Source organism: Anas acuta, unplaced genomic scaffold, assembly GCF_963932015.1.
Source record: "Anas acuta unplaced genomic scaffold, bAnaAcu1.1 SCAFFOLD_204, whole genome shotgun sequence".
NCBI lineage: Eukaryota > Metazoa > Chordata > Aves > Anseriformes > Anatidae > Anas > Anas acuta.
The window spans coordinates 1-108,492 of NW_027076267.1; the positions used below are offsets into that span (position 1 = coordinate 1).

Here is a 108,492-nt window from a genome sequence, read left to right on the forward strand (position 1 = left end):
GTGCATTTCCAGGCATGCTCTGGGCACCCAACATGGCCTCCCGGAAGCCTGGTGCCAGAAATCTATATTTACCAGCATTCCTTGGACAGCCGGCACAGCCAATCACGGGCCGAGTTTTCGAGAATTACATTTACCAGCACGCACTGTAACCCTAGCCTTACCGCCTTTACAAAAAAGCCTCAAGCCCTAACCCTAAAATCCTCGAAACCCCTACAGACATAACCCAAAATATTTACCACACTAAACACCTGAAGACCTATGCCTAAAACTCCTAACCCAATAAATTAAGACGTTCAAATCCCAAGCCCACAAAATTAAGACGTTCAAATCCCAAGCCCAAAAAATAGGACTCTCAAAACCTAAACCCAAAAACGCTCCAAACACTAATCCAAAAAAATAAGACGCTCAAAGCACTAACAGAAAATATTAAGACGCTCAAAACCTAACGCAAAAAATTAAGATGCTGCAAACCCTAACCCAAAAAATTCGGACACTCAAAACCCTAACCTGGAGAACCTAACCTGAAAAAATAAATAAATACATAAATAAATAAAAATAAAATTTAAAAACCCTAACCCTAAATAATTGACCAAAAAGAAAATCCTAAGACCCTAACCCTAAAAAACCTTTCAACACTACAACCCATAAACTCTAAAACCCTAACACACTAAAACTGAAAAACTAAAAACCTTAACCCCAAATCCCTAAAATACTAACCGTTAAAAATCCAAACCTAAACAACTTAAAATCCTAAACATAAACCCTGAGAATACTTACCCTGAAACCCAACCGTAGTGCCTACCCCTGAAACCTTAAAACCGTGAATCAATCCTTGGAAAATAACATAGGCTCAGGAGAGGATCTCACTACGCTTACCCAGACTCTGACTCTGACCCTAACCCTAACCCTAACCCTACCCCTAACCCTAACCCCTAACAATAAACCTAACCCCCTAACCCTAACCCTAACCCTAACCCCCTAACCCTAACAAACCCTAACCCTAACCGAAAACCCTAACCCTAAACCGAACCTAACCCGAAACCTAACCCTAACCCTAACCCGCCTAACCCTAACCCTAAACCTAACCCTAACCCCGAACACGAACCCTAACCCCTAACCATAACCCTAAGCCCTAAGCCTAACCCTAAAGAACCCTAAGCCTAACCCTATCCCTAACCCTAACGCTAACCTTAACCCTAACCCTAAACCTAACGCCCTGACCATAACCCTAACCCTAACCCAAACCCTAACCCCAAACCCTAACACTACCCTAACCCTAACCCCTAACCCTAACCCTACCCCCCTAACAGTACCCCTAACCCCCTAACGATAACCCTCGCCCTAACCCTAACGAACCCTAACCCTAAACCAAAACCCCACTTGGTTCCCCCTCATTTTGGTTCCCCCCACCCCTCCTTGTTTTCCCCCCACCAAGCCCCATGGACACCCCCCGGTGATCCCCACAAATGCATCCCCCGGCAACCGCACCCCGCACTCTTGGTTCCCCCCTCATTTTGGTTCCCCCCCACGGTGCGTCCCCCAAATGTGTCCCCCCGGAAACCGCACCCCGCACACTTGGTTCCCCCCTCATTTTGGTTCCCCGCCCCCTGTTCCCCGCAAATGCGTCCCCCCGGCAACCGCACCCCGCACACTTGGTTCCCCCCTCATTTTGGTTCCCCCCGGTGCGCCCCGCAAATGCTTCCCCCCGGCAACCGCACCCCGCACACTTGGTTCCCCCCTCATTTTGGTTCCCCCCGGTGCGCCCCGCAAATGTTTCCCCCGGCAACCGCACCCCGCACACTTGGTTCCCACCTCATTTTGGTTCCCCCCCACCCTTGGGGTCCCTCCAAGCCCCATGGACCCCCCCCCTTTGGTGCCCCCCCCCCATTTTTTCCCCCCCGCCGTCCTACCCGTGCCCGCAGCAGCCGCTCGCGCTCCGCCAGCGCCTCCCGCACCCGACGCTGCATCTCGGCCAGGTGGAGGCAGGCGCTGGGGGGGGGGGAATAACTTGGGGGGGGTCAATTTGGAGGGGGTCTGGGGGCATTTGGGGGGCTGGGGGCGCATTTATGGGGCAGAGGGGACTGGTTCTCACCTGTAGGACTCGGCGTCGAGCCTCCCCGGGGGCAGCTGCAGGGCCAGGATGCCTGCGGGGGTGCGGGGGGGGCATGTCAGAACCCCCCAGACCGAAACCCCAAAACCGCTGCCGTTGACCCCAAAACCGCCGCCGTTGACCCCAAGGTGGCCGCTGGTGACGCCGGTAGGGCCACCGGGCGCCCCGCGGGCCACTGGGAGCGGAAGACGGGCATGAAGCTGCCGGTGGACGGCGGCCACGCTAAAATGCTAGGTCAGCCGCGGGTTGGGGCTCTGGGGGGGGGCACCCCATAGGGTCACAACCCTCCCAAAACCCCCCCGGCCCCATAGAGACCCCCCCCAGCCCCACAGATCCCACCCCAAACCCTGTAGGTGCTCCCCCAAACCCTACAGGCACCTTCTCCAGATGTTCCCCACAACCTCCCAGCCCCACAAGTACAATGTGTCCGGGCGGCGGCGCGCTTAAATGTGCCCGGGCGGCGCCGCACTTAAATGTGCCCGGGCGGCGCCGCGCTTAAATGTGTCCGGGCGGCGCCGCGCTAAAAGGTGTCCGGGCGGCGTCGCGCTAAAATGTGCCCTAACCCTAACCCTAACCCTAACCGTGCATTTCCAGGCATGCTCTGGGCACCCAACATGGCCTCCCGGAAGCCTGGTGCCAGAAATCTATATTTACCAGCATTCCTTGGACAGCCGGCACAGCCAATCACGGGCCGAGTTTTCGAGAATTACATTTACCAGCACGCACTGTAACCCTAGCCCTTACCGCCTTTACAAAAAAGCCTCAAGCCCTAACCCTAAAAATCCTCGAAACCCCTACAGACATAACCCAAAATATTTACCACACTAAACACCTGAAGACCTATGCCTAAAACTCCTAACCCAATAAATTAAGACGTTCAAATCCCAAGCCCACAAAATTAAGACGTTCAAATCCCAAGCCCAAAAAATAGGACTCTCAAAACCTAAACCCAAAAACGCTCCAAACACTAATCCAAAAAAATAAGACGCTCAAAGCACTAACAGAAAATATTAAGACGCTCAAAACCCTAACGCAAAAAATTAAGATGCTGCAAACCCTAACCCAAAAAATTCGGACACTCAAAACCCTAACCCTGGAGAACCTAACCTGAAAAAATAAATAAATACATAAATAAATAAAAATAAAATTTAAAAACCCTAACCCTAAATAATTGACCAAAAAGAAAATCCTAAGACCCTAACCCTAAAAAACCTTTCAACACTACAACCCATAAACTCTAAAACCCTAACACACTAAAACTGAAAAACTTAAAACCTTAACCCCCAAATCCCTAAAATACTAACCGTTAAAAATCCAAACCTAAACAACTTAAAATCCTAAACATAAACCCTGAGAATACTTACCCTGAAACCCAACCGTAGTGCCCTACCCCTGAAACCTTAAAACCGTGAATCAATCCTTGGAAAATAACATAGGCTCAGGAGAGGATCTCACTACGCTTACCCAGACTCTGACTCTGACCCTAACCCTAACCCTAACCCTACCCCTAACCCTAACCCCTAACAATAAACCTAACCCCCTAACCCTAACCCTAACCCTAACCCCCTAACCCTAACAAACCCTAACCCTAACCGAAAACCCTAACCCTAAACCGAACCCTAACCCGAAACCTAACCCTAACCCTAACCCGCCTAACCCTAACCCTAAACCTAACCCTAACCCCGAACACGAACCCTAACCCCCTAACCATAACCCTAAGCCCTAAGCCTAACCCTAAAGAACCCTAAGCCTAACCCTATCCCTAACCCTAACGCTAACCTTAACCCTAACCCTAAACCTAACGCCCTGACCATAACCCTAACCCTAACCCAAACCCTAACCCCAAACCCTAACACTACCCCTAACCCTAACCCCTAACCCTAACCCTACCCCCCTAACAGTACCCCTAACCCCCTAACGATAACCCTCGCCCTAACCCTAACGAACCCTAACCCTAAACCAAAACCCCACTTGGTTCCCCCCTCATTTTGGTTCCCCCCACCCCTCCTTGTTTTCCCCCCAAGCCCCATGGACACCCCCCGGTGATCCCCGCAAATGCATCCCCCCGGCAACCGCACCCCGCACTCTTGGATCCCCCCTCATTTTGGATCCACCCCACGGTGCGTCCCCCAAATGTGTCCCCCCGGAAACCGCACCCCGCACACTTGGTTCCCCCCTCATTTTGGTTCCCCGCCCCCTGTTCCCCGCAAATGCGTCCCCCCGGCAACCGCACCCCGCACACTTGGTTCCCCCCTCATTTTGGTACCCCACCCCCCGGTGCGCCCCACAAATGCGTCCCCCCGGCAACCGCACCCCGCACACTTGGTTCCCCCCTCATTTTGGTTCCCCCCGGTGCGCCCCGCAAATGCTTCCCCCCGGCAACCGCACCCCGCACACTTGGTTCCCCCCTCATTTTGGTTCCCCCCGGTGCGCCCCGCAAATGTTTCCCCCGGCAACCGCACCCCGCACACTTGGTTCCCCCCTCATTTTGGTTCCCCCCCACCCTTGGGGTCCCTCCAAGCCCCATGGACCCCCCCCCTTTGGTGCCCCCCCCCATTTTTTCCCCCCCGCCGTCCTACCCGTGCCCGCAGCAGCCGCTCGCGCTCCGCCAGCGCCTCCCGCACCCGACGCTGCATCTCGGCCAGGTGGAGGCAGGCGCTGGGGGGGGGGGAATAACTTGGGGGGGGTCAATTTGGAGGGGGTCTGGGGGCATTTGGGGGGCTGGGGGCGCATTTATGGGGCAGAGGGGACTGGTTCTCACCTGTAGGACTCGGCGTCGAGCCTCCCCGGGGGCAGCTGCAGGGCCAGGATGCCTGCGGGGGTGCGGGGGGGGCATGTCAGAACCCCCCAGACCGAAACCCCAAAACCGCTGCCGTTGACCCCAAAACCGCCGCCGTTGACCCCAAGGTGGCCGCTGGTGACGCCGGTAGGGCCACCGGGCGCCCCGCGGGCCACTGGGAGCGGAAGACGGGCATGAAGCTGCCGGTGGACGGCGGCCACGCTAAAATGCTAGGTCAGCCGCGGGTTGGGGCTCTGGGGGGGGGCACCCCATAGGGTCACAACCCTCCCAAAACCCCCCCGGCCCCATAGAGACCCCCCCCAGCCCCACAGATCCCACCCCAAACCCTGTAGGTGCTCCCCCAAACCCTACAGGCACCTTCTCCAGATGTTCCCCACAACCTCCCAGCCCCACAAGTACAATGTGTCCGGGCGGCGGCGCGCTTAAATGTGCCCGGGCGGCGCCGCACTTAAATGTGCCCGGGCGGCGCCGCGCTTAAATGTGTCCGGGCGGCGCCGCGCTAAAAGGTGTCCGGGCGGCGTCGCGCTAAAATGTGCCCTAACCCTAACCCTAACCCTAACCCTAACCGTGCATTTCCAGGCATGCTCTGGGCACCCAACATGGGCTCCCGGAAGCCTGGTGCCAGAAATCTATATTTACCAGCATTCCTTGGACAGCCGGCACAGCCAATCACGGGCCGAGTTTTCGAGAATTACATTTACCAGCACGCACTGTAACCCTAGCCCTTACCGCCTTTACAAAAAAGCCTCAAGCCCTAACCCTAAAAATCCTCGAAACCCCTACAGACATAACCCAAAATATTTACCACACTAAACACCTGAAGACCTATGCCTAAAACTCCTAACCCAATAAATTAAGACGTTCAAATCCCAAGCCCACAAAATTAAGACGTTCAAATCCCAAGCCCAAAAAATAGGACTCTCAAAACCTAAACCCAAAAACTAAAACCTAAAAACCCAAAAACCTAAACCCAAAAACGCTCCAAACACTAATCCAAAAAAATAAGACGCTCAAAGCACTAACACAAAATATTAAGACGCTCAAAACCCTAACGCAAAAAATTAAGATGCTCCAAACCCTAACCCAAAAAATTAGGACACTCAAAACCCTAACCCTGGAGAAGCTAACCTGAAAAAAAAATAAAATAAATAAATAAATAAAAATAAAATTTAAAAACCCTAACCCTAAATAATTGACCAAAAAGAAAACCCTAAGACCCTAACCCTAAAAAACCTTTCAACACTACAACCCATAAACTCTAAAACCCTAACACACTAAAACTGAAAAACTTAAAACCTTAACCCCCAAATCCCTAAAATACTAACCGTTAAAAATCCAAACCTAAACAACTTAAAATCCTAAACATAAACCCTGAGAATACTTACCCTGAAACCCAACCGTAGTGCCCTACCCCTGAAACCTTAAAACCGTGAATCAATCCTTGGAAAATAACATAGGCTCAGGAGAGGATCTCACTACGCTTACCCAGACTCTGACTCTGACCCTGACCCTAACCCTAACCCTACCCCTAACCCTAACCCCTAACCATAAACCTAACCCCCTAACCCTAACCCTAACCCCCTAACCCTAACAAACCCTAACCCTAACCGAAAACCCTAACCCTAAACCGAACCCTAACCCCGAACACGAACCCTAACCCCCTAACCATAACCCTAAGCCCTAAGCCTAACCCTAATGAACCCTAAGCCTAACCCTATCCCTAACCCTAACGCTAACCCTAACCCTAACCCTAAACCTAACGCCCTGACCATAACCCTAACCCTAACCCAAACCCTAACCCCAAACCCTAACACTACCCCTAACCCTAACCCCTAACCCTAACCCTACCCCCCTAACACTACCCCTAACCCCCTAACGATAACCCTAGCCCTAACCCTAACGAACCCTAACGCTAAACCAAAACCCCACTTGGTTCCCCCCTCATTTTGGTTCCCCCCCCCCCCTTGTTTTTCCCCCAAGCCCCATGGACCCCCCCGGGTGCGCACCGCAAATGCTTCCCCCCGGCAACCGCACCCCGCACTCTTGGTTCACCCTCATTTTGGTTCCCCCACGGTGCGTCCCCCAAACGTGTCCCCCCGGAAACCGCACCCCGCACACTTGGTTCCCCCCTCATTTTGGTACACCACCTCCCGGTGCGCCCTGCAAATTTGTCCCCCCGGAAACCGCACCCCACACACTTGGTTCCCCCCTCATTTTGGTTCCCCGCCCCCCGTTCCCTGCAAATGCGTCCCCCCGGCAAACGCACCCCGCACACTTGGTTCCCCCCTCATTTTGGTTCCCCCCCACCCTTCGGGTCCCCCCAAGCCCCATGGACCCCCCCTCGTTGGTGCCCCCCCCCATTTTTTCCCCCCCGCCGTCCTACCCGTGCCCGAAGCAGCCGCTCGCGCTCCGCCAGCGCCTCCCGCACCCGACGCTGCATCTCGGCCAGGTGGAGGCAGGCGCTGGGGGGGGGGGAATAACTTGACGGGGGGTCAATTTGTGGGAGGTCTGGGGGCATTTGGGGGGCTGGGGGCACATTTAGGGGGCAGAGGGGACTGGTTCTCACCTGTAGGACTCGGCGTCGAGCCCCCCCGGGGGCAGCTGCAGGGCCAGGATGCCTGCGGGGGTGCGGGGGGGGCATGTCAGAACCCCCCAGACCGAAACCCCAAAACCGCTGCCGTTGACCCCAAAACCGCCGCCGTTGACCCCAAGGTGGCCGCTGGTGACACCGGTAGGGCCACCGGGCGCCCCGCGGGCCACTGGGAGCGGAAGACGGGCATGAAGCTGCCGGTGGACGGCGGCCACGCTAAAATGCTAGGTCAGCCGCGGGTTGGGGCTCTGGGGGGGGGCACCCCATAGGGTCACAACCCCCCCAAAACCCCCTCGGCCCCATAGAGACCCCCCCCAGCCCCACAGATCCCACCCCAAACCCTGTAGGTGCTCCCCCAAACCCTACAGGCACCTTCTCCAGATGTTCCCCACAACCTCCCAGCCCCACAAGTACAATGTGTCCGGGCGGCGCCGCGCTTAAATGTGCCCAGGCGGCACCGCACTTAAATGTGCCCTGGCGGTGCCGCGCTTAAATGTGTCCGGGCGGCGCCCCGCTAAAATGTGTCTGGGCGGCGTCGCGCTAAAATGTGCCCTAACCCTAACCCTAACCCTAACCCTGCGTTTCCAGGCATGCTCTGGGCACCCAACATGGCCTCCTGGAAGCCTGGTGCCGGAAAACTATATTTACCAGCATTCCTTGGACAGCCGGCACAGCCAATCACGGGCCGAGTTTTCGAGAATTACATTTACCAGCACGCACTGTAACCCTAGCCCTTACCGCCTTTACAAAAAAGCCTCTAGCCCTAACCCTAAAAATCCTCGAAACCCCTACAGACATAACCCAAAATATTTACCACACTAAACACCTGAAGACCTATGCCTAAAACTCCTAACCCAATAAATTAAGACGTTCAAATCCCAAGCCCACAAAATTAAGACGTTCAAATCCCAAGCCCAAAAAATAGGACTCTCAAAACCTAAACCCAAAAACGCTCCAAACACTAATCCAAAAAAATAAGACGCTCAAAGCACTAACAGAAAATATTAAGACGCTCAAAACCCTAACGCAAAAAATTAAGATGCTGCAAACCGTAACCCAAAAAATTCGGACACTCAAAACCCTAACCCTGGAGAACCTAACCTGAAAAAATAAATAAATACATAAATAAATAAAAATAAAATTTAAAAACCCTAACCCTAAATAATTGACCAAAAAGAAAATCCTAAGACCCTAACCCTAAAAAACCTTTCAACACTACAACCCATAAACTCTAAAACCCTAACACACTAAAACTGAAAAACTTAAAACCTTAACCCCCAAATCCCTAAAATACTAACCGTTAAAAATCCAAACCTAAACAACTTAAAATCCTAAACATAAACCCTGAGAATACTTACCCTGAAACCCAACCGTAGTGCCCTACCCCTGAAACCTTAAAACCGTGAATCAATCCTTGGAAAATAACATAGGCTCAGGAGAGGATCTCACTACGCTTACCCAGACTCTGACTCTGACCCTAACCCTAACCCTAACCCTACCCCTAACCCTAACCCCTAACAATAAACCTAACCCCCTAACCCTAACCCTAACCCTAACCCCCTAACCCTAACAAACCCTAACCCTAACCGAAAACCCTAACCCTAAACCGAACCCTAACCCGAAACCTAACCCTAACCCTAACCCGCCTAACCCTAACCCTAAACCTAACCCTAACCCCGAACACGAACCCTAACCCCCTAACCATAACCCTAAGCCCTAAGCCTAACCCTAAAGAACCCTAAGCCTAACCCTATCCCTAACCCTAACGCTAACCTTAACCCTAACCCTAAACCTAACGCCCTGACCATAACCCTAACCCTAACCCAAACCCTAACCCCAAACCCTAACACTACCCCTAACCCTAACCCCTAACCCTAACCCTACCCCCCTAACAGTACCCCTAACCCCCTAACGATAACCCTCGCCCTAACCCTAACGAACCCTAACCCTAAACCAAAACCCCACTTGGTTCCCCCCTCATTTTGGTTCCCCCCACCCCTCCTTGTTTTCCCCCCAAGCCCCATGGACACCCCCCGGTGATCCCCACAAATGCATCCCCCCGGCAACCGCACCCCGCACTCTTGGTTCCCCCCTCATTTTGGTACACCACCTCCCGGTGCGCCCTGCAAATTTGTCCCCCCGGAAACCGCACCCCACACACTTGGTTCCCCCCTCATTTTGGTTCCCCGCCCCCCGTTCCCTGCAAATGCGTCCCCCCGGCAAACGCACCCCGCACACTTGGTTCCCCCCTCATTTTGGTTCCCCCCCACCCTTCGGGTCCCCCCAAGCCCCATGGACCCCCCCTCGTTGGTGCCCCCCCCCATTTTTTCCCCCCCGCCGTCCTACCCGTGCCCGAAGCAGCCGCTCGCGCTCCGCCAGCGCCTCCCGCACCCGACGCTGCATCTCGGCCAGGTGGAGGCAGGCGCTGGGGGGGGGGGAATAACTTGGGGGGGGTCAATTTGGAGGGGGTCTGGGGGCATTTGGGGGGCTGGGGGCGCATTTATGGGGCAGAGGGGACTGGTTCTCACCTGTAGGACTCGGCGTCGAGCCTCCCCGGGGGCAGCTGCAGGGCCAGGATGCCTGCGGGGGTGCGGGGGGGGCATGTCAGAACCCCCCAGACCGAAACCCCAAAACCGCTGCCGTTGACCCCAAAACCGCCGCCGTTGACCCCAAGGTGGCCGCTGGTGACGCCTGTAGGGCCACCGGGCGCCCCGCGGGCCACTGGGAGCGGAAGACGGGCATGAAGCTGCCGGTGGACGGCGGCCACGCTAAAATGCTAGGTCAGCCGCGGGTTGGGGCTCTGGGGGGGGGCCACCCCATAGGGTCACAACCCTCCCAAAACCCCCCCGGCCCCATAGAGACCCCCCCCAGCCCCACAGATCCCACCCCAAACCCTGTAGGTGCTCCCCCAAACCCTACAGGCACCTTCTCCAGATGTTCCCCACAACCTCCCAGCCCCACAAGTACAATGTGTCCGGGCGGCGGCGCGCTTAAATGTGCCCGGGCGGCGCCGCACTTAAATGTGCCCGGGCGGCGCCGCGCTTAAATGTGTCCGGGCGGCGCCGCGCTAAAATGTGTCCGGGCGGCGTCGCGCTAAAATGTGCCCTAACCCTAACCCTAACCCTAACCCTAACCGTGCATTTCCAGGCATGCTCTGGGCACCCAACATGGCCTCCCGGAAGCCTGGTGCCAGAAATCTATATTTACCAGCATTCCTTGGACAGCCGGCACAGCCAATCACGGGCCGAGTTTTCGAGAATTACATTTACCAGCACGCACTGTAACCCTAGCCCTTACCGCCTTTACAAAAAAGCCTCAAGCCCTAACCCTAAAAATCCTCGAAACCCCTACAGACATAACCCAAAATATTTACCACACTAAACACCTGAAGACCTATGCCTAAAACTCCTAACCCAATAAATTAAGACGTTCAAATCCCAAGCCCACAAAATTAAGACGTTCAAATCCCAAGCCCAAAAAATAGGACTCTCAAAACCTAAACCCAAAAACTAAAACCTAAAAACCCAAAAACCTAAACCCAAAAACGCTCCAAACACTAATCCAAAAAAATAAGACGCTCAAAGCACTAACACAAAATATTAAGACGCTCAAAACCCTAACGCAAAAAATTAAGATGCTCCAAACCCTAACCCAAAAAATTAGGACACTCAAAACCCTAACCCTGGAGAAGCTAACCTGAAAAAAAAAATAAATAAATAAATAAATAAAAATAAAATTTAAAAACCCTAACCCTAAATAATTGACCAAAAAGAAAACCCTAAGACCCTAACCCTAAAAAACCTTTCAACACTACAACCCATAAACTCTAAAACCCTAACACACTAAAACTGAAAAACTTAAAACCTTAACCCCCAAATCCCTAAAATACTAACCGTTAAAAATCCAAACCTAAACAACTTAAAATCCTAAACATAAACCCTGAGAATACTTACCCTGAAACCCAACCGTAGTGCCCTACCCCTGAAACCTTAAAACCGTGAATCAATCCTTGGAAAATAACATAGGCTCAGGAGAGGATCTCACTACGCTTACCCAGACTCTGACTCTGACCCTGACCCTAACCCTAACCCTACCCCTAACCCTAACCCCTAACCATAAACCTAACCCCCTAACCCTAACCCTAACCCCCTAACCCTAACAAACCCTAACCCTAACCGAAAACCCTAACCCTAAACCGAACCCTAACCCCGAACCCGAACCCTAACCCCCTAACCATAACCCTAAGCCCTAAGCCTAACCCTAAAGAACCCTAAGCCTAACCCTATCCCTAACCCTAACGCTAACCCTAACCCTAACCCTAAACCTAACGCCCTGACCATAACCCTAACCCTAACCCAAACCCTAACCCCAAACCCTAACACTACCCCTAACCCTAACCCCTAACCCTAACCCTACCCCCCTAACACTACCCCTAACCCCCTAACGATAACCCTAGCCCTAACCCTAACGAACCCTAACGCTAAACCAAAACCCCACTTGGTTCCCCCCTCATTTTGGTTCCCCCCCCCCCCTTGTTTTTCCCCCAAGCCCCATGGACCCCCCCGGGTGCGCACCGCAAATGCTTCCCCCCGGCAACCGCACCCCGCACTCTTGGTTCACCCTCATTTTGGTTCCCCCACGGTGCGTCCCCCAAACGTGTCCCCCCGGAAACCGCACCCCGCACACTTGGTTCCCCCCTCATTTTGGTACACCACCTCCCGGTGCGCCCTGCAAATTTGTCCCCCCGGAAACCGCACCCCACACACTTGGTTCCCCCCTCATTTTGGTTCCCCGCCCCCCGTTCCCTGCAAATGCGTCCCCCCGGCAAACGCACCCCGCACACTTGGTTCCCCCCTCATTTTGGTTCCCCCCCACCCTTCGGGTCCCCCCAAGCCCCATGGACCCCCCCTCGTTGGTGCCCCCCCCCATTTTTTCCCCCCCGCCGTCCTACCCGTGCCCGAAGCAGCCGCTCGCGCTCCGCCAGCGCCTCCCGCACCCGACGCTGCATCTCGGCCAGGTGGAGGCAGGCGCTGGGGGGGGGGGAATAACTTGACGGGGGGTCAATTTGTGGGAGGTCTGGGGGCATTTGGGGGGCTGGGGGCACATTTAGGGGGCAGAGGGGACTGGTTCTCACCTGTAGGACTCGGCGTCGAGCCCCCCCGAGGGCAGCTGCAGGGCCAGGATGCCTGCGGGGGTGCGGGGGGGGCATGTCAGAACCCCCCAGACCGAAACCCCAAAACCGCTGCCGTTGACCCCAAAACCGCCGCCGTTGACCCCAAGGTGGCCGCTGGTGACACCGGTAGGGCCACCGGGCGCCCCGCGGGCCACTGGGAGCGGAAGACGGGCATGAAGCTGCCGGTGGACGGCGGCCACGCTAAAATGCTAGGTCAGCCGCGGGTTGGGGCTCTGGGGGGGGGCACCCCATAGGGTCACAACCCCCCCAAAACCCCCTCGGCCCCATAGAGACCCCCCCCAGCCCCACAGATCCCACCCCAAACCCTGTAGGTGCTCCCCCAAACCCTACAGGCACCTTCTCCAGATGTTCCCCACAACCTCCCAGCCCCACAAGTACAATGTGTCCGGGCGGCGCCGCGCTTAAATGTGCCCAGGCGGCACCGCACTTAAATGTGCCCTGGCGGTGCCGCGCTTAAATGTGTCCGGGCGGCGCCCCGCTAAAATGTGTCTGGGCGGCGTCGCGCTAAAATGTGCCCTAACCCTAAGACTAACACTAACCCTGCGTTTCCAGGCATGCTCTGGGCACCCAACATGGCCTCCTGGAAGCCTGGTGCCGGAAAACTATATTTACCAGCATTCCTTGGACAGCCGGCACAGCCAATCACGGGCCGAGTTTTCGAGAATTACATTTACCAGCACGCACTGTAACCCTAGCCCTTACCGCCTTTACAAAAAAGCCTCTAGCCCTAACCCTAAAAATCCTCGAAACCCCTACAGACATAACCCAAAATATTTACCACACTAAACACCTGAAGACCTATGCCTAAAACTCCTAACCCAATAAATTAAGACGTTCAAATCCCAAGCCCACAAAATTAAGACGTTCAAATCCCAAGCCCAAAAAATAGGACTCTCAAAACCTAAACCCAAAAACGCTCCAAACACTAATCCAAAAAAATAAGACGCTCAAAGCACTAACAGAAAATATTAAGACGCTCAAAACCCTAACGCAAAAAATTAAGATGCTGCAAACCCTAACCCAAAAAATTCGGACACTCAAAACCCTAACCCTGGAGAACCTAACCTGAAAAAATAAATAAATACATAAATAAATAAAAATAAAATTTAAAAACCCTAACCCTAAATAATTGACCAAAAAGAAAATCCTAAGACCCTAACCCTAAAAAACCTTTCAACACTACAACCCATAAACTCTAAAACCCTAACACACTAAAACTGAAAAACTTAAAACCTTAACCCCCAAATCCCTAAAATACTAACCGTTAAAAATCCAAACCTAAACAACTTAAAATCCTAAACATAAACCCTGAGAATACTTACCCTGAAACCCAACCGTAGTGCCCTACCCCTGAAACCTTAAAACCGTGAATCAATCCTTGGAAAATAACATAGGCTCAGGAGAGGATCTCACTACGCTTACCCAGACTCTGACTCTGACCCTAACCCTAACCCTAACCCTACCCCTAACCCTAACCCCTAACAATAAACCTAACCCCCTAACCCTAACCCTAACCCTAACCCCCTAACCCTAACAAACCCTAACCCTAACCGAAAACCCTAACCCTAAACCGAACCCTAACCCGAAACCTAACCCTAACCCTAACCCGCCTAACCCTAACCCTAAACCTAACCCTAACCCCGAACACGAACCCTAACCCCCTAACCATAACCCTAAGCCCTAAGCCTAACCCTAAAGAACCCTAAGCCTAACCCTATCCCTAACCCTAACGCTAACCTTAACCCTAACCCTAAACCTAACGCCCTGACCATAACCCTAACCCTAACCCAAACCCTAACCCCAAACCCTAACACTACCCCTAACCCTAACCCCTAACCCTAACCCTACCCCCCTAACAGTACCCCTAACCCCCTAACGATAACCCTCGCCCTAACCCTAACGAACCCTAACCCTAAACCAAAACCCCACTTGGTTCCCCCCTCATTTTGGTTCCCCCCACCCCTCCTTGTTTTCCCCCCAAGCCCCATGGACACCCCCCGGTGATCCCCACAAATGCATCCCCCCGGCAACCGCACCCCGCACTCTTGGTTCCCCCCTCATTTTGGTTCCCCCCCACGGTGCGTCCCCCAAATGTGTCCCCCCGGAAACCGCACCCCGCACACTTGGTTCCCCCCTCATTTTGGTTCCCCCCGGTGCGCCCCGCAAATGCTTCCCCCCGGCAACCGCACCCCGCACACTTGGTTCCCCCCTCATTTTGGTACCCCACCCCCCGGTGCGCCCCACAAATGCGTCCCCCCGGCAACCGCCCCCCGCACACTTGGTTCCCCCCTCATTTTGGTTCCCCCCGGTGCGCCCCGCAAATGCTTCCCCCCGGCAACCGCACCCCGCACACTTGGTTCCCCCCTCATTTTGGTTCCCCCCGGTGCGCCCCGCAAATGTTTCCCCCGGCAACCGCACCCCGCACACTTGGTTCCCACCTCATTTTGGTTCCCCCCCACCCTTGGGGTCCCTCCAAGCCCCATGGACCCCCCCCCTTTGGTGCCCCCCCCCCATTTTTTCCCCCCCGCCGTCCTACCCGTGCCCGCAGCAGCCGCTCGCGCTCCGCCAGCACCTCCCGCACCCGACGCTGCATCTCGGCCAGGTGGAGGCAGGCGCTGGGGGGGGGGGAATAACTTGGGGGGGGTCAATTTGGAGGGGGTCTGGGGGCATTTGGGGGGCTGGGGGCGCATTTATGGGGCAGAGGGGACTGGTTCTCACCTGTAGGACTCGGCGTCGAGCCTCCCCGGGGGCAGCTGCAGGGCCAGGATGCCTGCGGGGGTGCGGGGGGGGCATGTCAGAACCCCCCAGACCGAAACCCCAAAACCGCTGCCGTTGACCCCAAAACCGCCGCCGTTGACCCCAAGGTGGCCGCTGGTGACGCCGGTAGGGCCACCGGGCGCCCCGCGGGCCACTGGGAGCGGAAGACGGGCATGAAGCTGCCGGTGGACGGCGGCCACGCTAAAATGCTAGGTCAGCCGCGGGTTGGGGCTCTGGGGGGGGGCACCCCATAGGGTCACAACCCTCCCAAAACCCCCCCGGCCCCATAGAGACCCCCCCCAGCCCCACAGATCCCACCCCAAACCCTGTAGGTGCTCCCCCAAACCCTACAGGCACCTTCTCCAGATGTTCCCCACAACCTCCCAGCCCCACAAGTACAATGTGTCCGGGCGGCGGCGCGCTTAAATGTGCCCGGGCGGCGCCGCACTTAAATGTGCCCGGGCGGCGCCGCGCTTAAATGTGTCCGGGCGGCGCCGCGCTAAAAGGTGTCCGGGCGGCGTCGCGCTAAAATGTGCCCTAACCCTAACCCTAACCCTAACCCTAACCGTGCATTTCCAGGCATGCTCTGGGCACCCAACATGGCCTCCCGGAAGCCTGGTGCCAGAAATCTATATTTACCAGCATTCCTTGGACAGCCGGCACAGCCAATCACGGGCCGAGTTTTCGAGAATTACATTTACCAGCACGCACTGTAACCCTAGCCCTTACCGCCTTTACAAAAAAGCCTCAAGCCCTAACCCTAAAAATCCTCGAAACCCCTACAGACATAACCCAAAATATTTACCACACTAAACACCTGAAGACCTATGCCTAAAACTCCTAACCCAATAAATTAAGACGTTCAAATCCCAAGCCCACAAAATTAAGACGTTCAAATCCCAAGCCCAAAAAATAGGACTCTCAAAACCTAAACCCAAAAACTAAAACCTAAAAACCCAAAAACCTAAACCCAAAAACGCTCCAAACACTAATCCAAAAAAATAAGACGCTCAAAGCACTAACACAAAATATTAAGACGCTCAAAACCCTAACGCAAAAAATTAAGATGCTCCAAACCCTAACCCAAAAAATTAGGACACTCAAAACCCTAACCCTGGTGAAGCTAACCTGAAAAAAAAATAAAATAAATAAATAAATAAAAATAAAATTTAAAAACCCTAACCCTAAATAATTGACCAAAAAGAAAACCCTAAGACCCTAACCCTAAAAAACCTTTCAACACTACAACCCATAAACTCTAAAACCCTAACACACTAAAACTGAAAAACTTAAAACCTTAACCCCCAAATCCCTAAAATACTAACCGTTAAAAATCCAAACCTAAACAACTTAAAATCCTAAACATAAACCCTGAGAATACTTACCCTGAAACCCAACCGTAGTGCCCTACCCCTGAAACCTTAAAACCGTGAATCAATCCTTGGAAAATAACATAGGCTCAGGAGAGGATCTCACTACGCTTACCCAGACTCTGACTCTGACCCTGACCCTAACCCTAACCCTACCCCTAACCCTAACCCCTAACAATAAACCTAACCCCCTAACCCTAACCCTAACCCCCTAACCCTAACAAACCCTAACCCTAACCGAAAACCCTAACCCTAAACCGAACCCTAACCCGAAACCTAACCCTAACCCTAACCCGCCTAACCCTAACCCTAAACCTAACCCTAACCCCGAACACGAACCCTAACCCCCTAACCATAACCCTAAGCCCTAAGCCTAACCCTAAAGAACCCTAAGCCTAACCCTATCCCTAACCCTAACGCTAACCTTAACCCTAACCCTAAACCTAACGCCCTGACCATAACCCTAACCCTAACCCAAACCCTAACCCCAAACCCTAACACTACCCCTAACCCTAACCCCTAACCCTAACCCTACCCCCCTAACAGTACCCCTAACCCCCTAACGATAACCCTCGCCCTAACCCTAACGAACCCTAACCCTAAACCAAAACCCCACTTGGTTCCCCCCTCATTTTGGTTCCCCCCACCCCTCCTTGTTTTCCCCCCAAGCCCCATGGACACCCCCCGGTGATCCCCACAAATGCATCCCCCCGGCAACCGCACCCCGCACTCTTGGTTCCCCCCTCATTTTGGTTCCCCCCCACGGTGCGTCCCCCAAATGTGTCCCCCCGGAAACCGCACCCCGCACACTTGGTTCCCCCCTCATTTTGGTTCCCCGCCCCCTGTTCCCCGCAAATGCGTCCCCCCGGCAACCGCACCCCGCACACTTGGTTCCCCCCTCATTTTGGTACCCCACCCCCCGGTGCGCCCCACAAATGCGTCCCCCGGCAACCGCACCCCGCACACTTGGTTCCCCCCTCATTTTGGTTCCCCCCGGTGCGCCCCGCAAATGCTTCCCCCCGGCAACCGCACCCCGCACACTTGGTTCCCCCCTCATTTTGGTTCCCCCCGGTGCGCCCCGCAAATGTTTCCCCCGGCAACCGCACCCCGCACACTTGGTTCCCACCTCATTTTGGTTCCCCCCCACCCTTGGGGTCCCTCCAAGCCCCATGGACCCCCCCCCTTTGGTGCCCCCCCCCATTTTTTCCCCCCCGCCGTCCTACCCGTGCCCGCAGCAGCCGCTCGCGCTCCGCCAGCGCCTCCCGCACCCGACGCTGCATCTCGGCCAGGTGGAGGCAGGCGCTGGGGGGGGGGGAATAACTTGGGGGGGGTCAATTTGGAGGGGGTCTGGGGGCATTTGGGGGGCTGGGGGCGCATTTATGGGGCAGAGGGGACTGGTTCTCACCTGTAGGACTCGGCGTCGAGCCTCCCCGGGGGCAGCTGCAGGGCCAGGATGCCTGCGGGGGTGCGGGGGGGGCATGTCAGAACCCCCCAGACCGAAACCCCAAAACCGCTGCCGTTGACCCCAAAACCGCCGCCGTTGACCCCAAGGTGGCCGCTGGTGACGCCGGTAGGGCCACCGGGCGCCCCGCGGGCCACTGGGAGCGGAAGACGGGCATGAAGCTGCCGGTGGACGGCGGCCACGCTAAAATGCTAGGTCAGCCGCGGGTTGGGGCTCTGGGGGGGGGCCACCCCATAGGGTCACAACCCTCCCAAAACCCCCCCGGCCCCATAGAGACCCCCCCCAGCCCCACAGATCCCACCCCAAACCCTGTAGGTGCTCCCCCAAACCCTACAGGCACCTTCTCCAGATGTTCCCCACAACCTCCCAGCCCCACAAGTACAATGTGTCCGGGCGGCGGCGCGCTTAAATGTGCCCGGGCGGCGCCGCACTTAAATGTGCCCGGGCGGCGCCGCGCTTAAATGTGTCCGGGCGGCGCCGCGCTAAAATGTGTCCGGGCGGCGTCGCGCTAAAATGTGCCCTAACCCTAACCCTAACCCTAACCCTAACCCTAACCGTGCATTTCCAGGCATGCTCTGGGCACCCAACATGGCCTCCCGGAAGCCTGGTGCCAGAAATCTATATTTACCAGCATTCCTTGGACAGCCGGCACAGCCAATCACGGGCCGAGTTTTCGAGAATTACATTTACCAGCACGCACTGTAACCCTAGCCCTTACCGCCTTTACAAAAAAGCCTCAAGCCCTAACCCTAAAAATCCTCGAAACCCCTACAGACATAACCCAAAATATTTACCACACTAAACACCTGAAGACCTATGCCTAAAACTCCTAACCCAATAAATTAAGACGTTCAAATCCCAAGCCCACAAAATTAAGACGTTCAAATCCCAAGCCCAAAAAATAGGACTCTCAAAACCTAAACCCAAAAACGCTCCAAACACTAATCCAAAAAAATAAGACGCTCAAAGCACTAACAGAAAATATTAAGACGCTCAAAACCCTAACGCAAAAAATTAAGATGCTGCAAACCCTAACCCAAAAAATTCGGACACTCAAAACCCTAACCCTGGAGAACCTAACCTGAAAAAATAAATAAATACATAAATAAATAAAAATAAAATTTAAAAACCCTAACCCTAAATAATTGACCAAAAAGAAAATCCTAAGACCCTAACCCTAAAAAACCTTTCAACACTACAACCCATAAACTCTAAAACCCTAACACACTAAAACTGAAAAACTTAAAACCTTAACCCCCAAATCCCTAAAATACTAACCGTTAAAAATCCAAACCTAAACAACTTAAAATCCTAAACATAAACCCTGAGAATACTTACCCTGAAACCCAACCGTAGTGCCCTACCCCTGAAACCTTAAAACCGTGAATCAATCCTTGGAAAATAACATAGGCTCAGGAGAGGATCTCACTACGCTTACCCAGACTCTGACTCTGACCCTGACCCTAACCCTAACCCTACCCCTAACCCTAACCCCTAACAATAAACCTAACCCCCTAACCCTAACCCTAACCCTAACCCCCTAACCCTAACAAACCCTAACCCTAACCGAAAACCCTAACCCTAAACCGAACCCTAACCCGAAACCTAACCCTAACCCTAACCCGCCTAACCCTAACCCTAAACCTAACCCTAACCCCGAACACGAACCCTAACCCCCTAACCATAACCCTAAGCCCTAAGCCTAACCCTAAAGAACCCTAAGCCTAACCCTATCCCTAACCCTAACGCTAACCTTAACCCTAACCCTAAACCTAACGCCCTGACCATAACCCTAACCCTAACCCAAACCCTAACCCCAAACCCTAACACTACCCCTAACCCTAACCCCTAACCCTAACCCTACCCCCCTAACAGTACCCCTAACCCCCTAACGATAACCCTCGCCCTAACCCTAACGAACCCTAACCCTAAACCAAAACCCCACTTGGTTCCCCCCTCATTTTGGTTCCCCCCACCCCTCCTTGTTTTCCCCCCAAGCCCCATGGACACCCCCCGGTGATCCCCACAAATGCATCCCCCCGGCAACCGCACCCCGCACTCTTGGTTCCCCCCTCATTTTGGTTCCCCCCCACGGTGCGTCCCCCAAATGTGTCCCCCCGGAAACCGCACCCCGCACACTTGGTTCCCCCCTCATTTTGGTTCCCCGCCCCCTGTTCCCCGCAAATGCGTCCCCCCGGCAACCGCACCCCGCACACTTGGTTCCCCCCTCATTTTGGTACCCCACCCCCCGGTGCGCCCCACAAATGCGTCCCCCCGGCAACCGCACCCCGCACACTTGGTTCCCCCCTCATTTTGGTTCCCCCCGGTGCGCCCCGCAAATGCTTCCCCCCGGCAACCGCACCCCGCACACTTGGTTCCCCCCTCATTTTGGTTCCCCCCCACCCTTGGGGTCCCTCCAAGCCCCATGGACCCCCCCCCTTTGGTGCCCCCCCCCCATTTTTTCCCCCCCGCCGTCCTACCCGTGCCCGCAGCAGCCGCTCGCGCTCCGCCAGCGCCTCCCGCACCCGACGCTGCATCTCGGCCAGGTGGAGGCAGGCGCTGGGGGGGGGGGAATAACTTGGGGGGGGTCAATTTGGAGGGGGTCTGGGGGCATTTGGGGGGCTGGGGGCGCATTTATGGGGCAGAGGGGACTGGTTCTCACCTGTAGGACTCGGCGTCGAGCCTCCCCGGGGGCAGCTGCAGGGCCAGGATGCCTGCGGGGGTGCGGGGGGGGCATGTCAGAACCCCCCAGACCGAAACCCCAAAACCGCTGCCGTTGACCCCAAAACCGCCGCCGTTGACCCCAAGGTGGCCGCTGGTGACGCCGGTAGGGCCACCGGGCGCCCCGCGGGCCACTGGGAGCGGAAGACGGGCATGAAGCTGCCGGTGGACGGCGGCCACGCTAAAATGCTAGGTCAGCTGCGGGTTGGGGCTCTGGGGGGGGGCCACCCCATAGGGTCACAACCCTCCCAAAACCCCCCCGGCCCCATAGAGACCCCCCCCAGCCCCACAGATCCCACCCCAAACCCTGTAGGTGCTCCCCCAAACCCTACAGGCACCTTCTCCAGATGTTCCCCACAACCTCCCAGCCCCACAAGTACAATGTGTCCGGGCGGCGGCGCGCTTAAATGTGCCCGGGCGGCGCCGCACTTAAATGTGCCCGGGCGGCGCCGCGCTTAAATGTGTCCGGGCGGCGCCGCGCTAAAATGTGTCCGGGCGGCGTCGCGCTAAAATGTGCCCTAACCCTAACCCTAACCCTAACCCTAACCGTGCATTTCCAGGCATGCTCTGGGCACCCAACATGGCCTCCCGGAAGCCTGGTGCCAGAAATCTATATTTACCAGCATTCCTTGGACAGCCGGCACAGCCAATCACGGGCCGAGTTTTCGAGAATTACATTTACCAGCACGCACTGTAACCCTAGCCCTTACCGCCTTTACAAAAAAGCCTCAAGCCCTAACCCTAAAAATCCTCGAAACCCCTACAGACATAACCCAAAATATTTACCACACTAAACACCTGAAGACCTATGCCTAAAACTCCTAACCCAATAAATTAAGACGTTCAAATCCCAAGCCCACAAAATTAAGACGTTCAAATCCCAAGCCCAAAAAATAGGACTCTCAAAACCTAAACCCAAAAACTAAAACCTAAAAACCCAAAAACCTAAACCCAAAAACGCTCCAAACACTAATCCAAAAAAATAAGACGCTCAAAGCACTAACACAAAATATTAAGACGCTCAAAACCCTAACGCAAAAAATTAAGATGCTCCAAACCCTAACCCAAAAAATTAGGACACTCAAAACCCTAACCCTGGAGAAGCTAACCTGAAAAAAAAATAAAATAAATAAATAAATAAAAATAAAATTTAAAAACCCTAACCCTAAATAATTGACCAAAAAGAAAACCCTAAGACCCTAACCCTAAAAAACCTTTCAACACTACAACCCATAAACTCTAAAACCCTAACACACTAAAACTGAAAAACTTAAAACCTTAACCCCCAAATCCCTAAAATACTAACCGTTAAAAATCCAAACCTAAACAACTTAAAATCCTAAACATAAACCCTGAGAATACTTACCCTGAAACCCAACCGTAGTGCCCTACCCTAACCCGAACCCTAACCCTAACCCGAACCCTAACCCTAACCCGCCTAACCCTAACCCTAAACCTAACCCTAACCCCGAACCCGAACCCTAACCCCCTAACCATAACCCTAAGCACTAACCCTAACCCTAAACCTAACCCTAACCCCGAACCCGAACCCTAACCCCCTAACCATAACCCTAAGCCCTAACCCTAACCCTAATGAACCCTAAGCCTAACCCTATCCCTAACCCTAAGGCTAACCTTAATCCTAACCCTAAACCTAACGCCCTGACCATAACCCTAACCCTAACACAAACCCTAACACTACCCCTAACCATAACCCCTAACCCTAACCCTACCCCCCTAACACTACCCCTAACCCCCTAACGATAACCCTAGCCCTAACCCTAACGAACCCTAACCCTAAACCAAAACCCCACTTGGTTCCCCCCTCATTTTGGTTCCCCCCCCCTTCCCCCCTTGTTTTCCCCCCAAGCCCCATGGACCCCCCCCGGTGAGCCCCGCAAATGCGTCCCCCCGGCAACCGCACCCCACACATTTGGTTCCCCCCTCATTTTGGTCCCCCCGGTGCTCCCCGCAAATGTGTCACCCCCGGAACCGCACCCCACACACTTGGTTCCCCCCTCATTTTGGTTCCCCACCCTTGGTGAGCCCCGCAAATGCGTCCCCCCCGGCAACCGCACACCCCACACTTGGTTCCCTCCTCATTTTGGTTCCCCCCCGGTGCGCCCCGCAAATGGGTCCCCCTGGCAACCGCACCCCGCACACTTGGTTCCCCCCTAACCCTAACCCCCCCTAACCCCCTAACCCTAACCCTAACCCTAACCCTTACCCTAACCCTAACCCTAACCCTAACCCGCCTAACCCTAACCCTAACCCTAACCCTAACCAACCAATGAATGACAGATACCGGTATCTTTACAGATTGTTTAAAGCTTTAGAAACACATCCCTCTGGTGACAACTGCCAATCACCCAATCACAGGATACTGGCATTGGATCAGATCCAATTTTTTCAAATACCACAGTACCCCCATGACATTTTGGGTGAATTACAAATAATACATTTGTATTTGCACTTTGGGGTGCTGAGCGGGCACAGAGACCTGTGGGGTGCTGAGCGGGCACAGAGACCTGAGGCAGGCACAGAGACCTCTGCAGGCACCTGCTCCAGCTTCAGCCACGCTCCTCAGCCCTTGCCCCTCTCGCTTGCCCTCTCCCCTCTCTCGTGCTGGACCTACGCACTGCTTGCCACTCTCAGGGATGGGCAACGGCAAATGCCAATGGCAAATGCGCGCGCGCCTCACCCAGGAAGGTGGCAATGGCAAGCTGGGGGATGCTGGCAGCAGCTGGGCTGGGAAAGCTTGCCCATGGCAACTGCTGCTTGGGACACCAAAGGGCTGAGAGACAAGACTTAGCTCTTCTTTCGGGGCATTACTCTTCTTTGCTGCCTTCTGGATTACATTCCTCTCCTTAGGTGCTCACTCAGCAAGGCCTCTGCCTGCAGCTCTTCTTGCACTGGGACACCGAGGGGATCAGAACTGGGACGTTGTTGGGATAGGAAATGATCAGTGGGATGGGAAGTGATGATGGGGATAGGAACTCATTGGGATGGGAAAAATGGGTTTTATTTGTATTAAATTTACATTTTAAAATTTTATTTAATTTCCTGGGTTTTATTATTTATTTAATTAAATCCACTTGATTGACTGTGTTGTACAGTATGGCATTGTTTCATTATTATAAAATGATAAGTATTTAATATTATTAATTAAACAATATTTCTATATTTTATACTCGTAAGGGGGTGTCGAGAGGCAGGAGACCTTTTCTCCATTAACACCAGCGACAGGACCCACGGCAACGGGGTTAAGCTGAGGCAGGGGAAATTTAGGCTTGACATAAGGAGGGGGTTCTTCACAGAGAGGGTGGTTGCACACTGGAACGGGCTCCCCAGGGAAGTGGTCACTGCACCGAGCCTGTCTGAATTTAAGAAGAGATTGGACTGTGCACTTAGTCACATGCTCTGAACTTTTGGGTAGACCTGTGCGGTGTCAAGAGTTGGACTTGATGATCCTTAAGGGTCCCTTCCAACTCAGGATATTCTATGCTTCTATGATTCTATGATACATTATAAATTATCAATATTCTCATTTCTTATTTTGTTTGTTTTTATTCCTTTTGTACCCTATTAAACTCTCTTTATCACAGTGCACTGGTTTGTTCTTATACTTTTTCTTATACTGTGGAGCCCAAAACTGCACTCAGTACTCAGTACATGGAATACCAAGAGAGACTGCCTGGCATTTTCTCTTCTCTGCAGAAGCTCTGTTGCTAACACTGTCCAGAAATCACCACTGTCACAGACAGTAGTAGCATTCCCTCCTCCCACAGTTGGTTCTTCCCCCCCAAGACTTAGACACCATCCAGAAAAATAAGAAGAATAATACTAATAAAGTAAATAAAATAAAATAAAATAAAATAAAATAAAATAAAATAAAATTAATTAAAATAGTCAAAAGCCGTCAGGAAGGCAGTGGTGCAGACTGTGGAGAGCCTGGGTTCAAATCCTTCTTCTGTGAGGCTCTGAACCTATATCCCACCACAATCTCTCTGCTAATGTATGGCAGGGAAAGGAGGAAGAAAGAACATATCTCCTGCACTTTCCATTTATTGTTGACTGACAATTCTGTAGAGTTATAAAGCCTCAATCAGTGAGATACAGGGTTCTTCTCACATTGTCTCACTGTGCCCTAAGCGGAACAGCTCTCATTTAGTAGATGCTTCACCACAAAATCATGAGTCATCTGCAGTTTTGAACTTTTCTGGGATCAAGTCCCTTCAGATGGTTGAGGAATCTGCTCCAGCACCTATGTAAACTGGTGCTCTACTAAGCTAGTGAGTGAACAAGAGAGAAATCCTCTGCTAGATGACTTGACAAATTGGGTCTGAAAATAGTGTTGAGGCAGAATAGTACACGATTTTTGGCTTGGGTGCACAGAGGGATTGGGTGTTGTAGACTTCTTTTATTCTTCATTAAGATAAACATTTTCAAAAATGTGCTTGTTCAAGCTTGCTCCCACTGTGTGCATGGGAGGGAGATAACTGAACGTGGGGAGCGTTGCTTGGATCCTGCAAGTGGCTGAGGTCCAGTGGGGTTGGAGGCTTTCTTCCTCCTTTTGGAAATGCAAAGCAACCCTGCACCTCCCCTGCACTTGCAGGAGGATCGTGACAGCCCAAAGCACAGCGGCTTTGTAATTGCTGCATACACTTCGATCGGATTTACGTGGCAAGGGTTTGGTAGCAGGGGCCTGCAGGGATGGCGTCTGTGAGAACAGTCCAGACAACAGCCAGCTCCAGATAGCTCCAAAAGGGCCCCGGCGCTTGCCAGAGCTGAGCCAATAAGCGATGTTGTTTGCACCTCTGGGAGAGCAGATGGAAGAAGGGGGAAATACTGCTGCACAACAGAAGCTGGAAGAGCAAGGAGTGAGAAGCAGCCCTGCAGCCCCCAAGGTGAGTGCAGCAGGAGGCAGGAGGTGCTCCAGGCTCACAGCAGCAGTTCCCCTGAGGGCTGTGCAGGGAGAAGCCCCTGGTGGAGCAGGCTGTCCCCCTGCACCCATGGGCCCCCCATGGAGCAGATCTCCACGCTGCTGCCCCCCTGTGGGTGGAGGAGCCCCCGGTGGAGCAGGTGGCTGTGGCCTGGAGGAGGCTGCGGCCTGTGGAGAGCCCCCGCAGGAGCAGGCCCCGGGCCGCAGCTGCAGCCATGGAGAGGAGCCCACGGGGAGCAGGGGCAGAGAGGGACCTCGGAGGAGGGAACTGTATCCTCTTTTTTCATCGGTGCTGAGATTGAGGATCAGGATTTCGTGGTAGGAATTTGTTTAGATGAACCAATTTACATCCATATGGGTTTTGTATGTTTGTTTCACCTTGTCTTGCAGGACCATCTTGGCTGGGTCTGCAGTGTTGTGCAAAAGTGAAGTTTTTCACAATAAAGAGCAGCTTTTTTTTCGGGGAAAAGGCTGAGGTGGCCTTCATCAGAGTCTTGTGACCTGAAAATGCAGAAAATGGGTGCATGGCTGGATGGATGGGTGGGTGGGAGTTGGGAATTCAGCCTTGGGATCAGAACTGGGACGTTGTTGGGATAGGAAATGATCAGTGGGATGGGAAGTGATGATGGGGATAGGAACTCATTGGGATGGGAAAAATGGGTTTTATTTTTATTGCATTAAATCCACGTTATTGGCTGTGTTGTACAGTATGGCGTTGTTTTATTACTATAAAATTATGATGATTATTATTTAATCTTATTAATTAAACAATTTTTATACGTTATTATATTATAAATTATAAATATTAATATTTATGGTATTGTTTTTATTCCTTTTCTACCCTATAAAACTCTCTTTATCCCAGTGCACTGGTTTGGACTTTAGTTTTCCTTCCGAGTCGTTGTGGATTCACTCCGGATGGGGGGACATTAGCGAATGCCTGTGTGCTTCAGATCCAAGGTCACCTTTGCCCTCAACTCAAGATACATGTTTGCATCTGTTGTCGTGAAGCAATGTTAAGAACAGCAACAAAATAGTTACCTATTTGCTAGCAGCATCCCTACGTTTGCTGGGGTCTGCTCTGTGCATTTTGAAGACCGTTCCATGCTATTCAGCCCCTTCAGGAGGAAATGGATGGTTCTAGGAAAATGCGTCTTGACCTGATGCAAAGCTGTGACTCAGCACCCTGCAGCCCCCGCAACCCCTGGCATTTTACCTGCAGCCCCTCCAACAACTCTGATGTTCCCTGCATCGACTTCAACCACTGCGCTGGGACCTGAGGCCCCTCAAACCCGTGTCACTCGCCCTGCAGCCCCTCCAGCCCCTGGCATGTTCCCTGCAGCACCTCGAGCCCCTGGCATGTTCCCTGCAGCCACTCCAAGCCTGGCACAGGCCCCACAGCTGGCTGCGGGGACTATCCAGAAATCTGCTCCAGAAATACAGTGATGGCAAGGAGCCCTCCACTTCATTCTTCCTTTTTTTTCTAGCTGGAAGCATTCAGAGTTGTCAACGGAATTGGTTTGGAGGAGTAGGAAAGACAGAATTGCTGGGTTTCTGCTTTCTCCCAGAAACTATCAGACCACAACATGACAGTTGTCTTTCTTTTACGTTCTTTTACACCTGGATCTTTCTCACTTTTATGAGTGTGGGGTATTCCTTCTTTCTCCCTTTACCTTCCTCCCTCCCTCCCTCCCTCCCTCCCTCCCTCCCTCCCTTCCTTCCTTCCTTCCTTCCTTCCTTCCTTCCTTCCTTCCTTCCTTCCTTCCCTCCTTTCGTTCTGTCTGTCTGTCTGTCTGTCTCTCTTTCTCTGTTTCTGTCCAGCACTGATTTTATGGCTACGTGTGCATATCCACAGTGTACAGTTTTCTCCGTTCCCTTTCTTCCCTGAGTCTTGCCCCTCTTCCCTGCAACTGAACAGCATTGCCTTGATCAAGGAAGTGGCAACATGCGGCTTACACAGTAAACTGCTGAAATTACAGCTATAACCATGGAGCACAACTGCCGATCAACACAAGACCACCAATCGCTCACATTTCTAAACTGCTCGTCACAATTCTTCCGTATGTAGGCTGTGATGCTGCTCATTTCTTAAGCACCCATCCATTTCTTCTCTTCCCAGACCCTCAAGGTGTCCTGGTCAAACCACCTCCCTTCCTCTTGCCCCATCCGGCTCTCCCACCTTCCTTTTCCCTCAAGGCTCAACTTTTTTTTTTTTTTTTCAGCATAGGAGCTCCATAGAAGCTGCTGCTGCCCACCTCCGAGTTGACTGGGGCTGAACTACTGAAAAAGAAAAGAAAATCTATAAATAAGAGTGAGAGATGGTGAATACCTAACCATCTCTTAAAAGCAGGATTTTAAGAGAATAAGTAATTGATAAATGGAGTTAAGATCGGAGGGAAAAAAATCCACTGTTGCAATCAATAGAGTTAAGAAGTTTTTCAAGTACATTAGGAACAAAAATTAGAGTAATGACACAGATCTGATACGGGATGGGTATTGCTTCAGTGAGAAATGATGGAAAAAAACACAACACAACACATGTGTATGTGTTGTTGGGTATTTGTAAAAAAAAAAAAGAAACAAAAAAACAGGTTAATGAAAACTGCATGCTCAATTAGATGATTTTTTTGTTGTCATTGGTAGGGAATTGTGTGCTTTACAACACAGTATGTGTTATATACATATATTATATATGTTTTTTATATGTTTTATATATGTTTTAATAAAATAAGGAAATGATATTTTTTTTCTACGTTTGTGGTTTCCAAACTGTAGTTAATAAACATTAAACAAGATGCAATAGGATCTCGTTAACTCTTTTGTTTGAAAAAACAGTGGCCCTGATGGAGAGGTGCAAGTGAGAGGAGACAATATTCAGTATTTCTCTATGTTGTCATTTATTGGTGAAGATGAAAGTCTGCAGTTCATGTTCATTACACTAGCATGACAAAATGACCACAAGGGGGACTGTCTGGTAGTGAAAAGGAACTTCAGCATGGATTAAAAATCTTTGCCTTTCTTTATTCTGAACTGTTTTTCTTATGGCTGCTAGAGAGAGATTCTCTGCCTTAGAAATAAAACTGCCCAGGCTGTTCTGATAAACCTGTAGGGTTAAGGCACTTCTACCAAAACAGATTTCAAAAGGCAAGAAGTCAAAAAGCAACAATTCAGTAATCTGTGTATGCTTCTATATTAAGTTTTAAGATAACCTGGTTTATATTTAGTTCACACAAATTAACCAAACATAGCAGCATACAACCTAAGAAAAGCTTAAGAAATTTATTAGATGCACAGATAAAGTGCTGTAACAGAGAAACTTGTGTAAATCTATTCTAAAATAAATAAGGTACAGTTAAACCACCTTTGACTCGTTTTAACTCGGAAAGAAATAACCTAAGTTTTAATCATTTGAATTTTAAGGTCAAGGTGAAATATACCATAACTATAACAGTGGTTGTGATCTGTATCAACTATTGAGTCTCCTGTTCCTCTTGAGGTCTCCCAGAAACAGGAAGGCTATTGCAAAATGTATACATTAGACATAGTTCCTTTTACAGAAACATTTTTGTAATAAGGTCTGGTTGCTCAAATACATGTTAAAATATTTAACAAGGAAACAATTTTCTCCTGATCCAGTCGATCTTTTAAACAAGACAATGTATTTTTCCTATGACGCAGCCCACAGGAGGGAACAGAAGTAAACATCCTCCTTAACTGAAGACTGTTTTGCTTGAAGAACTAAACTATTGCATTATTATATGAGAGCAAGAAATATCCATTTGGGTTATCCCTTTCTCCAAACATGGTGCCCAGTGATACATGTATTTTTGCCTTAATCTCAAAGGCCCGTTTGTCTCCAGATAAGGTACGTTAAAAAGAGATTCCCTTTAAGCATCTTATCACAAGAGCTCTTACTGCCTTTCCATCCGGGGAAGCTTGTGTGTTAAACTGCCCTTGGAGTTTTGGATGCTACTAGATTTCTGTGCTCTGTTATCAATAATTTCAGGCACTTCGGGGCTAACATGGCTGTTTAAGTCAATGCAATAATATTACCAATATATTCAACACTCAGAAGAGTCACCACAGTTTCCTTCACACACTCAGGATTTCAAATTCTTCTTCCACTTCAAATAGCTTGTCAGTAGATTCAATGAGTTCTGTAAAAAAAGATAAAGAAAAAAATGCTTCTAAAGACATGCCTGATTTTGTTCACTTAAAAAAAAAAAAAACTTTGAAAGACGCATTCCAGAAAAGTACTTTGTAAGAGTGAAAAAAAAAAATCTGTGCTAGCAATTGTATGGCTTGTTTGGATACATGCCTGCTATATATTGCTTGACACTCACAAAGGATAGTTATTCTACCTGTGATTATTCTTTTATTTGCTAACGAGGAACATAACATTGCACAATTAGGCTTTTAATCGGTGCCTTACCTGCTCGTGTGGTTGTCACTTCTGGTTTTGTTGGAGGTATGAAAGGAGGCCAGTGTGGCGGGTGCTTCTGGACCAGCTCCAACATCCGTAGACTCTGCTGCTTTAGAATCTCCTGAGGACAGAATGCTTTCATTTTAAAAGCTGGCTCGGGAGACGCTTCAAACACAAAACGTGTCTGCTTAATTGAAAGTGTTTTTTAATTACGCATGTCCATCAGGAAAAAAAAGTCTTTATACAGACATACTGTGAAATCCAAGCACCATGGTCTCTGTAATACATCCCTAGTTCAAACACATCTGGAAGACAGATCTCTTGAACTGTACTACAAATTATCAGTCTTATCATCTTTTGATATCAGCTTTGATATCTGCAAACCTGTAATTTTGTTTACATGTAGCAAGCACACTAGGAATGTACAATATTTTCTGCTTTTTAAAAGAAAGTTGCTTGCATAGAACTCTCCTCAAGTTTTCTGTTGATCAATAGCACAAAAGACAGATCTATCAGCTCCTCCAAAGGGGAAAAAAAAAAAAAAAACGCATCAGATTTTAAAGGACAGGTTTTGGTCAGGAAAAAAGGTGTTCCTGAAGCCAAACGCTATTCCTCTTCAAAGAGAAGTTACCTTCTGTCCTGTATTTCAGTTATTTACAAACTGATTTTTTTTTTTTTTTTAAATAAATGCCTTTAGAGGTTGATGGTACTTTACATTCAGACGTCTGGTGCTTAGCTTAACAGCTGCATGCAGAAACATCCTCAAGTCTGTTTCCTGTGGCAGCCAGCACCTTCTGTTCTCCCTAGATCAGCAGGAGCTAGAGGCCTGCAGCACTTACAGAATCAGATCTTTAAGATAGCAGGGACTAACAGTCATAATTAGAACATGCAATCTATTATGTCAAACAATAAAAAAGGATCAGGAAGCAAATCATTGACACATCACTACAATATGGCAGTTAAACCTTAGTCATTTAGTGAGAATTAGAAGTTAAAAGCAAGTGTCACCCAGTAACACCTTCAAGTGTGCATGTTTACACCCATTTTCCAACTGGCAGGGTTTGTGGCTGGTAAAGTGCTGAACAATTTCCAATTAGCAATTCAGTAGTATTGCCTTACCCTGATGCTTTAATGCATTCTTCTCCATGGCTCATACAATTTGTATACAAAGGAAAATGCAAAGGAAAATTTTACAAAAAACAGACAATAAAAACCAGACTTTATAAAGAACAAATCGAGATGCTAAGTTCCCACTCTTACCTTTTGTACAAGACTACACCAGTTATCAAAATCACATTCTTCTTTGCAAAAGAAGCCCTTAGGGGAAAAAACAAACACACAGAGTTTTACCTTTGCAGATGGTAGGTATGTGGTACCAGCAGGTAAGGCGGTTTGACCTCTGATACAGTAATGCCCTGTACGATCAGTAGATATAAGACTCCAAATATGTGGCAGCTCTAGGGAGAGAACCCACGGGGAGAACAAGGCCCTGCAAACCCCTAACGAAATAGTCAACCAAAAAATAGCAGCAGCTCCTGTGTGCTCCTCCATGGAGCGCCACCCAGTTCCTACAGTCCAGGTATCAGCAGAAGCTGAAAACTTGTAGATGATGGACCACCTAAGGAACATGTCCATTCTGGTATCTATACTGAAAATATTTGCTCTTCATTATGATTTTGTCTGTCTCGTTGCATCATGCCACATTTTGCACAGTTACGTAGTTAAGTATTAAAACAAAACAAAACAAAACAAAACAAAAAAACTTTCTAAAAAGCAGCAGTATTAAAAAACAGGTATGTGAATGAATGACAGATACCGGTATCTTTACAGATTGTTTAAAGCTTTAGAAACACATCCCACTGGTGACAACTGCCAATCACCCAATCACAGGATACTGGCATGGGATCAGATCCAATTTTTTCAAATACCACAGTACCCCCATGACATTTGGGGTGAATTACAAATAATACATTTGTATTTGTAATTTGGGGTGAAATACAATAATTCCACTTAAACATTTTTAACTTATGATAGAAAGTAAGTTTAAGTAACTTGTCTAGAGGTGACCAAACATAAAGTAGTGATAGAATAAAACACGTAAACCTGTTTCAGTTCCTTGCTCTGACCATTATAATGCCTCTTGAAAGAAGTAAAAGCTGCTCAGTAAAGAAAACAAAGCGAGCTCCCTACAGTACAGACAGCTCCCCACTTGCCCTAAGATTCTCCATGTAGTTATGTACAAACTACTATGTGTTGATCACAGAAGACAGCTTTGTGATCTTGGTTCTGTTCAAGGAGATGCATTGCTGCCCTTACCAATGTAGAGAGACATTACTTTGAGATAAAGTATATGCATTCCAGATTTCCTGACACTTACTAAAGCTACTGAAGGGTCCAAATTCATGATCTTCATTCTATGTGGGGCTTCCTGGCAGTGGAAACTCTCATCGTCAACCGTGCCATTTTCTTCTGAATCTACAAAGCTTTGAGTGGTGTGAGGGTCCAGATAGATCAGCTCATTGCCTGGATGGGTAAAAGCCGTATGTTAAAAATAAGCAAGTGACATTAATAAGCACTTGGTCCAGAACTGTAAAACAGAAATTAGATTGCCATCGCAGTCAGTATAATCTAGACTTTCCAGCTAGGGATTCTTTAAGAGAATCGGAAGGTTTAGACACAACGTTTCCCACAGGGTATTTAGTATAACTTCCTATTGTGACCTATTACTGTAATTTTTTGGTTGGTTATGTTCTATCTTTGTCACATACTTTTATTTTTCCATGTGAGATCCAGTACTTTTTTTTTTTTTTTAAAAAAAATCTCAAGTGTTGTAAACACTAACATTTGACAGATTAAAAGGTACAGGATGTTCACAGATGCAATCTGTAATCCCACTAGGCATTCATTCAGAAATTGGAACAAAAAAGCCTAACTAAAACAGGTTAGGTTTTACAAAAGGACAAAATAGGGTTGCAAAATTTTGGCCCAAAGTGGGGTGAAATCTGAAGGAATGCATTTTAAATTAATTAGAGCAATACTTAATAACAGAAGGTATGCAAAAGGTGAAAAAGATACTGCCATCAGAAACAGTTTTGAAATACAAGAAAATAAAAGTGACATTTGACCAATACACTTGTCAAATGCTATCAGCTATTCTTAGTACGTTGCTCTTGTTGATGTCATCACTTATTTTTACACCTAGCTTTGCTGTTAACTTTCTGCTCCTGTTAAGGATCATCTCATACTGTTTCTAAACTCTTTTAGATATGCTTCTTCATTTATTTTATTCTATTCTCATCTTTCTTTACTTCTAGAGGTTCACGCTTAGACTCCTTACTATTTCCCCTTCAAAAAATGTTCTCTTTTGATCATCTGCACATTTGGAATAAGTTTCTTTTTTCCTTACCTAAAAATCCTATGAAATAATAGGCATTATTTGGTTTCCCTCCTAATGCTCCCAAAGACTGTGGCATCTTAAAGCATTCCTAGGAGTTCAAAAGGAATAAAGGAAATTGTAATTCATTTCTTTACTGACATCACAGATACCCAAACTTATTTGACAGTAACGAGCAATGAATTGAAAGAAAACCTTACTTTAAATGCATCAATATATACGGGATTTATGTGATTTATCCCTAGTCGTAGAGGTATAATAAGCAAGAGGGGTTTCCAGCCTGTGCAGAGTCCTCCTGCGTTCTTGCTTCGGCCAAGAGCACTTCTGTGCAAATGTGCACTGCTGTGGGACGCGCTGCTGCTCTGAGGAGGGGACCGGCACATTTTTTCTGCGGGAATAAAACTAGAAATCAGTCAACGCACAGAGGAACACAAAGCAGATCTTCCTCTCAGTAGTGAATTAAGCTAGTTTGCCAGGGATCTTTATAGGGCACCCAAGACAAAACGAGCCGGGCATGGCAATTACAGCTATTTAGTAGAAGTAATTCTAGCAGACAGTATGTGCTGGCACGTCCAAGTGAGACGTTAGATAAATGATTGGGGGATGACAATTTAAGACTGCAGTGACATGTACTATTAATGTTATTAATACTGTCAAGCTTTGCCTATAAAACGCCAGAGAAATGAAATGGCAGAAATGAGGACAGTAGAAATTCTTCAAGGAGCTCTTCACATCCAGTGATGTGAGCACGGAGTTGGCATCAGGGATCAAAAAAACACAACTGAGTTTGTATGTCCTTCTTCCCTCTTCTTACCCTTGCAAGACAAAGCCATGGCCCCCCAGGTATTTGTTCATGTTTAGATACATGCTGGCAAATGGAGTCAAATCAGAAACTGTTACCAGAAAACTGATGAGGTGTCACTTACTGATGTCTTCAATGACCACCGTATTGCCCATAGATACATAAACTGCTAATGAATTCCATTCATCAAATAAAGCAAGCTTCCTAGAAAACATTAAGGTACTAATTAATATAAACTAGTTGGATCAAAAGGGTAGCTTTACACTCAGAACCATTTATTTTTCTTTTTCTTAAGAAAAAACATCCTTTCTGCATTTTTTAAAGTCTCCATGTAAGAAAAAGAAAACTTTAAACATTAAATGTTTAATATCTTTAGAAAAATAGGTACTGAGTGGTACCAGGAAAAACATATGCGCTGCACCATGTGCAAACTGTTTTGTCTTGCTGCTAAGTGCAGTGACAGTAACAGTCCAACTACATCAAGTTTATTACTTTTTATTGCACTCGACAGTCTCTGCAATGGGTTCTTGCCCAATTGTGTCTTTTCTCATCTGGAAAAGAAAAAAATTCCTATGCCAGTTTTGCAGATTACTTTTTGCTTAAGAAATTCCACTGAATTCAGTGGAATTACTTCTGCCTGAGCCTGCGTGCACAGCAGAAATGGGGCGTTAAAAGCTAAATCAGCTAAGGGTTTGGGGCACCAAAACTTCAGTGGGAGACAGCAGCACACAGTTTTATGTCCACTTCTGCAAAATCCAAACCTTTGGGGAAGGGAGCTACACTCTTAAGCTGCACTGGCAGAATTAGCTGTTTCAAATAAGCCAGAAAGAAATGGGGGTGAGCATTTCACCATGAAAAACTTGGCCATGAAAGATCTGGAGTCCAGGGCATGCTTCAGCTCCCCTCCCTCTTCAGATCATGTGCCTGTTCCAGGGTGTCAAAGACTTGCTGCTGAGCTCGCAGGACCTGTAGCCTAGCCCCTGCCTGAGGTAAGACACCTCCACGTACCCCTGGAGAACTGAGCAGCCTCAGTTCCTTTCAGTGTGGCTCCCAGACTATGAGGAGCTGCCCATCTTTATCCAGTAGCCTTGCTGGCAGAACTGCTGCTCAGAAAGGGAGGAATTGCAGCTCAGTTCCCTCCTCAGCCGAGATGGCTTCTCTCTGATGTTTCACACCACCACTCCGACCTACACGGTGGCACTCTCGACCTGCCAGAGCTGTGCCACTGTGCAGAAAGGAATATACATCTGTGGTGTGACTGGTGAGGGCATGCAGACGGCATAGCAGGAGACTTTCCTGCAGTTTCTTCTCCTCAGGCTCTTCCTTTATTAAAATTTAGAGGTCACCCATTCCCAACTCAGTACCTGCACACCGAGCTGTGGCATGACATTCCATGCTGCACTTGTAAAGAGATGGCAAGTACATTCCTGACTGTGGGACAGGGGGAGATGCAGCCTTCAAAACTCTGCCTGGGCCTTGTCTTGGCTGCCCCAGGGGATTACGTTCTGAATGAGACTGGTATGATCTCACTTACTTTAGTACTTGAGCAACTGTATTTGGTCCAAACCATTCTCCAATTGACTTCCCCTCTCCAACACCCACCTGTGCTGTTTTCATAGTGAAAAAAAGACACACGTACACAAAATCAAAGAAAAATGAGACCATAAAGAATGTGGGAACAATATACAGTAAATACCGTGACTGTCAAACATTCTAGAGTAACTGCGATCTGTATTTAGCAATAACAATTATTTTCTCAATCTATGCTCTTTTCAAAACTTAGGGAGTGCCAGTTTCTTTAATAAACAAAAGGCTTCTAAACTACAATGAGAATTACAAGTTAACAAATGTTAGTGCCCTTTATTACAAATTACAGCAATAAGCTACAAGACTGTCTGTTCTAACATTACTGACTCTGGTACCCAAGGCTTACAGAGTTTATCAAGAGCTAGATTCTAGTACATGGCTTTGTTTAGGTCTCAGGGAATGTTTCTGTACTACTAGTCTTTGCGCCCATCTGCATACCTTTTTATTTTTGTATAAGCATACACATTGTCTTCACATCCACTTTTTAAAATTATGAATTAACATACTGCAAATTAGTGATTCAACACAGTAGAAATTTCAGTGGAAAAAAACTGAAAGTTTATGTTTGTTCTTACCCATCTGGTGGATTGAATAACAGCAAGCCTTCCTGTTGAGAAAGCATCGTAGGATTCTGTGATATTCTTCTGGTTGTTTTTTGTGTTTTTCCCATTGCCAATCTGAAAGGAAAAATTGATATAGAATAAAAAATGGTGACGTTTTCATTACACTGATCAAATGTCTAGACAGCAGAAAGCTTTATAATGAGATGTTAAAAGACATTTCAATTCATCTCGAATATTTACATTTTGTGTAGAGCTCCTAGAATTCCAAGCTTGTTATTTATCATCAAGCTGCCCTTTATCATCATAGGCTAGATTGTAAAAACAGGGAAAATAAAACAAAACAAAAACATCAACTGCAAACATATTCTGACGGATCATGCTGCGTGTTGATAGCCATTCCAGTATCTATGAGCTTCCAAGATTATTTAAAAGTACAGGCTGTGTTTAGACCTTGTTGGATTTCTAAGCACCCATTAAATAACAACATAAGATCCATACAGAAAGTCCAAACACTCCACTGGCAGCATCCTGGGATGTGACATGCATGCTTAAGAGCTTGCACCAGGGGGGTTTGGACCTCGTGCTGCTGACAAGCGAGTAGTGAAGAGAAGGGTAAGAGCACTGTCCCACGGTGGCAGGTTTTCCCTTGGCCTCAACTTGGGTGTTACACTAAAAGGTTTATAAAATAATGGCGACAGGATTCCCCATTTGTTCTCCTTCTATGCCTATTTCTCTGCTTCAGGCTGGGATGATTTCACCCAGCTGAATATGAATTGATTCATTAGGAACTGTTACCAGGGCATCAAAGAAAGTCTCACTAATAAATTCAGGGTTTGTGCTTTTAATGGAGTACTTACGAAGAAGCGTCTGCAGACAATACCAAAGTTCCCTCAGGACCAGCACTCACCTCTCCCTAAGTGTCTGCAGATCAGTGCTTGGGCCAGCATCATCTGCCCGCATCGCAGCATACATCCCCAGCCAGCGTCCGACGAAGGACCCGTGCCTCCTGTTAGGAAAGTTCATCACAATCAGTGCAGGCTTTCAACTGGGTGCAGCACCACAGAGGACATTTCAGAGTGCTAGAAAACAGATAGGGCTGCTGAAGCCTCCATGAACTGTCCTACAGATAAAAGGCACAGAGCAAGACTTTGGTTCCATGCTGTTGGTCTAATTCTAATCTCTGCATTGCACAAATAAACAAAATTCATTTATTCCTTGTGGAGCTGACTTACTCTTTTCATTCTTCAAGCAGCATTCACAAACGATTTACTGCATGCTATACAACATGATCACCTGTTTACATACAGACATAAATAAACACTGATTTTAATAATCTTCATGTTTGCATAAACAGTTAAAATGATGCTCAAAATGCGCTAATACTCTAGAAATGTTTTCCCAGCCTACGATGCCATCACTTATCTTGCTATTTCATTTAGAACAATGCAGCAAATCTGCAGTATACTCACCAATAGGCGAAAACTTTCTTCTATACGTAAACCACACGTAAACCACAGTAAACCACACGTGAACACACCTTGGCTTATTGTCTGACTTTGGCTTATGGTGCGTCTGTTGCTGTGTCCAGCACAGTGCAGCCCCTAAATTGCTACCAAAACCTTGCCACAAACCTCAATCCCCCTGTTAAAAGAGACCCTCTTGTTTGTTGCCCTTCTTTCGACACTCTCTAACAGTTTTATGTCTTCATACATATATATACAACAAAACATCAAAGAGCTCAGCAAGGTCCACCAAGGAAAGGAAGCAATGCAGGAGAAAGAAGACAGGACAACAGGGAGAATGGGCAGCATAAGGGAGGAGGCAGCCAGTGGCCTTAAAAACAAAGCCTAAAAAATAACTTCCACTAGTGGGACATAGTGAATTGGAGCTCTGGGGTCTGCATCTAGAGATGTCTTTTCTATTTATCGTGTTGTTGCGGAGATGGGTCCTCTGGCTTTGGTTGTGTTTTTTCATGTTGGGCAATTATCTCCCAAGAAGAACCCCCTGTTGGACAGAAAGGTAGAGGTATGCTCCAGAAACACAGTGATGGCAAGGAGTCCTCCACTTCATTCTGGCATTTTTTTCCAGCTGGAAGCATTCCCAGTTGTCAACGGAATTGGTTTTGAGGAGTAGGAAAGACAGCATTGCTGGATTTCTGCTTTCTCCTCCATCCTATCAGACCACATCATGAGAGTTGTCTTTGTTTGATGTTCTTATGTCGCGTTCTGTTATTCTATATTTTTTTCTCTCTGATGTGATTTTATGTTCTTCTGTTATGTTATGTTCTTATGTTCACAACAGGACTCCTTGCCAACACCGCCTCACAGACACCTGGGCCAAAGAGCAGGGCCTTGAGCGGCTAGCTCACCATGACAGAGCTCATTTCCTTCCCAGTAGCTGCCAGGTGCCCTCTGGGGGCATTTCGGGGCTACAGCATGGGAAGACTTCTTTGGGGTGGGAAGCCATTGGGCTAGGAAATGGGCAATGTTCCCTAGGAAGGAAATCCCTGGGAAGCAAAAGCCTTGGGATGGGAAGTCTTGAATGGGGTGCGTACCATTCCCTGGGGAAGGAAGTGCTTGGAGAAGTCCTCCAAGAGAGGGGAATTCTTTGGGACGAGGTCTCTTTGGCTGAAGAAACGCTTCGTGTTGATGGGGCAGATTTCGTCTGGGTTGCTGGGAATGTGCCATGCGGTGAAATGGCAAGGATGGGCACTGCCGCTGAGGCCGAGAAGCTGGTCCTGGGCTGGGCAAGCCTTGGGCCGGGCAAGTGGTGGTGTGGAAGCGTCCTGGGCATGGCAAGTGCTGCGTGGGAGGGAAAGCCTGCTGGGGATGGCCAAGTCTTGCGCTGGGCAACCTGCTTGGCTCCAAAGCCTGCAGTCCTCCCCAAGATGTCGGCGAGGGGCTGGTCAGCCGTTGGGACGGAACCCCCGTTGCCCGCGTTCCCCAAGCAACCGCCCCACTCTCCAGCCACCATGGCAGGTCCAGCAGCCGGCTCCCGCTCCTCCCGGGGCTGCGGCCCTGCTGGCGAGCCCAGCGCCCCAGAGCTCAGCCCAGCGCCCTTTTTCCCACAGAGGGTTTCCCCAGACGGCTTCCGCGGCTTCCGCAGACGCAAAACTCCCCCTTCGTCGTCCCAGCCGTGCCGCCAACGGTGGCTGCCTGGCTGCTTCCCTCCCTCCCCGGAGCGATGGCGCTGCCCTTGCAGCCCCTGCAGGTACCCACCCTCCCCTCCGCACTGCCCCAGGCCACCGTCTGGCACGTGGTGCCGGGGGTCCAGGGGCAGGTGCTGCAGCTCCCCGCCAGGGTGCAGCTGCCACCTGGGGGGCACCTCCCAGCCCAGGGGCACCACCTGCAGCTTGGGCAGCTCCCCGCCGCCGCCGTGGGGCAGCTCCCTGCTGTGGGGCAGCTCCCCCACAGCGCTCCTCTGGGTGCCCCCAGTGTCTCCCAGCCCCTGCTGATGTGGACGGGGACGCTGGTGCCCCAGGATGGTGCTCCCCTCTGCTTGGGGCCCAGGGCCGTGCTCCATGGGGAGCTCCTGCACCCCGCAGGCACCTGCCTGCTGCAGGCCCCTGCCTACCCTGGCCCCCCGCCACTCCTCGTGCCGGGGCCTCCGCTGCGGGGGCAGGAGCTCCCCGCGCCCCACACCCTCAGCAGCAGCCGGGGGCAGCTGCCGGAGCCCTGCTTGCACGCCGTGGGGCTCAGCGAGGACCAGGGGCCCCCGCTGCCCGGCCCCACTCCCCCCGAGCCTGCCCAGGCTCCAGCGACCGCCAGCACCCAGACGGCGACGCCCGACGGTGAGTTTGGGGCTGGCCCAGCCGGCCGCTGGGCGCCCCACACCCAGGAGCCATGGCAAAGCTGGCAGCAGGGGATGCTTGGGGGATTGCATTGGCTTGCTTTTTCCTCAGCGGCGACACTTGCAGAGGTGCCTGAGGAGCCCCTGGAGCTGCTGGAGCTGGGCCCCGATGCCTTCGCCGAGGCCTTTCCCCAGCTGGCAGGGGACAGCCAGCAGCTGCAGCACCTGCAGGACCAGCTCCCGGCCGACCTGGACAGCTCCGGCTTGGAGGAGCTGCTCAGCTGCCTCGATGCCGTGGAGCCCCAGGACGCCTTCGCCGCTGTCCCCAGCAGTCCTGTCCTCAAGCGCTTCCTCTCGCAGCTGCCCGACCTCTGCGAGGACATCGAGGAGCCCAGCACACAGGGACTGGCAGCCACCAGAGCGCTGGGTGAGGTCCCCTCAAGCCCTGGGCTGCACCCCGACAAGGTGCAGGCTGGGCGGGCGCTGCAGCCCCCTGCAGCTGCTGTGCCGCCACTCAGCTCCCCCCTCAAGCCTGCAGCCCGGCCCCAGCTCAGGAGAGCCCTGCCCAAAAGGCCCCCCCTGCAGGAATTCATCCCTGCCCGCAGGAGAACCCTGCCCAAGCCTCGCCTGAGTCCCCTCCAGAGACCCTCCGACCCTGCCCGCAGGAGACCCATGCCCAAGCCTCTCCCCAAAAGGCCCCCCCAGCAGGAATTCATCCCTGCCCACAAGAGAACCCTGCCTCAGCCTCCCTTGGCTCCCCTCAAGAGGCCTCAACTTCTCCCAGCCCTCAGGAGAGCCCTGCCCAGTCCCCCTCGCAGTCCCCTCCAGAGCCCCCCGCTCTGGAGGGGACTGCCCACGGCTCTGCCCACGCAGCCGCGCACGCTGCAGCGTCCGGCGCAGCCCCGCGGGGACTACGTGCCCTGCGTGGGGCCCTGGGCGGGCGGCGACGCAGCGCCCACACCGCTGGAGGAGCAGGAGTCGTCGGTGCCCATCACGCCGCAGCAGCGTCCCGAGCGGGAGCGCCTCAAGAAGCTGGCCCAAGAGGAGCGGCAGCGGGCGGCCCACCACATGAAGATCGGCCCCGGGCAATTCTTCGAGCAGCGGCAGAAGGACCATGCCAGAGCCTACTCTTACGGCTACCCGTGACCGACCTCGGGCTTCTCCTCGACGGCCCCCGCAGCACCATCATCAGATCAGGGGATCAGAACTGGGACGTTGTTGGGATAGGAAATGATCAGTGGGATGGGAAGTGATGATGGGGATAGGAACTCATTGGCACGGGAAAAATGGGTTTTATTTGTATTAAATTTACATTTTTAAATTTTATTTAAATTTCTGAGTTTTATTTGCATTAAATTTAAATTTTTAAATTTTATTTAATGTACTGGTTGTATTATTTATTTCATTAAATCCACTTTATTGACTGTGTTGTACAGTATGGCATTGTTTCATTATTAGAAAATGGTAAGTATTTACTATTATTAATTAAACAATATTTACATATTTTATACATTATAAATTATCAATATTCTCATTTCTAATTTTGTTTGTTTTTATTCCTTTTCTACCCTATTAAACTCTCTTTATCCCAGTGCACTGGTTTAGACTTTATTTTTCCTTCCGAGTCGTTGTGGATTCACTCCGGATGGGGGGACATTAGCGAACGCCTGTGTGCTTCAGATCCAAGGTCACCTTTGCCCTCAACTCAAGATCCATGTTTGCATCTGTTGTCATGAAGCAATGTTAACAACAGCAACAATTAAGTCACCTTATTTATTATTTCATGTTATTTCATAATTTCATGTTCAGTTATTTCATGCAGCCCGCTCCCGCTGCCCATGCTCAGGCCGGGCATGGATGTGGGCATGGCCAGCACGGACGGCAGAAAATGGGTGCATGGCTGGATGGATGGCTGGGTGGGAGTTGGGAATTCAGCCTTGGGATCAGAACTGGGAGGTTATTGGGATAGGAAATGATCAGTGGGATGGGAAGTGATGATGGGGATAGGAACTCATTGGGATGGGAAAAATGGGTTTTATTTGTATTAAATTTACATTTTAAAATTTTATTTAATTTCCTGGGTTTTATTATTTATTTAATTAAATCCACTTGATTGACTGTGTTGTACAGTATGGCATTGTTTCATTATTATAAAATGATAAGTATTTAATATTATTAATTAAACAATATTTCTATATTTTATACTCGTAAGGGGGTGTCGAGAGGCAGGAGACCTTTTCTCCATTAACACCAGCGACAGGACCCACGGCAACGGGGTTAAGCTGAGGCAGGGGAAATTTAGGCTTGACATAAGGAGGGGGTTCTTCACAGAGAGGGTGGTTGCACACTGGAACGGGCTCCCCAGGGAAGTGGTCACTGCACCGAGCCTGTCTGAATTTAAGAAGAGATTGGACTGTGCACTTAGTCACATGCTCTGAACTTTTGGGTAGACCTGTGCGGTGTCAAGAGTTGGACTTGATGATCCTTAAGGGTCCCTTCCAACTCAGGATATTCTATGCTTCTATGATTCTATGATACATTATAAATTATCAATATTCTCATTTCTTATTTTGTTTGTTTTTATTCCTTTTGTACCCTATTAAACTCTCTTTATCACAGTGCACTGGTTTGTTCTTATACTTTTTCTTATACTGTGGAGCCCAAAACTGCACTCAGTACTCAGTACATGGAATACCAAGAGAGACTGCCTGGCATTTTCTCTTCTCTGCAGAAGCTCTGTTGCTAACACTGTCCAGAAATCACCACTGTCACAGACAGTAGTAGCATTCCCTCCTCCCACAGTTGGTTCTTCCCCCCCAAGACTTAGACACCATCCAGAAAAATAAGAAGAATAATACTAATAAAGTAAATAATAAAATAAAATAAAATAAAATAAAATAAAATAAAATAAAATAAAATAAAATAAAATAAAATAAAATAAAATAAAATTAATTAAAATAGTCAAAAACCGTCAGGAAGGCAGTGGTGCAGACTGTGGAGAGCCTGGGTTCAAATCCTTCTTCTGTGAGGCTCTGAACCTATATCCCACCATAATCTCTCTGCTAATGTATGGCAGGGAAAGGAGGAAGAAAGAACATATCTCCTGCACTTTCCATTTATTGTTGACTGACAATTCTGTAGAGTTATAAAGCCTCAATCAGTGAGATACAGGGTTCTTCTCACATTGTCTCACTGTGCCCTAAGCGGAACAGCTCTCATTTAGTAGATGCTTCACCACAAAATCATGAGTCATCTGCAGTTTTGAACTTTTCTGGGATCAAGTCCCTTCAGATGGTTGAGGAATCTGCTCCAGCACCTATGTAAACTGGTGCTCTACTAAGCTAGTGAGTGAACAAGAGAGAAATCCTCTGCTAGATGACTTGACAAATTGGGTCTGAAAATAGTGTTGAGGCAGAATAGTACACGATTTTTGGCTTGGGTGCACAGAGGGATTGGGTGTTGTAGACTTCTTTTATTCTTCATTAAGATAAACATTTTCAAAAATGTGCTTGTTCAAGCTTGCTCCCACTGTGTGCATGGGAGGGAGATAACTGAAAGTGGGGAGCGTTGCTTGGATCCTGCAAGTGGCTGAGGTCCAGTGGGGTTGGAGGCTTTCTTCCTCCTTTTGGAAATGCAAAGCAACCCTGCACCTCCCCTGCACTTGCAGGAGGATCGTGACAGCCCAAAGCACAGCGGCTTTATAATTGCTGCATACACTTCGATCGGATTTACGTGGCAAGGGTTTGGTAGCAGGGGCCTGCAGGGATGGCGTCTGTGAGAACAGTCCAGACAACAGCCAGCTCCAGATAGCTCCAAAAGGGCCCCGGCGCTTGCCAGAGCTGAGCCAATAAGCGATGTTGTTTGCACCTCTGGGAGAGCAGATGGAAGAAGGGGGAAATACTGCTGCACAACAGAAGCTGGAAGAGCAAGGAGTGAGAAGCAGCCCTGCAGCCCCCAAGGTGAGTGCAGCAGGAGGCAGGAGGTGCTCCAGGCTCACAGCAGCAGTTCCCCTGAGGGCTGTGCAGGGAGAGGCCCCTGGTGGAGCAGGCTGTCCCCCTGCACCCATGGGTCCCCCATGGAGCAGATCTCCACGCTGCTGCCCCCCTGTGGGTGGAGGAGCCCCCGGTGGAGCAGGTGGCTGTGGCCTGGAGGAGGCTGCGGCCTGTGGAGAGCCCCCGCAGGAGCAGGCCCCGGGCCGCAGCTGCAGCCATGGAGAGGAGCCCACGGGGAGCAGGGGCAGAGAGGGACCTCGGAGGAGGGAACTGTATCCTCTTTTTTCATCGGTGCTGAGATTGAGGATCAGGATTTCGTGGTAGGAATTTGTTTAGATGAACCAATTTCCATCCATATGGGTTTTGTATGTTTGTTTCACCTTGTCTTGCAGGACCATCTTGGCTGGGTCTGCAGTGTTGTGCAAAAGTGAAGTTTTTCACAATAAAGAGCAGCTTTTTTTTCGGGGAAAAGGCTGAGGTGGCCTTCATCAGAGTCTTGTGACCTGAAAATGCAGAAAATGGGTGCATGGCTGGATGGATGGGTGGGTGGGAGTTGGGAATTCAGCCTTGGGATCAGAACTGGGACGTTGTTGGGATAGGAAATGATCAGTGGGATGGGAAGTGATGATGGGGATAGGAACTCATTGGGATGGGAAAAATGGGTTTTATTTTTATTGCATTAAATCCACTTTATTGACTGTGTTGTACAGTATGGCGTTGTTTTATTACTATAAAATTATAATGATTATTATTTAATCTTATCATGTTTGCATCTGTTGTTGTGAAGCAATGTTAAGAACAGCAACAAAATAGTTACCTACTTGCTAGCAGCATCCCTACGTTTGCTGGGGTCTGCTCTGTGCATTTTGAAGACCGTTCCATGCTATTCAGCCCCTTCAGGAGGAAATGGATGGTTCTAGGAAAATGCGTCTTGACCTGATGCAAAGCTGTGACTCAGCACCCTGCAGCCCCCGCAACCCCTGGCATTTTACCTGCAGCCCGTCCAACAACTCTGATGTTCCCTGCATCGACTTCAACCACTGCGCTGGGACCTGAGGCCCCTCAAAGCCTTGTCACTCGCCCTGCAGCCCCTCGAGCCCCTGGCATGTTCCCTGCAGCCCCTCCAAGCCTGGCACAGGCCCTAAGAGCTGGCTCCGGGGACTACCCCGGTGCTGTCTCAGGCGCCAATACACACAAGGGGAAGGAATGCATGCAGAAGTCATCTCGTTTCGGAAGGGCAGAAAGTCCTCCCAAGAAGGGGAAGGAGCAAGAGGAAGGCAAGGCAGCCTACCCCAAGGTAGGGCCATCCCAGGGAACAGGAGGCTGTTGGAAAGGAGAGCAGAGAGAAAAGCAGCAGCAAGCAGGTGATCCCCATCCCTGGGCGAGCTGCGAGCCATGGGACAAGATTGCAGCTGTCCTCCAGGCGAGCACATTGTCAGCTGGCTGCTGCACTGCTGGGATAGCAGCTGCGGGAGCCTGGCAGCAGAGGGCAGGGAAGCCAAGCAGCTGGGATCCTTCTCTGGGGAAGGGGGCACTGAGAAAGCGCTTGCAAACGGGGCACAAGCCCTCAGCCTTTGGAGGCGGCGCCTGGCAGGCGTGAAGGAAAGGGATCCCTTCAAGGAAGATGCTGTGGGCTTGCTGAGGCTCGAAGAACAGACGCTGCTGGCTGCTACCAGCGTGCTGCAGCAGCGGCAAGAGAGAGCAAACTGTGGTGGTTTTCCTCAGCTGGGCAGCTGAGCTCCAGCACAAGCGCTCTCTCCCTGCCCCTCCTCCAACGCCAAGGGGAGAAAAGAGGCTGGAAAGGGCTCAAGGGCTGCCAGAAGGACAGGGAGATCACTCCACAAGGAGCGTCACGGGCAAAGCAGGCTCAGCACAGCCTGTTCCAGTCCAGCCCGGGGCCTGCTCCTGCGGGGGCTCTCCACAGGCTGCGGTCTCCTCCAGGCCACAGCCACCTGCTCCACCGGGGGCTCCTCCAGCCACAGGGGGGCTGCAGCGTGGAGATCTGCTCCACGGGGGACCCATGGGCTGCAGGGGGACAGCCTGCTCCACCAGGGGCCTCTCCCTGCACAGGCCGCAAGGGAACTGCTGCTGTGAGCCTGGAGCACCTCCTGCCTCCTGCTGAACGGACCTTGGGGGCTGCACAGAGCTTTCCCACTCCTCCCTGAGCCAGACGCTGCTGGGCAGCAACTTTTGTTCCCTTTCTTAGATGCAAGATCCCTTCTTAAATTCAGTCCAGCCAAGTAGGAAAAGTAAATGTGGACAGCTGTACCTTGGCAAAGAAGATAGTAGGGGACAAGGAGGTTTAGCAGTCAAGATGGAAGGTGATGCCATGAGGCTTACAGGCTAGTAATGTTCTAGTGAAACCCAGCCTTCCTAAAGAAGCCTGCCTGAATAATTCCTGTGAATAACAGACTCTGTTCAGCTATTTCCTAACATAGAAACGGTGCTGACTGCTTCTTCAGAGTAACATGGTAGTGATACTGCTGAAATAGTTGTGGTTCAGACATAGATCTGATTTCTCCTAAGCACGCTGAATTCACAGCTGTTGATCCTCCAGAGGAGGCTTTGCAATTGAACACCTGGAGAATAGGTAAATTTCCCGCTGTTGTTCTCCTCTCCTCTTGTTTTGGTTTGTTTTTTTTCCCTAGTAGCATAGGCTTAAGACTCTGAAGAAACGGGCTGCTTTTTTTCATTTCCAACACTGGCTGTTCCTCCTGTAGAGATTATATCAAACAGTCTTGAAGTGCTTGATGACTTACCAGTCTGCAGATTTATTATCAAACCAAAAAAAACCCCGACTTGGTAGACTATTTTTTTCCCACTTTTGAATGACTACTAGGAAGAAGGTTGTTCCGGCATCAAGAAAGTCACGTGGAATGTAATAAAATTTACTGAACCAGTAAATAAAAACTATATTTTTCTATTAGTTCCATTGTTTCAACTCTTCTGACGCTTATGGATGGCATAGATAACAGAGGGGAGATCGTGGTAATCGGAGCTACCAACAGACTGGATTCTATAGATCCTGCTTTACGAAGACCAGGACGCTTTGGCAGAGAGTTCCTCTTCAACTTGCCAAATAAAGAGGTGAGAACTTAAATTGAATGTTAGTGCTACCATGGCAAAGTCCAACTTTATAGGAAAAAAAAATAATTGACAACTTGAACAAAAGAGTGATATGTGGAGACACTGCAAAGTTGTACCTGTTTGCTTAATTATTTAGTCCACTTGGGTGTTTTCATCATGAAGTTGTGTTTTTGGTCTCAATCCTTCACTTCTGAATGAATAGGGGACGTGTTTGCATTTGATTGTGCCCCGGATCGGTGGTAGTAGTTTGAGTCATAATTATTTTCTTCTTTATAGTAATTGTAGCAATTTGAAGCATTGTGCCAGAAGTGCTTTCTGTGCATTTACTGACTGAAAAGCAAATGTGATGAAGTAATGAGACTGTCACAATGAAAGCTTGCTAAGTTTTAGAGAAGTTTTTTGGACAACAAAGAAATGTTTCTGGATAAATTTTTCATTACAGTATTTTCCTCTGGGTCATTAGGTCTCATAGTTTGGAAACTTGTTATTGAAGCTATAAATGCCTTTTCTTTCATTGTAGGTTCCTAGAAAAAGTTCAGTATAACAAATAAGAAATATTCAATTTCCTGGTTGAAAATGCAGAGTGTATATTAAATAACTGTAAAATACTTGAAAGTTGAGCAAGTAAGAAAAGCGTATTAATAGATGAGGGGTTTTGAGGGAGGACTGGTTTTTTTTTGTTTGTTTGTTTGTTTGCTTGCTTTTTGGTTTGTTTGTTTCTTGTTGGTATTTTTAAGGAAAACTTGGGACAAGCTAAAATGCAATGATTTTGCTTCCAGGCTAGAAAAGAAATTTTCAAGATTCATACTCGTGACTGGACCCCTAAGCCACCGGACATGTTGCTTGATGAACTAGCTGAGAAATGCATTGGTAAGACTGAAACCAAAATGGATTCTTGCTTGTGAGCAAGTTGTAAAGAACCTTAGCTTGTACCAGGCAGTGCCCAAGCTCTTGTGCCTTGCTGCACAACTAGTCAACAAGGCAGCTGGCACGCCTTCATAGCAATCAGAGTTAGATGCTTTCATCTATTTACTCTTTGTTGTCGTTCTTTTTGTTGTCTGAAAACGTTAAATGGTTCTGGGGCATCTTCCTCAAGAGTATAGTTTTTGATGAGGAGTCTGCTTCAGCTGCATAAGCGCAGGATATCAGTGCGCAACATGAAACTTCCCTGCAGAGCGGTAGCACTTTGAATTCCCTGTTAACCTGTTTGGTTTTGGCATTACAAATTGTTTAAATGTTGCATGTTGTAAACCTGGGCCTTGACTTATGTAACGTTTGATTTTTGTTTGTTAGGATACTGTGGTGCAGATATCAAATCTTTATGTACTGAAGCTGCGCTGTGCTCTCTACGTCGATGCTATCCTCAGATTTATGCAAGTAGGGAGAAGTTGCTACTAGACGTTAATTCTATTAAAATAAAAGCAAAGGACTTTTTCATGGCTCTGAAGAAGGTTGTTCCGGCATCAAACAGGATCGTGGCTTCACCCGGACAAGCACTATCACCCATTTTCAAGCCACTTTTTAAAAGATCAGGAGCGAATATTTTACAAGTTGTGCAGAAGATCTTCCCGCATGCACAGCTTGCACTAAAGGAGGACCGACAGCAAGGTATAACCACAGCATCCACTTCTTTATAATTCTGCTAAAGCAAAAACTTGTGGTTTGTGCAATCAACTTAAACCTTTCAGACATAATGATGGTAGAATTTTATTATTTGCATGTGCATGTCTTTCTTTTGGGCATGTCTGGAAGATAACGCATAGGTTTTATTCTGGATTCGAAACTGAAATGCCAAATGGAAGCTCTGAATGACTCAATACACAGTAAAGGACGATGCGTTCTCTACTGAAGCATCCTGCTTCTGACGGCAGCTAAGATAATTAGCATTTGTAGAGGTTGACTTGAGGTTTGAAGTATAAGGCACCTATTTTTCTTTAAAAAATCAAAACTCAGATATTTGGAGGGGAAGCATTTCTAGGTCAATGTTTCTAATTCCTTTCTGAAGAATGTCAGGACCAGGATACAAGTATAACTGGTCTAAGCTAAATATTGTTTTAGCTATCATCATTTTTAACCAGTCTCCTAATTTAAATGTTTGTAGATCGTACTATACATGTGCACGTGAGATCAATTAGCACTGATATTTACTAGATGAATGGAATTCTGTGGCCATCACATCCTTAATCCCCGTGCTTTCATTGTGGGAACCTCCTCCAGAAAGAAATGGTCTTGTTTTTTTGTTTGTTTTTTTTGTTTGTTTGTTTGTTTGTTTGTTTGTTTTTTATCTATTTAGCAACTGCGGAAATTGTTTGTAATCTCCTTTATTCTAAGGGGGAGAAAAAAATCACCAAGAGTAGCGTACCTTATACGTACACATCAGTGGGACTTAGTACAGCTTTGTAGGGCCTTGTGCCATCTCCTTAGATCTGTGGTGGGATGAACTCTAGGAAATAGCTTTCAGTGTGTGCTCTCAAATGAAGAAAGGGTTTTGGCACTGATTTAGAAGCTGTATTCATGTAAGAGAAAGAGACAAAGGCTATTCAGGAAAGTTAACAAACCTCTTTTGTCTTTCAGACCATTTAAATCCTATTTTAAAAGATGATATGTTCGACAGTGATGACGATGCATCCTTGGTTTCTGGAGATGAATTAAAAGAGGGAATGCCTGACAGACCAGAGAAAAAACGCCTCTGTTTCAGCAGGTAAAGAAAGATAGATCCGTGTTATGTTTAGATTCTCAGGACTGCTGAGTCTTTGTAAACAGTTCCAGCTGTTAAAAGTGCGAGGGGTGGTAGACGAAGGGGTAACATCAAGTTTGTGTGTTGAAGGGGTGCTTGGTATTCACAAGGAGAAAGGGTGAAGGGACTAAAGTGGTAATGAAGTTGCTCTGAATGACCAAATTGAAAAGCCCAGGCTTGTCTTCCTAAGCCAAAGTGATCCGTAGACTACCAGAACACGTTGACTTAATCCATGGCATTCTTTGAAAGACTCAAGACCACATAAATGTCCTGTCTGTCCTTTTAGCTAAAAATACCCCAACTTTATGGGTTTGTGTTGCCACCTTTTGCCCTTCTGTTTTCCAGGATTCTTAAACCAATGGTGAATTATGTAGCAGAAAGAAAACTGAGAAATGGCTTGTTAAAACACCTTGAGAAAAATCTGAATGGTGTCTTTATTTGTTAAGCCACCAAGTTGTGTTAATCTTGTGGTATTTTAGTATGGAAGTCATGCAAGCCCACTGTTGGAAAGTTAGATCATGTTGTCACAGCTGGATCAGTTATTTTTCTCAGTTTCTATTGCTGTGCTGTCCAGAAGATTTTCTGTCCTCTAGAGCAAGGCTAAGTCTCTAGCATCTTTGATTTAAGCCAGCAAAGGTACAGCCTGATTGTAGTGGGGAAACAAATGCTCCTCACAAATTTATTTCCTAGTAGTAAAGCAAGATTGCAGGGATATTAATTTGCAGTCTTGGTTCAGTACAGAATAGGCAACACAAGGGAAGAAGATGAAACAATTGGAATGACTGAATAACTTAACTGGAAATCTTACATGTATTTAATGTACCGCTACCATTTGGATTATTTGGGGATGGAAAAGTAAGTCTATAGGAAAATTACTTGGAACATCTGTGTGTGTCTATTCAGCACCTCATTTATAAACTTGTTTTCTTAACTCTTGTTCTAGGAGTGCTTTCTGTGAACCAACATCACGCCGGCCCCGTCTGCTAATAGTAGGAAAAGAAGGGTACGGCCAGGTTTCTTACGTGGCACCCGTGGTGTTGCACGCTTTGGAGAAGTTTCCCGTTCACACCCTGGACCTTTCTGTTCTGCTTACAAACGTTGCACCGCCAGAAGAGATCTGCAGACAGGTACCTTTTTTCTTTTTATTCTCATCGGATTCACTGACTGTATGTAAAGGATCAATCGAGTTGCAAGTAAGGTGAGCAAAATTCATTGGTAATGGAGGTGGCGTTGTTTTAATGTGCTGGGATGTTTGCTTCTGTCTGAAAATCCCCTTTTCTTTTAGACAAAACCACAAACAATCTGGATGTTGTACATGTCCACATTTTCCATTTGAGAGCCATACAAGTAAGGACAGACATGTTACACGACTGAATACTGATGTGTCCCATAAGAGGGACATTTCCTTTCTTTGTTATGCGATGATTGTGGCTGTGGCCATATAGCTACGGTGTCTAGCCACTGCCTGAATATATCCTTCCCATCTTCTGACTAGAGTTCTTCGAATACTGGTAATCTGAAAGGGTGCACAGAGAAATTCCTTATGTGAAAGGATGCTTGCCACTCTGTTCACATAGTTTCCTTTCATGGGGCAGTCAGGTGGCTATGTAGCTATGTATTAACAGGTTATTCTACGTGTTTTAGTTTTCTTACCCAAGCTTTCCTTTTCACTAGCTGATCCGAAATGCTCAGAAGACAGCACCAAGCATAATTTATGTCCCAGATATCCATTTATGGTGGGACAACGTTGGACCTGCCTTGAAACTTACTTTTCTAACTCTAACTCTTCCAGCATTTTCGCCAGTTTTGCTGCTTGCTACGTCTGATGTACGTCACTCAGATCTCCCAGAAGAGGTATTTGTCAATACTTTTCTTACTATTTCTTCAGTGTCTTGTAATTTATGAATGCTTTCAGCATCAAAATGCTGCGCTTTCTTAAATGCCTACTGTTATTACTCAGGCACCCTAACAAATCACTTAAAATTTGCTTAGAGAAAAAGAATACTGTGAAAGCATCTGCTTAAGGTTTTTTCTGAGTCAAGCAAGTGACTTTCACCCCCTTCTCATGCATGCAAATAATAAATTAATACAATAATTCTGGTGGCTACAAAGTGGTTCAGTCAAGAATATGCAGTGCTTGAAATGACAAGAAGATGTTTTTACTGAAGAGATTTCTTCTGACAGTCTGCCATTCCATGCTATGTTGGGTAAACTGCTAATAATGCAATTTAGTAGAGAATTGAAACACTTTGATTAAAAAAAAAAAAAAAAAATCAGTTTCTTTCTTCATATAGGCCAAAGCTTTCCAAGCTGGAAAGCTGAGTTCCAATTTCTGCTCAAGTAACTTTGGAATGGAATTCTAGTTGTATTCCTAAATAAACTGTAGTAAAAGTACATGCAGAACTTCATTGACTTCTGAGAGTTTACATTAAGGGAAGGTGCCCAAAACAGGAACACGCTGTTCTCATTCCGATTATTTTGTCTCAGTTACTGGGGGAAGAGAACAGGTCTTACCTAGATGTGTTTATTATCAACTGCTTTGAAAGTGCTTGAGTTCCCACAGAAGTTTTTGTACAGGTTCTAAATTCCTTCTAAAATAAGTAGTGAAATTCCTTACCTACCTTTTAATACTAGAAATTGAAAATGGAGGAAGATGTAGAGGTACTAGCTACTTCAGACACCTTTTGGTAGAGAAATAAAAACTCAGCAAAAAGCCCTCACTTGTCTGCTGAAGCCTTTCTCTTCCCTCTATAGCCATAAAGGTTCTAAGTAAAGGATGCAGCAAGGCAAGTAAATACAAAGGAAGCGATGTTGGATGTGGTGAAAGCCATTACTTTATCAGTGTAGCGTACAATCCCTTCACCAAGATTTAATTCTACAGGTGATTCTTAAAGGTGATATTTGAATTTGCCGTGCCAGCCTGTGAAAATGTAGCCATTTAAGGCCAGGAAGATAACTTTTTTCAGTTTGTGTTCTTCAGGTTATTATTCATTTTAAAAAGTACTCATCTTTTTGGAATAGAAGATGAGTTTTTGTGGCCTTAAATCTGAAATGTCTTTCCTCCTTCTGCTTTAGATCCAAAAATTATTTAATAAGGAATTTGGAGAAGTGTGCAATATTGAGTTGCCTGGTAGGGCAGAGAGAGCAGCTTTTTTTGAGGACCTAATTCTAAATCAAGTGGCTAAGCCTCCTGTAAAGAAAACAGGTGAGGAGGATATAAGAAGTACATCTAAAACTTTCCTATCGAAGTTACTAGCTCTTTGGGATTTGCTTTGGTGGTCATTTTCTGTCAGTAATTTTGTCATATGCTTGTATTTGAGTACTGTAAATTGGCTAATTTTTCCTGATTAATTGAAGTTGATCGGACATTGGAAGTCCTGCCTGTAGCACCACCAGCTGAGCCTCACAAGCCACAAGAGGAAGAAGTAGGGATGCTGGAGGAGGAAGAGGAGGATACCTTGCGTGAACTTAGAATTTTCTTGAGGGACGTTACTCACAGACCTGCCACTGACAGACGTTTCAGGGAATTTGCAAAGCCCGTTGACCCACAGAAGGTAAACTAGTGCTGATCTGTGTGTGTCTGTAACTTCTCAGCGTTTGTATTTCTCAGCGTTTTGGGGAAGGTTCAACTTCGTTTTTAGGGCTGCACTATTAGGATTTTGCAAGAAGCAGAGGCAGTGCTTTTACTTCTGCTGACTCTCAGATGTCTCTTATCGGATTATTCGCTGAAAGCCCTGGTTTCATTCTAAAAAGCCAGTCCAAATGCCAACACAGTCTGCTCGTGAAAAGGCTTTGATATGTAGGCATGTCACAGCACTGAAAAGCACAGAGATCTTTCCTTATAATTACAAACAGTACTTACAGGACTACTTTAATGAAGTCTAAAGCCCTTTATTGGACTGTCAGTTCCTGTGGGAACAGGAATAGGAGCAGCAGTTTGTAAAAATAAGTTTTGAGATCCTGTTCTCTGTTTCATCTGGAACTCCTCAAGAGGAATCAACCATAAGTGCAGTGTGTTTTCTTTTTCCTCCAATAGGCTGTTTAGATCCCTTTTTCTCCTTAATTGATTAGATAAGCCTAAACTAGGGGCGTATATTTCAAAGACAGGTGTAACTTGACTATACCTGCGGATCAGCAAAGGCCTCTTCATGTGGGCATCCACTGGCTTTTCTTCCCCTTTTCTCCTAGGTTCTTGAGCTGTGAAAAATCTAGACAGATACGTATGTCTTCATCTGAACTAGTCATTAGGCTCCTCTTATGGTCTGAGGGAAGAAATCAGCACCTCTGGGCCCAGTTATCTCATTCTAAAGTAGATGCCTGCAATAGGTACTTCACAGGTGCAATTTATGCACCTTTTCCTCAATGTTGACAGCAAAAAGAATGTCGGATGGCTTACTCAGCTTTCACTGTTGTGATTTTCTGAAGCAAAGTGAAATGAATCTCCCACCCTCAGTGTTTCTTCTGTACCATGCACGTGCTTCTGACCTCCCTACTTCTTGTTGTCCTCTCCTAGCAGCTCTAATGCCAGTTGAAAGAGCCCTTCCATTTTTGAGAAGCAAACTGGTTAATTTCAGCATCTTCTGATGCATCGCAAATGTTCAGGGTTTTTAGGAAGTCGTTTATTTAAAGTTTTCAGAGTAATTTTGGTAGACAGTGTGCAAGGTTAAGAAAACCTCTGAATGCTTGTATTTGATCTGCAGGTACCTGACTATGCCACAAGGATTAAAGAGCCGATGGATCTTTTAACAGTTCTGACTCAAATTGACTCGTGCCAGTACCCCGCTGCAGGAGACTATCTGAAGGACATCGATCTAATCTGTAACAATGCCTTAGAGTACTACCCAGATCAAAGATCTACAAGTGAGGATGTGCTTTTTAGCCCTAGTTTAAAAAATCTGTCAAACGTATAGATGGATAAATGCTGTGTGCGGACAATAGACTTTGGATGGATTCGATGATTTTGGACATCCACAGAGAACATCTCTTACCACATTGTAAATATTGTATCATTTTGCTACTTGGGCATGGAATTGTGATATAAATGTTCCCAAGGAACTAGTGCTTTTGTTTTAATTAACTTCTATGTTGATATGCTGAAAATATTCACTGAGATAACCTTTCGGAACCAACCTATGAAGAAAGCAATTTTTTTCTGTGATCAAAACAGTTTCATTGGTTGGTAGACAACATTCAGTTAAAGTCTGTAAAATTTCAGATTGTCACAGAGCCTATGTTTTGCAAGACACTGCATATTCAATGGTGAGGAACAAAATGGATACAGAGTTTGGACGACTTTGTGAACAAATTAAAGAATCTCGTGAGAAAAGAGGTACGTGCTTTAACGCTAAGGATTTTAAGACTTGTCTCTGCATTTGTAACTGAAAATGCACAACGAAGATCTTTGGTATCTATTCTTTATTGCAAGGTCGCACCTCTCCAGCATGTGCTCCATGTGACAACTCCAAGTCACCACAGCAGAACCCTGCTACTGAAGACGACAAACCAGATGAAGAGAGTAATGAAAATGAGGCGATGACAGCGGCACCTGTAGATGCCAGTACACCCATTTCTAATGGTAAGTTGCATTTTATTCAGCTGCTCTTGTCATTCATACCTTCTCTGTTCTTGAGGCGCAACAGGTGTCTCTGATGCCTGGCTCTTTATGCCAGAGGTATTTTGTTTTCAAATTTACTTCAAAATGTGAGAGAGAAATCCAGAGGTCATCCATTCAATATAGTTATGAATTAAAGTTCAAAGAAAGTTGGTTTACAATATAAAAAACAAAAAACAAAAAACAAAAAACAAAAAAACAAAAAACAAAAAACAAAATAAAACAAAACAAACAAACAAAAACTTTGACGGCCCAATTGCCATTTAGTCGCCCCTAAATTGCTAATTCTTGAGGTAAAAAATGTTGTGGATGGCAGTTTCTGAATACTTAACTAGTTTTTAATTATGCAAAATGGTATTTTTACCCCCACTCCACCCCTCCCTTCCCCAAATGCTAAAATCTTAGCTACCTCATACTGTGATTTCCAGTTGAAGGAGGGAAGTCTAACTAGTGAGAGTGGGAATTTTGCCATGGACTCCACCCATATCCTTTTGCAATACTATATGAATACTACGAATGTTGGGCAAAACCACAAAGTTTGTTTTTTCACAAAAGGTTTACCGAATCAGGAAGCATACGAGGTATAAGTCTTCACGTTTTTTCTCCTTTGAATATTCCCTTAAAATTGTCTCATTAATTAATCTCTTCCAAACATGTATTCAGCTTTTGAAGTCTTCAGCTTGATACCAGACTCGAAGGAGAGCTTATTTCCAGAGGCTTTTATGATGTTCATCTGTATTAGTTCATGCAGTAAGACAGTGACTTTATCAAATAACCTCACGTTGTATTAATACTGCCAATCCAAAGTAAGAATCCTCAGCATGTAAAATCCTGAAAGTGACTGTTTAGTGAATGAAATTCCATAGCAGTGTGTGTGGTTTGTTTGCTTGTTTTTAATCTTAATAGCAAACTGACCCCATTAACTTACAACTCTTTTCTCAGCATATGTAGGCAGTGGTAGCTCAGTTCCTTTGTTTTCCTTGTCAGTCAAGTAAGATGAAGATAATGGATTTTGAAGAAAGAATTCTTTTGGTTATGTTTTGGATTACTTTTTTATGCTGTCTCTTTGTAGGTGCGTCAGAAAGAAAGTGCAGAAGGAACAACTGTGCGCATGCTGCAGCAAAGCGAAGAAGGAGTTCTCAATTCGATACAGAGAACAGAGTACCAACAGATGACCAAAACGATAGTGATGAAGAAGAGTTTGTGGACAAACATGTTTCTGACATATGTCAAGTAAAACTTAACACTGAAAAGGAAAGTGCTAAGCTTTGTGAATATTCCCCACCAAGATGGGGAACTATAACTAATGAAAATCCAAGTTCAAATGGTAAGGGAGAAGTCCAACGGATCCTTTAGCACCTTATTCTTGCTGAGGAGGATTGCACTATTTATTAGCTTTAGCCTTCAATTTCACTCTATTTTTTCTGTTACAGCTCTCAAAAGTCATCACACAGTTTATTCCGTAATGATGTTGCTCCTCTAATTGTGCAAGCCAAGCCCGCATGTTTCTGTAGGTGCTGTTTTTTTGATTCTGAAGTCTGTTTTTTTCTAATGGTACCTAACTGAAAGCCAGCAGTCACTGACATTCTTTTATTGTACGAGGTGCTTTCCAATAACGAGCAGCTTAGGTGAAAAAGCTGCACTTCAAGATGCGTGGATCCAGAGTAACATGTGGAATAGGAGACTTAAGCCCTAATGTTGTACTCTAAGATGTGTTCCCTAACCTGAATTGGCAACATGACTATTTTTTTCCACTATTAAGCTTTTCATTAGTGCTTTTGGTTTGTTTGTGGGTATTTTTGTTTGCTTTTTTTGTCTTAGTTTCTAATTTTTGTGGAGCAGTGACTTTAGCTGGAAAGAAGGGAGAAGCCAAGTATTTCTCAGTGAAGACGATAACAATTCTGTCTCTGTATTTGTAGAAAGAGACTGTTTGGCAGGTACAGGATACTTCACTGAGACTGTATTCTAGATAAACAGAAAACCTGACTGAAGAAATCTGTGTCCTTCCAGATTCCTGGGCATTTCAAGCGGTGACTCCTGAACGTTCTTGGGAAGAAGACCAACAACAGATAAGTGATGAGAACACTGTACAAGTCCCTACGGAGACAGACTACATAGTTATTGTGGATCGCTATGAGCTCAAAGTATGTCTAATTTCAGCTTTTTTTTAATGCTCAAATAGGACATATTCCTGCGTCATGTAAAATTGCAAATTAAGCCCATTGTTAACCAATGCCAATTAAAACAATTAATTGGAAGGACATACAGATAGTGAAATAATTCAGCCTGTAATGCACTGTGACTGTTTAGTTTCCACACCTCATGGAGATTTCTGTAGGCTACCATTTGCTTCTGGTCATCTGTAGTTTAGGAGACAGATTCTTTGCCTAATTTTTAAGACAAAAGGCCTTGCTGAATTTTAAAATACCACACTGACAACCTGCTAGTACTATTATGGATATCATTTTAATGATTCATAATTCTTATGATGGGTTTGAGGGCTTTTCTTTGGGGATTTTTTTTCATGCTTTGATGTATTAAGAACCTGAAAAGGATCTTTATTTCTTGCAGTGATGATATTAAACCTGAAGTTAGCAGGTTGACGTAAACTAGCTAGCCATGGAGAAGTGACTACTTTTCTGAAATTCCTTGAAAGTGCAGTATTAGAATTTCTTATATTGTGTGTGTGTATATATATATATATATATATATACACATATATATATATATACATGAAGGAGGCAGAGTTTGCTGATAAGATGATAAGCAGCATTATTTCCAGGGGGCAGTAGTATTTCCATTTGGTATGGCTGCTCCCTAAAGCTACATGCTTGCAGGCTCACACAGGTAATGGACAGCTGTGGCAGTGGAAGAAGGTGCTGCCACTAGCTTGTCACTGTTGCTGTGCCAGAGATTATCATCTCTGCATCTTTGGTAATAGAAATGACTGTGTGAGAGAGAGGTGATTGCTACAAGCAGTCGCTTTGCTATTTACCCACCCCTGAATTTAAAGGTAGGATTGAGCAAACTAATCCACCTTTGCTCTGGGCGTTTGAGCAATCTGTTCTGCCAGCAGAGTTGTAGGCATGGCACACGTGGGTAAAGGTAATCACCTAAGGGTGCTTCCTTTTCCAGCTGGCACAGCTGTATCTACAAGATCTGCAGCCTTTTTACAGTGCCCCGCGCTGCTGCAATGCTTCTCTAATGAAATGCAACAGTGGCTTTGCTGTGGCAGCAGCTGTCCTACAAAGAGGATCGTGTCATTCCCTGCTGCTTTGGGAGCAGTCGACTTGCAATTACAACCACTGATGTGATAGATTGGTTAGTAGTAAAAGATTGTCCGAAATTTCAGCCTTTCCTTTCTCTGAAATATGAAAAATTAAGTCATTTTCCCTGCTGAAATCTCATGGGATATTTAATCTGTTCTCTGAAGTGTCACATTTTATTTAATAGCGTAAGAAAAAGTAGGCTCTCACTTGTATTGTTACTGTTCAACCTCCGAAAACATATAGAGCGTATTCAAAGGATCTGGTACTATTCTAAAGTTGTTGTTTTGCTCCATTGTTGTCTTCAGAAATTGTTATGCTTTGTCACTGAGATAACGAAGGGATTTGACATTTATCACCTGGAAAAAGTATATGGCGTCATTAATCAGTGTATTTACAACCAGAGAGAAGACTACGACAAAACCGATTTGGTGGAGGTAATTTTTGTTTTGAATTCTAGCACTTTCTGTCACTGTTACGCAGTATTTGTGTGTTCTGGGGTATCGTGGTTGTTTAGCATTGCTCTTCACTGCTTAGCTGTCTGTGCACAGACAACAACAGTACGACTTCTCCCTTTCAGTCTGGAAGACGTTTATCCACCTTGCAAAACAATTGTTATATTTGGCATAACTGTTGGCAGTTTCTGCAGGAAAAAGCTTGAACTTGAAGACAATGGGTCCACCCACACAGCCCTTTCAAAGCAGTTAACCTTAGTCTGTCAGTAGTTTTCCTTGGGAACCATTTTGGGAGCGGGAGGACTACGAAGGGAAGGTGCTTTTCTAAGTCTTTCACTCGCTCTCTCCCTCTACAGCCAGTCATGCACGGTGATAGCAGTTGTTCCATCCTTGGAGAGAAATTTAAGTATATAACAAGAGTTTGAGACTTCTCTCTAGTCACACTCTAATCTCTTTTTAACTAATGCGCTTGAGCATCTGTAATTGGGGAGATTTCTGCCTGTGCCAGTTTTACACTGAGTCAAATTCTCTGGTCTCTTCCTGTAAAAGATGATTTCGGAGTTGTCCGAACTCCTCAGAAATCTGTGTGAGGCGTCCATGGTCCAAGTCAGGTGTTCCCAGTATACGCTTGGATATTCACTCTTCACATTGAAGATCCTTGAACCCATTTATCTTAGAGTTGCTTGTGCTTGAGAACAGATGAAATTTGTTGTGCCGATCAGTCTGCCTTGAAAAGAGAGTGCCTCTTTTTTTTAGGCACTGGTCATCTCGATCTCTTCTTCCACATCTGATAAAGAGTTAGAACGGACACTCTGTTCTGCCTGTGAGAGGATTATTTAGATTCAGGGAGGCCGCTCCTGAAAAAAAAAATGAGATCTTTTAGCTCGAGAAGGGATTTATTTATGTTATCTCATGGCCTGTGAACTTTTGTAACTTAACATTTAATTTAAGTGTTAAAAGTTAAGTAGCTTTCTTGGTTTTCTATTTCTTCCTTTAGCTTAGGCAAACAAATCTCTCCTATTCAGAGTGCACTGTACAAGTTAGTCAGGAGCGTGCTCTACTGTATGGAGAGAGAGAGAACTTAAGGAGTAATTATTCAAAGTCCAGAAATTAACTTGAGCTTGTTGTGGCTTCTCAGCAACTGTTTCTTCCTTCTAATTGTTGTGAAACCACTGCTGAGAGAGATCCATATAGTTTATATCCTCCTCTCTATTTTGGATGTATAAGGATGCCTCTGAAGCTAGAAGGTGTAATAGGCCATTGTGATGGTGGTAGCACACTGTTTGCTAAATATTACTAACCATGTATTACAAATTATTTATTTTTATAGTAATAGAAAGTGTTCTTAAGCTTTCATTTGTGCTTACTGCTATTTTAGTAATAGGTAGTAATGGTAATAGAAGGATGGTTGGACTAGATGATCTTGTGGGTCCTTTCCAACCTTGTGTTTCTATGATTCTTTCATGAGGAAGCTATAGACCGCGATGAGGTCTCCCCTCAGCCTGCTCCTTTCCAGGCCGCACGGGCCCAGTGCCCTCAGCCGCTCCTCATATGTCTTCCCCTCAAGGCCCTTCACCATCTTCGTAGCTCTTCTCTGGACACTCTCCAACAGTTTAATGTTCTTTTTGTACTGTGGTGCCCAGAACTGCACACAGTGCTCGAGGTGAGGCCGCACAGCGCGGAGCAGTGCAGGACAATCACCTCCCTCAACCGATTAGCAGTGCTGTGCTTGATGCACCCCAGGGTATGGTTGGCCCTCCTGGCTGCCAGGGCACACTGCTGGCTCATACTCAACTTGCTGTCAACCACGACCCCCCTAGATCCGTCTCTGCAGAGCTGCTCTCCAGCATCTCATTGCCCAGTCTGTACATATAACCAGGGTTGCCCCGTCCCCGGTGCAGGACCCGGCACTTGCTCTTGTAAAACTTCATGCGGTTGGTGATCGCCCAGCTCTCCAATCTGTCCAGATCTCTCTGCAAGGCCTTTCCACCCTCAACAGTCAACAACTTCAAGTTTAGTGTCATCAGCAAATTTGCTCAAAACACCTTCTAGTCCTACATCCAAATTGTTTATAAAAGCATTGAAAAGAACTGGCCCTAAAACGGAGCCCTGGGGGACCCCACTGGTGACCAGCCACCAGCCTGATGTAGCCCCATTTACCATAACCCTCTGAGCCCTACCCGTCAGACATTGCTCACCCATCGTATGATGTTTTTTATCTATGCTTGACATTTTTAATGAGATTGTGTATATGGTTTGCTTTTCTTGTTCTCTAAAATGACTTTTTGAGAAATCCTTTATATAATGAACATGAAGTTGAGGAATCACAGACAAGACAGGTGACAAGAACTTCTGAGGTGCTCAAAAGAGTACACCATAAAAATATCCATTTCTGCTTCCTAGCTTTTTTCCTAATCTGTTGTAAGTGCATTGTCATCTTTCTCCTGTGACTGCATTCTACAGGGCTGAGTTTTTGGGATACTAGCTAGCACTCCTGAGCACATTACTTCAGGTTTCTAGGCCAGTCTAATAAGCGTCTTCCACCACTGTGGCACCAGTATGAATATGAACCAGTCCTTTTTGTTAGAATTGTAGGGGTTGGAAGGGACCTCCAGAGATCATCGGGTCCAACTCCCCTGCCAAAGCAGGTTCCTTAGAGCAGGTTGCCCAGGTAGGCATCCAGATGGGCCTTGAATATCTCCAGAGAAGGAGACTCCACAACCTCCCTGGGCTGCCTGTCCCAGTGCTCCGTCACCCTCACCGTGAAGAAGTTCTTTCACATGTTGGTGCGGAGCTTCCTGGGCTCCATTTTGTGGCCATTGCCCCTTGTCCTGTCCCCACAAACCACTGAAAAGAGGTTGGCCAAATCCCTCTGTCCACCACATCTCAGATATTTATACACATTGAGGAGATCCCCTCTCGGTCTTTTCTCCAGGCTGAACAGCCCCGGGTCTCTCAGCCTTTCCTCACAGGGGAGATGCTCCAGGCCCCATTATCGTCTTTGTTGCCCTCCGCTGGACTCTTTCCAGGAGACCCCTGTCTTTTTTGTACTGGGGAGCCCAGAACTGCTGGACACAGTGCTCCAAGTCTAACTTTTCTCAATTGTTTCAGGATCTATCTATGCTATATAAACCATGGAGCTTTCTAGGCAAACACTGGCAAATCGTGAGCCAGGTGCAACTCAATGCCGACGTTTCCGTCAGTGTGTTAGGGGTGGCAGCTTTTTCCAAGACTGACCTACGCCTGGCACCTAATCTGCGTTTCAGTAGATGTACAGAAGGGAACAAAGAGCTGTGTTGTTAGCACTGTATTTAAAAAGCTACCGTGAAGAAGATGCCTGTGTTGAGCGGACAACAGGAAGCTTTCATTGCATCTCCAGGCAAAGGAGAGGAAAAAAAAATATCACTGAGGCAAAAATGTGTTTCTTCTTATCCACTTCAAGACGATGTTGAAAACCTGGTATCCTAAATGCATCTTTACCTATGGAACCACAGTCAGCTCATTGCATTGCAACTGGAAAATTTCATACTTAAAAGGGAATGACAGGCAACGAGGAAGCAGGAGCGTTCCTGGCATCAAAACTTTTGCTCTTCAAAGTTTTGGGCAAACTTCTCCCCGTTATTAGTCTGGAGAGAAGAAGACCTTCACAGTTAAATATATATAAAGGTGTAAATCTCGGTTGGACATGAACAGCTGTCACAGCTAAGGGTTCCCAGAAGCCCCATTCTGGTTTTTCTGACTTGGGGAAAAGATCAACTTTTAGCGTCTGAGGTAAAAACATTGCTAAAAGCAGCGGTATTGAAGAGAAGTACGTAGTGGGAGTTAAAGCGAAGCGTAGACTAAGATATCTGGACACGTACTGAAGGAAGAGCTCCTCTTTATTCAACTTGGAGGTGGAAAAAAAGGGGGTTGGGGGTGGGTTTTTTGTTTGTTCGCTGTTTGTTTGTTTTTTCTCCAAAGGTTTTGGGGGTGTCCCAGCCAGCCCCGGAGGGCATTCCTCCCTCAGCAGCGGGCACCTGAGGGGAACTCGGGGCTGGAGAAGAAGCCGAGGTCGGGGAGCCGGGCGCCCTCAGCGCCTTTATGCCCTGAGCCGAGGCGAGCCGAGCCGGGCCGGGCCGGCCGCCGCCTGCCGGGCGGAGCGGCTCCGCCCCGCTCCCTGCCGGGGGAGGCTGAGGCACCGCGGCCCGCCGCTGCCTGGCCCTGCCCGGCTCTCAAACCCTCCCGGGGACGGGGGGGGAAGCTGCGAGGCGCCGGGAGGATGCGAGTGGGTGCCGCGGGCTGCGAGGCGAGGGCCCGGGCGGCCGGCGGAGCTGGGACTCGGCGATGGCTCAGCGCCCGCCCCGCCGGCAGCGGACGACTCCCGGAGACACAAAACGGCGGCGGCGGCGGAGGAGGCAGGCGGCGGGGCTGAGAGGAGAGGGGGGCGAGGCGGCTGCGGGAGGCGACCCCAGGCGGCCACGGGAGACCCCCGGGGAGAAGGCGAGGCGCTCCCCCGGCCGGCCCTGAGGAGAGGGGCGGCTGCGAGCACCCCTTCCCCGGCTCTGTGAGGGGGGAACGGGGCGCGGTTGGGCTGTGACAGAGCCGGGGGTATGGGGGGCACACGGGCAGGGCGAGCAACTTCGCTTTCCATGCCTTGAAACGGGACGGAGCCAGCCGAGACCGGGCTCCCCCCCCCTCTATATATACACACACGCGCTCGGTGTGGCGGTGGGAGGGGAGCGGGGCCATGTCCCCAGCCCTGCCGGGGGCTTTTGCGGTACCGGGGGCCGCCCTGACGCCCGGCTGACCCCCAGGTGCTGCGCGGCGCTGGAGATCGGCAGCCGGCGGGGCGAGGCACCTAATGGAGGCGGCGGCGGGGCGCTGAGGGAGCGGAGAGGCTGCGGCTGTCAGCGCTGCCCGGTAGGTGCTGGGGCTCCCTGTCAGGCTTGACGGAGGAGTTTGGCTTCGTTGAAGGGTGAGTCAAGGCTGAGGTGGCGGTCCCAGCCGGGACAGGCGCCCCAGAGAGCACCTTGGGGCTGTCAAAGTGCACGGCGATCCGTGCAAAGGGGGCTTTGTTGTGGAAGTCCTGAGGTGAACACGAGCAGCCCGCTGGAGGGGGAAAGGAGAGGGGAGTTTGGAAAGCTGTGCTGCTGGTGTTAGGCGGCAGCCTGTGCTGTGTTGGTGTTTGCTCAGAGGGGTTTCACGCACGAGGAGCTGGTGGGTGCTCTGAGGAACCTGGTCCAGCTGTGGAGATCAACCTGTATGAGGCAAACCCCAGGACCTAAATGCCATAGGCTGTAAGTCCAAACCTCCCCGAACAAGCAGACATTATGTAGAAAACCCATTTGTTACCGTCTTGAAACATTGCCAGCAAGGCAGCCTCTTCCAGTTACGCTGTTAATTGGGTTCTCCGGAGCTCGTTAGAAGGAGGTGCCATTTTTTCTAAACGAGGTGACTGCTAACTTCAGGCTGGCAGTCCTACTAGCTTTCCTCAGCCAAAAAGCCCTTTGCATTTCCGTAAAGCACCTGTGCACTGTGCTTGTTTAACAAAGACAAGTTTGAGACATAACACTTGGAGGTAGGGCACGCATTCTCTTTGTGAGGCTTTCCTACTCCTTGAATGCTTCTTGTGGCTCTCCTGGGCTCTCTCTTCTCTTGCCAAGCCCTCGATGACCTGTGCCTGCTTCAGCTGCATCCAGCGCTCCGTTTGCTAGCCGTAATTGTCGTCATTTATCTCTGCTGGTTATTACTGGGAAAACCGATGTTTATCGCTGCGTGTCCATGCGTCCCTGGAGCCTGTTAGAGCTGGCTTTTGAACGGTTCTGCCTTTTGTAAATTTCTCTACGCTGAAGAATTTCTGTCAAGTGATGGACTTTGTGCTGTTGTTAGGATTCCTTTTGTTCCTAATGTACCAAAAAGGCTGTTTCCTTGGGTCTTTTGCTTCCCTTAGCAGTTTGTGGTGTTTCACTTAGGCTTATTACTATCCTTGCGCTGTTTTTTCCCCAGTCACTTACAAAGCCTGAGGGACAGGATTAAATTTTTTTTAATCTAGTTACCATTAATATAAATGATCTTTTTGTTTGGATGTGACTTCTGAATTCATAACAGTCTTACTTCAAAGATCTACGACTGGTTTTGAAGTCTGATGCTTTCTTCAAGTTTGAGTTGAGAATTTCTTCTATCTTTATGGAACTAACTTCTAAAGCAGCAAGTCAGTGTAAACTGTTTTTCTAGTTCTGTTTGCACATAATAAATATAACCGAGGCATACTCGCTTGTGGCTGAGCTCTGGCCAATCTCTATTCCTATGGTCAGTTTCGCTTTGTGTCTCAAGGCTGAAGTCTAGCTGAGAATTCCCCTGTGCCAGATGCAGTATTTTTGTATATTATGAAATTAGCCTCTCTAATTCTGAGAAATGCTGAGCCTGTTGCAAAATTGACAGAACGAGCTCTTTGGGGTCTGTTTAATAGAAGTCCTACGTGATAAGTTTTGGGGTGATGAGGGGAGGGGACATTCTGACCACATTTGGCGCAGTGCAGGAGGGCCTGGACGCGCTGTTCCCTTCTGTGAACTCACGGTCGGTATTCCCTCTCCGTCCTGTGCCAGAGACGTGAGGTCACTGATCCATAAATGCCCGAGATGGTTTGCCTCGGAGTTGCCGGTGACTTGTAAACAAGTGATGCAATTTTCAGGATAGCACGGTTTCCCCTCCTCCCTTTGTTTCCTCGCTATTTCCCAGTCAGGTACCAGTATCAGTGTTCAAGTCCGGCTGTCGGTTGTATCACCTTTGCCGAGTGTGTGCTCACAGGAATCCAGTTTTGTGGTGTTATTAATTAACTTTCTGACACTGTCACATCAGGCACTAAAGGTGCTTCCTCCTGCAGTCTACACAAGGGATGTGATGACTCAAGTTTTCAACATCTTTATTGTCATTGGTAGTATTAATTCTGATGTTCATCTTTTATTGCACTCCATCATGTTAGTTTGGTTTGGTTTCGGTTTGGTTTGTGGTTTCGTTGTTGGTTTTTGGGGTAGCTCAGGGCCTCCTGAAATACTCCAACCACTCTGCTGCATAAATAGTTGTTTCTTTTTCTGTGGAGATGGGAGCCACCAAAAATGCCTCCTTTCCTTATCCTGTAGCAGCCAGATGGCATTTCGTAAGGCTGCGCCGTGCCTCCCTTTGGCTGATGGTTCATTTCCAGTTCTCTTGCCTTTCTGAGAGCTGGAAGGAACCACACCAGGACCACTCACCTCTTTTCGTGTACCCTTCAGAGTGCAGTGAGCTGCAAGGTGTTGCATAAAGCAGCATCTCTGCTTCCAGGGGATCCTTTCTACCCAGCTCTGGAAGTCAGCCCAAAGGGAGCACACGGCTGCTGACGTGGGAGAACGTGAAGGGAAAAACAGGCAAGAACTCTGACCACGTTGCTACTAGCTCTTAGAAGACCTTGGAGATAGATCATGGAGAGCTTAATGATGCAAACATGCTTTGAGAGTTTGACTTCTGCTTGCACCTAACAGGTCCAGAAGAGCTCACTTCCAAAAAAACCAACAGGCTTCCAGTTGTGTTTGGAGCCGTTCCAGAAAGCCACTTGGTGTTGCAGGTTCTCGTTGGGTGTCTTGGCCTTCTTGACCCACAGCTTGAAGCCGCTGCTGGAGCCAGCCTTGGAGCCAGCAGGGAGCTCCTGAACTTTGTCATGGTTATGGCAAAGGCTGCAGGTGTTCAGCGCCCTGAATCTGGAGAGCATCTCTCAAGCCACATATAGTTTGTGAGACCAGAAAGAGCTGCCGGCTTATAATGAGTGCTGTGACTTAGGCGCATGGTTTGTAGAGGTTTTAAGGCGTAGTGCATGAGTGCCAGGCTCCTGTTTGGTCACTGGGACAAAACAAGATCTGGGAATGTTGGATGTCCTAAAAAGAGTACAGGGGAGACAACCGGGGAGGAGATGTGGCTCTTCTTGGCCTTATTTAGCCCCCAGCCCCTCTACACCCCACAAACCTTAGTTACAGCTGTGGGCTTCTGCAGAACGTCACAATGCCTAGTAAATCTTTGGGATATACTTAAAAGCAGGAAAATACTGTGTTGGTTTCTTCTTTTTTTGTATACATAGGGCAGCTGCCAGCAGCAGCACCTGCTGGAGTCGAGGGTGCTGAGCAAGGCAGGGTCGTGTCCCGAGCAGCAGTCACAAGGGGAGCTGAGCGGAGCCCGTCTGAAAACTCGGGGGGTTTCTGCTTCTTAGCAAGCTGAAACACAGCTCCCCGTCCCCAGTACTCCTCGCTGTGAGGATGAGGACTGAGGAAGGCTCACCCTGCCTGCAGCTTCTTCAGTTCTTCGTGCGGGGAACTCGTGGAGGAGCCGGTGCCTCTGGAAAGAAAGCACCTGTTGGTACTGTGGGCATCCGAGCGTGATGCTAACCCACGCAACGCTGCCCCTTGCATCTGACAAATGTTTTACAACTTCAACTTCTTTTCAGGTTCTACTTAAATTTGGTGGAGGAGGCTGTGGCTGAGCAGAGAACTAATTTGTTATTTCACTAACTGGAATAATTTACAATGGAAAGAAGCTTTTTTTAGTTAAAAGTTGTGTTTCTGATTACAGCTTCCGGTATTTTACCTCGCAGTCCACAAACACTCTTCTTAAACTTGATTCCTGACAAGTCGCTTTTCTCAATTCTCGCGTTCTTGGACTCCACCAGGGGAAAAGGAAGGCCCTGCTAATATTGCTTGGCTGTTTCCTTCCGGAGGAAGGAGGGGAGAGTTGAGAAAAAGAGGAATGAAGTAAAATGAATTTACTCTTTGCACACGTGCTGAAAGAATAGGCAGGTGTTCTTGGGAATATCTCATTTAAATCTCTGTGTATGTGTTTCGAGAGGATGCGTCCTCACTTAGAGGAGCCAACATCCCATTGCTGGACCTAATCCTGATGGGGCTGGCATCTGAGGGTTACGCGGGCTGCTCCCGGCAGAGCTCTTCCCACGCGGGGAGGCCGAGGGAGCCGGTCGAGCACTGCTCCGCTGCCTGGAAAGATTCAGTCATTTCCACCCAAAGCGAGGAAATAAAAAGCTCGGTCAGCCATTTCATCTGGAGATACCCCGCCCTCCTCCAACAAATACGAAAAAGGGAAAATGTAGGCTTGGGCCCTCACATATCCCAGCAGTTTGCACCCATTCGGGCGATGCGATTGGGGTCGGGGCAGGCAAAATAGAAGTTACCTTTATTTTTTTTTTTAATTTCGGCAGAGGAAGTTATAAGGTTGATGTTGCCCCTTTGATATTTGATTTAACCCACTGACTGCCTGGGAAGGAAGGAGTCTGTTTAGTTTACCTTTGTCCTAGATTCAGTTTTAATATCTCATGTTTAATTGGAGGGGGAGGGGGGGGAGGAATCTTTATTCTTAATGATTCATGCCGCCTCAAAGCACAGTGGTTTCTAGTTGTGTGCTGCCTTTCCCACTGGGGGAGGCAAACAAAAGAACAATAATTTCAGACTCCTCCTTCAGTTTCCAAGAGAACCTTAGCTGCTCAGGGATAGCTCTGAATTTTAAAAGCATTTTTTTCTTCCAAATTATGTATTGATTGCACATAAAATAGCAGCACCGTAATATGCAATTTCAAACAAATGCACGGGGGTGCTTGGTTGCTTTTAATGCTCCTCCTTTATTTTTATTTTATTTTTTTTCCTCCAGCAGAAAACAAAAAGTGGATTCTGTTCCCATAAGCCGCTCTTGCAAAATCTGCACAAACATTTATTAGTCTAGACACAAAATATTCTCAGCCGGCCTCAGCCTGACGATGGCAAAAAGAAATAAAAATAATAATAATAATAAAAAAAAAAAGAAAAGGCAAGCTAATATTGTACTTGGCTGTGAAAAGGGAAGGGGGGAATCATGCCCCAGGCTAGTGAAGCTGTAACATTTTGCTGGGGCTGCCTACAACAACAGATGCATCTCGTTCCCCTGGGCTTCCAGTCCTGCCTATTCTCTTCTGCTGAACTTGGCCGCTCGCAAACATTCCCTGTGAGTACCACACCCCGGGCTTCTCCTGGACGCTTTTGATTTGATTGAATGATGGCACCAGGCATGCTGCTCTTCACCAGGCCTGCTCTTGTGCCCCAGAAATCATGTAGTGAATTCATTGATTGGAAAACGTGCAGAATAGGTGGGATCTGGGGTGACTGGTAGAAATCAAAAGGGTTCGAAATAGGCGATGTGACCGCAGCTTAAACCTGCAGGAAGGGAGCATCGACCCGAATGGTTTATCTGAATCTTCAGCTGCAACTTCTGTAAATACCAGCTCCTTCTCCTCATTTGCTACCATGGCAGTTTGCAGACTTTTGCTGAGTTAAAAGGACAGATCATAGTTGTGCGCGTTTGTTTGATCAGGCCTTTACCTCAGTGCTCACGTTCTCAGACTGCTGGGGTTTTATATTTTTGTCATTTTCTTAGAAAATGGCGAATGATGCATATCCCGGCTTCCAGATGAGTAGTTCCTGTTGCTCCCAATTTGTGTCAGGCTGCGTTTGGTTAGAAATGAAAATGTAATTGCAAATTCCCCTCAACAGCACAACATGTCTGTGGTATTAATTAAAGCACTGTAAATACGTAGAATATCTGAGAATGCATTCCTTCAAGCATGGCCGTGTTTTTTTAAACCTACAGAGGAGGCAAAATACGGTATTTAGGCTTAGTAGATGAAATGCATTGCTTCTGTGGTGGCAGATCCGTGTCTTGAGATTTTAAACCTGGTGTATCTCATGCTCGAGCCTTCAAAGGAGATGTTACATAGACAATAAAACGTCCTGCTTTTCGGGGAGGGCTCTCCTTAGGTCACTCAGAAAACGCCTTCAGTCTTCACTCACTGCAGCATTCACAAAGTGAATGCCTTCCTGTAAGGTTAGTCACCGATGGCCACTCATTCCATGCTTTCACTAAGAAAAACCTTCGCAGCTTTGAATCTGAATTTCCTGCCCCGCGTTTAGGTGAGCCCGGAGCGGCGTCAGGCATTGCTGGGCTCCTCGTCCGGCGGCGCTGGTGAAGTGAAAGATGCCAAAAGTGAAGTTTGACAGTGAGCTCGGGGTCTTGTGCTGGCCCGGTGGCTCTCTAAGCCCCCGTGTCTGAGCAGCGGGAGCATCCGAGCAGCACAGGACGGAGCTCAGCAAGAGGCTGGGGTCAGGGCACTGCTGCAAATAGCAATGCTTTGCTGGCTGCAGAAGTTAACCAGGTACACAGCGCTGTTTTACTACATGGTGGAGACCTACGGAGAGTGTTTCTGCCCTCCTTTTTAGCTGAAACATCCCCAGATTCTAAGGGGAAAAGGAATAGAAGGGACTTGCGGAGTAATGTTCTAGTGAAACCCAGCCTTCCTAAAGAAGCCTGCCTGAATAATTCCTGTGAATAACAGACTGTTCAGCTATTTCCTAACATAGAAACGGTGCTGACTTCTTCTTCAGAGTAACATAAGTTAGTGATGCTACTGAAATAGTTGTGGTTCAGACGTAGATCTGATTTCTCCTAAGCACGCTCAATTCACAGCTGTTGATCCTCCAGCGGAGGCTTTGCAATTGAACACCTGTGGATAGGTAAGTTTCCTGCTGTTGTTCTCCTTTCCTCTTGTTTTTTTTTTTTTTGTTTTGTTTTTTTTTTTTGTTTGTTTTTTTTTTTGTTTTGTTTTTTTCTTAGTAGCATAGGCTTAAGACTCTGAAGAAACGGGCTGCTTTTTTTCATTTCCAACACTGGCTGTTCCTTTTGAGCCCCGCCTTCTATTTTTGCAGTCACAGGATATGTGAATGTAAATTCCTGGGAGAGAGGTAGAAAACTCTGTTTCAACTGGTGTCTTTTTCGGCTATGTTGGGAGACCAAATAGGGTGGTTTTGAATCTTCTGGCTCTTATTCAGAGCAGCAGCATGTGGAGGGAGACAGATGCGTGTGCTTTTTTAGTGCAATGGCTTCAGAAGCAAGAGGGGAAAAAACACTTTCTCTGGGAGCTGGAGAAGGTGTCCTAATCACAGGAGAGGTTTCTAAATGGCATATCTTTGCGAGTGTTCCTGTAGTCTGGAGGTTTTTGTTTGTTTGTTTGCCTTTGGAAGGTTTTACTGTTAATCTTCACGTCCTTCAGCAGAAGTGAGAAATGTGATTTTATTTTGTGCAGTGTCACGGACCCTCTGAAATCTACTGGGAAGGATGAATACCTCGAACAGTACCAATGTGATGACAGTGGAGACAAGGAGAAACCAAGAAGATCAAAAGAATGTGACCTCATTTCAAAAGAAAACGTTTTGTACGGCAAAGAGACTTCTGAGCCCGGTGAGAAATTGTGGCAAACTTCCTCTCTCAAGTGTGACACTGAATGTAGCTCTAAAAAGCTTTCCTCCTCAGCTATTGCAGAGAGATGCCAAGGTAGAAAGGACAAGACTAAAAACACTGAGAAAGAGCATTACCAAAGCAAGAGGGAACATGCTCCTAGTGAAGAGAAGGAGAGTCAAAAAGCAGGTCCTTCCAGCGGCCAGGTTCAAAAGGCGTCACGCTGGATCTCCGAGTTCGGCAGCATTCCGTGGCCGTTTTGGCGGTTGTGGAGACGGCCCTGGCTGAGGTGGCTGCTGCTGTTGCTGCTGTCCCCTCTGTCCTCGCTGTTGCCGCTGTTCCCGGACCTTGGAGACCCCCGGCGGCTCCCTGTGACAGGCCCTGTGGCCCCGGGGAGCTGCCCGCCGCCTCGTCGGCCAGCCCGGCAGCAATCCTGCCAGCACAGAATAGCTCACTGCGTTTCAGGGTAAAGTGACGATTAATTTCTATTTCCTGGCCTGGGTGCTGCTTCCTTCTTTAAGGAAGCTTCAAGGTTAAAGGTTAAGCTCAGTTATGTCAGGGCCCAAGTCCGTTTCGTGAAGGGGCTCTTGTACGAAAGCTTAAGCTGGGATTGACTCTCTGCTAAGCGGAGGCCAAACATGTACCTACTGAGAAGCAGGTCCTAAGTGATAACGTTTTCTAAAGAGACTGCTAAACACATCTGAACAGTGCTGCTGCAGAACTCTGAATGGGGGGATAGCAACTGTCTTAACTGATCTGGAATCTTGAGTTTACTTTTCAGTGGACAAGAGGTGTGTCTCTCAAGGCAAACAAAGAGAGGAGTAACACCCGATACTCATGTCAACATAAATTTATGCTCAGAGCGTAGGTGTAGGAACAGCATCGGTATGTATATGGAACATCGGGAGAGGAAGCTCTGTCGGTATTTACAGTTTTTCTACTACCTTGTCAGAGAGACGTTATCTCCACATTAGAAATGGATGTATTTTGAAACAGTGGTGGTGGATCGGATTTCTTCTTTCTAGTGTTAATATTTGCTCTTGAATCGTACTTAATACCTGGTAGCGCCTCAATCAGTTGTCAAAAATAAACTTAAAAATGTGTAAGGCTTATCTCGTTGGTCAGTATAAAGATCAAGGCTTTTTTCCTTTTTCCTTTTTCCTTTTTCCTTTTTCCTTTTTCCTTTTTCCTTTTTCCTTTTTCCTTTTTCCTTTTTCCTTTTTCCTTTTTCCTTTTTCCTTTTTCCTTTTTCCTTTACCTTTTCCTTTCTTCCCCAGTATTGTTTTTCTTTTCTCCTTCTCACTACAGTCTTAATTTTGTTTCTTGTCCCTTAAGTGTGTTTTCAGTGTGTTGCTGAAACATTTTCTCTTTCAATCCGAAAAAAGGAGCTGTCACTGGTGAAGATCGGAGCTTATCTGAAAATCCCTGAGCCCAGGAGCTGTCACCTTAGTCTTCCAGTCGGACAAGGACGACTTCATTTCTCGTGTAAATGCATTTTTCAGGTTTGCGTATTGTTTTTTCAGGAACGGAAAGTGTGTATAGAATGGATTTAAAATCAATCTTAAATGTAAAATGTCAAGGGAAAAAAGTTCTAGTTACAACCTCTGCACATAATTTGCCAGCTGTGGGACTAGGAGTTTTCTTATTTACTGTGTTTTGTTTAACGTGTCTGAAGTTTAATGGATAGCAATCAAGGCGTGCTAGAAATCTGAAAGCACTTTATGCTTTGTTCTCTCAGTCATTTTGGTATAACAAACTAGCTTATGTTTTAAACGCTCCATTAGGTTAGTGGTTTCCCTATAGGTAACAAGTCCCTGTGTGCTACAGTAAGACAGTAACAAAACATGAAGTATAGAAGTTCATCCTGTCATGGATGCTTCTGCCTACGGACACACAATTATGCTTATTTAAAGCGGTATCACCTTGAAACCTAATCAGCATTTTAAAAAGGACTTTGTAGCAGTTATTGGCTTTTGTCCTGGAGGGCTGAGGTTTGTTTTGTTTTGTTTTACATTCAGCATTTCCGTTTCTAGCTTACATTGCCCTGTTGTTTTGCATGAGGAAAACGTGCAACTTTACAAAGCAGAACGGAAAGAGCTGCTTTTTAGTCTAACGTTTCAGTTTTTTGTAGGAGTTTTAAATGTGGTAGGAGTAAAACACCAGAAGTACTGCTGCCAAAGTTCTATTCAAACTCGTATTTCTTGGAGAAGCAGAAGAAGCCCAGGGAGAAATAAATTTGCAAACGTGCTCTTCATGCTCTCCTTTCCCAAGATTTCTCTGAGATATAGCCCATCCTCTGTGGGTTTTGAGGTATATGATTCCCAGGAGTGAGAAGGAGGGCCAAACATCTCTCTTCTTGGATCTCAGCATGCCAGGGCTTTAGTGTACTGCCACTTACGGCTCCGCTTTTTCACCTGGAAAAAGCGACCACATGATGTAGACTGAGGAGCCCTCACAAATTAACTTGCTATCACAAAGTGATGCCCAGAAAAGGTGTATTTAAAAGCTAGGCTCATTATAGAATAACAACAACCCCCTCATGATTGGTGCAGTAGACAGTGAGGTAGAGGGCGATCCCTGGAAAGACAGAAGAAAAGGAGCAGTGAGTTCTGGGTACCTTTGTGCACACGAAACAGAAAAACGCAGGCAGTGAAGTAATAGTGTTCCATTACTAACGCCAGCAATAGATAATTGCAACAATTATCTATTAGATCATAGGTAATAATTAACAGATAATTGTGCAACTCTGGAAATCAATAAATAACTGATTCCCCTCAGAGAATGTCTTCTACATTTTTATATTAAAAAGACTCCAGAGTTGTAATGGATTAAAATCCTACGGAAGTGAAAGAAATGGCATCAGCCACTAGTTCTGCAGAAGCTAAAAGTAATACCGATAGAGTTTAGATGGAAATTTTCACTTTGTGTGTTTAGTTTGGGGATTCTTTTTAAATCATTCATACCAGCGATTTAGTTCTTAAGGCTGTTTCTTTGAGATTAAGTGACAGGACTTCTGCTACTCTTTTCTTCTTGGAATGCTTCTTGATATTCTTACGTCAACCAGAACTTCTGTCTCTGTCGCAGATGTCAACAATGACCGTAGTTAAGAAGACCAAATCTTCAAAGTCTAAAAAGCCCTCTTCAAGGCGGTCTGGCAAATCCAAGAAACCAAGTACTAAAATACTGATGTCACGCACCGCAAACTGGGGCCAGATACCGCCTGCAGAAGATTCAAGCCAAGTCTCTGTGGCCCAAGGACGTGGAGGTGCTATTTACTGTAGATCATCTGAAAAATCTAAGGCTTTTGCCCCAAGAGATCTAAGTAAGTGTGAGCTTTATCCTGACTCCATTTTCTTCAAAGCAAAAGTAGAAAATGCAGTTCTTACTTGTTGCACTGATAGAGAAGGGGACTAGTGTGAACAAAGACTTCAAAAGCGAATCCCCTAAGGCAACTGAAGTGACTGATGTTACAGAAATTAATTTTGATATATTTACAGTCAACAGAGAAATATGGGGAGCTTTTTGTAATGCACAGATTTATCCATGTCTTTTCCGTTTTGCAAAGAAAAGTGTTTGATTGTTGCTATTCACAGCTTCCATTTTTCACACGTTTTTTGAATGATAACATTGCTCAGGAAAAGATCTGGTATCTGTAGGGGTACCGTCATTCCTAGTTACTAGTTTTTACCTTTTTTCTGTATAATTTCAAGTCTAAGCTTGTGGTTTAAGCTATAATAAGGAAAAAAACGGTAGTTGAGTTAATCAGGTTAAAGATTATAGATGGAGAGGAACTTGGCATTAGGTACTACAAACAGAATGGCAGTTAGCCTTGCCTTAGAAAAATTAAAATGGTTGACGAAAGCTGTTTTTTGTTTTTTTTTTTTCCCCAAAACATTGTGTTGACCAGCCAATTTGAATTTGGCGGTATTAAAGCTGTCTGCAATAATTTTTTTCTGGCTTGGATTGTAGCTAGCTCCTCTAGGTGCTCCTGCAGAATAGTATTTTTTTAAATACCTTCCTTAGAAACAAACAAACAAAATCTCTTTTTAAATTTAACTTTCTTGCAGTCGTTAATGATGGAATTGCTCCACCACAGAGCATTCTTTTTCCACCTGAGAAGATTTGTATGGATTGGCGAGAAACACAAAGTGTTGGAGTTGGCCTGTACAATCTTGGTAACACGTTTTCTTAATGCTACTCTACAATGTTTGACCTACACACCCCCACTTGCCAATTACATGCTTTCTCTCGAGCATGGCCAGTCATGTGAGTACTTTCTAAGAGTATTTCGAATCTGTTGGACAGCTCTGAAGGTGAAGGAACAGCAGTGATTCTGAGACAAGCTTATTTGCCTGATTTTACCTGTAGAAGCTGGCTTTGAGCACTGTATTAGCAGTGGGCTCTGAATAGCATATGGAGTGCAATTAATGCACTGTTTGTTTAATGAATGAATTTATTTATTTATTTATTTATGTATTTATTAAAGGATCATTTATTGCTTCGTGGGAATAATGAAGTGCATTGGACAGTAATGCATTTAGTAGTAATTTTAGAGAGTAATACGTTTTTCAGCCTGTGGAGTTCACATTCCTGTCAGCCTTTACAAATGTGACTTTGCAGTAGTCTTTTAGATTTCTCATCACAAAATGAATTTGAATACAGGCTTAGTGGATATTTTTATTCTGTAAAGTTGTGTGAAATGAAATGTTACAAGACTGTTGGGACATTGGCATCTTGGGAGAATAGAATGTAGCAAGGAGAGTGGATATCGTATCTATAGTTTAAATTTTACTTAGATGTTTGTTTGTAGTTATGGATATTTTGCTGGACTGGGATGCTTTCTTCTTTCACTCTTCAGGTCGTGAACAAGATTTTTGCATGATGTGCACAATGGAGACTCACATTAACCAGGCCCTGCGTTGCACTGTTGATGCCATCGAGCCTACGCATGTTATCAGTAATCTCAGTCGTAAGTGGCTTCAGATGTGTTTCTTTTCGATAGCTTGTAATCTTCAAATACTTATTTGATGTGTATAAGTGGTTTTAACACTAGAAAGAAGAGAGATTTTAGAAATAGAAGAATGATTTCATTTTTAAATGAGGTGAATACTATCATCTTCTTCTTTAGGAATAGGACAACATTTCCGTTTTGGCAGTCAAGAAGACGCACACGAGTTCTTGCGCTATACTGTTGATGCTATGCAGGAAGCGTGCTTGAATGGAAGCACCGAGTAAGCATAAACAAGTTCACTTTCATACATTCTCTAGCACCTTCTAGTCCTTTATTTACTATCAAAAATGATCTCTAGCACCTTTTAGTGCCTTATTTACAATCAGCAACGAAAGTCTACATCATCCTTAGTTTTCATAAAACTCTTTGAAGAGTTAACTCTGCGCCTTAAATCTTCTGAGGTCTGATTATAATTTATTTCCAGATTGGACAGATCTTCTCAAGCTACCACCATCATTCATCAAATATTTGGAGGATTTCTAAGATCGAGAGGTACTTTAAAAAATATTCCTGTCCTTAGAACTGATCTGTGTCTTTTGTCGGTAGTAAAGCAGTCTGTAGTTTGTCTAAAGTAGTATCTGTCAACAACTTGAATTTGGACAGTTAGTCTCCTTCACATAAGGTTAAGCATTTATATTTTGCTTCCAGTGAAGTGCTTGAATTGCAAAGCAGTTTCGGATACGTATGAGGCATTTCTTGATATCGCTTTGGATATAAAGGTAAGATGTTTTCTAAATATAATTCATGATGTTTAAGTACATGCATAACTTTCTAAATTAAACTTGTTTACCTTAAAAAACCAAACCACATATAATGTTAAAACGTAAGAGCTTGGTGGTGCTAAGGAAGTGGATTGGACTTTGTCCTTCTGTGGAACCCATGTAAATAGTCTCCACATTTGCATTGGGTTTAAGGGGAAAGAATTCTCTTTCTGCAAAAATTATAATGCTGTCATACTTCTCTGTTGTTCTACCCCAATGTACATCTAATTGTTAGACTGATGAATTTGTCCCCAGTATTGATGACAAAGCACACTATAGATGCTGTCTAGGCTACTGGAAAAGTATTTGTTCCGAAGTCAAATGACTTCCAGGTGAGGTCAATGCTGAGCATGCTCTTTCTGCCTCCTTCTTCACAGTGCTCATAGTAGATCGCTTGAGTATGTTAGTAAGATTCTCTTATAAACCACTAGTACGTCTCTGGAATTTTGAATTTACGGTGACTTTACGCTCTTCTTTCTCGCTCCTCTAGGCGGTTTCATCTGTTACCAGAGCTCTGGAACTCTTTGTGAAACCTGAAGAGCTGGGTGGAGAGAATTGCTATAAATGTAGCGAGTAAGATTTTGACGAATTAGGTCTTAATCCTAGATGTCAGTTTTATATGTTGCATGACTCTGTTGGACTACCTCTAAACTTTGGATCTACTTACGAGTTTTGTGGAAGTTTATAAAACACTTGGATTTTTGTTTCTTTGGAGGGGGGAAGTCTTGTTCAGAGGCATTCCCTATGGGTTTGCAATTCTCTGGCTCGTATTTTGCCATCAGAATTCAAAAAGAGATACTTTTGTTCTTTCTATTTATTAGCTCTCGACAGTACTTTTCTTGATGTAAACTGCCCAGTTTCCGTTGTTCTCTGGGCTAGTGGCTAATTTTCACTGCTTACACTGTAGGTCCTACCTTGGAGCGGGCAATGTATCAAACTGAACTATTGTGTTTCAAAGGATGGCAGACAGTTTCAGTGTCTTTCCAGACAAGCTCAGTACATGAAGACTTCCTACTGTTAAATGTCTCCCTCCTGTAGAATGACCATGTGCTTCTGTTGTATTTTTGATGTTGATAGACGACCTATGTTGGAGATTATTTGCAATTTCTAGTCCTGGGGACCAAGGCTCTCTCGTTCCACTTTCATTATTTGTATTTCTCTTGAAAGCTGAAAGAATGTATCCAGGATTGGAGTTCAAATAGCCACTTTTGTAGACCAAGAAATGGTACCTTGCCATCCAACCTGGTAATACCCTTTCATGAGAGATTCCTGTTCCTGCTATGCCCGGGGTTTTGGGAGAATTTACCTTCTTCACTGTATTAACAAACCTGACACGCAGTGCATGGGTTTATGAAAAGAAAAAAGACCAACCTATTATGCAAGTAAATGTCATTCAAATAGCATAGGCATGCGTGAGACATTAAAACGGGTTTGTTTTGGGGGCGAAAAAAGAAGATGCCTTCAAACACTTATCTCTGCTTGTTTTTAAGGTGTAAAAAGATGGTTCCTGCATCCAAGAGATTTACCATACACCGTTCTTCCAAGGTTCTCACAATATCACTGAAAAGATTTGCAGATTTCACAGGTGGAAAGATCAACAAGGTATATTTACCACTGTAATGCAACTATATCATCGTGTAATGGGACATCCCCCAAAGCTGAAAGTTGTTAATATTTTCAGACAATAATTGTAGACTAACGACTATGGCTTATTCTTTCTCTTAATATCAATAAAGCTTGACAAGAAGCATATGCTTTCCTCTGAGAAGGCTGATTCATCAGGAAACAGTTCCCTGCAACTTCTAGTCTTAAACATTGTTTATGGGAAGACTTATTTGTAGTGAATCAAGAAATATCTTCTAGAAATATATTCTAGAAATAAATTCTAGTCTGTGTTTTTTGGAAGTGTTTTTCTCTGGCTAGTCCACGAAGTACTCTGGGATAATTTTTCTATCTTCTTGGTCTCTCTTTAGGAGGTGAAATATCCGGAGTATTTGGACCTGAGAGCCTACATGTCACAGTCAATGGGAGAACCACTGCTCTATGCCTTATACGCGGTGCTGGTACATCACGGTGTCAGCTGTCACTCAGGACACTATATATGCTATGTAAAGGTAGAAGTCAACAGCATTTCTAACAGGGTAAAGGTTGTGCTGGCAAACCAGTGAAAGCGTGACTAGCAGCTACTGTTTCTAGGGAAAAAGATTTCATTATATTTTTATTTGACACGTGTGTATTTTGTTCCTATCCGTGATTTCATTTGGAACACGTGCAATTCACCTAAAGAAATGGTTGTCTTTATTTACAGGCTGGTAATGGACTTTGGTATCAGATGAATGATGCTAAAGTAGTCCGTACTGACATTAAGAGAGTTCTTGGTCAGCAAGCTTACATACTTTTTTATATCAGGTAATAACAAATCTTAACATGTGTTCAGAAGAGATTTACTTTCCTGTTATTGATATTTTTCTGTTTTGCAAGTGTTTTTCTTGCTATCCCAGGGAAAGATTATTATTTGTCTAATTCAGTTCTGTCTAACCTGAAATTCTCTGTGTCATTTATTATCTTTTGTTGCTTGGCCTGAAACTGCAGCACTTGTGTAAATTGCTATCTATGTGTTACCTGTAGCTGGCTAATTTAGAGAAGGAGAGAAATGAAGGTCATCTGTCATGTAAGAATGAATTATTGTTCTGAAAGTGATAGTGTTAGTAGCAAGACTGTTCTCTCCTTTTCAGTTTGTAGTCTTGGCGAAGCCTTCTGTAGAGAAGGCTTCCATATCGTATGAACTGTTCCTCTAAAATTATAGGATGGGATTTAATCCAAGAGTAGGCTGAAAGAAAAACTAAACTACGATCACTGCTCTTTTCTGAAGGCGCTATGATTTGACACTTGGAGAACGTGCGTTTTACTTGCCAGCACCATCTTATCCCTGTTCATTCCCTCCTGGTCAGCAGGGGGCTAATAGTAAGCAGGCTGGATTTATGGGACCACGACTTCTTCCTCATATGATTAAGGTAATTCAGGGAAGTGGGAGGGCAGGTAACGGCACCAAACTGCTAGTGGGTTTGGGGTTTGGTGTGGGGTTTTTTGTTTGGTTTTCAGCATCTTAGTTTTGTTTTCCTTCCCATGCTGCAGCTTTCTTCACAGCCTTCATGCTACAGCCAGAGTCATTCAAACAGTGGTTACTGCTAAATTGTGCAGCCATGCGACTCCATTACTTTATACCTCCAAGACAGCTTTCTAAAGCACAGAGAGCTACGCTCTTTGACAATTTAAGCAGAGTGTACTAATCCTCGAATCATTTAAAAGAGGACTTGTTTTTTCTATCGTCGTCACTTTAGCTAAGACAGGGAAAACTAAGTGTCTTATTCCTGAGCACCAGAACAATTACTTCAGGCTTTTCAGGGTATGTTTAAAGGGGAAAATAAATATATTTGGGAATAGCAGCAGGTAATGTTAAGTTGTTTGGCTGGTTTTCAAAGATGATGTTAATTTGATTCCAATCGGCTGTAAACCAAAAGCAGGAATTGAATACGCTTATTGGACTTGCATTTATCTTTAAAGGGCAGTGTGTTTTTCTTTGTAGGTGTTAAGACCATTTGTAGAAATACTCAGTAGGAGAGTTTTGTGTTTCAAAATATTAAATGCAGTGTTTGCGTTAATCCATCTTGCCATTTCTTCTTTTTAAATACAGAATCCAAGCCGTTTAAATGGAAATGGATCCATAAAAGAGGACGCAAAGACCACTGGTGTCACCCTAAAAAGGCCATCTTCAGCGCCACCGATGGCCTGTGTTCAAAACCAGACAATTACCAGGCCTTCAATTACTGATCCGTCAAGAAAACAGAAGATCACCACCAGTATTCACAATAAATTGCCTGCTCGTTGGACTGTGTCACAGCCTGACTGTCTTAGCAGTGCTGCGGAGGATGAAGATCTCTACCAGGCTGTTCCTTCATCCACAATTACAAATTCGGTAATGCAAATGAAGCAAATGCAAACAAGCAAAAAAGTTTCTGATGAGATTTTTGTGGAGCCAACAGTGAATGAAAATCCTAAACTCAGCTCTGATAACACAGTCCCTTACGGTGCAGAATCTTCAGGAAAATCTGAGGAGGAGTCAAAGGGCTTATTTAAAAGGAATTGCAATGCAATGTCGTCTAATGGAATTTTGGTTGGAAAGGTAGTCCGTACATTGCAGCATTCCGGTTCTTCCTGTCAGAATGCTGACGAAGGAAGATCCCAGCATGAGCTGCCAAAAACCGATTCACTAAATGGTGCTATTAGGTTAGGTAATGAATCGAAAGAAAACGCACTGAAACTTGATGATTCCACTTGCCGAGTTGAACCTGTTAAACCTTCTGAGATGTTCTTTTCTAAAACAAATGGATTGCTTGAAACATAGATTTGCTCCATCAAGAATTTCTCACCTATGATGTATTCGGGAGTGTTTATTGTGTTCCTAATTCAGGTGAAATACTGAGAAAACACAGCACAAATGTGATTGTAAGACTTTGTGGTATTATCCCATTAGAATTTGCAGACCTGAGCTTACATTAGAACTTGTCAACTTAAGCTCAGCTGAGATAAAAATTCCTAAGTTTCATAAAGTAGATTTTGGGAGGTGAGTTGGGGTTATCTTTGAAGTGTAGATAATGCATACAACTCAAAACGGTCTTGCTTACCATTTAATGGAGAAATTCTGACAAGACTAGTCCTCAGTACTACTACAAATAGTATTGTTTTGTCTGCTGACTTGTGCGTTTTGATTGCAGATGCCTGGAGCTATGCCTTCAGTCAATCGAGAAGTCATCACGGAGTCCCTCACAGCCAGCCAGCTGAACAGCTTGTCAGAGGAAACGAGGTAAAATGAGCACAGTCTGATTAAGACAAGACCTTATGGAAGTTCGTTACGGTTTTATCTGTCTACTAATAGTATTTAATGGAAGGATTTAAATTAGTACAATTCCATGCTGTATGTCCAGCGTTACGAACAGAACTAATGATCAGCACTGAGCATATCACTCTGATGCAGGTTGGTGCCTCAAGGAGAACTTGTGTTCCTTCATAGAATGTTTTTCCATTTTTCTCCACTGTCTGGAGAAACACTGGCTGTTCCCCACTCGCCCCTATGCCTTTTTTCTCAGAGCAGCAGGTGGAAGGAGACGGATGCATTTGCTTTTTTAGTGCAATGGCTTCAGAAGCAAGAGGGGAGAAAGCACTTTCTCAGGGAGCTGAAGAAGGTGTCCTAATCACAGGAGAGGTTTCTAAATGGCATATCTCTGCCAGTGTTCCTGTAGTCTGGAGGTTTTTGTTTGTTTGTTTGCCTTTGGAAGGTTTTACTGTTAATCTTCACGTCCTTCAGCAGAAGTGAGAAATGTGATTTTATTTTGTGCAGTGTCACGGACCCTCCGAAATCTACTGGGAAGGATGAATACCTCGCACAGTACCAATGTGATGACGGTGGAGACAAGGAGAAACCAAGAAGATCAAAAGAACGTGACCTCATTTCTAATGAAAATGTTTTGTACGGCAAAGAGACTTCTGAGCCTGGTGAGAAATTGCGGCAAACTTCCTCTCTCAAGTGTGGCACTGAATGTAGCTCTAAAAAGCTTTCCTCCTCAGCTATTGCAGAGAGATGCCAAGGTAGAAAGGACAAGACTAAAAACACTGAGAAAGAGCATTACCAAAGCAAGAGGGAACATGCTCCTAGTGAAGAGAAGGAGAGTCAAAAAGCAGGTCCTTCCAGCAAGAGGAGGTGTTCTCAGAGCGTGGAAGTTGTTGAGCAAAAGCGTCACAAGCAGGAGCACTGGGAGGGAAGCAGGTGCAGATCTTTCCCTGGTGAAAGAAACAGCCCTGAGAATGGCAGAAGAGCAGTCAAATATTCAAAGTACAGATCTGGCAGCGGAGGAAGATCAGAACAAGGTAGCAATAGATATTACCGATCCAAAGGGGAAAGAAGTTGGAGCAGAGAAAGATACTATCGAGATGAAGCACGGAGGTGGGAAAGATGTAGTTATTCCAATGATTACTATATCAACTTAGTGACAGACCCTGCAGCCGCTCCAGTTCCAGCTCCTGCAGCCGCTCCAGTTCCAGCTCCTGCAGCCGCTCCAGTCCCAGCTCCTGCAGCCGCTCCAGTCCCAGCTCCTGCAGCCGCTCCAGTCCCAGCTCCTGCAGCCGCTCCAGTCCCAGCTCCTGCAGCCGCTCCAGTCCCAGCTCCTGCAGCCGCTCCAGCTCCAGCTCCTGCAGCCGCCCCAGCTCCAGCTCCTGCAGCCGCTCCAGTTCCAGCTCCTGCAGCCACTCCAGTTCCAGCTCCTGCAGCCGCTCCAGCTCCAGCTCCTGCAGCCGCTCCAGCTCCAGCTCCTGCAGCCGCTCCAGCTCCAGCTCCTGCAGCCGCTCCAGTCCCAGTTCCTGCAACTTCTCCAGTCCCAGCTCCTGCAGCCGCTCCAGCTCCAGCTCCTGCAGCCGCTCCAGCTCCAGCTCCTGCAGCCGCTCCAGCTCCAGCTCCTGCAGCCGCTCCAGCTCCAGCTCCTACTGCTGCTCCAGTCCCAGCTCCTGCAACTGCTCCAGCTCCAGCTCCAGCTCCTGTAGCCGCTACAGCTCCGGTTCCTGCAACTGCTCCAGCTCCTGCAGCCGCTCCAGCTCCTGTGGCCGTGTCAGAGAAACGAGCTGTAGCAGTGCAAGTTGACCCTGCAGAGGGTATTCCAATCCCTGTAACGGGGTCAGAGAAACGAGCTGTAGCAGTGCAAGCTGCCCCTGCAGAGGGTATTCCAACCTCTGTGGCAGACCCTGTAACAAAGTCAGAGAAACGAGCAGTAGCAGTGCAAGCTGCCCCTGTAGAGAAGGTGAAAATATGGTATAGAAATTCAAGTCGTTTAGAACGCAGAGAGTCTTCTGCCAATCCAGGTAAAGCTTCTGCCAAAACTAAGTATAGAGATGACGAAGATGATGACGACGCTGGGCCATCAAGGATTCAGGAGGAGGAAGATGAGGATGCCGAAAGAGCAACAGTAACTACCCGAAGCCTAAACGAGCGCGAGCTACGAGATGTGCGAAAAGATTTTGGTCGCTGTATAGGTGAGCAGCTTGTCACCTGGCTGCTCCGGTGCTGGGACTCTGGAGCCAATTGTGTGGAATTAGACGGCAGGGAAGCCAGACGGTTGGGATCCCTTGCTCGAGACGCCGGCATTGACAAAGCAATTGCAGATGGAGCACAACCCACCAGCCTCTGGAGGCGTCTCCTCTCAGCTGTGAGGGAAAGGTATCCCTTCAAGGAAGATATTTTATGTCTACCAGGCAAGTGGACCACTATGGAGAAGGGAATCCAGTACCTGAGGGAATTAGCCGTACGGGAAGTGATTTATGAGGATCCAGACCAGAGACAAACATCCAAAGATCCAGATGAAGTCAAGTGTACACGACCCATGTGGCGGAAGTTTGTACGGAGTGCACCATCATCATATGCCAGCTCATTGTCAGTAATGGCCTGGAAAGAGGATGAGGAACCCACAGTAGATGAAGCGGCTAAACAACTCCGGCAGTACGAAGAAAGTCTCTCCTCTTCCTTACAGGCCTGCGTCTCAGCTGTGGAGAAACTTTCTGAAAAGTTTCACCAACTTGAAGAGAATCTATTGTCCTCCCCACCTGAACCAACCAGTGCCCACCGACCAAAAGAGAACACTTGGGAGAAACTTTCTGAAAAGGTTCACCAACTTGAAGAGAGATTATTCTCCTCTGTACCTGCACAAAGCAGTGTCTCAGCTGTCAGGGGTAGGCGTTCACCCACACAAGGAAGACGATATGGTGGGTACTCACCCCGTGCCACCCTGTGGTTTTACTTACGAGACCATGGAGAGGACATGAGAAAATGGGATGGAAAATCTACCGCGACCCTAGAGGCACGGGTACGTGAGTTGCAAAAGAAAACAATCAGGAAAAAAGGATTCTCCGAAAAGTTTGCTGCTCCAACTTCCAGCAGACAATCCTTCAAACACAGAAACGAAGAAGATTCTGACCAGGATTAGGGGGGCCCTGCCTCCAGCCAGGGGGAGGAAAGGGACAATCGAGTTTATTGGACTGTGTGGATTCGATGGCCTGGCACATCACGCGCACAGAAGTATAAGGCTTTAGTAGACACCGGTGCACGATGTACTATAATGCCATCGAGCTATAAAGGACCAGAGCCCATCTATATTTGTGGAGTGACAGGAGGATCTCAGCAGTTGACTGTATTGGAGGCTGAAGTGAGTCTGACTGGGAATGAGTGGGAAAAGCACCGTATTGTGACTGGCCCGGATGCTCCATGTATCCTTGGCATAGACTATCTTAGAAGAGGATATTGCAAGGACCCAAAAGGGTTCCGGTGGGCTTTTGGTATAGCTGCCTTAGAGACAGAGGGCATTAAACAATTATCTACCTTGCCTGGTCTCTCAGAGGACCCCTCTGTTGTGGGGTTGCTGAGGGTCGAAGAACAGCAAGTGCCAATCGCTACCACAACTGTGCACCGGCGGCAATATCGCACTAACCGAGACTCCCTGATTCCCATCCATAAGCTAATTCGTCAATTGGAGAGCCAAGGAGTGATCAGTAAGACCCATTCACCTTTCAATAGCCCCATATGGCCAGTGCGAAAGTCTAATGGCGAGTGGAGACTAACAGTGGACTATCGTGGCCTGAACGAAGTCACGCCACCACTGAGTGCTGCAGTGCCGGACATGCTGGAACTTCAGTATGAACTTGAATCGAGGGCAGCCAAGTGGTACGCCACAATTGATATCGCTAATGCATTTTTCTCCATCCCTCTAGCAGCAGAGTGCAGGCCACAATTTGCCTTCACTTGGAGGGGAGTCCAATATACTTGGAATAGGCTGCCCCAGGGGTGGAAACACAGCCCTACCATTTGCCATGGGCTGATCCAGTCTGCGCTAGAGCAGGGGGAAGCTCCTGAACACCTGCAGTACATCGATGACATTATTGTGTGGGGTGACACAGCAGAGGAAGTTTTCGAGAAAGGGAAGAAAATAGTCCAAATCCTTCTGAAAGCCGGTTTTGCCATAAAACAGAATAAAGTCAAAGGACCTGCACGAGAGATCCAGTTTTTAGGAATAAAATGGCAAGATGGACGTCGTCAAATCCCAATGGATGTGATCAACAAAATAACAGCTATGTCTCCACCAACTAACAAAAAAGAAACACAGACTTTCCTAGGTGTTGTGGGGTTTTGGAGAATGCACATCCCAAATTACCGTCTGATTGTAAACCCGCTCTACCAAGTAACCCGTAAGAAGAATGAGTTTGAATGGGGCCCTGAACAACGACAAGCCTTTGAACAAATCAAGCAGGAAATAGTCCATGCAGTAGCCCTTGGGCCAGTTCGAACAGGACCAGATGTAAAGAATGTGCTCTACACTGCAGCCGGGGAGAACGGCCCCACCTGGAGCCTCTGGCAGAAAGAACCTGGGGAAACTCGAGGTCGGCCCCTGGGGTTTTGGAGTCGGGGATACAGAGGATCTGAGGCCCGCTATACTCCAACTGAAAAGGAGATATTGGCAGCATATGAAGGAGTTCGATCTGCTTCGGAGGTGGTCGGTACTGAAGCGCAGCTCCTCCTAGCACCCCGATTGCCGGTACTAGGCTGGATGTTCAAGGGAAGGGTCCCCTCTACGCATCATGCAACTGATGCTACATGGAGCAAGTGGGTTGCACTGATTACTCAGCGGGCTCGAATAGGAAACCCCAGTCGCCCAGGAATATTGGAAGTGATCATGGACTGGCCAGAAGGCAAATACTTTGGGATATCATCAGAGGAGGAGGTGGGTCGTGCTGAAGAAGCCCCACTGTACAACCAGTTGCCAGAGAATGAAAAGAAATATGCCCTGTTCACTGATGGGTCCTGTCGTATTGTGGGGAAGCATCGGAGATGGAAGGCTGCTGTATGGAGTCCTACGCGACGAGTTGCAGAAGCTGCTGAGGGAGAAGGTGAATCGAGTCAGTTTGCAGAAGTGAAAGCCATTCAGCTGGCTTTAGACATTGCTGAACGAGAAAAATGGCCAGTTCTCTATCTCTACACCGATTCATGGATGGTAGCAAATGCCCTGTGGGGATGGTTACAGCAATGGAAGCAAAACAACTGGCAGCGTAGGGGCAAACCCATCTGGGCTGCTGCATTGTGGCAAGATATTGCTGCTCGGGTAGAGAACCTGGCTGTGAAAGTACGCCACGTAGATGCTCATGTGCCCAAGAATCGGGCTACTGAAGAACATCAAAACAACCAGCAGGTGGATCAGGCTGCTAAGATTGAAGTAGCTCAGGTGGACTTGGATTGGCAGCATAAAGGTGAATTATTTATAGCCCGATGGGCCCATGACACCTCAGGCCATCAAGGTAGAGACGCAACATACAGATGGGCTCGTGATCGAGGGGTGGACTTGACCATGGACGCTATAGCACAGGTTATTCATGACTGTGAAACATGTGCTGCAATCAAGCAAGCCAAACGGTCAAAGCCTCTTTGGTATGGAGGACGATGGCTGAAATATAAATATGGAGAGGCCTGGCAGATTGATTACATCACACTCCCTCAAACTCGCAATGGCAAGCGCCACGTACTTACAATGGTGGAAGCAACCACCGGATGGCTGGAAACATATCCTGTGCCTCATGCCACCGCCCGGAACACCATCCTGGGCCTTGAAAAGCAAGTCCTATGGCGACATGGCACCCCAGAAAGAATAGAATCAGACAATGGGACTCACTTCCGAAACAACCTTATAGACACTTGGGCCAAAGAACATGGTATTGAATGGGTGTATCACATCCCCTATCATGCACCAGCCTCCGGGAAAGTTGAACGATACAATGGCCTGTTAAAGACTACCTTGAAAGCAATGGGCGCTGGGACGTTCAAAAACTGGGATACGCATTTGGCAAAGGCCACCTGGTTAGTCAATACTAGGGGATCTACCAACCGAGCTGGACCTGCCCAATCAAACCTGTTACGTACTGTAGATGGGGATAAAGTTCCTGTAGTGCATGTAAAAAATATGCTGGGTAAAACAGTCTGGGCTACTCCTGCCTCAGGAAAAGGCAAACCTATTCGTGGAATTGTTTTCGCTCAGGGACCTGGATACACTTGGTGGGTGATGCAAAAGAACGGAGAGGTCCGGTGTGTACCTCAAGGAGATTTAATACTGGGTGAGAATAGCCCATGAACTGAATTGTACCATGTTAAATAGTATATTATACTGTATGTTATCACTACCATGATTACTATAGGTGACTAATTAGAATGTATGGAAAAGAGTGTAACCTGAGCATGACATAAATGGTATGGAATAAGGGGTGGATAGATGTCCTGGTTTCAGTTAGCACAGAATTAATTTTCTTCCTAGTAGCTGGTGGAATGCTGTGTTTTGGCTTAGGATGAGAAGAGTGCTGATAACACCCCGATGCTTTAATTGTTGCAGAGCAGTGCTTATACTAAGCCAAGGACATCTCAGCCTTTTGCTCTGTCCTGCCAACGGGCAGGCTGGGGGTGCAGTAAGAGCTGGGAGGGGACAGACCCAGGACAGGTGACCCAAACTAGCCAAAGGGGTATTCCATACCATCTGACGTCATGCTAAACAATATATAGGGGTGGCTGGCTGGGGGGAAGGGGCCGGACTGCTCGGGGTTAGGCGGGGCATCGGTCAGCGAGTGGTGAGCAATTGCATTGTGCATCACTTGTTTGTACATACTATTATTACTTTCCTATTATCACCATTGTATTATTATTGTTATTATTTTTATTATTATTTTGTTATTATTATTTTCCTGTCTTATTAAACTGTCTTTATCTCAACTCACGGGCTTCACTTTCCATTTCTCTCCCCCGTCCCAGAGAGGGAGGGGGGAGGGTGAGCGAACGGCTGCGTGGTGTTTAGCTGCCAGCCGGGTTAAACCACGACAGCCTCATGCGACAGGAGACAGTAGAGAGAGAAAGTTCTCTCACGGCGATGCAGCCTTTGACAAATGGACTGCAACTTACTACGGCAGGTCACATAAGCATTATCATTACAAAAGTGGATGGCCTCACGGTTCCCTCTTGAGAGATGAAGATGGACGTCGCTTTAGCACACCCGGAGCAGACTTGCATTGTTGCTCGGTATCTCAGCAACATTCTGGAAGACATTCTCGTGAAAGACATGCGCTTCCACCTGTGTCAGCTCATTTGGAGAACTGTCGCCAGAAAAATGAAACAGAAGGAAACAGAAAAAGAAAATATATCCATGCAGAAGGTAGTGAAAGTGAAATAGAAAGGAAAGACAGAAAGATAGAAAAGGAGCTTTTAGGTGGTGAAAAAAATGCAAAAATATCACAAGTTCTAGAAGAAAAAGAAGTCTAAGGATAAACATGGAGAGAAGGATTCCAAGTAAGCAAGGATTCCAGCATACTCCGCATTTTTTATCCTAATTCTTTTCTGGGTGCTTCTCATGTATTCCTTCTTTTTTTTTTAGCTTTGGACCACATAGTTGGAAACACATCCGTACACCATTCTGGATTAGGTTAAAAGTTTTTTTCTGCTTGCACGTATTCCAGAGCTAGCCATTGTTAATGATCTGTGTACAAACCAGGACCTATGGTCCTCCAATCTGAGGGCTTAAGTTTGCTACATCTAAAGTAAGTTGCGTGTGCACAAAGCACCACAAAATAGCTGACATGCTGCAAATCATCACCTGTGGTAAAATAAATAAAGTTTCATATAGGCAACAAGTGCCACATCTTTTTTTCTCTTTTAAACTTGCATGTTTCTTTCAGACTTCACGATTTGTGTTTCTGTGTGCTCCACTTTGACAATGCCAATCGCAAGCGTAAAACAAGAAGAAAAAGGAGAAGAAAAAGAAGAAAAAAGAGAAACAGCAGGAAAGTGAAAGGCTCCTTGGAACACTTAGATCCTCGTTTCCAGAAGATAACGCGGGAGAAGAAGGAAGAATCCCATCCTCCAGATGGCTCTTCATGTGAGCAATGCAGAAGTGAGAGCAGTAAACAACCTTACAAGGAAGGGAAGCCTTCCAGTGCAGGCGAAAGCAAGAAATACAGCTCCGTCTCATCCAACGAGTATATTAAAGGTAAGCGGCCGCAGTGTGTTTGAGGAATTCCTTTTCTATTAATGTAGAGATTATTTCCAACAGTCTTGAAGTGCTTGGTGAGTTAACAGTCTGCTGGATATTAAAAAAAAAGTTGATGGACTTTTTCTTTCCGTTTTTAAATGACCACTAGGAAAGAATGCCTGAAATAAAGAGGTGAAAGGCAAATAGTTTTCATTTGGTGTGATGATTAAGTGGCAAACAAGAGGAAGAGTTGCAAGATCCCTTCTTAAATTCAGTCCAGCCAAGTAGGAAAAGTAAACGTGGACAGCTGTATCTTGGCAAAGAAGATGGTAGGGAGCAAGGAGGTTTAGCAGTCAAGATGGAAGGTGATGCCATGAGGCTTACAGGCTAGTAATGTTCTAGTGAAACCCAGCCTTCCTAAAGAAGCCTGCCTGAATAATTCCTGTGAATAACAGACTCTGTTCAGCTATTTCCTAACATAGAAACGGTGCTGACTGCTTCTTCAGAGTAACATAAGTTAGTGATACTACTGAAATAGTTGTGGTTCAGACGTAGATCTGATTTCTCCTAAGCACGCTCAATTCACAGCTGTTGATCCTCCAGCGGAGGCTTTGCAATTGAACACCTGGAGAATAGGTAAATTTCCCGCTGTTGTTCTCCTCTCCTCTTGTTTTGTTTTGTTTTGTTTTCCTAGTAGAATAGGCTTAAGACTCTGAAGAAACAGGCTGCTTTTTTTCATTTCCAACACTGGCTGTTCCTCCTGAGCCCCGCCTTCTATTTTTGCAGTCACAGGATACGTGAATGTAAATTCTTGGGAGAGAGGTAGAAAACTCTGTTTCAACTGGTGTTTTTTTCGGCTATGTGGGGAGACCAAATAGGGTGGTTTTGAATCTTCTGGCTCTTATTCAGAGCAGCAGCATGTGGAGGGAGACAAATGCGTGTGCTTTTTTAGTGCAATGGCTTCAGAAGCAAGAGGGGAAAAAACACTTTCTCTGGGAGCTGGAGAAGGTGTCCTTATCGCAGGAGAGGTTTCTAAATGGCATATCTCTGCCAGTGTTCCTGTAGTCTGGAGGTTTTTGTTTGTTTGTTTGCCTTTGGAAGGTTTTACTGTTAATCTTCACGTCCTTCAGCAGAAGTGAGAAATGTGATTTTATTTTGTGCAGTGTCGCGGACCCTCCGAAATCTACTGGGAAGGATGAATACCTCGAACAGTACCAATGTGATGACGGTGGAGACAAGGAGAAACCAAGAAGATCAAAAGAATGTGACCTCATTTCTAATGAAAATGTTTTGTACGGCAAAGAGACTTCTGAGCCTGGTGAGAAATTGCGGCAAACTTCCTCTCTCAAGTGTGGCACTGAATGTAGCTCTAAAAAGCTTTCCTCCTCAGCTATTGCAGAGAGATGCCAAGGTAGAAAGGACAAGACTAAAAACACTGAGAAAGAGCATTACCAAAGCAAGAGGGAACATCACGGAACATTTTCCGTGATTTTCTTCCTGAGCAGAAGTGTGCAGTACTCCTTTTCCATTAATGTAGAGATTATTTCAAACAGTCTTGAAGTGCTTGATGACTTACCAGTCTGCAGATGTATTATCAAACCAAAAAAAAACCCCGACTTGGTAGACTATTTTTTTCCCACTTTTGAATGACTACTAGGAAGAAGGTTGTTCCGGCATCAAGAAAGTCATGTGGAATGTAACAAAATTTACTGAACCAGTAAATAAAAACTATATTTTTCTATTAGTTCCATTGTTTCAACTCTTCTGACGCTTATGGATGGCATAGATAACAGAGGGGAGATCGTGGTAATCGGAGCTACCAACAGACTGGATTCTATAGATCCTGCTTTACGAAGACCAGGACGCTTTGGCAGAGAGTTCCTCTTCAACTTGCCAAATAAAGAGGTGAGAACTTAAATTCAACGTTAGTTCTACCATGGCAAAGTCCTACTTTATAGGAAAAAAAAATAATTGACAACTTGAAAAAAGAGTGATATGTGGAGACACTGCGTTGTTCCATGGAGGGCAAATATGGTACTGGATATATATGGTCAGGATGATACCACCAAGTAGTTAGTTCTATAATCAAACCTTTCATTCCCAAAGTTGTACCTGTTTGCTTAATTATTTAGTCCATTTGGGCGTTTTCATCATGAAGTTGTGTTTTTGGTCTCAATCCTTCACTTCTGAATGAATAGGGGACGTGTTTGCATTTGATTGTGCCCCGGATCGGTGGTAGTAGTTTGAGTCATAATTATTTTCTTCTTTATAGTAATTGTAGCAATTTGAAGCATTGTGCCAGAAGTGCTTTCTGTGCATTTACTGACTGAAAAGCAAATGTGATGAAGTAATGAGACTGTCACAATGAAAGCTTGCTAAGTTTTAGAGAAGTTTTTTGGACAACAAAGAAATGTTTCTGGATAAATTTTTCATTACAGTATTTTCCTCTGGGTCATTAGGTCTCATAGTTTGGAAACTTGTTATTGAAGCTATAAATGCCTTTTCTTTCATTGTAGGTTCCTAGAAAAAGTTCAGTATAACAAATAAGAAATATTCAATTTCCTGGTTGAAAATGCAGAGTGTATATTAAATAACTGTAAAATACTTGAAAGTTGAGCAAGTAAGAAAAGCGTATTAATAGATGAGGGGTTTTGAGGGAGGACTGGTTTTTTTTTGTTTGTTTGTTTGTTTGCTTGCTTTTTGGTTTGTTTGTTTCTTGTTGGTATTTTTAAGGAAAACTTGGGACAAGCTAAAATGCAATGATTTTGCTTCCAGGCTAGAAAAGAAATTTTCAAGATTCATACTCGTGACTGGACCCCTAAGCCACCGGACATGTTGCTTGATGAACTAGCTGAGAAATGCATTGGTAAGACTGAAACCAAAATGGATTCTTGCTTGTGAGCAAGTTGTAAAGAACCTTAGCTTGTACCAGGCAGTGCCCAAGCTCTTGTGCCTTGCTGCACAACTAGTCAACAAGGCAGCTGGCACGCCTTCATAGCAATCAGAGTTAGATGCTTTCATCTATTTACTCTTTGTTGTCGTTCTTTTTGTTGTCTGAAAACGTTAAATGGTTCTGGGGCATCTTCCTCAAGAGTATAGTTTTTGATGAGGAGTCTGCTTCAGCTGCATAAGCGCAGGATATCAGTGCGCAACATGAAACTTCCCTGCAGAGCGGTAGCACTTTGAATTCCCTGTTAACCTGTTTGGTTTTGGCATTACAAATTCTTTAAATGTTGCATGTTGTAAACCTGGGCCTTGACTGATGTAACGTTTGATTTTTGTTTGTTAGGATACTGTGGTGCAGATATCAAATCTTTATGTACTGAAGCTGCGCTGTGCTCTCTACGTCGATGCTATCCTCAGCTTTATGCAAGTAGGGAGAGGTTGCTACTATTAAAATAAAAGCAAAAAAAAAGCATTATAAAAAAAAAAAAAAAAGCATTATATTATGCAAGTAGGGAGAGGTTGCTTCTATTAAAATAAAAGCAAAGGACTTTTTCATGGCTCTGAAGAAGGTTGTTCCGGCATCAAACAGGATCGTGGCTTCACCCGGACAAGCACTATCACCCATTTTCAAGCCACTTTTTAAAAGATCAGGAGCGAATATTTTACAAGTTGTGCAGAAGATCTTCCCGCATGCACAGCTTGCACTAAAGGAGGACCGACAGCAAGGTATAACCACAGCATCCACTTCTTTATAATTCTGCTAAAGCAAAAACTTGTGGTTTGTGCAATCAACTTAAACCTTTCAGACATAATGATGGTAGAATTTTATTATTTGCATGTGCATGTCTTTCTTTTGGGCATGTCTGGAAGATAACGCATAGGTTTTATTCTGGATTCGAAACTGAAATGCCAAATGGAAGCTCTGAATGACTCAATACACAGTAAAGGACGATGCGTTCTCTACTGAAGCATCCTGCTTCTGACGGCAGCTAAGATAATTAGCATTTGTAGAGGTTGACTTGAGGTTTGAAGTATAAGGCACCTATTTTTCTTTAAAAAATCAAAACTCAGATATTTGGAGGGGAAGCATTTCTAGGTCAATGTTTCTAATTCCTTTCTGAAGAATGTCAGGACCAGGATACAAGTATAACTGGTCTAAGCTAAATATTGTTTTAGCTATCATCATTTTTAACCAGTCTCCTAATTTAAATGTTTGTAGATCGTACTATACATGTGCACGTGAGATCAATTAGCACTGATATTTACTAGATGAATGGAATTCTGTGGCCATCACATCCTTAATCCCCGTGCTTTCATTGTGGGAACCTCCTCCAGAAAGAAATGGTCTTGTTTTTTTTTTGTTTGTTTGTTTGTTTGTTTGTTTTTTATCTATTTAGCAACTGCGGAAATTGTTTGTAATCTCCTTTATTCTAAGGGGGAGAAAAAAATCACCAAGAGTAGCGTACCTTATACGTACACATCAGTGGGACTTAGTACAGCTTTGTAGGGCCTTGTGCCATCTCCTTAGATCTGTGGTGGGATGAACTCTAGGAAATAGCTTTCAGTGTGTGCTCTCAAATGAAGAAAGGGTTTTGGCACTGATTTAGAAGCTGTATTCATGTAAGAGAACGAGACAAAGGCTATTCAGGAAAGTTAACAAACCTCTTTTGTCTTTCAGACCATTTAAATCCTATTTTACAAGATGATACGTTCGACAGTGATGACGATGCATCCTTGGTTTCTGGAGATGAATTAAAAGAGGGAATGCCTGACGGACCAGAGAAAAAACGCCTCTGTTTCAGCAGGTAAAGAAAGATAGATCCGTGTTATGTTTAGATTCTCAGGACTGCTGAGTCTTTGTAAACAGTTCCAGCTGTTAAAAGTGCGAGGGGTGGTAGACGAAGGGGTAACATCAAGTTTGTGTGTTGAAGGGGTGCTTGGTATTCACAAGGAGAAAGGGTGAAGGGACTAAAGTGGTAATGAAGTTGCTCTGAATGACCAAATTGAAAAGCCCAGGCTTGTCTTCCTAAGCCAAAGTGATCCGTAGACTACCAGAACACGTTGACTTAATCCATGGCATTCTTTGAAAGACTCAAGACCACATAAATGTCCTGTCTGTCCTTTTAGCTAAAAATACCCCAACTTTATGGGTTTGTGTTGCCACCTTTTGCCCTTCTGTTTTCCAGGATTCTTAAACCAATGGTGAATTATGTAGCAGAAAGAAAACTGAGAAATGGCTTGTTAAAACACCTTGAGAAAAATCTGAATGGTGTCTTTATTTGTTAAGCCACCAAGTTGTGTTAATCTTGTGGTATTTTAGTATGGAAGTCATGCAAGCCCACTGTTGGAAAGTTAGATCATGTTGTCACAGCTGGATCAGTTATTTTTCTCAGTTTCTATTGCTGTGCTGTCCAGAAGATTTTCTGTCCTCTAGAGCAAGGCTAAGTCTCTAGCATCTTTGATTTAAGCCAGCAAAGGTACAGCCTGATTGTAGTGGGGAAACAAATGCTCCTCACAAATTTATTTCCTAGTAGTAAAGCAAGATTGCAGGGATATTAATTTGCAGTCTTGGTTCAGTACAGAATAGGCAACACAAGGGAAGAAGATGAAACAATTGGAATGACTGAATAACTTAACTGGAAATCTTACATGTATTTAATGTACCGCTGCCATTTGGATTATTTGGATTATTCCACCTCCTACTCCACCACCTCCTCCTCCGCCACATGCTCCTCTGCCGCCACCTCCTCCTCCGCCGCCACCTCCTCCTCCGCCGCCACCTCCTCCTCCTCCGCCACCTCCTCCTCCGCCGCCACCTCCTCCGCCGCCACCTCCTCCTCCGCCACCTCCTCCTCCTCCGACACAGCCTCCTCATTCTCCACAGCCTCCACCTCCTTCTGCGCCACCTCCTCCTCTGCCTCCACCTCCTCATTCTCCGCCACCTCCTCCTTCTCCGCCACCGCCACCTCCTCCTCCACCGCCTCCTCCTCCGCCTCCACCTCCTCCTCCTCCTCCGCCACCTCCTCCTCTTCCGCCACCTCCTCCTCCGCCACCTCGTCATCCGCCGCCACCTCCTCCTCCTCCAACGCCTCCTCCTCCTCCACCTCCTCCTCCGCCGCCTAATGCTCCGCCCCCGCCTCCTCCTCCTCCACTACCTCCTCCTCCTCCGCCACCTCCTCCTCCTCCGCAACAGCCTCCTCCTTCTCCACCGCCTCCACTGCCTTCTCCACAGCCTCCACCTCGGCCACCTCCTCCTCCGCCTCCACCGCCTCCTCCTCCGCCACCTCCTCCTCCGCCACCACCTCCTCCTCCGCCACCACCTCCTCCTCCGCCACCACCTCCTCCACTGCCTCCACCTCCTCCTCCACCGCCTCCTCCGCCACCATCTCCACCTCCTCCATCGCCTCCTCCTCCTCCGCCACCTCCTCCTCCGCCACCGCCTCCTCCGCCACCACCTCCTCCTCCGCCACCACCTCCTCCTCCGCCACATCCTCCTCTTCCGCCACCTCCTCCTCCGCCGCCTCCTCCTCCTCTTCCGCCACCTCCTCCACCGCCTCCTCCTCCTCCTCCTCCACCTCCTCCACCGCCTCCTCCTCCTCCTCCACCGCCTCCACCTCCTCCTCCACCACCTCCTCCGCAACCACCTCCTCCTCCGCCGCCTCCTCCTCCTCCTCCGCCACCTCCTCCTCTGCCTCCAACTCCTCCTCCACCACCTCCTCCTCCTCCGCCACCACCTCCTCCGCCACCTCCTCCTCCGCCACCTCCTCCACCACCACTACCGCCACCTCCTCCTCCTTTGCCACCTCCTCCTCCGCCGCCTCCTCCTCCTCCTCCGCCACCTCCTCCTCCTCCTCCGCCACCTCCTCCTCTGCCTCCACCTCCTCCTCCGCCACCACCTCCTCCACCACCACCACCTCCTCCTCCGCCACCTCCTCCTCTTCCGCTTCCTCCTCCTCCTCTGCCTCCTCCTCCTCCTACACCTCCTCCTCCTCCGCCTCCACCTACTCCTCCTTTGCCACCTCGTCCTCTTCCACCGCCTCCTCCTCCTCCGCAACCTCCTCCTCCGCCGCCACCGCCTCCTCCGCCACCATCTCCACCTCCTCCATCACCTCCTCCTCCTCCGCCACCTCCTCCTCTGCTGCCTCCACCTCCGCCGCCCCCACCTCCTCCTCCACCTCCTCCTCCGCAACCACCTCCTCCTCCGCCACCTCCTCCTCCTCCGCCACTTCCTCCTCCTCCTCCGCCACGTCCTCCTCCGCCTCCGCCTCCTCCTCCGCCACCTCCTCCTCCTCCGCCACCTCCTCCTCTTCCTCCAGCGCCACCTCCTCCTCCGCCACCTCCTCCTCCGCCACCTCCTTTTCCACCACCTCCTCCTCCTTTGCCACCTCGTCCTCTTCCACCGCCTCCTCCTCCTCCACCGCCTCCTTCTCCTCCGCCACCTCCTCCTCCGCCTCCACCTCCTTCTCCGCCACCACCTCCTCCTCCGCCACCACCTCCTCCTGTGGTGGTTTTACCGTACTGGGCAGCTAAACCCCACAACCGCTCTCTCACTCCCCCTCCTTTAGATGAGGAGGGGGAGAAGTAAAGCAAAGAACAACTCACGGGTTGAGATAAGGATAATTTAATTAAAGGGAAATAATTATAATAATTAAATAAAGACTACCATGAACTAACAATTTAACTAAGGGGAAAATAAAAAGGGAAAGGGGAAAGGGAGGGGAAAAAAAAGGAAAATAAAAAGGAGGGAGGAAAACAAACAAACAAAATAAATGAAGGCTATATGGAAGTGCAGAGGAAAGAAATTACTCTCTACTTCCCACAAATGAGCGATGATTGACCACGTCCTTGAAGCAAGGCCTCAACGCACGCAGCCGGTGTTCAAGAGGAGGACCGACGTCTTCCAAACGAGAGCCCACCCCTCCCCTCTTCTTCCTGTTTCCACCTTTTATTGCTGAGTGTGACATCACATGGTATGGAATATCCCTTTGATTGGTTTAGGCCAGCTGCCCTAGTGATGTTTCTCTCCTCACCTTTTGCCCACCCCCTAAGAGGGTTAGAGAAAGGCCTAATACTGTGCCACTGCTGCTCAGCAGCAGACACAACACTGGTGTGATAACACTGCTGTTCCAGCTACAACTGCAGAGTACGGCACTGTATGGGCTGCTGCTGGGAAAGTTAACATTCCAGCCAGACCCAATACAACCTCCACCCCTTATTCCATAACATTTGTGTCACACTCAGATCCCCATACTTTAGCATACAAGCATCCTCATCATTATTCCTTGTCTTTTAACAGGACAAGGATTTAATAGGACAAGATTGATAGGCAGGTGTATCTTCTCATTCCATAGGTCTTTCTTGGAAAACGTTCATAAGAACTGTTGATGATTAGGTCTTCATCTGCCAAAGTGGCCACTCAAGGCAGGTGGAGTTGGATGTCTGGACGCGAGCACCAGCTTAGCTCAAGTCCTTGTTGCACTGCCCGGCTCTTGCAACGTTGACCTGTCGTTGATCCTACAGCATCTTCCTACAACATATAACTTAGATTACAGATTAGTTTTCTCTCAGTGTCAAATCTCCTTGAGGCACACACTTGATATCCCCATTCCTTTGCATGACCCACCAGGTATACCCTGGTCCTTGGGCGAAGACAATCCCACGAGTGGGTTTGCCTTTTCCCGAGGCAGGAGCAACCCACACTGCCTTCCCCATCCACCTTCCTACATGCACTACGGGAACTTTAGCTCCTTTCACAGTGTGTAGGGGTTTTGTTTCGGCAGGACCAGCATGGCTGTCAGACCCCCTATTGTTAACTAGCCAAGTGGCTTCTGGTAGATTTGTGTCCCATTGTTTCCATGTCCCAGCACCTAATGCTCGTAACATAGTCTTTAACAGTCCATTGTACCTCTCAACCTTCCCAGAGGCTTGTGGGTGATAAGGGATGTGGTATACCCACTCAATACCATGCCTCTTTGCCCAGGAGGTAACAAGATTGTTTCGAAAATGACTCCCATTGTCAGACTCAATTCTCTCTGGTGTACCATGACGCCACAATACTTGTCTTTCCAGGCCCAAGATAGTATTTCGGGCCGTGGCATGGTTTACAGGGTATGTTTCCAACCACCCAGTAGTTGCTTCTACCATGGTGAGTATGTACCGTTTGCCTTGGCGGGTTTTTGGAAGTGGTCCAATATAGTCAATTTGCCAGGCCTCACCATATTGAAACCCTAGCCATCTCCCCCTGTTCCAGGGAGATTTTACCTTCATGGCTTTCTTGATTGCAGCACAGGTCTCACACTCATGGGTAACCTGTGTGATGGCTTCAATGGTCAAGTCCACCCCTCGATCACGAGCCCATCTGTAAGTGGCATCCCTCCCCAGATGTCCTGATGTTTCATGGGCCCATCGAGCTACAAACAGCTCACCCTTACGTTCCCAGTCTAGGTCCACCTGAGCCACTTCAATTTTCGAAGCTCGATCCACTTCTTCGTTGTTCCGATGTTCTACAGTAGCGCGACTCTTGGGCATGTGGGCATCTACATGACGTACTTTAACATCCAGGTTTCCTACCCGGGCAGCAATATCTTGCCACAGGGTAGCAGCCCAGATAGGTTTACCTCTGCGCTGCCAGTTGCTCTCTTTCCATTGCTGCAGCCACCCCCACAGAGCATTTGCCACCATCCATGAGTCAGTATAAAGATACAATACTGGCCAATTTTCTCTTTCGGCGATATCTAGGGCTAGTTGTATGGCTTTTACTTCTGCATACTGACTCGACTCACCTTCCCCTTCCATGGCCTCCACAACTCGTCGTATGGGATTCCACACAGCAGCTTTCCATTTCCGATGACTCCCTATCACACGGCAGGATCCGTCAGTAAACAACGCATACCGCTTTCTGTCCTCTGGCAACTCATTGTATGGTGGTGCCTCTTCAGCACGGGTTACCTCTTCTGTTGGTACTCCGAAATCTCTACCTTCCGGCCAGTCCATAATCTCTTCCAGGATTCCTGGGCGATTGGGTTTTCCCATTCGAGCCCGCTGTGTAATTAGCGCTATCCACTTACTCCATGTAGCATCAGTTGCATGGTGTGTAGTGGGAATTTTCTCTTTGAACATCCAATGTAACACAGGTAACCGCGGTGCCAAGAGGAGCTGTGCCTCTGTACCCACAACTTCTGAAGCAGCTCGAACACCCTCATATGCTGTGAGTATTTCTTTTTCAGTTGGGGTGTAATTGGCTTCTGATCCTCGATAGCCCCGACTCCAGAAGCCCAGAGGTCGGCCTCGAGTTTCTTCTGGGGTTTTCTGCCAAAGGCTCCAGGTGAGGCCATGCTCCCCAGCTGCAGTGTACAGTATATTTTGCACAGCTGGTCCAGTACGGACAGGCCCAAGGGCTACTGCACGAGCTATCTCTTGTTTGATTTGTTCAAATGCCTGTTGTTGCTCAGGGCCCCACTCGAAATAGTTTCTCTTTCGAGTCACTCGATATAGAGGATTCACAAGCTGACTATAGCCTGGCACATGCATTCTCCAGAATCCCACGAGGCCTAGGAAAGCTTGCGTTTCTTTTTTGCTAGTTGGCGGAGACATTGCTGTTATTTTATTGATCACATCCATTGGAATATGGCGACGTCCATCCTGCCATTTTACCCCCAAGAACTGGATTTCCTGTGCAGGCCCCTTGACCTTGCTCTGTTTAATGGCAAAACCAGCTTTCAGGAGAATTTGGATTATTTTCTTCCCTTTCTCGAAAACTTCTTCTGCTGTGTTGCCCCACACGAGGATGTCGTCAATGTACTGAAGGTGCTCAGGGGCTCCCCCTTGCTCCAGTGCAGACTGGATCAGTCCATGGCAAATGGTAGGGCTGTGTTTCCACCCCTGGGGCAGCCGATTCCAGGTGTATTGGATGCCCCTCCAAGTGAAAGCAAACTGCGGCCTGCATGCTGCTGCCAAAGGGATGGAGAAAAATGCATTAGCAATATCAATTGTGGCATACCACTTGGCTGCCTTTGACTCTAGTTCGTACTGAAGTTCCAGCATGTCCGGCACTGCAGCACTCAGTGGTGGCGTGACTTCATTCAGGCCGCGGTAGTCCACTGTTAGCCTCCACTCGCCATTAGACTTTCGTACTGGCCATATAGGACTATTAAAGGGTGAGCGAGTCTTGCTGATTACTCCCTGACTCTCCAGTCGGTGAATCAACTCATGGATGGGAATCAGGGAGTCTCGGTTGGTGCGATATTGCCGTCGGTGCACCGTTGTAGTAGCAATTGGTACCTGTTGTTCTTCAACCTTCAGCAATCCTACAACAGAAGGGTCTTCTGAAAGGCCAGGCAAGGTAGACAGCTGCCTAATCTTTTCTGTGCTCAAAGCAGCTATGCCAAAAGCCCACCGGTATCCTTTTGGATCCTTGAAGTACCCTCTCTTGAGATAGTCTATGCCAAGGATACATGGAGCCTCTGGGCCAGTCACAATGGGATGCTTTTGCCACTCATTCCCAGTTAGACTCACTTCAGCTTCCAGTACAGATAGTTGTTGGGATCCCCCTGTCACTCCGGAGATACAGGTGAGTTCTGTCCCTTGGTAGCCTGATGGCATTATGGTACATTGTGCGCCAGTGTCCACTAAAGCTTTGTATTCTTGTGGTTCTGATGTTCCAGGCCATCGGATCCACACAGTCCAATAAATCCGGTTATCCCTCTCCTCTACCTGGCCAGAGGCAGGGCCCCTCTAGTCCTGGCTGGAGCGTCTGCCACTTAATTCTTGCAAATGAGAGGTAGAGGTCTCTTCATCAGGGTCAAGAATAACATCAGCTCTTCTACTGCCTCTGGGGTACTGCCCCATGGAAACTGGAGCAGCATTTCTCTTAGGAACCCCTCTTCTTGCTGCTGTATTTCCTTTCAGTTCACGTACCCGAGCAGCTAGGGTTGAAGTAGGTACACCATCCCATTTCCTCATATCTTCCCCATGGTCACGCAGAAAAAACCACAAGGTGCCACGTGGTGTACGTCTTGGGTACTCTCTCTCTTGAGCGCGCGAATGCTGATTCTTAGTGGCTGAAGTATCACTCTGTCTAAATGAGGGGGAATATACTCGTTCCACTCGTTCCACGAGCTTGTCAAGTCCTTTAGACAGTTTCTCCACAGCTGAGACACTGGACTGTAGCGGAGCAGAGAGATTGTCTTCATATTTTTGAAGCTGGCAGGACATATCATACAATGTTGGTCCCATCCCCTCATCCCAGTTAATTGATGCCAGGGTACTGGCATGTGCTGGTGGTGCACTCCGCACAAATCTACGCCACATGGATGTTGTGCACTGGACTTCATCGGGGTCTTGAGGTGTCTGGGCATTGTCCAAATCACTATAAATCATCTCCCGCACAGCTAATTCCCGCAGATGCTGGAGACCTTTATCTATAGTGGTCCACTTGCCTATTTGATATACAATATCTTCCTTATGGGGATATCTTTCTCTCACAGCCGCTAGGAGTCGTCTCCAGAGGCTGAGGGCCTGCGCTCCTCTCCCGATTACTTTGTCGATTACCCTTTCTCTAGAGAGGGATCCCAGCTGCTTGGCTTCATTGCCTTCTAATTGTAGGCTATTGGCCCCAGCATCCCAGCATCGAAGCAGCCAAGTGAGGATGTGTTCACCTGGGCGTCGACCATAATCCTTTCGTATTTCTCGCATCTCACTCAGGGATAAGGATCGAGTGATTTCTGATTCCTTTATGATTTCTGTCTCGTCTTCCTGCTGTTTTTGTGATGGCCCTGCTTTAGAGGTGCCTGCCATTTCCCCTTCTTCCTCCTCCTTAGGAGAGCCTTCTTCCCTTACTAAACGAGCTGACCTCCGTTTCCATTTTTTTGACTTGACTATGGGGGCGACTGATACCATAGTTGGTTGGTCTTTTGGGTCAGCCACATCGTGTGTTACTTGGTCATCATATTCAGAGACTTCCTCCCTCTCTTCAAGTTGCTGGATGATGTTAAACAGTGTTTGATAGGAATAAGCCAGGACCCAGCACAATGCTGCAAGCTGTCGTTCTCCGGCATTATCAGGGTCAGGACATACAACTCTCAAACATTCTACTAATTTTTTAGGATTTAGCACTTGCTCAGGGGTGAAGTTCAAAACTATTGGAGGAGACACTCGTGACAGGTATCTGCTAACATCATCCCACACACCTAGCCACTCACCACAAGACTGTTTCGGGACAGATTCCCAAGTAAGTTTTCTAAACAATCGACTAATCTTAGAGAGAAAATGAAACTGGTTGTTCAGAATTAGAAATAGCAATACATGGGTTACAGATGGATCTTCAAAATACTCCCAAACGGTTGTAATTAGCCCACTGTGAAAGGAGGGAAAGGTACCATTCTTAATATTATTAATAAACTGGTGTCCAGATGAGAAAAGGAAGGCAGTGTAGTTCTGAATATTCTCTGAAAGATAGTTTCCATGGGACCCAAATGATAACAGTGCAGAGCCTGAATTCCAGATTAAAACTAAGGTCAGTGCTTGGCAGCACAGCGAATTAAAAAAAGTGAACACAGATTGTAGCACTTTGTCGGATCGGATATATAGGAGAAAGGAGAATATGACACGGATTGCATGACATAGGAACAAAGCTATTATTATTAACAGGGCAATGTACATGGTTACTAGCAAGCAAGCGTGTTAGTTATATGCGTTTAATCAATTCTATTGTTATCTCAACCCTTCGAGCCCCACGTTGGGCGCCAAAAAGGACTGTGGTGGTTTTACCGTACTGGGCAGCTAAACCCCACAACCGCTCTCTCACTCCCCCTCCTTTAGATGAGGAGGGGGAGAAGTAAAGCAAAGAACAACTCACGGGTTGAGATAAGGATAATTTAATTAAAGGGAAATAATTATAATAATTAAATAAAGACTACCATGAACTAACAATTTAACTAAGGGGAAAATAAAAAGGGAAAGGGGAAAGGGAGGGGAAAAAAAAGGAAAATAAAAAGGAGGGAGGAAAACAAACAAACAAAATAAATGAAGGCTATATGGAAGTGCAGAGGAAAGAAATTACTCTCTACTTCCCACAAATGAGCGATGATTGACCACGTCCTTGAAGCAAGGCCTCAACGCACGCAGCCGGTGTTCGAGAGGAGGACCGACGTCTTCCAAACGAGAGCCCACCCCTCCCCTCTTCTTCCTGTTTCCACCTTTTATTGCTGAGTGTGACATCACATGGTATGGAATATCCCTTTGATTGGTTTAGGCCAGCTGCCCTAGTGATGTTTCTCTCCTCACCTTTTGCCCACCCCCTAAGAGGGTTAGAGAAAGGCCTAATACTGTGCCACTGCTGCTCAGCAGCAGACACAACACTGGTGTGATAACACTGCTGTTCCAGCTACAACTGCAGAGTACGGCACTGTATGGGCTGCTGCTGGGAAAGTTAACATTCCAGCCAGACCCAATACAACCTCCACCCCTTATTCCATAACATTTGTGTCACACTCAGATCCCCATACTTTAGCATACAAGCATCCTCATCATTATTCCTTGTCTTTTAACAGGACAAGGATTTAATAGGACAAGATTGATAGGCAGGTGTATCTTCTCATTCCATAGGTCTTTCTTGGAAAACGTTCATAAGAACTGTTGATGATTAGGTCTTCATCTGCCAAAGTGGTCACTCAAGGCAGGTGGAGTTGGATGTCTGGACGCGAGCACCAGCTTAGCTCAAGTCCTTGTTGCACTGCCCGGCTCTTGCAACGTTGACCTGTCGTTGATCCTACAGCATCTTCCTACAACATATAACTTAGATTACAGATTAGTTTTCTCTCAGTGTCAAATCTCCTTGAGGCACACACTTGATATCCCCATTCCTTTGCATGACCCACCAGGTATACCCTGGTCCTTGGGCGAAGACAATCCCACGAGTGGGTTTGCCTTTTCCCGAGGCAGGAGCAACCCACACTGCCTTCCCCATCCACCTTCCTACATGCACTACGGGAACTTTAGCTCCTTTCACAGTGTGTAGGGGTTTTGTTTCGGCAGGACCAGCATGGCTGTCAGACCCCCTATTGTTAACTAGCCAAGTGGCTTCTGGTAGATTTGTGTCCCATTGTTTCCATGTCCCAGCACCTAATGCTCGTAACATAGTCTTTAACAGTCCATTGTACCTCTCAACCTTCCCAGAGGCTTGTGGGTGATAAGGGATGTGGTATACCCACTCAATACCATGCCTCTTTGCCCAGGAGGTAACAAGATTGTTTCGAAAATGACTCCCATTGTCAGACTCAATTCTCTCTGGTGTACCATGACGCCACAATACTTGTCTTTCCAGGCCCAAGATAGTATTTCGGGCCGTGGCATGGTTTACAGGGTATGTTTCCAACCACCCAGTAGTTGCTTCTACCATGGTGAGTATGTACCGTTTGCCTTGGCGGGTTTTTGGAAGTGGTCCAATATAGTCAATTTGCCAGGCCTCACCATATTGAAACCCTAGCCATCTCCCCCTGTTCCAGGGAGATTTTACCTTCATGGCTTTCTTGATTGCAGCACAGGTCTCACACTCATGGGTAACCTGTGTGATGGCTTCAATGGTCAAGTCCACCCCTCGATCACGAGCCCATCTGTAAGTGGCATCCCTCCCCAGATGTCCTGATGTTTCATGGGCCCATCGAGCTACAAACAGCTCACCCTTACGTTCCCAGTCTAGGTCCACCTGAGCCACTTCAATTTTCGAAGCTCGATCCACTTCTTCGTTGTTCCGATGTTCTACAGTAGCGCGACTCTTGGGCATGTGGGCATCTACATGACGTACTTTAACATCCAGGTTTCCTACCCGGGCAGCAATATCTTGCCACAGGGTAGCAGCCCAGATAGGTTTACCTCTGCGCTGCCAGTTGCTCTCTTTCCATTGCTGCAGCCACCCCCACAGAGCATTTGCCACCATCCATGAGTCAGTATAAAGATACAATACTGGCCAATTTTCTCTTTCGGCGATATCTAGGGCTAGTTGTATGGCTTTTACTTCTGCATACTGACTCGACTCACCTTCCCCTTCCATGGCCTCCACAACTCGTCGTATGGGATTCCACACAGCAGCTTTCCATTTCCGATGACTCCCTATCACACGGCAGGATCCGTCAGTAAACAACGCATACCGCTTTCTGTCCTCTGGCAACTCATTGTATGGTGGTGCCTCTTCAGCACGGGTTACCTCTTCTGTTGGTACTCCGAAATCTCTACCTTCCGGCCAGTCCATAATCTCTTCCAGGATTCCTGGGCGATTGGGTTTTCCCATTCGAGCCCGCTGTGTAATTAGCGCTATCCACTTACTCCATGTAGCATCAGTTGCATGGTGTGTAGTGGGAATTTTCTCTTTGAACATCCAATGTAACACAGGTAACCGCGGTGCCAAGAGGAGCTGTGCCTCTGTACCCACAACTTCTGAAGCAGCTCGAACACCCTCATATGCTGTGAGTATTTCTTTTTCAGTTGGGGTGTAATTGGCTTCTGATCCTCGATAGCCCCGACTCCAGAAGCCCAGAGGTCGGCCTCGAGTTTCTTCTGGGGTTTTCTGCCAAAGGCTCCAGGTGAGGCCATGCTCCCCAGCTGCAGTGTACAGTATATTTTGCACAGCTGGTCCAGTACGGACAGGCCCAAGGGCTACTGCACGAGCTATCTCTTGTTTGATTTGTTCAAATGCCTGTTGTTGCTCAGGGCCCCACTCGAAATAGTTTCTCTTTCGAGTCACTCGATATAGAGGATTCACAAGCTGACTATAGCCTGGCACATGCATTCTCCAGAATCCCACGAGGCCTAGGAAAGCTTGCGTTTCTTTTTTGCTAGTTGGCGGAGACATTGCTGTTATTTTATTGATCACATCCATTGGAATATGGCGACGTCCATCCTGCCATTTTACCCCCAAGAACTGGATTTCCTGTGCAGGCCCCTTGACCTTGCTCTGTTTAATGGCAAAACCAGCTTTCAGGAGAATTTGGATTATTTTCTTCCCTTTCTCGAAAACTTCTTCTGCTGTGTTGCCCCACACGAGGATGTCGTCAATGTACTGAAGGTGCTCAGGGGCTCCCCCTTGCTCCAGTGCAGACTGGATCAGTCCATGGCAAATGGTAGGGCTGTGTTTCCACCCCTGGGGCAGCCGATTCCAGGTGTATTGGATGCCCCTCCAAGTGAAAGCAAACTGCGGCCTGCATGCTGCTGCCAAAGGGATGGAGAAAAATGCATTAGCAATATCAATTGTGGCATACCACTTGGCTGCCTTTGACTCTAGTTCGTACTGAAGTTCCAGCATGTCCGGCACTGCAGCACTCAGTGGTGGCGTGACTTCATTCAGGCCGCGGTAGTCCACTGTTAGCCTCCACTCGCCATTAGACTTTCGTACTGGCCATATAGGACTATTAAAGGGTGAGCGAGTCTTGCTGATTACTCCCTGACTCTCCAGTCGGTGAATCAACTCATGGATGGGAATCAGGGAGTCTCGGTTGGTGCGATATTGCCGTCGGTGCACCGTTGTAGTAGCAATTGGTACCTGTTGTTCTTCAACCTTCAGCAATCCTACAACAGAAGGGTCTTCTGAAAGGCCAGGCAAGGTAGACAGCTGCCTAATCTTTTCTGTGCTCAAAGCAGCTATGCCAAAAGCCCACCGTATCCTTTTGGATCCTTGAAGTACCCTCTCTTGAGATAGTCTATGCCAAGGATACATGGAGCCTCTGGGCCAGTCACAATGGGATGCTTTTGCCACTCATTCCCAGTT

At 47.1% G+C, this 108,492-nt stretch overlaps 5 protein-coding genes and 2 long non-coding RNA genes across 7 annotated transcripts; 4 read left to right on the forward strand and 3 right to left on the reverse strand.

Moving 5' to 3' along the window:
• Positions 1 to 2,092: 2,092 nt before the first annotated feature.
• On the reverse strand, positions 2,093 to 4,943 carry LOC137849198 (uncharacterized). The gene is made up of 3 exons (XR_011091755.1): positions 4,872 to 4,943; positions 4,690 to 4,768; positions 2,093 to 2,144 (listed from the first exon to the last, which is right to left on the reverse strand). It is a non-coding gene; the product is annotated as an uncharacterized lncRNA (long non-coding RNA).
• Positions 4,944 to 18,226: 13,283 nt separating this feature from the next.
• LOC137849194 (uncharacterized) lies at positions 18,227 to 21,017 on the reverse strand. The gene is made up of 3 exons (XR_011091754.1): positions 20,946 to 21,017; positions 20,764 to 20,842; positions 18,227 to 18,278 (listed from the first exon to the last, which is right to left on the reverse strand). It is a non-coding gene; the product is annotated as an uncharacterized lncRNA (long non-coding RNA).
• Positions 21,018 to 30,168: 9,151 nt separating this feature from the next.
• LOC137849197 (cysteine protease ATG4A-like) lies at positions 30,169 to 38,203 on the reverse strand. The gene is made up of 10 exons (XM_068668695.1): positions 38,185 to 38,203; positions 37,623 to 37,721; positions 36,728 to 36,829; positions 36,100 to 36,172; positions 34,690 to 34,769; positions 33,964 to 34,151; positions 33,776 to 33,854; positions 32,747 to 32,892; positions 31,630 to 31,686; positions 30,169 to 30,490 (listed from the first exon to the last, which is right to left on the reverse strand). The coding sequence occupies exons 2-10, from the start codon at positions 37,681 to 37,683 to the stop codon at positions 30,329 to 30,331; spliced, it is 948 nt and encodes a 315-aa protein (XP_068524796.1). The 5' UTR covers positions 37,684 to 37,721; positions 38,185 to 38,203; the 3' UTR covers positions 30,169 to 30,328.
• A 7,688-nt stretch (positions 38,204 to 45,891) lies between these two features.
• On the forward strand, positions 45,892 to 55,271 carry LOC137849195 (ATPase family AAA domain-containing protein 2-like). The gene is made up of 10 exons (XM_068668692.1): positions 45,892 to 46,187; positions 47,424 to 47,583; positions 48,363 to 48,453; positions 48,877 to 49,191; positions 50,158 to 50,284; positions 51,264 to 51,447; positions 51,995 to 52,174; positions 53,396 to 53,525; positions 53,678 to 53,874; positions 55,021 to 55,271. Exons 1-10 carry the CDS (start codon positions 45,892 to 45,894, stop codon positions 55,228 to 55,230), a joined length of 1,890 nt encoding a protein of 629 aa, XP_068524793.1. The 3' UTR covers positions 55,231 to 55,271.
• Positions 55,272 to 55,400: 129 nt separating this feature from the next.
• LOC137849199 (ATPase family AAA domain-containing protein 2-like) lies at positions 55,401 to 60,205 on the forward strand. Its single transcript, XM_068668696.1, has 4 exons — positions 55,401 to 55,895; positions 57,004 to 57,258; positions 57,942 to 58,075; positions 59,506 to 60,205. Exons 1-4 carry the CDS (start codon positions 55,853 to 55,855, stop codon positions 59,920 to 59,922), a joined length of 849 nt encoding a protein of 282 aa, XP_068524797.1. The 5' UTR covers positions 55,401 to 55,852; the 3' UTR covers positions 59,923 to 60,205.
• A 4,207-nt stretch (positions 60,206 to 64,412) lies between these two features.
• LOC137849196 (ubiquitin carboxyl-terminal hydrolase 42-like) lies at positions 64,413 to 95,559 on the forward strand. Its single transcript, XM_068668694.1, is given in 21 exon segments — positions 64,413 to 64,551; positions 71,774 to 71,928; positions 72,001 to 73,410; positions 75,010 to 75,247; positions 75,993 to 76,107; positions 76,109 to 76,191; positions 76,784 to 76,894; positions 77,054 to 77,156; positions 77,361 to 77,428; positions 77,585 to 77,655; positions 78,188 to 78,270; positions 79,188 to 79,299; positions 79,671 to 79,811; positions 80,006 to 80,106; positions 80,570 to 80,711; positions 81,392 to 81,673; positions 82,473 to 82,561; positions 89,581 to 90,037; positions 90,039 to 90,109; positions 90,496 to 90,806; positions 95,413 to 95,559. Coding segments are annotated over 18 exon segments (2,709 nt in total). The 5' UTR covers positions 64,413 to 64,551; positions 71,774 to 71,928; positions 72,001 to 73,410; the 3' UTR covers positions 95,544 to 95,559.
• On the forward strand, positions 92,524 to 95,003 carry LOC137849200 (ATPase family AAA domain-containing protein 2-like). The gene is made up of 3 exons (XM_068668697.1): positions 92,524 to 92,693; positions 93,564 to 93,654; positions 94,078 to 95,003. Exons 1-3 carry the CDS (start codon positions 92,562 to 92,564, stop codon positions 94,188 to 94,190), a joined length of 336 nt encoding a protein of 111 aa, XP_068524798.1. The 5' UTR covers positions 92,524 to 92,561; the 3' UTR covers positions 94,191 to 95,003.
• Positions 95,560 to 108,492: the final 12,933 nt, after the last annotated feature.

Bases quoted from the DNA above. Each gene is read 5' to 3' on its own strand.
- LOC137849195 (XM_068668692.1), top strand. From the start codon at position 45,892: ATGGGACAAGATTGCAGCTGTCCTCCAGGCGAGCACATTGTCAGCTGG. The intron at 50,285-51,263 runs GTAAAGAAAGAT...CTCTTGTTCTAG, and splicing joins AAACGCCTCTGTTTCAGCAG to GAGTGCTTTCTGTGAACCAA. The intron at 52,175-53,395 runs GTATTTGTCAAT...CTTCTGCTTTAG, and splicing joins ACTCAGATCTCCCAGAAGAG to ATCCAAAAATTATTTAATAA.
- LOC137849200 (XM_068668697.1), top strand. From the start codon at position 92,562: ATGGATGGCATAGATAACAGAGGGGAGATCGTGGTAATCGGAGCTACC. The intron at 92,694-93,563 runs GTGAGAACTTAA...TTTTGCTTCCAG, and splicing joins TCAACTTGCCAAATAAAGAG to GCTAGAAAAGAAATTTTCAA. The intron at 93,655-94,077 runs GTAAGACTGAAA...TTTGTTTGTTAG, and splicing joins ACTAGCTGAGAAATGCATTG to GATACTGTGGTGCAGATATC.
- LOC137849199 (XM_068668696.1), top strand. From the start codon at position 55,853: ATGACAGCGGCACCTGTAGATGCCAGTACACCCATTTCTAATG. The intron at 55,896-57,003 runs GTAAGTTGCATT...GTCTCTTTGTAG, and splicing joins CAGTACACCCATTTCTAATG to GTGCGTCAGAAAGAAAGTGC. The intron at 58,076-59,505 runs GTATGTCTAATT...TGTTGTCTTCAG, and splicing joins TGGATCGCTATGAGCTCAAA to AAATTGTTATGCTTTGTCAC.
- LOC137849197 (XM_068668695.1), bottom strand. From the start codon at position 37,683: ATGCTGCGATGCGGGCAGATGATGCTGGCCCAAGCACTGATCTGCAGA. The intron at 33,855-33,963 runs GTAAGGTTTTCT...TTGAACTCCTAG, and splicing joins TATATATTGATGCATTTAAA to GAATGCTTTAAGATGCCACA. The intron at 30,491-31,629 runs GTAAGAGTGGGA...TTCTGTCCTCAG, and splicing joins GGTGTAGTCTTGTACAAAAG to GAGATTCTAAAGCAGCAGAG.